This window comes from Hibiscus syriacus, unplaced genomic scaffold (assembly GCF_006381635.1).
Source record: "Hibiscus syriacus cultivar Baekdansim isolate YM2019G1 unplaced genomic scaffold, ASM638163v2 tig00116951_pilon, whole genome shotgun sequence".
Taxonomy (NCBI): domain Eukaryota; kingdom Viridiplantae; phylum Streptophyta; class Magnoliopsida; order Malvales; family Malvaceae; genus Hibiscus; species Hibiscus syriacus.
In genome coordinates this window covers 6,087,785-6,215,474 of record NW_024063482.1, presented here as the reverse complement: position 1 = coordinate 6,215,474, position 127,690 = coordinate 6,087,785, and the positions used below count along the sequence as shown (strand labels likewise).

Here is a 127,690-nt window from a genome sequence, read left to right as displayed (position 1 = left end):
CCAATGTTCATGTATCTAACCACGGAACTTCCATTGTATATCTGTATTTTCTGGAAGAAGATGGTAATACACTTCAGGTAAGCTGAGCATGCTCTTAGCTTCTATGTGCATACGCATTATAAAGACACGGTGTTCGAGATTTACAGATTTTTCTTGCATTCTACTGCAGAATCCGGATCAAGTCAAGGGGTTGGTTCCTTATCTTCAAGAACAAGGTAGCTTCTCCTCACCTTCCTTGACCATTCATAAGATTCAAACTCTTTTCATCGAAACTCGGGTTGTTTCGATGATTTTTGCAGGGCAGTGGCTAAATACTGAGAAGCCATCCCCTGTTACTCCAATCTCAGAAGATGCTCACTTTAATCTTAGTTTAAACAAGATCCTAAAGGAAAGACAAGGAGATATGTGCTCGGATGTTCTTCGAGACCTTGGTAAGTTTCGAATGTACACTTCGGCTTCGGTGTATTGAACAATGATTCTAACATTGTTGGTGTATCGAATAATTATCATTTTTTAACATGGTTGGTGTTATGAGCAAGTGCAGGTATTGAAGAGTATGGAATGGTGGATGCCAACAAAAAGAAGCTTATGGTGATATTATTCTCAAGTTGTTGGGGGAGTAAGGTTAGATCAGTTGATTTTTGGTCTATTTAAATTTGATCTAAGTATTATATTTTACACATGTCATCTAACTCGATTCGGGTTTAAGGAGATTTTATCCACTTGAAATTTGAACAGATTTTTGAGATAAAAATTCGTACTTGACTTGACACACGTGTATTATGTAAAAATAACTTTGAAAAAAAATATAGAAATCTCGGTTTTAGTATTGTAATTGTCCTAAATATTTAAGGAGGATTATATTGTTATCTTGGGTTAAATATTTTTCACTTTAAATCCATTTGATTGTATTCTTTAAAAAAAATCAATCCAATTTTGATTTTTTTAAATATCCTTTAAAATCGAGTTGAGTTGAAATCTATCAGTTTTAAATCAATTCTTAATCGACAGTATATTGTCTAAATCTTTTATAAAAAAATTATGATCCATGCACTTGATAATAATACATTTATTATTAAATAATAAAATCAATTGTGAATAAAATATACATAAATATATTTCTTAAAAACATAAATTGCACGACAACTAGTGTTGGTATAAGTGGTAGGGATTTAGAAATTTTAGCTTGTAAATTCAAGTTTGAATCTTATCACCGTATTTTTAGTGAATAATCTGTAAATTCTATGTAAATCTCAATTAAATCTTAGATATGTTCTCCCTAAACTAGAAAAGCCACCCCTTTAATTTCACCCAAAAAAAACATAAATTGCACGCTTCAGTTTAATAATGGATACAATGAGATAAACATGGTAAGAGATCAATACGATTAATTCAATTAATTAAGTAATCAATGTGTTTCCTTCAATAATTTTATGTAATTATTTTTATTTACGATATTAATGCAATTGATTAGTTAGTTTCCTTTGTTACTCTATAAAATTGGTTTTGATCATTTCTTTTTAATACATAATTTTCACAGTTAATGATATAATAAATGATAAATATGAGATGAGACAGTCAGATTTATAATTATTCATTTTTATTTAATTTTAACTCGACTCAAATATTTGTAGGATTTCATTCAGGGATGATTATGGATTAAGACCATCAGATTAGATCGAGCTTTTGATCAATCTGATCCAACTCGAGAAGCACGCTTCTCCACTTGAAACCTAACTCGACCTTTGTTTAAAGAGATTTCTTTCCACCAGGATTTTAGAATAAAAATATGCATTTAATCTAACATGATACAAATATAAAAATATTTTATTCAATAAAATAAGAATTTAATTTTAATAAAATAAAAAAATATAATAATGATCCTTAAATATATAGAAAAAAGTTATATACTATTTAAATTAAATTAAATTTAAATTAATTTAAATTAATAATTCTATAAATTAAATCAAAATTGATCGACTTTGGATAAGATCATCATAGTTCCATCCGTACGAAAGATTTAATTTATAGAAGCAAACGTTTTCTTCCAGCTCCAGCCTTCTATCCCAGCGGTTAGTCGATTACAAGAATTTCTTCAAGGCACACGTTCACATTTCATTGGAGTAGCGTAGCTTGCTCTCCTACGACCCGCCGCACTTTATAAAACCCTCTCCCGCCAACACACAAATCAAGCCCACAGTTATACTTTCCTTCCACCCCACTCCATAATAAAACAATATAAGGAAAGGAGGAGGAGGAGAAGAAGACTAAAATCCTGAGCTCAAATTCACAGATTTAATTATAGAAGGGAAAGCAATATTCGAGAGATGGAGTTACCGGTGATAGATCTAGCGCCTTATTTGGAGATTGCTGCTGAAGGCGATTTGCCGAACCCAGCGAGTGGACTCCCCGAGTTGTGCCGCGAGGTGAGTCGAATCCTTAAGGAAACCGGGGCTTTGCTTGTTAAAGATCCGCGGTGTACTGCTGATAACGATAGGTTCATTGATATGATGGAGAAGTACTTCGAGAAGCCGGCTGATTCAAGCGCTTGCAGAACGTCCCTTTTACATTATCAGGTCCGCTTTTTTCCTATTTCCCACGAATCAACATTGTTGTATGCTTCGTGTTAAGATTTTTGAATGCATTTGCCTCCCAAGAACTGCGATTTGGATGCTTGCTAGAATTTGATTTGCCGCTTAGATTTTTGTATAGAAGTAAGTTATGATAGGAAAGCAAATCAAATTCGATTGACACGTCTGATGTGTGGTGTGTATTTGATTTCTTAGAAGTATAAGATAGGAAAGCAAGAAAAATCCGATTGATATGTGAAACAGAGATGAAGTTTTTGAAAAAGTACAAAATGTTTATTGCATAGGCCAGATGAAGTTCAAGCAGAAAAATCAGGTTATGTTAGAACTTGGATTTTAAAAATGGTACAAATGTGATGAAATACATGTAAATTTAGTTTTAACACATTGGATTTGTTGTAGCGTATATGTTTGAATAACTTGAAATAGCTACAAGTTGTGAATTTGAAATTCATATAATCATTGAATCTTGACTAATTTGTGCATTTCCTCTCACAATTCATATGGCAATTGAAATACAAATCTCCAATTTTCGGACTCAAGTTGCAAGCATGGTATGAAGAAATTTATAAATTTTAAAACTTCTTTCTCACGCCTTACTGGGTGCTTTCATATGACATAGCTAAATTATACAAATTGTCCTAATTAGGTTCTCTTGCTTTTTTCAAAAGAAAGAAAAGGTGCTAAAATATCCATAATATTAAAGGGTTCAATAAAGTTAAATCTTCTTAGTTTTGCTCTGAATGTTTGTTTATATTGTAGTTAACAACTTAACAACTAGTCTAATTTTTAATGAAAATGGAGATTACAGGTAGGAGTAACACCTGAGGGGTGGAGGTGCCAAGCTTGGTTGATGAAGACATGCAAGAGAAGCTGAGGGCAATGCCCAAAGAAAACCAACCATTAACCCCCAAGGGCCCTGATCCCAAATGGCGATACATGTGGAGAGTGGGTCCTCGCCCTTTAAAGACCCGCTTTCAGGTTTTTATTTGTCTGCTCTTCTCCCACAAAAATGTTCAAATATAAATATCAACTATTTCAGTATCTTATTCGTTCCTCCCTTCCAGGAACTTAATTCTGAACCTGTTATACCTGAAGGTTTCCCTGAATGGAAAGAGACCATGGACTCATGGGGTTACAAAATGATATCGGCAATTGAGCTAGTTGATTATTGATTTTTCTTTCTTTATATGATCCATCCTATCTAAAGACTAAAGTTGGTTTTTGATGTCTCTATTCTTGCTTAGGCTGTTGCTGAGATGGCAGGAATTGGATTTGGATTGCCAACAGATGCATTTACTTCCCTTATGAAGCAGGTTTGTAATTCTAATCAGTTTTCCGGTTCAATCCTTTTTGTACTACATTGATGTTTGCCTTCAACTACTGTGGTTCATTCTTGTTATCTTTGTTTCTGAATCATGGCATGCCGTGCTTTATACTCTTTGTTCACAATAGAATCATGGTACAGTTAGTATTGTTTTTCATTTTCCATTTTGAAGTATATCATTTATCTATCCTTGCACGTGACAATAAATCCTTTATCCTTCCAAATCCAGGGGTCGCATCTTCTAGCTCCAACAGGAAGTGACCTCAGACGTAATGGGCAAGAGGGCACTGTTTTTGCAGGCTACCACTATGACCTTAACTTTCTAACTATTCATGGAAGAAGCAGATTCCCTGGTCTAAATATCTGGTTAAGGAATGGGCAAAAGATTGCGGTGAAGGTTCCGATTGGATGTCTTCTAATTCAAACTGGGAAGCAGGTTAGAACATGAGCACTAATTTGTATTGCTTAATGATGATGGTATTGTTAAGTTTCTGAACTTTCTCGGTTGTTCTTTTCGTTTCCTTTTCCGTCTGCAACTTTAAAAATCCGTTGATAATGATCTGGCTAACTTCTTTGGTTTATTAAGCACGATGCATAACGTGTATATATATATATATATATTCATCACCGTTCTGTCATGTACAGATAGAATGGTTGACTGCTGGTGAGGCACTGCCGGCATGCATGAAGTTGTTGTCACGAAGTTGACTATTGATGCTATAAACGTGGCATCGGAGCAAAATCGTAGCCTATGGAGAGTATCATCAACGGTAAGTGAACTGAACCATAGCATACCTTATGAAGCCAGCATTTCAAAATTCAACAGTTAAGATTCATATTTTTTCGGTATTTCCGTGCAGTTGTTTGCACACATAGCTTCAGATGCCGTGCTAAAGCCGCTCGGACACTTTGCGGAATCACCCCTCAGCATATCCACCTGTGTGCAGGTGAGTTTGTCGAACAAGAGCTTGCAGTAATTAATCTGAAAGGAAACCAAGGGGAATCATGAAAAACTGATTCCTGTTTCGTAAAAAAACATAGATGATCCTTATGCAAGGGTTTAAATATTATTTGCGAGAAATATATGATACTATGGCATATCAAATGTCAATGGTATAATATTATTACATTAAACGATCATCCAGATTCTAAATTGTTCTGCCGATTGAGTTATCATACCATCAGCATTGCATAATAGGATTCTTCTGCGGAGCATATAGCATATTTAAAACAAAAATAAAATTTTGAACACTTGTAATTATTTCAAAGATAATTTATTGAATGGATGATGTGGTATTAAGATCGAATATCGAGAAGGGTCAAATTATCTATCTTCAAAATGTTAAAGATATCCTATGATGCGTGCAGATATGTCTGATATATGACAATATTTAAATATAATTTATGAAAATGTTCGACTTATGTATTAAATACCAATTCTTATATTGGTAATTAAATTGAGAAATCAATTTAAATATGAATGATGGTTTGTGGGCGTAAAATTGACCTTTTTTAAATTTCGTACTTGCACACACAATTACAACTCGCTTAATATTCCCATTCTTGCTCCATTCTATTCCAATCTAGAAATCTGCTATTCCTCTCATACATGCATTCCAATTACTATCTGTATTCTGTGATTTTGCTTCCTCTGCATTGCTATCTGTATTATGGGGTTTTGCTTCAATAGCAGCACTTGCTTTGGTATCCCTCAATGTCTGCAATAATAAAACAAAACATCATGACAAGAACTGTACCTTCAACTTTCATTACAACAGGTACACACCTTGACCTGCCTCTGAAGATCTTTAATGTACTCCACTGCCATATCTAACATATCCGCCGTGTTTGTTTGCTGCCGAACACGATACACAAAAGTGGAGAAACTTTAGTCAATTAGAGAGAGAGAGTTGGATACACTACCCTGTCGATGTTGGGGAATAGGCCTTGCAGTTTCCTCATTCTTTCGCTGATCCCGTTCTTCTCACCTATAGATTTGCAATATAAACACAATTAAAGACCCAATCCGGAACACCATGGAAGATAAATAAAAGGTTTAATGTGTTTCAATTGTACTTATTGTTTATTTTTTAAAGTACGTGTTTCTTGACTCTTATTTAAGGTATTTAAAGCTTATTATGTTATCATTTAAAGACAACTCAGTCATTAAAAAAAAACTGTCAACTAAGGATTATTTGACACGCGACATTAATTTTTGATTAATATTAATTTTTAAAAATATATTTTAATATTAAATTTAAAAAAAATCTTAATTTTCTAATTTCTCGAGTCCAAAATCCCTAATCTCCAAATCCCTTGAAGATTGGAGATAAGGAGAGAGAGCACATTAGAAGTTCGGGCAGCTAAATCTTGATTTGAGTGACGGTGTAGCCTCATCGACGATAAACATTCAATGACTGAGTTAAAAAATAATTTTGTGTGACGGGGTTTGGTGAAAATGTGCAACGGCGTGCAATTTCAAACGACAACAAGGAACGAAGTAGAAGTCCAACGAACAAAAAAGGTGAGCAGTTTGGTTGATTCGAAGACAACATATGAGATTTAGAGATTTGATGTTAAAAAATTAGGGATTTTAGGAGTTTAAAAAATAATGATTTTAGTTTTTTTAGTTAAATCAAAAGAAATTCTAAAATATCTCAAACATTAATTGGATAACAATTTTTTACGACCAGTCACTTTAAACGGTAATTTTGGAATGTTAAACACATACTCTGATAAAAAACTTTATATGCTAAAATAAACAAAAGATATAATTTGAACATTTACTTTTCAATGAAGTCTGAATAAAACAATGATATCGAAATATATATATCTCCTCTCGGCAATGCTGCGCGGGTGAGTAGCGCAGCCTCTTTTGGCTCGAATCTTACAAGGGACCGATCCTTGAAACTGCCAAACTTCTCTACGACACCCATCTCATCGCACCTCTTAGCCAAACTCAAATGGTGTGTTAAGCCGGTAAAATCGTCTCCGCAATCCCGATTCTAGTTTTAAATCCACACATGAGTACATTCATCGATAGAAACAATGAAAAACTGAACGGCTAATCGAAAAACAACTAATGTTAGCCATGTACCTTAGTTTGTAATTCGCTTAAACCACCGAACAAGTCACCACCACCACTTTCTCTGGCCCTCTTCAAGCCACTGAGTGAAGCATTGTTCCTTGAATCAGTCGTCAAGTTGGGACAAAGTGGCCATTGCTACCATTTCTATTGCCCAAGCTTTGGTTCTCAACTTGAGCTGTTTGAGGCATTGGCTTTGAGTATGAAGAGGAGAAGCTTATATTTGTTGTATAATCTAATAGTGGATGCAGGCTCACCGTTGATACCATTGCAAGCCGTCTTAGTACTCTTGGTTCCATCAAACCCTGTCAGCATTAAGAAGTGCATAGCTTAGTTTAATTATAATACATGAAATTTGTATCTATGAGCTGAATTAGGATTACATAACGAGAGATAATTTATTTAATTTTAAAAGAATTTACTAAAAAATTAAATAAAAAATTAGAGGTGACAAGTAGGATGGATATGAGTAGAGTCGGGTCAAATTTTTTATCTACACGAATATTATTCTCAGTATCTATCACTCGACCTGATATGTGTTTAGGAAAGATTAAATAGAGACTCAATTAAAAAAATAGATCGAGTCGAAATTTTTTTACTCTAAGTTCAAATCTAATATGATTTTCCAAAACTCCACTCAACTTAACCCTAAGAGAGTTTACTAAGAGCAAGAGAAAGAAAGGGGGAAAGTACCATTACTCTTGCCTTGGTTGGAGAAAACCTAGCCGGCGAGCTACTTTGCCGAACAAGATTCGAGCCATTTCCATTGCTCATTTCGGGTGCTCCCATTGAATTCTCGAATCCCACAATCGCCACCAACACCAATTGAACCCTCAACGACACTAACATTACCAACACCCGCATTGGCAAACTTTTAACATCATATTCTTGCTTCACAGATGACCATTATTACCGGACAACATGAACAACGCTTCCATTCATGACTCGAAGAAGATTGAAATCCTCGTATTCATCGAAACTGATATCTCTCCCGATAACACCAGTAGTACCACCATTGACATGGTTCTGGAGCAATGAGGTCGGCGCTGACGGGTACCGCATCAGGCCGCAACCCGGCTGTTGCTGCTGGTTTTTTCGAAGATAGTTGTAATTAGCAGTCTCCATTAGCTTCTTCCTCAATTCTTCTGGAAACTTGAAATTATACCTGAAACCATACATCAATCATAATTCAATTATAACCCCATTTTTTCTATTATATAGCAGGATGGATCGAAGGGCAGATGAGGACGGTCGCTTAAAATTTTCAAATTATCGTATAATTACATCCCGAGAGACCATTGAAAAACTCTTCATTTTCCTTGAACAACTCGAACATCCAAAGATATTCAAAAACACATGAATGTTTATTCATATGAAAATAAACCCAAAAGAGCAAAGATATATTGCATACATGTGTGTGTATGTTGCAGAGAAGGAATTAAGGGAAAACCGTGGAACCTTTGCTCAGTTGCTGTGTCTCTCTTTGAGGTGACTTCAAAAGAAAAGTGAGTTGTTGGGGGCAAACACCAATGATAAGATATGAGATTTTATAGAAGCAGACAGTGGCAACGATGATGTAATAATAAACTGTTTGGCGTTGGAATTTCACAGTTTGTTGAAGCAGCAATGATAAGAGACAGATATGTATGTATTTTTTAATAATATGAAATCATCATAAAATATTTATTCATAATTTTTTATTATTGACAACGCATGTACAGACACAGTTGTTCGAATATATATTATTTTATTTTATTAATATGAGGGGAAAAGAGAAAGTATGAAAACAACCTTATATAGACTGAAACGCATACGATGTTTTTTGCATTGGCAAATAGTAAAAGTACTCAATGTTGATATTTTCTCAATCGAGCCCTTATTTATTTCTGGATAAACTACACCCATTATCACTTAAATATGAAGGGATTTAATATAATAATCAATCTTTCGATTTTATCAATTGGACAACTTAATTATTAAATGATACTAATCAAACTATTGGTCATTAACGTTTAACGGATAATTTTATGTAAGATGACTATTTGATGTCATGTATGCTAATGAATAAATTAGTGTAAATCATTACACAACTAAAGAATTTTTATGAAAGATTTATTTGAGTTAGGTAAATGAAAAAAAAAAATTCACAAATACCGGTAAAATGATGATAAATATTCTTTATTTAGTTTGAAATTGTTAAACAAGATTTAAAAACACTTATCATCGTGTTAGTTATCACGATATAAATAAAATAATAATATTAAAATTTGTGAAACTCTGTTTTATTGGTCAATAAACATTTATTTTAATGAAGACATTAATCGCTTTAGCTGTGATTCGATTTATTCAAAATCTACCTTAAATATCTAATTATTTTTTAGGTCACGACCCGAGTAATATTAACCCTACATTAATCATATCATATCATTGTAGCTTAGGTTTAGTTTAAGCTGAATTCAACTATTACTTTGTTCCATGCCTCCTACACCAAGAGTTGATTTTGGTACAATTGTCAACCCTTCTTGATATTTAAAGAAAGTCAACCTTGTGCTACCCATTCAACTATGTACGTATGTATGTGTACTTACACATGTGAATATGATCCATTCAAAAGTATGAGTCCACATTGATATGATCCATTGACCGTTTCCAAACATCAAAGTTCAAAACCATAGGAGTTCCCCTTTTTCATCAAGCGGTATTATATATATAAAGGTATGATCCAATTACATCTATTGGGAAATAAAAGTTTTATTTTTTTAAGACCGTTAGATAAGAAAAATGAAAGATTGATGATAACAGTAGGAAATGAGAAGATATCACTGAAAAAATAAAAAATTAATATCAGCCTTTGATTTTCTCATTCAACGGTCCTAACCATATATATATATATCTATATATATATATATATATAATCAATTTTTGTCACATATCCCTATACTATACGTAATTTGTAAATCGTCTATGTATTATACTTGAATTTGATCAATTTTAATTTTTATAATTTCAATTTTAGAATTTTAGTCCCAACTCAAATTTTATAGGGATAAGTAGGATGGAGTGGGTCGGGATTTCAATTAACTTGAATTTGGCCTGAGCATTATCCTTTCACTTGTTACCCGACCTAGGTTTGGGAAAACTTCGTCTAATCTAAAACTCGACTCAATTTTGAAGTAAAAATCTGCATCTGACTCAACAAAATATAAAAAAAATCTCATGTTTAATAGCTAAAATAGAGACCTAATTGAAAAATATATAAAGAGGAGTATTATTGTAATTATTTATAAATATTAGGCAATAACTATATTATTATTTAGGGTCTCGTAAGATATTTTTTTACCCTAAACTTGAACTCCACTCAACCTTATCCTTTAAAAAATTGACCTAACTTTAATTTGAATTAAAAAAAAACTTGACCTTATAGGATTCAAATAGAAATTCGTCAAGTTTAGGTCTCGTGCACATCTCTAGAGACAAACGACTTAATCGCATGAAATTAAAATGATCGAATTAGAGAACGGTAACTTAATCTACAACTTATACATAGTACATAGACTAATAGCATAATTAATTTAACATATTTAAAGAGTTTCATGATCAAATTTCAAATTTCGTAAAGTACAGCAACTAAAAGACTAAATTAGAATGCATGTCTGGATCCACATTTACAACTTCCGCATAATGCATGTATTAAAAATGTTAAATCAAATCGCATAGACTAGATCCACAACTTACACCTCGTATAATGGCTAAAATACCAAATTAAAGTATATGAATTTGACTGTAATACATGGACTAAAAATATAAAAACAGATTACAAGGATTAAATTCACAATTTACGGACACTATAAGGGACTAATTGAACAATTTGACAAAATATATTTAGAGATATTTAAAAAATAAAAGTAGTTATGACAGTCCATTTATTCAACAAATACCCAACAGGCAATTAAACACAAAGAGCGAATGAATGAGTTGTCTCATAAATGAATTACGTCAGGCTGCCTAATTCATATACATACAAACTAAATTCAACCCTACAAATGGGTGAAGCGAACAATATCTTTTGGGACCCATTCTTTACAATTTATTTAATAATAATACTTATTAAAACATAATTACTAAAATTAGTTTTGTGATAATTTCTAAGATTAGAACTGAGATTAAATGTCTAGAGATATCAAATTATCTAATTTTACATAAGTATTATTAAGAACTTAAATTAAAATGTGAAGAGTCAGCTTTAATTTTAAGGGTATCTATTTCATTTGTTTTATTTGAAAATAAGTACCTAAATATATTATATTTTTCATATAGGTGCCTAAATATATTTCGTTGTCTGCAATGTGTTTGAGTGTATATTGTCAAATGGTTGACAGTATTTGAACATATTACTTTGTAATCATCTCATACTAAAAAATATATATAACTTTTCTATGTAGAGTATAAATATTTTTTTATCATCGTAGGTACTTTCAAGTATATTGCATTTTTCATCTAAGTACCTAATAAATTATTAATCAATATCATGTGTATGGGTGGGTATTTGACCTTAATCCGACATATTTTGACTCAACCTGATGGGTCAGTTTCTAAAGGAAAAAATCAATTTGGGTCGGGCTTTTTGAAGGGATGAAATCGGGTCGGATTTAAGTTTAAGGTAAAAAATCTGATTTGATCTGATATGAGATAATATTATAATTAACTCTTATATATTTAGTGATAATTGTAATAATACATCTCTTTATATTATTTTTTAATTATATCTTTATTACCTAATAAAATAAAATTATATATATTGAGATGGATTGAGTTGAGTACGAGTTTTATCTCAAAAATCGAGTCAGGTTTTGGGTAGGATGGACACTCATAAATCTGATCAAACCAAATGCAGGTGAAGAGTTTAATTTTTGGGTTGGGTTCAAATAGTCCAAAAACTCGACTGAGTCAACGATCATCCTGAATCTTGTATCAACTTTAAGTATATAAAAAAATATACATAAATTTAAAATATAATATACTTTAAATACATGTTTTGAAATAAGCATTTTTCTTCGATGGCTATTAAATAAAAGAATCAAACAAAAGCATACTTTTGTTTTGTTTTTTGGTCCCTCAAATCATATGCGATGCCAATGCCTATCCGAATGTGCCTTTTTGTTGCAAGCAAAGAACATTTTACACATAAAAGTTTTATATTCTAATCCATATTCCAAAGTGTGATTATAATAACAAATGAAAATGGTCAATTTAAGCTTTTGTTTATTATTAAGCTTAATTAATTAACGTTTTACCCATCAATATGAACCCAAAGCACGATGCCTTGAATCCATTTTCGATGACTCCTTGACTCTTGAATCCATCAATATGAACCCAAAGTGCACAACTTTATAATTAATTTATATTATAGCAATACATATTGGACCTAACGTTAAACTTAATCAAAATTCTGTGATTATCGGACATCACTGATAGAAACAGCTGAAGGTTTTAAGTATCAGTTGACACCTTTTTTTTCTCTTAATAATCTTTATAAATTTATAGAATATCTCTTTATATATATTTTTTAAACTATAATATCATAATTTCAATTTTCTGACACAAAAATAAATTATATTAAACTATCTCTATGGTCATACTTGAATGATCTGATTTAATATTAATCTAAACATAGAGTAGAACGTTAATTCATCTATTGGCTAGCGGGCGTTTAATTTGACTGCCGGGCTGGTCCCCAGCATAGTAGGATTATTAAGTTAAGGGTAAAGTACACTAGAGGTTACTGAATTATGTAAAAATGATTTCCTGGTCACGACCTTTCAAATATTACAGAATGGTCATTAAACTTTTCAAAAGTTAATAAAATGATTATTAAAATTTATTGAACTGTTATAAAATAGGTCTTTAAACTCATCGAATTATTAAAAGTATCCCTTAAAATGATCAAAATTTATTGCTAATTTAACGTTACAAGGGATCAGTTTGTAATCGCTTAAGAAGTTTAATGATCATTTTATAATATTTGAAAGATCTCCTATGAGAAAGGTAAATTTGTATACAATTCAGTGGTGTATAGTGTATGTTACCCTTAGTTTAATTACACGAATGGTGAAGACGTGGTTTTGTTAATATTTGATTAATTAAATGATTTAAAATAGATTATCTGAAATTCAAGTGGCCGCCATAGATGAGTCAAGATATGGAGATGAATGAATGACATTCTTTCCGGTCAGCATCATTCTTCAAAACCAAAACCAGAAACAACAACAAAATGGTTAATTATGCCCCGGTCCTTTTATTATTTGAACTTGAAAATTTCCTCCTCTACTTTTAGTTCTAGGAATTTAATCCCTTCATTTGTCTTAGTTTAAAAATTAAAGTTTTATTCGTAACATCAAGGAGACATCAGCTAAATAACAAAGTTGGGGTTTTGGGAATCTTGGAGTCCCAATTCGAGCATCCCACCTAGTGATGGGCATGGGACATGTCGCTCTTTTAGTCGTCAAATCTATATACTATGATATTTGGTGATGTTTTATCTGTCCTAAATCAATAAAAAGTTTGACATAAAAATTCATTTGATTATTCGATCTAAAATAAATAATTTTTTATTTAAAAATAAATAATTAAAAAAATAAAGATATTATTTTAATTATCTCTAAATATATAAATAGATATTATTATAATTATCATGAGTTAGATCATATTTGAGATTTTTTTACTTTAAACTGAATTTTATCTCAATCTCGATTTTCTAATTTTAAAATCGATTTGACATGTTTTAGATCTGATTTTTTTATAAAAAAAAACTAAAGATATAGAATTAGGTCAGATAGGTTAATCATCTCTAATCTCACCTTACGTAAACTGTGTAATTAGATATAAATTTATTTTGATTTAAATCTTATGTAATTTTAGTTAACTTATTCAAATTTAACCGAATATCGTCAACATGTTATCAATTGGATTCCAATTTTAAGACAAGAGATTAAATTAGTGGAAAAATAACAGAGAGACAAAAATTTGAAAGTTGGAAAGGTACAAGGAGTGGGAGGAGAATTGGATCCATGTCAACGCCATGAATAGACCCAACACCGAGGCTCAGGAAACGGATTTATCCTTCCTTGCATTGCCTTTGCCTTTAGGGATGAGTTGTGAATTTGGGTTTATGTATTGCGATACCCGACGCATCTTTATAATTATGCCATCCGGATCTGATCTCATATAGATAGAATGAATATGGAACCAAAGCATCTTCGAATGATCGATTATACAGGAACCAAAGCATTTTCGAAATTGTACCAAAGCATCTTCAAATTGTCAATATGAGACGAACGATCCAGAACGAAAGCACCTTCATATTGTCGATGTCAGTCGATCCAAGAGCCAAAGCATCTTCGAATTGTCGATATGAATCGATCAAGTTTAGTTGAGATTTTATTAGTGAACAGTAAGAATGAAAAAAAAATACCCGGGCCTAACTATGTTATTATTCTGAGCATGTGTACAATTACAGGAGATGTTTAGTACTGATTCTCATAGTTCTGTTCGGGGGACAATAGGTTAAATTCCTGTTGATGTCTACAGTGATAAATTCAGAAACAAGCCACTAATTGAAGGAAATCCGGATTTTTAACTTAGGAGAGCATCTGCCATCGGATGTCTATTTCACTGGCTGTCCCCCTATACCTGAGACAATAATAGACCCTACAACAAAACTTCGTAAGAAGATATCTTGCAAATTTTAACATCTATAAAGATCGAATTAGATCTCAACAAGGGGATCAGTGTTTTACTACCAGTTACAAGTTTTATCTTGGGAACAAAATTCTAATCAAGAATAATCTTATCATAGATTCCTCCATAGATTCCTCCTACAAGGATCATCCTAATAATTGATCTTTGTATCATCCGATCAAATTAATAGACTAATGGATTAGATACCTGAATTAAAAGGATCACACCCATAATGAACTTTTGTATTTACTCAATCCAGACTAGTTGACCTATAAACCAATAGTTATATAAAAAGCTGCAACTGAAAATATGCAACTAAATGGCCAAAACCTGCTATCCAAGTTTATTGATACAGAATTAGTGTACATCATAGATAGCACAGCTTCCTCATATATTGATTCAAATCATTGGCTTGGGGTTCTTTTTCTTCCCAAAAACCGAAAATCTTGTCATTGAACACTGAATAAACGAAATGAAGTTGATCTAGTCCCACAGAAAAGAAACTCGGTCACAAAAGAAACAAATATCTACATGAACATATATATATATATAATATATATGTGTGTGTGTGTGTTACACATAGGATAATTCAATAACCACGTTTAAGTTCTCTTACTTATTCCTCCAACCCAAGCCAGCGTACACAAGTTGGTATCTTTTCCACAACTGTGTCCTTAATAGTATGCTTTTCGAGGATTGTTCTGCAAGAAAATAGACCGTCATGTTTAGATCAATTCGAGGCCAAAATATTATCTACTTAAGAGTTGCACCATTGCTCGTAAAGGAACACATTAAATACCAGGGGATTTGGCCTGTATCGATAGCCAAGCATCATTCGCTTCTTGTATTGCTCATATATTCATCCTCTGGGGCCACTTCTCCAGGATTATGAGCACCGACCCCCAAATTGTTCATCTTTACATCACCAGCTATGATTGGATCTGAAATACCATTCCTGGAACTCCCTAAACCATCACCTGCAAACCATGAAGTCAAGGTATTATACTTCTTTTAGAGAGAAAAAAATGGATGAACTGCATACTAGTGATGCTCCAAGGATTCATCAAATCATTCCAGAAACACAATCAGAATGGCATATGAGCACATGATATATAAAAGAAATCAAGCATGCTTCAGTGAACTGTGGAAAAATATCGTCACATCTACTAAGCTCGCAGCATGTATAAAAGCAATCTAAAAAAACTGGTCAGGTTCACAAACCATTTTAAATTTGATGCAATACTAATAGTTCAATAATACTCCAGGGAAAAAAATGTCAGCATTTCCATCATCACTTGATTGCAAGATACAGAAAAGAATAATTGCAACGAGCATTTAAACCCTTCTTCTAGATGATTTATCTAATCTGTCGGCTCTCATGATTCCTTTTGACCAGGATTTAATATTGAGCTTCAAACACTCGGTTAACACGGTCAGGTCAGATATGTGCAAGCAAACAAAATTAAAACAGAGAAGATAAAACACCTTCTTTCCAACCCATTTTTGACAAGAGTTTATGCCCAACATTATCAGACTGGATCTTTGCTTTCTGTGCAGTCTCCTTTGCAGCTTTTTGTGCAGCAGCATCATTGCAGGCAGCCAAGAACTTTTCAAGTTCTTCCTGTGGGATATAATCACCCATATGATGACCTTTCTTTGCAGGAGCAGCTAAGCAAACAGAAAGAAGGAAATGTGTTTTAGCAGTAAGGAAAAGAAAACAGTATGTCAATGCGAACGCACAAACACACATTTCAGTCGGGACAAAGATTCACCTTGAAGGGAAGGAGGTGGCGGCATCTCATCTTTGGATTGCTTAGGCATTCTCCTCTTCTCTTCTTGAGCAGCCTTCTTCATGTAAAACTCCATCATTGCAATAGGATCGGAACCTGGTGGTGCACTGGATGAGCCTGCACCTTAGAAAAGCATGCATATAACATCAGGCAAACAAAATTGACCATTGGTAATGTCTGTTGATATCAATATACAATTAAAAGTTGATAATAATTTATGGTTGATCATATCAAATTACACTCTAGAAGGATGATTTAACAGAAAAGAAAAATGATGTATACCGTTGATAAACAGTTGTAAGTGTAGATTGGCCAAAAAGTAAAAGAACAGTTGATATTGAAACCCAATAGCTTGACAATAACACATTCAGATTATTTTAGTAAAAAATTATCAACCACTTTAAGATGGACACATTTGAAGAATTTGCAAAAAGAATGAAAAAAATTTCATTCAAAGAACTTGATAACTCTAGTCATAGAAAGCCAAGGAAAGCCAGGCTCATATTCATCCAATAAAGCAACTAACAGCAAAAATCTCATGAGTCATCACCTGCTCTTCCCACCGAATTCACTGAAGATCTAGGCTCTTCATTGTCATACAAAGCAGAAGCAGGTGTTTGATAACTTGATTGCTGTGGAATTGCCCTGATAGAGCTGTTTGCGGACTTAGAAGCTGAAATACATGTACCGCAAAGATAAAGCATAAAGCATGTCATTACACAAGGGCAATACTTTTTAAACCATATAAAACTGCCAAAAAAACTGAGTTAGAGCATACTAATCCAAGGAGTTCCTATCTAACATAATGGTAAAGGGGGAAAGTTGCTAACCACTTTGAGGAGTTTGTGGTTCCTTGTTCTCTGAAAGAGCTTTTTCCTCTTCAGCAAGCCGATATGCATAGTATTTGTAATCGGAGCAACTCTCATCAAAAAGGAATCTGAACAAATTAAAATATCAAATATGCAAAAAATGGAAGGCCAAAAGGAAAATAAACACACTCGCACAGCATATTTAACAGAAAAATATTGATGCAAAATGAACATACTTGAAAGGTGTGTCTCCAGGGTTTTTTTGACGAGTAATATGTTCAAACTGCCTTCCATTTTTGGCAACAAAACTAGCTAGTTTGTCAGCAACTTTCTTCACAGTAAGATCGCTTGGGGAAGGTGCAGCTGCATATCACTTATAAAACTGATTAATACCAAGAGCATGAAGAAGAGAATGCAAATAATTCTTGTAGCAGGCGTGACACATATTCCAAATCTTTCATTGAACATCTCTTTCCACCAATGTTGATTGCTAATTAAGATATAAGCTGCATTCAAGAGACGAGAAAAATTCAAGAATGTTTTGCCTCTCATCTACCACTTTAAGATCAGAAAAATTGGCCAGATGACTTCATAATCACAGCAGCTTATGAAGGGGACTATTTAACCTAGACATCCATTAATTGTTTCTTTATGAGAAGATAAAAGTAAGAATTTTTATCTAGACCTCTATTAAAGTCAGTAAGAATATAAACACGAGCAAAATTAACTAGTAATTCAAACATTGAAATGCCCAATCTAGTTGGAGATGTATCTGACATGCGACCTAAGCATGTAAAATCCTTGAGTACCAACTACCATCCGTCACTAACAGCAACACAATATTAAAAGAGGGGTAATTACCAACATCCACTTGTTTTGAAGCGTGTTCAGAGGCATCTGATCGATCCAATTTTAGCTTTTTAATTGGTTTGTCATCTACCAACCTTCCTGCATCCTGGTCCTCTTCATCCTCATCTGCATCCAACTTAACAGGAGGACCCACAAGCTTCGATTTCTGTTTCAGGCTGAAGGCAAGTTTGCCTCCTGCAGGACTTTGGGCAGTCTTGCGTTCTGTGGCTACTTTATTAAAGGCAATCAAAGGCTTGGGAGCTGAAGACCCTTTTACAACTTTGGGTGGTTTAGATTCCTCTAAAACTGCAGCCTTGTCTTTTTCATCCTTCTGTTGCTGAAGCTGTTTAAACCTCTCCATGAAGGAACCATCATTAACAAAAAGGCTAGATGGCACTCCTTTCTCCATTGACAAAGAGAAGCCAAACAACACATAAAACGCTATTGACAGGAAGAAGTCACTGCTCAACAAGGAAAGCTTCCAAGATATTTAGATGTTGCAGTGGTTCTTAAGGTATGTTCATTATAACAACACATAGTTCTACTATATCACATACAAGAAAGAAAACACCAAAATAAGCTCAGCAGTTAAGGAAAACGATAATAAAATTCACATAACCCACACAAAATAAATATGACATCAAAACAGGACCGATAACAGCCATCAGCTGATCAATCGGATTCTCCTAACATATAATTTAGGTTATTTTTCAAAAATATAAAACACAGCCCTAAATTGATAAAATCAACCAAAATAGATAACAAGCAAGAGCACGATAGAATCAGATCTATGAAGGACAGGCAGCGTCAGATTCGACCGGAACGAAAACCGGACGGCTGCCTTATTCGGAATAACAGAAACTTAAAAACAGGAAAAAGGTAAAAGAGAGGGGACAATACCGGCGGAGGAACGGCCGTGAGAAAATAAGAAAAATCCCAGAAGAGCTGGATGACAGACCTGAAGAGTATTATATTGTGGTTTCGAGTTCCAATCTGAGCCTTCAAATCGAAAAAATAATAGAAAATTTAACTTTTGCCGGGTAGATTTGGAGAAAAAATATTTATTGTATTTAGTATTTATATATATAAATATATATTCAGCAATACATTACATCACCACAAAAATTAATATACAAATATTTTTATTAACGTTGTTATATATGAATTTGAGTTTATTTAAATTAATGAAAATATAAAATTAAGATAAAATAAAATAAAAAAATTTCAGTTTGCTTTAATGTAAGTTTTAGGGGTACGTTTGGTTCACGGAATGTAAAATTATCAAGAGAATAAAAGATTATCAGGGAATAAGATTATTGTGAATGTTGTATTTTGTGTTTGGTTAGTTTAACAGGAATGTAAGATTACCGTGTTTGGTTAAAGGAATAAAAGATTATTTGAATGTATATTTGACCAAATTGTTCTTATTATATATTTGTTTTTTTAACAAGTTGAAAAATATTTATATATTTTTTAAAAAAAATTAAATTTATATAATTTATATAATTTTTTTTACAAAATAGAAAATATAAAAAGGTTTAATGTTTAATCATTGAACTTTATATAAAATTTTAATTATAGATTTTTTTTGTAAATCTAAAATAGTTTAAGGATAAATTTACATTCGCAGATTTTTTATTATTTAATTACATAATAATGACATTTTTAAAAAGAAAAAAAATTAAGGGTATTTTAGTCCAAAATGTCGGTAATCCAACAATACCTAAGGAAATGAAGGTATTGACATTCCCGGTAATATACCCCAAAATATTCACTATTGATAATGTAAGATTACCGGGAATGACATTCCCGGCCAACCAAACGGGAGAATGTGGATTTCATTCCCATAGGAATCTCACATTTCTCCAACCAAACACACGCTAGAAGTAATAAAATTGATTTAAACAAATTTGTATAAGTTGAGGTGTTAAGTATCTTTTAATTTTTTTTAGATTTTTATATCAGTGAAAAATAGTATATGAATAATATTATTAAGTAAAATGATTTTTTTTTGATAAAATTATACCACGCTAGAAATTTGTGTACTCATTGAGTGCTTGAATATATGATTTATATATGTGTTTTGTCGTTTTCTTTCAAACTATTTGTGCTCATGTAAATACGTGTATTAAACACATAATGCATGTATTGTTTTAAAAAAAATGAGATATATATTTTTAAATTTTGACTTATTATTTTTATTTCTTTCGTTTTCGTCCAAAAGTATGCAAGTTATGGAAAAGTTTGTCCAAAAAATCATACCACAGAGATAAAACTATGCCCTATAAATATAAAATTTAATTATTAGTTGTGTATAATCATAGGTTGTGATTTTTATACTTTATAAGTTAGTGTTAGTTGTATTTTTTTTATGTTTAAGGATAAAGTATATAAATAGTCACCGAACTTTTAGGACGCTTGCATTTTGGTCATCAAACTTTTAAAAATTGCAATATAGTCATTAAACTTTTAGTTCGTTTTCAGTAAGGTCCCTGACGTTACCTCCGTTAGTTTTATGTGACGTGGCACGTTAACCCGTCAACCCACGTCAACTCTGTCAAACCCCCTTCTTCTTCTTATTTACAATTTACACTGCAAAAAACTGCAAGACATAAAAAATAACATGGTAATAGACAAGACACTGCAAGGCAGACATTTTCAGACATTAAAGAACCAAAGCTAATATACAAGGCAATTACAAACTTCCACCATCATCCAACAAAAAAGATGCATACAAATTACAAATGATATAAAAATTTGGAAGTGATTGGTAAACTAAGTGATCACCACTCACCAGTGAAACAAAACATACGTCCACATGGGAGTAGGAAATCAACATTTCCACTTTGCATAAGCAGCAACATTCACGATTGCAAAATGCAACAAAAACATAATACAATCCAACACACGACCAAACAGAAAATGAAAACGATGAATCAGTGCAGGGTCAGTGAAGATGGAAAACTTTAAAATTCCTTACGACCTTGCCCTGTGAGGAATAAGAACTATTGTTGCAGATGTATTATTCACTGGAAAAGCTAGTAGTTATGAATTGAAAAATTCATCAATTCTCTTCTAGATAAAGAAGTGGTTTCCACTGACACAAGGCAATACTAATGCCCACTCCGTCTTTGTACCACTTCCACTGACATAAGGCAATATTGATAGAAGAAGAAGAAGGAGGGTTGACAGGATTAACGTGTCACGTTAGATAAAGCTAACTGAGATAACGTCAGAGACCTTACTGAAAACGAACTAAAAGTTCAATGATTGTATTGCAAGTTTTGAAAGTTGGGTGACCAAAATGCAAACGCTCTAAAAGTTTAGGGACTATTTATATATTTTATCCTATTTTTAATGAACAATGTTAGTTGTATTAACTAAATAAATTGTTTTTTTAAATTAATTACTGATATTTAATCTATTGATTGGCTAGTCAAATCGAGTTTTGCAAAGACTCGTTATCAGAGTGATTCTCCCAACTCAATTTACTTAATTCGTAATCGTCATAATTTGAATATGTGACATTGCTTATAGAATTTAGTGTCTTGCCTATTAGCCAACCGGTTATTAATAATAAATCACTTTTAGTTAAGCTTGAATCATAAATCTTTATTTTTATTTATACCTTAATAATACATCGCTTTAAATTTAAATTTATTTATTTACAAATCATTTATAAGTACATATAAAATACAAATTTAAAAGAATAGCACTATTGATTTTTTTTATAAAAAGAATTTAATGTTTTTACAAGGTTTTAGAAAATAATTCAATACTTGAATTATACTCAATTAAATTTTAATCTAACAAGTTAATAATAATAATAATAATTAACAGTCTGTTACGTGTCTGTCTGATTTATATTATAATGATATTAGATGTCAGATTGAACGAAGTTTCGTTAAGAATATTTAGTTTTATTTTAGCCCCATATCTTATTGTGTGTACAAAATTTAAAATTATTTTCCTCTCATCACTTATAAAATTAAAATTATTTTCATCCAACCACTAAAATGGGTCTTGAGACCCATCTAATTCCCATTATATTTCGTTATGTGATTAACTTCATATAATATATTTTTAAGTGCCTTAAATATAACGTATTTTATGAAAAGATTTGAAATATGTTTTTCTGAACTCTTATTGTATATGTAACATTATTAAAATAATCATCAATTTTTCTTTAAACAGAATATTAAATCGTCATATAATTAATTTATAAATTAAAATACAACATCAACACAAGTTTAATAAATCATAATATTAAATTTTTACGTAATATATAAATATAGACAAGACACCAATGAGGATAGATGAGTACAAGATTGAACATATCCCACTCGATGGGTTTAATTTTTGTTCACATCCTTGTTCTATTCCGCGAAATATATATCCATCATTGTTTAATTAAATGCATAATAAGATTAGGGATAACTATAAGTCAAGTTTGCAGCCAGCCCGATACGATTCGATAAAAATATCCTTTCATAAAAAAATTCATTTGATCTGAATTTAAGGTGATTTCATATGACTTAAAACTTAATTTGTCTTTTGAAAAAAAAATCGCACTGACCCGATCTAATGTATATGCATACAATTCTTAATTTTATCAATAAAAATAAGGATCAAATTGAAAAATATATATAAAGATGATTATTAAACGATTATTTCTAAATATATAAAATATAATTACATTATTTTTTTGAAAAATAAAATTAGATATTTTTCACAATAAATATAAATTTGATACGACTCAAATTTATTCTCTAAAAAATTGATTTGAATTTATTTTTTTCTAAAAAAGCTCAACGTGAGAAAAATTCGAATAAAAATCTATCGGATTTAAATCTCTAAAAAACCCGCTCCATTTATAGTCCTATATCGCATGTTACTTTGTTATTATTAGTTGTCATTATTAATTTTGGTAATATATAAATAGATCAACAAAAAGTTTAGTTATTAAAGTGAAGGGACAAAAACGAATCTAGTTGGGATGTTAAATTAGGTATATTATTTTTTTTTTTTCAAAATAAAGGACAGATCTTTGCCCAGTTGATCCGTACCCTTCACGGCCCAATACCAATCAGGTTTCGCTGTCCTTTCTTCGGCGCCAATTCGAATCTGTTAATTCATTGCGCGTTGAATTTTTGTTTGAATCGATCTGCAAAAGGTTTCGCGGGCAATTGAATTAACAATCGGAGAAACGAAGATTTCAAGTAAGTGTTTCTTGAATATACTTCTAAAAGATAAATTTTTTTGTTTATCGTTTATTGCTTAATGTTGGATTTTGGTTTCCTTCTCTCAATCATTTTTCTATATTTTTTCCCTAATTCACTGTTAAAGTTGATGGTATCCGTTGAATCTTTCGATGCGGACGATCTAGAGTTTAAGAATCTATTAAATAAAATGAAAGGATCCAATAATGATTTTTGAGGAAGGTTTAAAAATCAGAATATAACTCTTTTAGCCTATGGCTTTTGGAAGCAAATATTTTTATCATGGAAATACTCTGCCGAAAGCTTGATTAATAATGGTTAGACTGCTCTTCAGCAATACAATTTGTTTCCCTTCATTTCCATATTATTCATATTTGTGTTTCTTTTTAGAAGATAACTTGTTATTTTCCTGCTGAAAGATTAAAAAATGGTGAAGGGCACCGTTGGTGGTGGTAAGTATTTCAGCCTTCAAAGGCGGAGGTTATTTTATTTGAAGATGCTTTATTCGAATCTGTATGTTGTGTAGGTTTCAAGATTTCACTGAGTTTTGAGAGGTTCTTTAATTAAGATGTTTAGCTCTTTGCTTTGCTTTTTCTTCAAATACCAGTGTCTATTTGTATATGAGTATGGGGATATAACCCAATGAAGGCCCTTCAAATTCATGGAAGAACTTAGAAAATTTTAACATATTTGTGTTGGACAAAGCTGTATCTGACACTCACATCAAAGTCTGAGTAACATAAGTTCCATTTATAAATTGAAGTTGGAACTGATACTTCAAATTTAGCTTTACATAAGCTTTACCTTCTGCCTTTATATTGATATAAGTTTTTGTTTTCGATAACATTTATTTTCATAACTTGGAATTATGGCTCTCTCGCGCGCTCTCTGCGCTTGATAAAATTGTTGTCATAGTTCTTTGGTTAATTTTATTAAGACTGCATATACCCTTTATCGTAAACTTCAAGTAACATCATCCCTGCTGCCAGGCACAAAATGATGATCACGGATTTAACGGGCTTATTCCTCAGTTATTTACCTCACTACCAGCTCTAAATGAAACTGTTTCTTGTCTTGCACAAACAACTAATTACGATACTGGTCTTTTTTCTGATATTGTCTGTAAGTTGTCTCTCTTCATCTTGTATTTCTTCTCTCCCTTCTCCGTCTTCAATATTTATGTTGTACACAAGTCTCACTTTTTGTTCTTTTTTCCCTTTTTCTTTTCTGAGATTTAATCATTTGTCTTTGATATTTTCATGTGGAACTTGCTGATAAATCAAACTAATGGTTTTCTTCATTTCTTTTTGGCTTTTATTTCTTCTTCTCATTGATTTTACCCTTTAACTACAGATGTTTTCGTTGAAACCCTTTTGGAAATGTTGCAGTGGCTTCTTCTGCTAGAGATTCAAGTGATTCAGTTGCACATGCACAAGAATTAGAAACATTTTCTTCTGTACAGAGGATGGTTCTGTGATTAGTAATTATCCAATTTCAAGTGAGAGCAGCACTGCCTCTGCGGGAGATCCATCTGAAATAACTAGCTCAATTGTACAATCAAGTCAGAATGGGCAAAATGGGATTTCCATTTTTCAAGGGTATGGATTCGTGTATGCTTAATTTTGAACGTCTTCTATGGGGAAATTTGTGAAAATGGATGAGATTTGAAAATGCCTTCCCATTATATTATTAAATAGTTGTAGTTACACACGATGCTAACAGGTCAAAGCATTCGCAGTTTTTAAGTTCCACATATGCTCTCAATGGAGCTACTTTTCAATTAAAATCATAGAGTTTTTTGGTTAATAATCTTCCCTTTTTCTTTTTATCTCTATTTCTAGCGCTTCTTAGTGAAGAAACAATTTTAGTTATGGGTATCATATGGGGTAATGAAATATTCCAATCTTTCAAAAACCAAAAAAAAACTCAGGCTTATTGAAAGAGCGCAGAGGACTGTTCGTGGATCTGCAGATGATATAGGATGGTTGAAGCGTGATCCTGAGATGCCTCCAGTGAAGATGGAACTGAGCAGTTTACATAAATTTTAGACAAATATTAGGTAAACCGGGCTTTTGCATTTTTGTGTCTATTATTAGTAGGCATGTTTGTACACTTCTTGATTAGTTATCTCATTTTGTCAGGCACGGTCTGCACAAACTGCCAAACTCAATGGTTTATTTATTGGTTCCAGGTATGTTTAGCAAATTTTCCACCTGAAAGCAACAATATTTAGGAGGAAAGGAGGGAAAGAAATTTTATGCTGTTTCTTAACAGCACTGTTTTTAGGAAATTACTTTCTTTTACTAAAAAAATTACTGTAGACAGGTTAAAGCATCAAAGATTTTTCCTGAAAAGAAATTCAGGAGGAAAAAATCATTTCTGAAAACAGCAATTTCCTAACCAACCCTTAATTGAGTTTGACTACCTCACTAAGTATACGAGCACATGCTGAATAATCTATTTTGTATCAGCAGACACATATTGTATACCTTTTGCAACTGTTATCAAGACCGTAAGTTCATGAATTGCCTTTGTATATATAGTGATTAAGATTCTACATGGGATTTAAACCGACTAAAATTAGTTATGGAGATTCTACAAGGGATTTCAACCGACTAAAATCAGTTATATGGAAACTTAAATCTAAGAATATGGCAAAATGAACCAAGGCTGAAATTGACTTGAATTCAAATTCAAAATCTAACCCTAGCTTGAGTTCAAATTTGATGCTATTGGTTTACATGACAGAAAAAGTAGATGCAGCGAGGGATCTTTGAATATATTGTGATAATTTCCCTCTTTTGTAACTTTACATGCAATATTTCTATATCAGTTCATTTTCGTTTCTGGCAGGTCTTTTCAGCAGCAACCACGGCCCCCTATATTTTGTCAGTACAAAAACAAGTTTTTCAAAGATGGGTCTAACTTGTCATATTGCCAAAATTCATAGTGAGGTATATTTAATTAGTCTTCAATTGCACAGCTCTGTACATTTTAGTCTATACTGAACGTTGACTATTACTAATCAGGCTTCAGTTGAGAAAAATGCCAAAGAAATAAAAAATTGAATTGAGGAAATTTATTGGGGTTTTAACAAACGTGTTTTGCTTCTTGGGCATAGCAAATGTGGAGTAGATGCAGCAGCTGCTTTATCTATCTATTGGTCTGACCTGAAGGATAAGGTTGCTGGGTTGGCAATAGCACAGAGTCCATATGGTGGAAGCCCTGTAGCTTCGGATATCTTGAGAAAAGGACAACTCGGTGATTATGTGAATGTACGGAAACTTATGGATATTCTGATTTGCAAAGTGACTAAGGTATGAAGTGATCTTTTATAGTTTTCTTTCCTCTCAAGCGTCCACAAATAATTGGCTGTATGATAATATGCAGTTATTTAGCTGTAACTTCTGAGTTTCCATGGGAGAAACTTGACACTTTGCATTATAGATGAGCCCACTTTGTGCAGTTATCTTTTTTTGTAATTGCTATTGTTTTTCGATGCATCATTTTTCTTGAATTACTCATGACCGACGGTCATACTTAAGGGTATGAGAATATGATCCTCCACTTATATGGAAAAACCTAGAAAAAAACCAACATGCCTGTGTCGGAACTCATATCCCATGTTGAAACCCTTTTTCGAGTAACATATATAATTTGTTTCTCTTCACATTTTATTTTTCTAACAATCTGAACATGGTTAACTCTGACTGTAAAGGGGGACATGCAAGCTTTGGAAGACTTGACTTACACGAAGAGGAAGGAATTTTTGAAGAAACACCGTTTGCCTAAGGAGCTTCCTGTTGTTTCTTTCCATACCGAAGCCGGCATCACTCCTAACGTTCTGGCTACATTATCTCATATTGCTCATGCGGAACTGCCATTGATGGCTACCCTCTCTGATGGCCAGCCAGCAAGGTTGCCCGTGGTCATGCCCCTTGGTGCTGTGATGGCCGCATGCGCCCAGTTGCTGCAGGTCAGATATGATGAAAAGAGTGATGGGGTTGTGGCACGCTGTGATGCAGAAGCCCCGGGATCCATTGCGGTCAGGCCAAAACATAAACTAGATCATGCCTGGATGGTTTATTCATCAATGAATGACGACCCTTCCGAACCAGATGCAGCGCAAGTGTGCGAAGCTCTTTTAACGCTGCTCGTAGAAGTTGGACAATAAAAATGACACGAACTATCGATGAAAGATGAATGAGGTAAAGGCGGCTCGTGTCATCGTCACACTTGGTTGTAATGAATGTTAACCGAGTAGCTGAGGTTCTTCTAATTTCTATTTGGCCAACAGGGCATCAGTATCTCCATTGAAGCCTGATAATTCTGATTTGTATATATCTGAATTGTTGGGATTAATCAGTCTGCCCAATTTGCAAAAATAGAAAAGGTGTTACAATGATCAAAGTGTATACGCCATTGTTGTGCATAGTTGACCTCTTAAGTTATCTCGAAGCAGATTTGAGTGTCGGGTACGGGCATATATCGGACACGTGTCAGATACCGGTATACGACGGACACCGAGTATTTCCCATATTTTTTAAAATGATCTTATGTATATTTGACTATTCATATTTTGTTTCATGTTTGAATATACGGTAGACGTGTGTTAAGATACATATAATTATAGGTAAAATTCTTGTGCAGGTCCTTGTATTATAGCACTGATATCATTTTGATCCCTGTTCTTTAGAAATACAAGCAAAATGATTATTTAAACTATGGTGTGACATGTTAACTCGATTTATTGTTAGAAAGCACAAAACATTTGCATTTAACAAACGGATGATGTATGGAATTAACAAGTAGATAACATATGGAATTACGTCGGGTTTAATGCAATTATTTGAGGTTTTTCTAAGATACTATTTAAAAAATATAATGTCATATTCTAAATCAATATCACACTATTTAATTTAATTTTAAAAGATGGAGTGTTTTTAGTTTAATTGGTATCATTGTCGATGTAATATACAAGACAGTATGAGATTGAACATATTTAAGAGTTCAATATCCTCCTTTTTATGGGTTGAGAGGGATTTGGGTAATCTAACATAAAATATACAAATGACCACTAATCATGTTAAAATGATTTTTTAACGACCATTGTGTAATAGTTTAATAAATCCATTGAACATTTATAATAATTTGACAAAATTTAATAATCATTTTATAACTATCCGAGAAATTTAATAATTTTTAAAATTTAACTGACAAAAAAATCACTCCAATATAATTAATGACCATTTGTATATTTCACCGAAAATTGAATCATAGATACTACTTGAACCGATAATTTATAAAATCAATGAACAAAAAGGATTCCATTTTTTCGATACTACCCTTCTAACATTAACGTAATTTCAGACTTGTTTATTGAATACCCCTCCAGCCTCTCTCAGTTTTCTTGCTGTGTTTTGAGAGGGAGAAAAGTAAGGGGAGAAAGAAAGGAAGTGCAACGACAACTCTTGTTATTATTATTATTTTATTCAGAAACAAAGTAATCTCGTTGTTTCCGATTACAGTTTATATAAAACTAATTGGTTTTAGATCTTTCAAATTGAGGAATTAGGGTTTTCGAACGGATTTGATTGGTATAGGGTTTTGTTAAAAGGCCATTTATTCTCTCTTTTTTATCAGGTGCCGATTATGATCGTTGGGGTGGGTGTTTTTGCTTGGATTTTGATGTGAAGAAATGTTGGATTGGGTGGGTTTGTAGGGTTTGTGAGTTTTGAGGGTTCGTTCAATGGGGAGTACTGGTGAAGCTGACCGAAAACGGCGTGACTTTAGCTCCAAATCACCCACTGCTGTTGCCTCAAAGAAGCAACCATTATCGCCAATTTCTGAGGAGAAGAAGGTAAGGTCTTCGTTGCTCCTTTTTTTTTTGGGTTTCCGATTTTAAGTATTTGGTGGAATATTTATACTTGTGCTGTTGCTTGTTATTTCTTAAATTTCAAATTGAAAAAATTAAATAAAAATCACTTAATTCCTGACTTTGGTCTCTCTTATGTATCAAAATTGGAATTGCCATTTTTATTATATTTTTTCTACTTGCATATTCTTTTATGGAATCAAATTGATGTATGTTGGTATAAGGGTTGGAGCTTAATGATTGGTTTGATTCTTAGGTTTTTTTTATTATTTAATTTGATTATGGATTTTGCAGGTTTGTTGTTTGCTGCTATTGCTACATACCCCCTCCCCCCTCTTCCCGTCGATCTCTTTTACCTCACTTTAGTTGTATGCTTTACCTTTTTCGAAGTCCTTTGATATACCCGGACTTGAATGTGGAAGATATTATGTTTTCTGGAAGAAGATTTTGATTGGGTATGGGTAAATTGTTTTTTCTGTTGAAACATTGAAGTTAGACCGTATATATATATGTATGTATGTATGTATAATATATTTTTATGTTGATGAAATAACTTCCTCTAGGACGTTAGCATTGTTAGTTATGGGGCACATTATTGTTTGCCGGAAATAGTCATATTATATAAGTTTTTTTTTACTTGTGCCCGTGTATATTTGTGCTTTTGAATAGTGATGTCATTTTGCATTTTATACTTATATTCTGGGATGTTGAATGCTGTATTACGATTTTTTTGGGGAAAATAATTCATCTGTTTATGAGTTGGTTGCCAAACGAAATTCTTTCTTTTTTATAGTTCTGTTTTTTGAACGTTCTCCTAATGCTTCCATCCATTTTGTTTTTTGGGGGTATGATGCAGCTTGATACTGCAGTTTTACAATTTCAGAATCAAAAGCTTGTACAAAAGCTAGAGGCTCAGAAGGTCGAGTATTCTACTCTTGAGAACAAGTTCATTCAGCTGAAAGAGAAACAAAATCCATACGATTCTATATTGAAAGTGGTGAATAAATCTTGGAATGCAGTAAGTCCCTGTTGAATTGTTAGACAATTTTATGCATTTTCTGCTGATTAAGGAAAGATTAGAATCATATTTTATACCTTCTAGGTTTTGTTTTGTTTAAACTGCTTGATGGGAAATTGACATTATTTCTTTTCCAATAGCTGATTACTGACTTGGAATCAAGTTCCACCCACACAAGAAAGTCTAGTGGGCAGGATGTTGGAAGTACACAAGTTGCAAAAGGTGAGAACCGTTTGTCATGCTTTGGTATTTATTTGTTTATTTATCTATTATTGTTGTGGCCTCTTTTAATGAACTGTTACCATAATTCCAAGGTCAATACTTTCTGTCTTGTTATAACTTCTAAGGTTGAGCTAAATTTGGGAGTTTTGATCTCTAGTAGTTTTATATGGTTCTTCCATTGACTGTCTTTGGCTTCTAATTATTTTTCAAGTTTGCTTGCTAAGAAGAGGCTTTTTCATTTCTATGTAGACGTGCCTCCATGTTTGACTGAGGATGCTTTTCTTAGCCGACTTATGGAGACGGGTGCAACTGAAAGCTCCTCTTCTAATAATTGCCCCGAGCAAATTAAAGAAGATGGAGAACATACTGCTTCTGAAAAGACTAGGAACATTTTACACAATATATTAGTTTCCATTGATGACTTATGGTGCCTAAAGGATGGGTTATATGCTGCAGCTCGGAAAGAGCTTCAGAATGATGGTATGTACAACATAAACTCCCCCCCCTTTCTTTTACTTTTTACGGTAGTTATTGCTCAGTTAACTGTATGCATGTCTATTTATGCTAGGCTCATGCAGGCAGATGGAAGAGCTGGAATCAGAAGTTAAAAATTTGAGAACTGCAATTTCTGATATTCATTTGAAACACAAATCATTGTCGAGACAACTGCAGAGCCATAGAGATGCCGATGCAAAAAATAAAGCTGTGCTTAAACGGCTGAAAGGTAATTTGTATATGTGATCAGACAAGTTGTTTTGCCCTGATGATGAAGTGGTTACTACATTATCAGTTGCCTAGATGTCACATTTATAAGTTACCACCTAAGCAGTTTTCGCATTCATATATGTTTTTAATTCCTCTATGATACCATAATCTTGCACGCATGTGGTAGCAAACTAAAATCAGTACTTATGCATGCAAATTCATGTAATCCACACAATTCTTTCACCTTAGAGAAACTGCTATCTCCCTCCAATACTGTGGATAGGCTAATCAATGGGTGCTAACCCTTTCGCTGTGGTTCAATTCAAATGCCAGTTAATTAACAAGCTAGGAAATGTCATTAAGGTATCTGCAAGTTTGACCGGCTCTGTTTGCTACTTTTTCCTTTTTTGAAGGTGAATTGGAGGGTGCAGTTGCAGAATTGCAGGAAAGTAACTGCAAATTGTCAGCTCTTAAAGCAGAAAGAGATGCAACAAATGGGGCATTTTTTCCTGTCTTAAAACTAGGCAGTAAGCACGTTTGTGGTGATAAAGTCAAAGATAAGCATAGAGATCTGCATGAGATGGAATCTGCCCTTAAAGAACTGTCGGTAAATCTTTTTTTCCCTTCGAGTTATCTTGTGAAATTTCTAAATCTGAAAGTTGATGCAATGATCTATTTGAGATGCACAGGAACAAGCATCTTCTCGACTGACAGAGCTAAAAAGTCTTCATGAAGAAAGAATAAAAATATTGCTGCAGTTATCGAATTTGCAGGTCTGCTTTTTTAAGTCATTATTTTATTTTTCATTTTCCAACTTGCCATTCTACTTAAGTCGTATTTTTTGAATGGGGGTTCTGATTGACAGAACACGTTGAAGAGTGTAAAGTGTATTTCTTCTTCCCCAGCATTCCTTTTGGTGAAAGATCAACTAGAAAAGTCAAAGTCAGAAGTCTCCCATTATCAAGGTTTATTTGAGAAACTTCAGGTTGTTACTGGTCGGTAGTTTCATTTATGCCTTTTTCTGTAATTTTGTGGAGGACTTCAAATTCCAATGCTAACTTTAACTTCCCTCTTAAAACTTTTAGGTTGAGAAAGATAACCTGGCTTGGAGAGAAAAGGAGTTGAATATAAAGAATGATATAGCTGATGTTCTTCAGAGATCTTTGGCAGTTTCTAATTCTCGAGCTTCTTATCTTGGGGCAGAGATAGAGAGGCAAATTGATGAAAGAAAGAGGATAGAAGCTAAGTTGGAAGAGGCATCTAGAGAACCAGGTATGTTTAGGAACATAAATGTTGTTTTCATCTTATCACTGTTCATTTGCTGAAAATCAGTTTAAAATACATTCAAATTTCAGGAAGGAAGGAAATAATTGCAGACTTTCAAAGCTTGCTTTCTTCATTTCCCGAGGCAATGAGTTCAATGCAGAGCCAATTAGGCAAGTACAAAGAGGCTGCTGCGGATATTCATTCTCTCCGGGCTGATGTTCAATCTCTTTCCAACATTCTTGATAGGAAGGTTTGTACTTCTGCAAGTTGTCTGGTTATTCCCACTATTGCTTAAAGGCCTTAAAGATACTTTTTTCATTTTGCTAGAATGATTTGTTAAGAATTCTTAAATAATTATTTATGAACAGGCTAAAGAATGTGAGAATTTATCTGTCAGATCTGCTGAACAAGTTGCTGATATTCGTAAGTTGCAAGCCATGGTATGATTGGTTAATTCACCCCTTTCAGTCTCCAAGATTTTCCCCCTCTGTGAGAAGGAAAATCAATTGATTAGATATTGTTTTTGTTTTCATTTATTACAGGTCCAGGATTTGAAGGACAGTGATGTGGAGATGAAATTGATATTGGAGATGTATAGACGTGAGTTTACTGATTCAAGGTCAGATAATCTAATACAAGGTGCATTCTTTTGTAACTTCTGCTATCTTTGAGAAACCTATCACAGAATTCCTCTCTTCAGTGCTGCTTGGAGCTGGACTAGGCTTTGTTTCTTTAATGTAATTTTGTTCTTAACTGGAAATTTTTAGCAGCAAAGGGACAGGAGAATGTCAGCATATCTTATGTTATTATTGGTTATGATGTGCTACCTCTGGTTATATTGTGCTATAATTGAAGTTCTGATCTTGCTACCCTTGATATTGTTCTTCTTGATGCTTAGCTCCAGATTCTAACTTCTCTTTTCCGTCATTGCAGAGATATTTTGGAAGAGAGAGATTCAGAATACAAGGCACGGGCTCATGTTCAAAGTTTGAAATCTTGCCTCGATGAGCATAATTTGGAATTGCGTGTTAAGACAGCTAATGAAGCCGAAGCAATGTCCCAGCAAAGGTTGGCCACTGCAGAAGCTGAAATTGCTGAATTGCGACACAAACTGGAGGCTTCTAAGAGGTTAAAGTTTACCCCGTTTTTCTTTTTATTTATATTATACTATCAGACCCTATTAATGCCACTATTTGATGTCACCAATTCAAATTTCTTTTTTTAACATTACCTTTTCTTTTGGAGGCAGATGTAATCTAAAATCTTTCCTGCAAATCAGCGAATGTTATATCTGGCATTAGGCAAATGTTTTTTTTTTGTGTCTAGACAATTCCACATAAAGTGTTCTGTTGAAATTCTCCTTAACCAGAATGTATGTTTACTGGGAGTCGGACACTTGGTGCTTGTGACACTTGGTGCTTGTGTTGTTGCTACCTTCATTATCAAACAATGTGTTTATGAGAGAAGCTAGTGAAAAGTTCTAATGATATTGTTATTTCAGGGCAAAAGCTAGGCTTTCTGATGCCTTAAAATTAAAAAATGAAGAAAATGAGGCTTACTTATCTGAAATAGAGGTTAGTTTTTTTGTCATTTAATCTTGTTTCTGCCTTCGGTACTATCTTGATTTTTTTCATAAGGCTGTTAGTTTGGTTTTCCCTCAGTCAATTGGACAGGCATATGATGACATGCAAACACAAAACCAGCAGCTATTGCAGCAAATTACAGAACGAGATGACTATAACATCAAGGTAATTAATTATTTGGTATATTATATTTGGAGATCCCGTTAGAAGTTTAATCGATTTTATGTCTCTTGATAATTTATTTGTCTAGTTATAATTGATTTTAATGCCTTTTCAAATATTAAGTTCATACTCTAAAAATTCAAAGATGAGAGAGAGTGTCAGAGAGAAAACTGGAGAGAGAGAGAGTATCTTAGGTTTTCAGTCCTCCGGCGAGGATTGGACGATGTTTGTGGATAATCTGAGCAAAAGAGTCTCTTGGAAAACAGTGAAGGAAATTTTTCAACAACAGGGTCGTGTACTGCGAGTTTTCATCTCAAGTAGTTCTAGCAAACCGAACTATAGTAATCATACGTTTGCTTTCGTTCAGTTTGCAAAGGAGGAAGGATTGAAGAAGGCGGTGGAAAATGTCAATGGTATTTGGATTGATGGAAAGAAAATATATGTTGGGGTAGCTAAGTATAAGAAGCAGAGACCTCGCCAAGTGGACAGCAGAAATTTCATAAGGGAAGAAGATACGTTGTATAAGGGAGGATATTGGAGAAGAAAAGTTGATCATGAGTCCTTTAATCGATTGAGAGATGAAAGATCATATAAGGATGCATTAGTCTCCAATGCTGGGTTGAGGGAAGATTAGGTGAGCAAAGAAAATAGGATGGGGATTCTTAGGAAGAAATCGGGGCTGAGGAACTTGTGGGAGATGCACATTCCCTCGGATGAATCGGATTGGGTGAAAAGATCATTGACAGGGATCATTAAAACACACTTTGATTTGGAGCTAGTGATGAAGGGTCTGGCGAGTGATGGGATCAAAGTCAAGTTAGCCAAATGGGGTTACGCAAGAAACACTTGCATTTTAACCTTTGCTTCAGTGGAGGAATTAAAGGAGGCGTGGTCGAGATTGGAGATATTATCATTTTGGTTTGAATGGCTTGATATGCTTCTGAATGAGGAAGGCTTACCGATGTCATTTTGCTCGGTTGAATTAGTTGGAGTTCCGTTATTATGTTGGAATGTCCTGTTTCTGGAAAAACTTGTTTCAAGGTGGGGGAAGCTGATTTGCATTCAAGATTCGACGGCTAGAAGAGAGGATATGGCGGTTGCAAGGGCATTGTTGAGAGTGGCCAGTCCTTTTGATATACCGGAAACAATTACACTTGGATCGTATGGGAGATCTTATTTGGTTAAAATTAATGTGGGCTCGGTTTATTTGAAACATAATGGTTTTTCAGCAGTGAATTCAGCGGTGGACGGCGGTGGAGCGTACAGTGAATTTGTAGCATCAGAGGAGGGAGATGATCGGTACTCAGGAGGGGTTGGTAGGTCAGACATATTAGCTGAGGATACTAGAGGTAGAGTCGACACGTGGTTGGAAGGGGATGTATGTAATGTTGCGGCTGGTGGTTGTGAGGATCAACATTTAATGGGGAAGGTAGATGAAGGTCAACCCAGTGGAGAAAGGGTGTTAGAACTACCAGAGGAAAATTTGAATTTAAGAGGGGAATATCTGGGCCTCGGGTTGAGGAATAATATATGTTATAGTAGTGAAAAAGCATAGTCAGACGACTTTAGTGAGCCCACCCCAATTAATACAAGACTCTCTCCAACTGGGCCAGCTGTTAACTTAATAGAATTGGGCTATGGTAAACAGATAGATCCTCGGGTGGACATTCCAAGTGATCTTCAGCAAACTGATTTGGAGAAATCAAACTTGCAGATTTTGGTTCTTGCTAAGCTTGACTCTATTTTAAAAAGGAATACTGGAGAATCAAATGTCAGAATTCAGTCACATTGTAGAGGGCTTTCTAAAAATAATAATTCTGAAGGGATAGAGGAAGAAGTTGAACTGGACAAAGAAGTTAGAAGTATAGAGGAAACAGAGGTGGAAAGGGAACTCGTACCAGTTCAAAAGGTTGGAATTCAGGTGTTGGGAGCCAATCAGGAGTCTGTCACAAATGGTTTAAGGAGTTGGAGTCCTCTGGACCTCTTGTCTGGAAGTTTGTGTGGTAGGAACGTCCCAGTAGGAAGGTGGAAAAGAGGATTTGTATCTAGAGTATATAGAAGATCTAGGGTAAGAAAGGTGTGGCATAATCCGAGCAGAAAAGATGAGGGACTTAAAATAAGGGAGTTGATTGTTCAAAATAGGAATATTCTAATCCCTAGTTTGAGCAGACAATCATATCTAAATTCCTTAGTGGAAGGGGCCAATTCCATTAATGAGGAATTTGGTGTTCCTCAGATTTCAGAAGTGGGTATTGCTCAACATTCAGGGAATGTAGAAGAGTTCTCCACTGGATATATACCTGGTTCTATGCCAGGGAGAGTGAGTAGAAGTAGGAGAAGGCTTTTGATCAGAGAAGCTTTGGATGTGGTTAGTTTCCCTACTGTTTATTTTTCAACATTCTCGTTGTTTTTGGAGGAGGCTTTGGCTACATGGGAAGTCAGCAAAATACTGGGGATATCTTTTAAAGAGGGGAAGAAGGCTTTTCTAGACAAAATTATAAATTTTGAGGAGGGATTGGCCAAAAGTATGGAACGGGGGAATTCAGGGGATTAGTGTTCTTTTGTTGACTAGCTTAAAGGTTTTGGTGTTGAATTTCTCGTTATGATAAATGTCAACATAATTTCATGGAATGTAAGGGGTTTTGGAAAAAAGAAAAAATCAAGAGCTGTAGCTAATTTGGTGAAGAGGAATAAGCCGGACTTTCTTCTAATTCAAGAAACAAAACTAGAAAGTGTTTCTTTGGCTTTAAGAAGAATGATAGGGGGGAGTTTTCTTAAAGGAGGTATTGTTGTTCCAACAGTGGGATCTGCAGGTGGATTAATGATTATGTGGAATGAAAATGATTTTGTAGTCTCAAACAACCTCTTAAATGGCAGATTCATAGCAGTCTTTGGGAAGTTCAGAAATTCAAGTGAAGAGTGTGTGATTATAAATGTTTATGGTCCATCAATTGAAGCAGAAAATGAAGATTTTTTCAGGGAACTGTTGGAGTTTGTCTGCCCAAAATTTGTTAGTGTGTATCGGGGGAGATTTTAACGTGTATCTCAATCCGGATGAGAAGTTGGGCAAGTCCCAAAACTGGCATTCTATTGATTTATTTGGAAACTTCTTACAGCAATCAAACTTAATCGATTTTTGGTTTAGAAAGGTATATTAATGAACTGGATTGTAAAGCTCAAGGTGGAATTCTCTCGAAGCAGGAGTGGGATCAGTTAAGGCAGTGTAGAACTAATCTCTGGAGGCTGTATAGAATCGAAGAAAGCATTTGGTTTCAGAAGTCAAGGACTAGATGGATTAAAGACGGGGATAGAAACACAAGGTTTTTTCCATCTGTCTGCACTAAACAGAAGCTAAAGAAATGAAATTTTAAGCTTGAAGATAAATGGGAATGTGGTTTCAGATCCTCAACAGTTAAAGTTACATATTTTTGAATTTTTTAAGGCAGTCTACAACTCCAATTCAACAATGGAAGTGGAGGACTTACTTCTGGAATTTGCTAAGCTGTCAGGGGAACAGTCTAACAAACTTGAAGAGCAATTCTTAGAACAGGAAATTTGGCAGGCTATAGCTTCATCAGACAGCTCTAAAGCTCCAGGACCCGGATGGTTTCACAATGGGTTTCTTTAAAAAATGCTGGCCAAGTTTAAAGGAACACGTGTTGAAATTTTTTGAAGATTTCTATTTTGGAAGGAAATGGGAGCATGGTGTAAATCATGCTTTTATCACACTTATTCCGAAGAAGCTAAATCCGGACAGTGTAGAGGAGTTTAGACCAATCAGCCTTGTAGGCAGTTTATACAAAATCATCTCTAAAGTTTTATCGAAGAGACTGAGTTGTTGTGTTGGTGATATTATTAGTCAATCTCAGTTTGCTTTTATACCGGGGAGACAGCTGTTAGATTGTGTTTTTATAGCAAATGAAGGGATTGATTACTGGAGAAAACAAGGGTTACAAGGGGTTGTCTTCAAAGTAGATTTTCGTAGAGCTTATGATTCTGTGAAATGGCCAATTTTAATCAGAGTAATGTCAGAGATGGGTTTTGGCAAGAGATGGTTGTCGTGGATATCTCAGTGTATATCAACAGCTTCAATCTCGGTTCTTGTAAATGGGTCTCCCTCGGAAGAGTTTCCTATGGCCAAAGGACTTAGGCAAGGGTGCAGTTTATCTCCGTTACTGTTTAACATTGTAGGTGAGCTGCTTCATTTGATGATAACTAAAGCAGTAGACAGGGGTCTGTTTCAAGGCTTTGTTATTGGGAAATCTGAAAACTCTGTTCGGTTGTCACATCTCCAATTTGTTGATTACTTGTTCATTTTCTGTCAAGCTTCTCTCTCCCAGATTAAAAATGTCAAGAGAGTGTTGAGGATTTTTAGTATTATGACAGGGTTGCATCTAAATCTAGCTAAGAGCAAGCTGTTTGGTATTAATGTGGAAGAGGAAGTTTTAACAGAGTGGGCATTAGCAGTGGCCTGTTCAGTGGGTTCCTTTCCAACAGATTACTTGGGACTTCCTCTCGGTGCTAAGAAAAACTCAGAAGCTCTATGGGATCCAGTTTTCAAGAATTTTAGCTCCAAACTTGCCGGCTAGAAAGCTTCTTGTCTCTCTTTGGCTGGCAGGACAGTTTTATTAAAGTCGGTGCTAACTTCCTTACCAATATTCTTCTTATCACTTTTTAGAATGCCTTGCATTATTGGTAAGAAGCTCAATTCATTAATGGCCAGATTTTTATGGGGGGTAATGAGGAAAAAAAGAGGATACACTGGGTTAATTGGAAATCAGTTTGCAAGCCTCTGAATTCTGGTGGTCTCGGTGTTCTTGATGTGAATCATTCTAATCGGGCTCTTTTGGGAAAATGGGTGTGAAAGTTTGCTAATGAAAAGAATACTTTGTGGAAAAGTGTGTTATGTTGCAGACACAAGGTTAGTTGTAATTCCATGTCTATTAGCAAGGTGTTTACGCCCAAATCTTCTTGGATTTTGAGAGGTATTGCTAACAATTTCTTGAAGAACGACTCTGAGGGTGAATGTATCAGATCACACTCTAAGTTGAAAGTGGGGAATGGAAAGTCTATTTCATTTTGGACAGATACATGGGCTGACGAGTTTCCTTTAAAAAATATTTTCCCTAGAATGTATGTGCTGTCTACAAACAGATGGGGTAAGGTTGCTGAGTTTGGCTGTTTTGATTCGAATGATTGGGTGTGGAACGTCGAAACCAGAAGGAATTTGTGTGACTGGGAATTGGAGCAGTGGCTGGAATTGATGACAAAAATGAATGACTTTAAACTGACAGAATCAGTAGAAGACTTTCTTTCTTGGTCTGCAAGTGGGGATGGAATGTTTTCAGTAAAATCTTGTAGAAATGCACTCGGGAAGGTTTCGGGGGGTTCTGATATGTGGTTAAAAGGGGTGTGGCAGGGATTATCTCCTCGTGTTGAAGCTTTCCTGTGGCAGCTAGCTCATCAGAAAGTGACAGTGAGAGAAGAATTGGTGAAAAGAGGAATGCAGCCAGGGGATGAAATTCTTTGTCCGTTTTGTAAGGAACAAGTGGAATTAGTGCAACATTTATTTATTTCATGTGTTGTAGTTTGGGAACTATGGAATAAGTTGGAAAGCTAGGAATGCAATGGTGGCCGAAGGTGCTCCCCTTGATAGGATGTCTCTGTTTTTTATTGCTAGATTCAGGTTATCTAAATGGTTTCTAGCCAAGTACCCTATGTTTCCTATTCAGGAGGATGTGCTGATTGGTGATCCATCTCTTGCAGACGGTATTCAGGCTCTTAATCCTAAGAATGTTCAGGTGATTCGCTGGTTCCCACCCCCTGTTGATTTTTTGAAGATGAATGTTGATGGAGTTGTTAGACTTGATGGCACAAATGGAGGTATAAGAGGTATTTTGAGAGACTGGAACAACAACTCTCTTTTGACTTTTTCAGAAAATATAGGTCAAAGTCCCCCTCCGGTTGTTGAGTTAAAGGCTATTAAGAGAGGAATTGAAATCTATATGTCTTCTTGTTGGGTTACTGTTGGAAGGTTGATTGTGGAAAGTGACTGTAAGTCGGCTGTGGAATGGATATTGACCCCAACTTTGGCCCCTGTTTTTATCTTACCTTTAGTTAAGGAGATTTCATCACTCATCTCGGATAGGGTGCACTCAGTTAGATGGATTCCAAGGGCGTGTAATGGGGAGGCTGATAGTTTAGCAAAGATGGGAATTGGTTGATTGTTAAGCATTATCAGTGGGTTTTATTGTTTGAGTTTTTATGTTTTTGGTTGTTACTTGAGTGGTTAAGTTTGTTGTGTTTTTCAGTTTGGAGTTTTTGTTTAACATTATGTAAGTTCGTATGAGTAATAAAATTTTTAAGGCACTCTTCCTCCCTCTGCAGATTAAGGAGCTGATTCTCAGGCTCCGTTAATCAAGGAGGTGGTTTTTAATGAGGCCTGTTATTCCTATCAAAAAAAAAAAGTTCATACTCTGAAGTGAACAGTTCTGCATATGATCACGGATGCTTACATAACAAATCAAATGATGTTTGATCATGGAATAGAAATTTTCACTTGCAAATCGACACAGAAAACTGACAATTAGAAGAAGCATCATTTCCCTTAAGCATATAAGGAGATAGAACTGGGAAGTTTTGTTTGGTGCTTGGTCTTTCATTTGTCTGTTTGTTGTTGATATGAAGATTCATAGACATTTCCTTGGCCAGTAATCTGCTCATGCATTTATGTAGAATTCTATTGAGATTTTTTAATAGCCTAACCCTCCAAATATAACAGGGCCAAGGATGTTATCAGTCTAATACTGAAATTTGCTAGAAGGGTGATATTAAAACTTGACATTTAATTTAAAGATCAATGAATTTTCTCATCATGAAACTGGGAGAGGTTAATATCTGTGGTTTTGTTAACCTATTCTTGTGAAGGACTTTGGGATCTATGTTCTTTATTCTATTTCTTGACATTTAACTTGTACTTGAAGAGCATCCATGGTCGTCTGTATAGATTTATACACTTGCTCCCCTAGAACTTAATTTTGTTTTAGTGTTCTTTTACAGCTTTTTTTGGAAGGTTTGAGGGCAAAACAGCTTCAAGACACACTACTATTGGAGAAACATGCCATGGAGAAGGAGATTCAGCAAGCCAGTGCATCCCTTGATTTTTATAATATGAAAGCTGCAAGAATTGAGGATCAGGTATGATTATGAATGAGTTATGTTGTATGAAATAAACTTCTAAAGGCATTCAAGCCCTGAGCAATTCCTCTTGCAGCTGAGGTTCTGCTCAGACCAGGTTCAGAAACTTGGAGAAGAAAGGTTTCAGAAGTCAGTGTTGTTGGAAAATACACAAAAGCAATTGTCAGATGTTAGAAGATCATCTCATCAAGCAAGGGATTCACTGGAGGACTCACAATTGAAGATTGAGAAAAGTAGAGCGGCGTTAGTGGAATTGCAGATTGAAATAGAGGGAGAAAGGTAATAGAATATTTTAGTCTTTTATGTTTCCATTTTGTTTTAATGCATAGGGTGAGTTCATGTCTGTTTTTTTACTTCTCATTTGTGTAATAGGTTTAACAAGAAAAGAATTGAGGAAGAATTGGAAGTGGCAAGAAGAAAGTTAGTACATCTTCGAGCAAAGACAGAAGGAAACTCAATGATCGAAAGGCTTCAACAAGAACATAGAGAGTATAGAGAAATACTGAAGTGCAGTATCTGTTTGGACAGACCGAAAGAGGTAAACCGTAAATGTGTGATTCTTTCTTTGCTGACAATTGTATAGGATGCTTCTGTGTCATTTAACTACATTTGACTCTTCATTAAGTACCCTTTCTGACACATCCAGGCATGGATGTGGGGTATGATTCTCCATGTTTGGCACCTAGCTCGAGTTTTAACATAGCTTATAGCTTGTTCATTTCCATTCCAAATTTCCTATCTATTTCCAAATATGCTTATAGATTTTGTGTCCATGCTCCAGGTTGTTATTACAAAATGCTACCACCTCTTCTGCAACCCTTGTGTACAGAAAATCACCGGAAGGCGTCACCGCAAGTGTCCGGTGTGTGCTGCAAGCTTCGGTGCCAATGATGTTAAATCTGTTTATATATGATATTGAAGCTCTCATCAAGACTGCTCGTCCATGGGATTCGGCCTGCATCTTCACATGCATGCACCATCACCAGACATATGAACACCAAGTCACAGGCTCCATGTATTGTTATATTAGAGAGTTGTTAGAAAAGAATCTAGACAGGAACTAGAGGTTCCCTATCCCTATCCCTATCCATTTAGTCGGGTGCAAATCCCCGCAACATTTGCTTGTTTGGTTCCAAGTTGATTGGACTTGATTCTAGAGTATTTTATGATGTTTGCAACTGATTGAATTCCACTGGAATCTTTCAAGTTACTTTTTTCATATTATTCATTTTTTTTATCAAATTATGTATTCTGCTGAAATCTTTTCGGAGCATGGCTCGAGTTTTTGGTCTGCAATAGAGCATGTTGTTAGTATTATTTGTTTTTTTAATGATAGGTTAAGTCAGTGACATGTTGAAGGAAAGTAACTAACCTTTTTATACTTTTATTTATAGGGACTAATGAAACTGATCCTAATTATGTGACTTGATGTAGACCTAACCATTCGTTTTTCTGTATATCGATTGTGCCATAGTTTTTAAGATATTTATATTTATATAAGTTTCAATATGTTAATGATTGATGTTATATTAGACATCAATATTCGAGATATTTATCTATTCGTCGTCGTGTATCTGTATGTGTATTAGACATCAATAAGTTTCGATAATTGTGTATGTTTGTCGTTGTGTATTTGTATTCTTGCTATGGTGGCAGGGACTGCACCATATATGGCATAGACATCACCATTTACAAAGGCTAGTTTATCAAGTGATGCTGTTTCTGCATGCATTGCACTGGAAACATAACAAGTAGCAGCTTCAGCATGTTATAGATTCGTTCGAATTAGTAAAAGTATTAATCTTATTCAAGACCCGATTTGTATTGGCCAGACTGTGCTATATTAGACTGTTTATGATATAATTGGATCAAAACTTTAAAGTATTTATTATATAGAATTGGATCAAACCTGCATACAATGATAATTGGTGGGCTTGGAGGTTGTAGCTTCTGTACAATGTTGCTGTCTTCAAAGAACTGATTCTAGTATCTTCTTTTTAGAGTTTCAATACTATGATACTTGTTACAGGTTTCTTTTTATGGCTTATTCTTGATCCAGTGTCAATCTTAATGGCAATTTAATATCTTCTCCCTATGTTTCATCCGCCCTGATTCAAACACAGTGGCTTTAGCACAAATCAAGTGATCTCGATGATAAAAGAATTGTTATTTCTTGAGGTCTTAGGTTTGAACACTATAGATGTCAGGGGTATGAGTATTAAATGCCGAATGGTTGAGAGTTATCTTTGAATTTTTTTGAAGTTCGAAGTATGATTATGACTATAACTGTTAAAAATACATATTTGAATAACCATCACGGTATCAACATAATTAATCATTACAAAGCATAATTTTTTAATGGACGGCGTGATTACGAGATAATATTTGTTCAGAATTTTTCTTAATAATTGATAATGTATACTCACTTTACAGATGTAGCTGTTTAAACTTAAGACTTTTAGATAAAATAACATTTTTCTTAACCACTGAAATCTCTTGATGAGTTATATTATAAAGCATTAATTAAATTGATAACTGAAATATATCCATATCTAGACCATAATAAATTAGAACAAACCCACATAAGATAACAGTTAAACAAGAATAACGTATGACGAGAACTAACATATAGATTACAAACGGTGGGACTCGAATCAAATAATTCAATGTTCCGGAGTCTCAACCTAGGATTATAAAGTTATTATGAAGAACAAATAACAATAAGCAATGTCATCAATCTAGAAAAATGTTGAGTATATTCATCTCATTCATGCATTCATAATCGACATTTACTTCCAAATTCAACTAATATCATTCATATTTCTAACATACCGGCCAGAGGTATGTTTCTTTTCTAAAAGGATATTCCGAATGTTACCAGAGACTTGCGGACAAACATAGGATTTAATATTAGAATATAAAAATTTAGGAATTTATATTAGAAATTTAGAGTGTGTGGAATTATAAATTTTCAGGGATTGTAATATTAAATAATTAATAAAAATTCAAAGAAAATATCTAGATTATATAAGAATTTGGAAGTTTCGAAAGTATGATCCCACTCCAGCACCCCTCCGTCCATCCTGTTTTAGACAGTTTAACAGGGGGCCAAATTGCATTATTACATATGATTCCCAAGCAACCTGTTAGGGTTATAATTGCAATTCTAAGTTCAGCTTGGATTACATTTGTCTCTTAACAATTTGCTTATCGAGAATGAACAACAGAGACCGATACTGTAAAGTTACTTGTTTGATTATTATTATTTATGATAAACATTGAGAGTTTAAACTGGTAAGGAAAAAAATTGTAATCTAGGTAAATTCAAGGCACTAAATGAAAAGAAAAGTGAAACTCAGAGAGCTCTTCATGAAGGAATGGCAAACAAGGACTTACTTATCCCCAGCCCTCGGACGAATTCCAAGTCCACTTCTGATACTCGCACCCAAATCCATCAGATCTTCGACCTGTTCAAAAAATGAAATCGCAAAACGCAAACGAAAATTGAAGTACAATAATGAAGGTTGAGAGTGAAAATTTGAGGACAGTGGACATCGCATAGATTATTACTTTGTGAATGCCGGAGGCTTTGAGGAAAGCGATGGATGCAGTGGCGGAGGCGCCGAGGAACAGAGAAGCGACGCCGAAGGCTTTGACGGGCATCAAGCGGTGGTCGCCGGAATAACCTTTTCGATACGAAGATACTGCAAATCCGAACTGGGTTACGCTTGCTATGGCCCAATACCAGTGGGTGGCAATGCGGGTTTTATCAATCTCGCCGCCGTTCTCGTCCGCCTTCATTAGTTGTCTCTTTTCCTCCTCTAGACCCGCTTTTGAGCTGCTCCAACTGCTTGCTTGACTGGAGATTATGAATAAGAGATTTAAGTAAAATAAAACAGAGTTTATAAAAAAAAATGCCTTAGATTTCTCGTTAGAATTAGGGTAAAGTATATAAATAGTCCACAAATTTTTAGGACGCTTGCATTTTGGTCACTTAATATTTGAAACTTACAATACAATCATCAAACTTTTAGTTCGTTTTTAGTAAGGTCCATGACGTTACATTCTGTTAATTTTTGCTAACGTGGAACCTAATCCCCGTCAACCCCCTATTAACCCATTTCTTCTTCTTCTCTCACACCTCTGGTTACCCCACCTCCGGTCAGTTGTGGCTCACACCGCCATAATCATCATCACCGACGTCGCCTCTCGGCCACACCCCAATCCTTGATTCATACTCATCGTCCATCGTTCATCCCAAATTACGAGAAGGCCGTTCAAACACCAATCCTTGATCTCCGTCGTCCATCGTCGGTGATCATTAACACTAGCACTTGTAGGAGAACCATCACATTCCGACCAAAACCCCGCTAGCCATTCATCGAGACTCACCTCCGTTCATCGTGGTGAGGGCCCCAAATCTCATCGGAAAATCTTAACGCCCGAGTCCTCATAACATTCCGATCAAAATTCAATCGTTCGTGCCTCCTCACCGTCGTCCCTCATTTGTCCACCGTTGATTAAGAAGAAGAAGGAGAATAATGAGAATAAGAGGAAAAAGAAGAGGGTTAAAGGAGGTGACGAGGTTAGGTGCCACTGTAACATCCCAACAATCGGGTCAATGACTAAAATATAAATTTTGGAAACTTGGTGCTCAATTTCGAAACAGGTAAAAAGTTCAGGGATTTAATTGTAATTTTTGAGCAGGATTGAATTGCAAGGAAGGAGAAATAGAGGGATAAGATGGTCATTTGTAAGAAAATAATTAAATTATGTTATGGTTATATATTAACCCACGTGGAAAGGTGGGAAGCAAATTTAAGCTTCCAGAGTTCTCTTCTCCTCCTTTTTTATTCATACGTGAATGTCTAAGGCAAATGTGAGATTTCTTATTAGTTGATTATTAGTTGAAATTTAAGTTGGGTTTTGTTCTTTAGATTATACTTAAGCTTAAGGAAAGCTTAAATTACCTTAAAATTCAAGGATAAGAGAGTTAGATGGAATTAAAGAAAAGAAGGGAATAAGTTAAATTTTGATAAAAAGATATTAATTAGATTTCAAGACCAAATTTGACTTGTCATTAGTGGAATTAAGAAGTATAAGGTGTTAGAATTGGAATTAGAACATGTTGGAATTTGAGTGTGATTCTTGAATGCCATATAAAGTATAGGATGTTGAGTTTAAAGAAGTGATTATTGAGTAGAAATGAGTTTAAGTGTGTGTATGAAAGTTAGGATTATTAAAGGGGGTGAAAGATGAAGAGTTGAGATGAAAAGAGAGTTAATTTCATGCTTAAAATGGAATTTTTGGGTTGTGTGCATCGATGCATCTTCAATGTGTATCGATGCACTCTCAAATAAATAAACATCGAATGCAATTAGTGCATCGATGCATAAGGAGTGCATCGATGCACCCCCTTAAGATTAAAACATCGAAGGTGATTTTGTGTATCGATGCATGGGTAGTGCATCGATGCACATGTTAAGGGATACATCGATACACTATAGAATGTACCGATACACTTCAATGGGAAATGGAATAAATATTTCTTTCAGTCTAAGAAGTGATATATTATAGTATATCAATTGGATACTGATAGTATAAATACATGATCGTGTAGACATCGATCGAAAGCAAAGTTCGGATAGGTCGTCAGAGTAAGATTCGCAAGAAAAAACAAGAACTTGATAGTGTTCATTGTGACCAGGTGAGTACATGCTATTAAGTGTATGTTATGTTAAGGAATTAAGACTTGCGATGAGTATAATTCCGATATTATGTGATATGAGTACTAAAGCATAAACATGTAGTGATATGGTGCTAGATGTATTGTGTATGAGTAAATGCATATGTCTAATTGTTGAATGCATCTTTATACGTGAACTATGTAAATGCATGTATTTATGATAATAGGTCATATGATCATAAGATATAGGATAAAATATATGTGAAAGTAATATGACTTATATGTGTTTCTATTAGAATGCCATATGATATGTTATGTATGTGATAATTGAATGAAGGGATTGTATGAAAACATGTTGTTGAAAACATTTTTGTGTTTCGATGTAACAAATTATGTTTAAATGAATTTTAAGATTTTACAAATGATTTTCTAAGTATATTCGATTTAATTAATCGAATATCAAAATATTACTCCAAGTCTTTCAAGATCAATTTCAAACCTTACTAAATGTGTAAAATTGTGTTTTATACTTAATATATTTTTGAAACATTTTTCACAGTATTTTGAACCAAAATCAAGCCTAAAAGTCAAATTTTCAAAGTGATGCATCGATGCACCAATCCACGCACCGATGCACCAATCGATGCACTCTGGCTATTTTGAAACATCGAATGCACTTGATGCATCAATGCACTCTTAGTGCACCGATGCACTAAGGGTCCAACGGTCAAAATATTTGAATTTTACACTGATGCACCATGGGTATGCATCGATGCACTGACGCTCTCAATTGCTTTAATTAATTATTTTCACACTTAAACGGCTCTATTGACTCCACTAAGCATCCCCAACATTCAGAATCATTTAAAGGTGTATTTAAACAAGCTTAGAAGCCATTGATCAATAACAATAAACAACAATCAACTAGAATCAAGATATAATCAAAGAGAAAGCATTAAACCTCAAGTTTGAGCATTTTCAAGCCTATTTCATTCAATATTCATTTTTTCTTTCAAGAACACTTATTGTGCTCAATTGTATTATTCTTGAGTGTTCTTTCTTTGTTATAGAATTGTGCAAACATCTTGCCTTGTGAGGATTTTCTTGTAAGTTTGCAAAATTTGTATTATTCTCTTTGGGAGAGAGTGTTCTCAAGAATTTGGGGTATAATTATTGAGGGATTTGTAAGGTTACTCTTTGTCCTCAAAAGAAAGACAAAATAGTGAATTTGTGGAAAATCCTTAGTGTGGATAGCTAAGGTAGTGGACGTAGACTTTGGTTGAGAAAGTCGAACCACTCTAAATCGCTGTGCAAATCTTTTCAATTTTCTACAAAGCTTCCACCGAAATTTTTATTTGCCAATTCACCCCCCTCTTGGCCAACTCCATCGATCGATTAACTCAACACATGTGTTATGAGATAAGAATCAGGACTATGAGCTATGTGAAAAGGCATATAAGTAAAAGTGAAAAACTATGTGATAAGTGAATGTGAATTACATGGAAATATGCTATGTGAAAGTGAACTATGTGCCTATGTGAATATGTGAAAAGATATAAAAGGTAATGCCCATGTCATGTGTTATGAGAGCTATAGGTATAGTTGGCATGCCAAGAGTCGAGGGTCTACGCGGTCCTTCGGGGCATAATGGTCCTCGGGACACAGTGGTCCTTCGGGACATAGTGGTCCTACGGGATAAATTCTACGCGTCCCTAGTGAGATTTATACGAGCTGTGGTGACAACATTGTGCACAACCTCTATGTACTCACATACCTTAAGTTCTCAATAGTGTGCATGGGCTTTGAAAAGAAAACATAATTTGATATAATGATACGTGTATTTCTCGTGAAATGGTATATGTGATATGTGATATGTATAAGTGATAAGTTAGGATCATATGATAATAATGGTAACAAGTGCATATGTGTAATGGTGAGATGAGATGTTATATGGTTATGTATGATATGATCATAGTAATTATTCATGTATTGTTGTGTTTTGAAATTATATTATACGTTCATGTTCAATATATGCTCATATGATGGAATTGAATTAATGACAAGGAAATAAGTAAGAATAAACATGTTAGTGATGAGTTCAATATATATATAAGTATAATGTGTATTACATAAGATGTTCATGCATTTGTTAGTTTACTTTATGTATTTACATGTCTCACTAAGTCTATGACTTAACGTGTAAGTGTCTTACACATAGGCGTGGATAAGTCAGAAGATCAAGCTTCGGATCCGTAAAGCAGCATATCTCTGCGCAAAGTTCATATCATAAATATTTTTAAAGTATGTCTTGTCATATAATTTAGTATGTTGGCATGTAACTAAGTCATTAAATATGTACGCTCTGATGGAGTCTGTTAAGGTTTAACATGTTATGTAAAAGAATTTCTTTATAGAATAAAGTTTTAAATTTGCTATGGTTTATTTTATAAAAGTATGTGTTTTGACTAGTTATTGTGGCACTTCGGATTCGTATCCGGTTCGGATACGGGTTGAGGTGTTACAGCCACGTTAGCAAAAAAATAATGAGAGTAAACGACAGAGACCTTACTGAAAACAAACTAAAATTCTAATGTTTTTATTGTAAGTTTTAAAAGTTGGGTGAACAAAATACAAGCGTCATATCCTCATAATTATTTCTTTTCCTTTGATAGATTTTTTAAATTGTTATTATTTTAAATATAGAAAAGAGTAAACTACGCTAGTTATCCCTTCTATTTCCGATTTATTTTATTTTAATAATTAATTTTAAAATATTATTATAATTACTTATATTATCAATTTTTACATTTTTTTCTTTGTACATAGAAAGTTTAGGTCCTAGTCACTCTAAATTTACTGACGTGACATTTACTAATGTAACACGTTAATAAAAATATTTAAATTTTTATTTCATTATTTAAAAATGTTCGCTACAAAAATGTTCACTGAATTTACTTTGCTGTTATGCTTAAAATAATGTCAAAAGCAATAATATCATATATTTTTATCATACACGTATTTTCAAACGAGGATAACATACCTATATATCCAAATTCTAAAATCTAAATTCCGAATTAAGATTCGATAGCAATATAAAATTACTAATTTGTCCCTGCATGCACTATAAGAAAAACCCCAATATCTACTTTCTTTCAAAGAAACCTGTGAACATATAATTCTTGTAAGAAAAACCCGAGTCAAATTGATCCAGAAACTCAACCATGTCGAGATACATAGTAATTCCTCGAAGAGCTCAACCATAAATATAACAGCCTTGCTATGTTACACAGACTCGAGTCTGAACATGAGACGGATATCGATCAAAAAATGAAGAGTCGAAACAATGTAGCTATATACCATCTTAATAGTTGCAAGATGCTAACTGAGAAGAAAGACATCTATCTCACTTGAAGAATGGATGTCAGTCCAAAAATCATATTTGAGAAAACCAAATCTAAGCAACTTTACTGGTCTTAGCTACTATCACCAGGTTCCTGGTAGGAGAAACTCTCTAACCAGTATTTTGGAGCATCGGGATGAATACGAGAAAGACGAGCAACAAAACTCTTTTCACCAGTCGCAACTATGCTTGCAATGGAGTAGTTTCGAGTGCACAAACCATTATCCATAAGCCACTTGTGGCATCTGTACCTAGGCTTAATCCGCTTCTCTAAGTGGAAACATAGAAATGCTGGGAATGTATCAAGGTAGTCCAAAGAACACCCATTTCATAGAGAAGGAAATTCACCTTCCGCTCTATAGTTTCGGGACTCTGGTTTAGAACTTTCGGTGTCATTTGTACCATCTTACAAAGTTTCGAGAATGTAATCCCCAAGCCGATAAGACTGTCAAATCTTTCTTGCAACTCGTGCTAGTGCCATGAACATGAACTAAAACCTTCATGTCAAAGAATTTTCTCCAAACCCAATCCTATGCAAGAAAACCAACTTCTCCATTGTATGGATAGGGGTTCTTGAAAACTGGATTCTCTCGAAACGATCTTCGAAATCCTTATCAAAGTCTTCGTCAAGATCACCGAGGGTGCAATCAGCAAGCAACCGTGATTTCCGTCCTTAATCCTATCAAAAAACCACTCATGTAGATTCAAAGCTCTCATCACATTAGGTAAATTTGCCATTTTATTCCTCCCCAATACATAAGGGTATTCTTTAGCAATGGTATCCCTTTTCTCAGCACTCAATCCAAAATGTTTCATATTCCCATAACCGAAATCACTGGGGTTTCCAAATCGAAATCCAAAATCTGGGGGCTTTGAAGAATCAACAAACCGACATCTTCCTTCCTAACCGAAAACCGACAAAATACTCTATTTTCCGAAACAGAACATCTTCCGGATGCCGAAGAAAAAGGCTCTTATTTCTACCCATCAGGTTCCCTAGTTTCCCTTTCTCACAACCCAGATCATAAAACAACCTCATTTTCTTACAAATTTCATACCAAGAATCTGCATTTACTTCAACATGGCTCTCCAAATCAAAATCTACAAAACCCTTTTCAAATCATTCAACAAAGCAGCAATTTCATCACCCAATTCACCAACCTCACGCAACACATAAGGAAAGCTAAGCAAATACCAATCACTGAAAAATTACTAAACCCACATTCCTTAATCCTACAAAGCCTAGCTTTCAAGTCCTTAGAACTCACCCTAAAATCAAAGCTTCCTCTTTATAAATCTTACCCAGTTTGTTCCAAGGAAACCCAAATCCAGAAAGCGCACAGGCAGCATCGAGAACCGTTTCATCTTCAGAGAAAAAGAATTTTTTCGAAGGCAAAAACCCACTAACTTCAATCAATGCCTATGCTTCAAAGAAAAACTCGTACTCATTAATGGGATGGAACTGAGGAATCTGAGGACGTTTTTGTTGAAAATTGAGGGGAGAAATCAATGTCTGAGATGAGAGAAGAGAGGGAACAGAGAGTTTTTGGCAATGTGCTCGGCGTAGACGAAAGGTAGCGGGTGTAGTGGAGGTAATCAGTGAGAGCTTGTTGGGCATCTTTAATGGCTTGGGGTCGATACTTTGAAGGGATTTTGGTGAAGTTTGGGAGTTTGGGTAGTGATGAAAACTGGCGAAAATATGCCAGTGGAAATTTGGGGAAATTATACATCTGAGGCCAGAAATGGGTTTAGTTAGGGTTCTGTGAGATTCACTTGTTTCTTCATACATCGCACTCCCACTCGGCCTCGCGGTGTTTTTGCGGATATGCCCAAAATTCACATTTCCTATTTATTATACGACGTGGGTTACAACTCAACCTAGACTTGTCCTACTACTTCAGTTTTGGATCGGATTAATTTAATTAGTTCAAATATATTTGATATTCAAATTAGATATATATTATTTTGTATAATTATCGGTATTTGATTTATTAATTAATTAATTTAGATCGAGTATTATAAATACTAGGACGACTCTTCCAACATATTCTTTTAAATTTATCCCATTTAGATCAGTCTTATTTCTTAATAGCTCACTAAATTTAATAGTTCGTCAAAATCACAAATTTAAACTTAAACTCTTAATATCTTTAACCATTCGAATTTAACTATTCGAATTTAACTATCTCAAAAATTTTCCATCATTGAAAGTTACCAAAACTTCATCATGATCACCCACCATATTTCCCAAATTAATCTTCTCGACGTAAAAATATGTTTGACATCTTGAAAGTTTCAAATTTATAAAAGAATTATAGGGGGGGGGGAATTAAAATCTACAAAACAAAGAAATCATAAAATGAAAAGGGACAATGGATATAATTGTTAGGTTTGGTTAAAGCGTAAATAAAATATACTACGTATAAAATTAGATTCAAATCGAGCAAAAATAAAATTTCGTCAAAAATAAACTTGAAAGTATGTGTTTACTATATGTATATTTTTTAACCCTAAACCATATCTTATGCTGTATACTCTTAAAGTCAACTTTTATCATAACATTCGAGTTGAAAAGTCAGTCTTCAATGGATTTTAATTACATAATCGTTAACTCTTGTTATATTGATAAAAGGAGTTAATATTTATTTGATTCGTAAACTTTATACAAAATATCATTTTATTTATGAACTCTATCAACCTCTATTTTGACCTCTTATTTATTTCACTACTGAAAATATTTGAGAGAGACGAGATAGTTAACTCGTATGAATCATCACGTGTGATAATTTATACAAAAATTACATAAAAAGGAGAATAAAAGTAAGGGATAAGAAAATAGGTAGTTAAAAAAATATTTGAAGAAAAATAAAATTAGAGGAGATATATTTGTTCATTTTATTTTTCTTTTAGTAGTAGTTTAAACTCGTATGAATCATCGTGTAATAAATTTATTGACATTAACAAACATTATCGAATAAGCTCGTTTAAGCATTCTACGAGCGTCATAACTCACAAGAAAACAAGATTTAATTGTGTTTTCGATATATATAACCTTAATAGACCTAAACTTACACTTATCAACTAAAATACGGATAATAATTAAAATTATCGATATCGACCATTTCGAACATACTCTCCTTGTCCATGATGTTGAAACGAAACTGTCATTTGGAATATATATACATAAGTTCAAATAGAAGTTGTGATAGAGGTGATGTATGTGGTACTCTAGAGATGTTGTTATAGACGAGTCTTTTATGAATTGGACTTAAAAAGATTTTCGTTAATGTCTTTCGTGCCATCACTAATATTTTTACCATCTATTACTTCGTCTATTCGTATATGCATTTTTTAAACTCTTTGACTTAGTTAACTACTTGTAATAATTATTCTCGTCTCGTCAAAATCTATTTTCTTTGGATCATTGTCAGTATCTTTCTCTCACAATATGTTTTATCAAAGCGAAATGTATTGAATAATAATTATAGGGACGAGGGTGCTCTGATCTATTGAATAAGGTCTTAAAATGATTTTTCTTTTTAAGAAAAACTATGATTAACTATATAGTAATAAAAGAGGGAGAGAGACACGATCGGAGGAGGAGGAGGAAGAGCATGAGATAATGAAGGTCAAAGTTATCATCTGACAAGAAAATAGTCGAAGTAGCGCTAACAATAAAAGTATTTTTTTGCATTAACATGTTTTATCGTCTAATTAATGATTCAATAATCAAATTATATAGACTAATAACGTAAATGATACTTTTTAAATTTACAATCAAATATAACAACATCAATAATTTAATAAACAACATCAATAATTTAAATATGTACTTTTATGTTAAATGAAAAAAAAACCTTCATATGATACAATATCACATAAAATGTAATCGGTTTTAACCACAAATATGAAAATTTTATCATATAAGTAATATCCATAATTTTTGAAGCAGCAATTTACGATGATTCCTTCCACAATGCTGTAAAAAATTTCTTACAAAATTCCCATTTCCTGTATCTCTTTTCCTGTGTGTACAATAAAGATGCAGATTTAGCCAAAGAGAGTTTTAGACGCCTTTGAGCTTCAGGGTTTGGTTTCTCTTTCTCTCTCTCGTGTGTGCTTGCTTTGAATTGTCTCCAACGTTAATTTCACTCTCTTTCCCCTTTTTATTTCCTTCCATTGAAGCTTCTCCAATGCAATCAGATAAAAACAAATAAAGAAGAAGAAGAAGAAAGTGTCAATTGATTTAATCTCGAAAGGTACGAGATTTAAGGGTTTACCCATCATACCCAGAAAGACTGAACTCTCTCGGGTTTGAGAATTCGATTGTTGCATTTATCATTCTGGATTTCATTGGGTTGTATGAATTCGGTCAATTAGATTGTTGTAAATATCAAATTTAAGATATACATACAATTCCATTGCTGGTTTGAATTAAGGGTTTTGAGGCCTGAGGCCATTGCCATTTTTTCTCTCTTTATACTTGTTAAGTTGTTCTATGAATTGGGTATTTGAGTTTGAAGGGCGTATGTACTTTAGTTCCACGTGCACTTACCGGTTATAAGGTTTTGTTGCTTCCAGGTTTGGAGGATTTCGGTATTTGGAGTCTTTTTTAGATTGATCAAGACATGACTCGTCGGCTACGTCGCAAGGTGGCGAAGAAAGGGAAGGATGACGCTGTCTCGCTGAGTTATCTAGAAATTGAAGTTGAGGATTTAGGCCTTGACAGAAATGGAGTTGTTGATTGGACAAACTTGCCTGATGATACAGTGATTCAATTGTTTTCTTGTCTGAATTATCGTGATAGGGCAAGCTTATCATCAACCTGTAAGACATGGAGGGTTTTAGGTGGTTCTCAATGTTTATGGAGTTCAATGGATCTTCGTGCTCATAAATTTGATGCTGCAACGGCTACCTTACTTGCTTCTAGGTGTGTCAATCTTCAAAAGCTTAGGTTTCGTGGGGCAGAGTCTGCTGATGCAATAATTAATCTTCAAGCTAAGAGTTTGCGTGAAATAAGTGGTGATTACTGCAGGAAATAACCGATGCTACCTTATCTGTGATTGTTGCTCGGCATGAGGCTTTGGAAAGTCTTCAGCTTGGGCCAGACTTCTGTGAAAGGATCACTGGTGATGCTATAAAAGCAACAGCCCTTTGTTGTCCCAAATTGAAGAAACTCCGGCTGTCTGGAATAAAGGATGTTTATGCTGATGCGATCAATGCTTTGGCTAAGCATTGTCCAAATCTAGTTGATATTGGGTTCCTTGATTGTCTAAACGTTGATGAGGCAGCATTGGGAAATATTTTATCGTTCGTTTTCTCACTGTTGCAGGGACTACAATATGAAATGGATTTGGTTTCGCTTCTGTGGCACAAGCTACCTAAATTGATTGGGTTGGATGTTTCTAGAACTGACATCGGTTTAGATGCTGTTTCTAGACTGTTATCCTCATCCCAGAGCTTGAAGATTTTGTGTACTTTAAATTGTACGGTTCTTGAACAGGACCCCAGCATTAGCAGCACCAAAACCAACGGCAAAGTGTTGCTTGCCCTTTTTTCAGATATTTTCAGGGAACTATCTTCTTTATTTGCCGAAACTTCAAATAAAGTGAATAATGTGTTTTTGGATTGGAGGTGCTCAAAGAATAGAGATAAAAACTTGAATGAGATCATGACTTGGCTTGAGTGGATCTTATCTCACACTTTTGCGTATTGCTGAGAGCAACCCACAAGGTCTCGATGAATTCTGGCTTAAGCATGGGGCAGCATTGTTGCTCAGCTTAGTGCAGGGCTCACAAGAGGATGTTCAAGAAAGGGCAGCTACTGGACTGGCACTTTTGTTGTTATTGATGATGAAAATGCAAGTATAGACCGTGGAAGGGCTGAAGCAGTTATGCGAGACGGTGGCATCCGACTTCTTCTGAACCTAGCCAAATCTTGGCGTGAAGGACTTCAATCGGAGGCTGCAAAGGTTATTATCCTATTTTAAAAAAAATATTGTTTTCTCATCCCACTGTAACTATCATCATATTCATTTATTTTACCTTAGTTTATTCTAGTTACCATAGGATGGTTTGATGCTTTCTATTTAGGTGAAGAATTTGCTATTCACAACACTTTGATGTGTGTTTTCCATGTATTACCTTAAATATCAATGTTACTAATGCATTATATGAGACTTGAGTTGATTTGTACTTTTTAATGGCATAGGCTCTAGCAAACTTGTCTGTCAATGCCAATGTTGCTAAAGCTGTTGCTGAAGAAGGAGGAATTAATATCCTCGCTGGATTGGCTAGGTCCATGAACAAGCTGGTTGCTGAGGAGGCAGCTGGAGGGCTATGGAACCTTTCTGTAGGGGAAGAGCACAAGGTTTTCTACTATTCTGTGTTTTTTCTCACGCCTGAGATCATAAGCTTTCTTTTTGTAGTCCTAATTGCATTTTCTTCTTAAACATATTAGGCTGCAATTGCTGAGGCTGGTGGTGTCAAGCTTTGGTTGACCTTATATTCAAATGGTCCTCAGGCAGTGATGGAGTTCTTGTATGCTTCTCTTTATGAGATGTATTTTGTTTACTATCTTAAATATTGTGTGGCATCTAGCTCTCTCATGATTGAAGTTTCTGTCAGGCTAGAGTTTGCTGGTTGGATCATGAGTTCCTTTGTGCATTTTCAGGAACGCGCTGCTGGCGCCTTGGCAAATTTGGCAGCTGATGATAAATGTAGTATAGAAGTCGCCAGTGCAGGTGGCGTGCATGCACTAGTGATGCTTGCCCGTAATTGCAAGTTTGAAGGAGTGCAAGAACAGGTTCCATTACTTTCACAATTAAGTGTAAACCTCCGAATGTGCATGATATAATCACTACAGTTCCTTTGAATTATTAACTTGAAATGATTAGCCAGCTTTTTCAATTATCTAATTGTGGCTATGTTATTATACCCAGTCACAACAACAAACTCATAATGCAGTCTACGATATTTTGTCACATTGTTCTAGTTCTTTTACATTTTCTAAGTACCCTTATCGTCATCTTGCATTCTTCTGATTCCAAGTGTGCAGTCATGTGCAAATGCTTAAATATGCTGAAGTGTGCAGTCATGTGCAAATACAATATTGATGGCTTCAACTGTCAACTTGTTTGTCTTTAGATTTGTGTTGGAATCCAGTTCCTTACCCCTAAATGGTTACTCATGTCACTGTATACAACTTGTTTGTTTCGAGTTTTAATGACTTGTGCAAATATGATAGGCTGCTCGTGCCTTGGCAAATTTGGCTTCTCATGGTGATAGCAACAGCAACAATGCTGCTGTAGGACAAGAGGCTGGTGCTCTTGAAGCACTAGTTCAACTTACACGTTCTCCTCATGAAGGTGTCAGGTAAATACAATCATGTGTTTAAGCTGTCTCTTGGTAACACCTATTATATACTTTTTCGTGCAAATAGGTTCATTGTTCATCTGCCAATCCCACAAGACTTGTTTTAGCTCACTTGTTTTTCCTGTTGGTCCCAAATAATAAATCCAGTCCATAACTCGTAGACTATAACATTTTTTTTCTCTATGAACAAAATTATGTTGGGTTTGTTCTAACGTTTATGATGATTTCTACTGATTGAAACAGGCAAGAAGCTGCTGGTGCATTGTGGAATTTGTCATTTGATGACAGAAATCGAGAAGCAATTGCTGCTGCTGGTGGTGTTGAGGCATTGGTACTACATTTATCTTTTTCAGCCTCTATTGTTTTCTCTGTCTAAGCAGCGGTACCCTTGGTTACCCTTACATGTAGCAACAAGTGGATAACTGTATGTCTACTAAAAGACCTCCCAAATATCCATAACTTTAAGTGGACATGTTATATAATTTTTGCTTGGACATATTGATTTCCGCAGACTTTTAAATCATTTAGTTTGTTTCCAGAATTAAATGCAGATCTACCATAATATTATATGTAGAGAGGATGTATCTCAGTCATCTGAGGCTTCCTTGTATCCCACGGTTCCTACAGATACCTTCGGTGTTTCATTTGCCTTTTACTCTCCCCTGTGTGGTGTTATGATGAAAAATTCTCAATCCTGAAATATTAACCACTACAGTGAAGTGCTTCAGAAATTGAGTAATGTTTAAGATTAGTTGAATTGTGCTCTTGGCTTCACAATCATTCTTTGGAAGAGCTCATGTGAAGAGAACTTCTGTTGGTAAAGAGTTCACAACATCACAAAAGTTATTTATTTAATTTTTCTTTGTAGGTTACTCTTGCCCAATCTTGTTCAAATGCTTCCCCAGGTCTTCAAGAGAGGCAGCTGGTGCTCTTTGGGGATTGTCAGTGTCAGAAGCCAATAGGTAATACAACCTAATCAGCATTATCCTGGATAAAATAATTTCTCCGTGTTAATGGCCAACCGGATTTTCTTCTTGTTCATGATTTTTCCTCGAAAAATATTCTCAATTGACCATTCCATGCAACTCTAGTAAGTAGAATATTCATGCTATTTATCTTTGGTCTTTGTTAGCATTGCTATTGGACGAGAAGGAGGTGTTGCCCCCTTGATTGCACTTGCACGCTCTGATGCTGAAGTAAGCATTTCATGAGCCCAATCCTTGCAGTTAGTGTATGATCTAACTTTTCATCAGGCGGCATCTCAGTTGGATTTAACTTGTGCTTTTTCTTTCAGGATGTTCATGAAACTGCCGCTGGGGCTCTTTGGAACCTTGCTTTTAACCATAGTAATGCTCTGCGGATAGTGGAAGAAGGTGGAGTTCCTGCACTTGTTCATCTTTGTTCTTCATCATTATCCAAGATGGCACGCTTCATGGCTGCATTGGCACTGGCATACATGTTTGATGGAGGTATATATTCTAGCCTCAACGTGCCTTCATCTATTTTAATATCTACTTCTTTTCGCAGGACCTTGTTGTATTAAGTTTACTGTATGCTTATTTTATATATTTAGTTGGTTTTAACATTTTTTTGTGCCTTATCATGGTGAGATCTCTGATTAGAGACAATATTTACCCACGACTGAAAAGTGAACCATATTATCATCTCTATCCTTAATAAAAGCAGCCTCTAAATTGACCAAATTTGTAAAACTATTAGTGGAAATTTATATAGTTTCTACTCTGAAATTTTCATGTTCAAACATATAAAATTCTTTTTTACTTGGCAATAACTTCATTATAGATTTTGTTAGAATCTCAGCTAGCTCTGGATTCAAGTGGCATTTCACCTCTAACCACAGCTCATCCGTGAGATAAATTGAGTTGAGGCCAGTTTAGAACTATTCCAGATCTCATAGAGAGGAGCATTTTGGTACTAATTTGCTTCATATGTTGTTTTTAGCAGAATTGATGAGTTTGCACCAATGAGTTTATCATCAGAAAGCACTTCAAAGAGTGTGAGTTTGGATGGGGCCCGAAGAATGGCTTTGAATCATATTGAAGCTTTCATTCGTACGTTCTCCAATCCGCAAGCATTTGCTGCAGCTGCTGCTTCTTCAGCTCAAGCGGCCTTGGCACAAGTAACCGAAAAGGCTCGTATTCAGGAAGCAGGGCATCTGAGATGCAGGTTTCCTTCCCTCGTCCTTTTCCCTCCTGGTTGTATTCCGGATTCATTCGCGGTTTTCAGATAATTATTGTCTCAACTTCAATATTAAGTCGCACAAGGAAAATGGCATGCTGTTAATGAAGAAAACGGACGCTATAGATGTCAATGAAGAAATGCAATTGTAAATTACTAGAAGGATATACTTTTATGGTTTTAGTAACGCTATTCAAAGATAGTCTCCGATATGGTATATGATATGTCTTCTTTGTTCTACATGTTAGTCTCCGATATGGTATATGATATGTCTTCTTTTGTTCTACATGTTATTAAAAACCTCGTTTAGCTATCTCGCAATGCTTGTGATTGATTAATCATGTCGGCTAGTGTTTTATCATCTTTTGAAGCTTGCCGTCCCTCTTTCCTATCATGCCATTGCATGCATTTGCACTCATGTGTGTTGTTGATCTCTCGGAATTAACGCAACTTTTCTATTCCTTAGTGGGGCTGAAATAGGAAGATTCATCTCGATGCTCCGAAACTCTTCTCCAATACTCAAGGCATGCGCAGCATTTGCTCTACTCCAGTAAATATATGGCTACCGATTTCTTCTGGGTTCCAACAAAAAACCTGTTCGGATAATTTCATTCTGAATTACGATACGTATTGCTAAGGGATATTCACATGTTCCATTTTATAACTCATTGAAATATTTTCAGTTCACCATTCCCGGTGGTCGACATGCCGTGCACCATGCTAGCCTTATGCAGGGTGTTGGAGCAGCAAGGGTTCTGCGTGCAGCGGCGGCTTCAGCAACGTCATCTATCGAGGCTAAAATCTTTGCGAGAATTGTACTTAGGAACTTGGAGCATCACCAAGTAGAAACATCCATCTAAATTCAGGAAACAACGTAATTTATTAGTCATATGCCTTTAGTTACATTTCTAATCTCTCTCTCTCTCTCTCTCTGTGCATGTAAACCTTTAGACATAAGAACTATCAGAACAAAGTTCTTGTTTTTTTTTTTTGTAGTTCATCATTTTGTGTGTCTGTATCCAGTGCTACTTTATCTTCTTTATATATATACATTTGAACATATATGTCTTTTGAGGACTTAAAACTGTGTAAACTCCATGCTGTGTCTGTATGGTGAGTTAATCACAACTTTTTATCTTTTGCAATGGAAAATTCTTGTATTCTATTATCTTTTATGAATTATATTTGCTGGATCATCGGGAACTTCTATTGAGAATGTGAGAATAATTATCGGTACATTATATAAGAGGACGTGAGGTTGAATACAAAAGCTTGAGATTATGTCTTTGTACATGAAATTAAGTATGTTTAAGTGCTCAATACTTTGGGTGGAGATGAAAAAGAATGAAAATTATTTTTCAAGTCACAAAGGTTTTATTCTTTTGAGTTTTGCTTGGATTCTAAAACCAGATTAATGATTTTTGGTACAATAATAAATTTGGTAATTAATGTCTTACTTTTTTTTTTTGTAAAAAATCTGTCCTGTTTTTTGAAATTAAATTTAACCATCCATTTTTTAAACAAATTTGACTATCAATCCTAGAGTTAAATTATTATTATTTTTTACGGGTTGCTGATTAAAGTGTTATTTTTGGATAAATTATATTTAGTCATCCAAATGTCACTTTGGTTCCAATTTGGTCACTCAACTTTTTTTAAATCATACTTAACATTACGTTATGGTCACTCGTTGTTAAAAAATTATCAATGATGCTAACGTGCCACCATAAGGTAATATCATGTCATCATTTAAAAACAATAAAAAAAGTTTTATCACGTCAATATCTTTTTAACTGCATGATGACTAAAACAGAATTAAAACGTAATGCTACGCATTATTTCGGAGAAAACAAATTGAGTGACCAAAACAAAATCAATGTAATAATTAGGTGACTAAATATGTCGTTTACCGTAAATATTTAATAATGTTTGCATAAGAACTTACATAGCAATCTACGAATACTACTTCACGCTAGTTTATTTTAAATTTTCCTAATATTTTTATAATTTTTAAATTATTTATTGACATGGTATATAAGATAAATAATATCGTGTTACAATAAAGTTATATATGATCTAACCATATGACTATTATACCAACATCATTACAAATAAAAATATTTTAATCGATAATGATTTGATTTTTAAAAAAAGTTGATAGATAAATTTAATTAAAAGAACTAAATAAAAACAAAAAATATATAGATATGGAAGATTAATTATATTTTTATTCCATTTTTCTAAAAATTGTAATTTTTGTTTGTTTAACAAGAAAGTGTACCATGGCAACCACATAGAGTTATTACACGTTTTGAGAATTCTATTTGAAAACAAAGACACCACACGAAGCCAAGCCAGAGATGGATCCACGAACCCATAAAGGTCTTCTTTTTTCTCAATGATGTTCTCAGCCACCGTTGAATCAGCAAAGCACATAAGAACGACCAAGAACTATAAGAACAAAATGAACGAAAGATAAAAACGAGAAACGCCACAAATCCCGCGTGTTACGAAAGCGAAGTGGCTGCAAGAGAATGAGCGAAAATCCACTATCATAAGATGTCTGTTCAAAGCAGCTTCTGCTCGGGTCTCCCCCTCCGGGTGGTTCAGTTCCTCATTGGACCCTAGAATGGCCGACTTATACTGCACTGTTGCACATTCAAAGTTCAGATCAGTCTGCCCGATAAACAGCGTACAGGAAACAAGCTTTTCCAACATAATGGAACCATAAGCTACACAAAGCAATAAGCAAGATATGATCTTCGTGATGCAGCATGGAGTTCAGTATCAAGAAGTGCAATAACTTGAATTTGTAAATCTTGGATATCTAAGTAATTTAAATTTTCTAGTCCATATCTTGTCCTAGTCTTCCCGAATCAATACGAATATCAATGGGTTTAAGATATGCTAATGATTCTCGGATTCTAACGCCATAATGACAAATTCACTACCAAAGCAGCAGTATCACTGTCTGAAAAGCAGAATCATTGGTTGCCGGGAATGTAATGAACAAAAAATCCGGCTGGTCCTCTAAAGGCCAAACACCCATCCAATAAGTTGCATGTTCTGGACATCAGATGCCTTCTCCTGCATTTTTTCCACACCATCAGTCGTCAATAATGCAGTAAGTTCAAATGATAAACTAGAATCAGATGTTTCTTGTATTCAATAAATAAATATAACTCCACAACTCGTAATAACCAATTTTCCACAGCATAAAAAACGTATAAAGTAGTGACCAAATTCATTCTGTGGATGACCTAAAGAAGTGGAAAACCAAAAGAGAAACCATAACACCTCTTCAATAAAAATAATATTTAAGGACTAGAACGAGAGTGAATTAAGTAGAAAAAGAATTAACCTCTTGGTCGGCTTTGGCCTTCCTCGCAGTCCATCAGTCCACCAGGTTCAGAGCAGATTTCATCAGGCTAATTGCAGTGTTACTTCTGTGACAATGTAAGGAAGCCACATCTACCAACATACCTCAATATTGAACGAGTCAAGTCATGGCATGCTAATCCTAGATCCTTAAACTCAGTATTTTGCATCTTAACAAGCAAGTTGCAGCTTTAAGCTCCAAACTTTTGGGTATAATCATTTTTGGAAAAATAAAGGACTCTCTTTCCATCATCGCCCCTCCTACCAAAACAATTTCAATATTTACAGAGGTGCATTGTGAAAATCAAACTACTTTTTCTATCTTCAATACTATATAGAATTAGTTTAAAAACTAAAAACACAACAACAAAACAAATGAAAACACTTTCACCAGCATTTTGCTTCTCATGCTTTTCTAATGGTCCAATCAATCAAATTTTAAAGGGAAACCTGGATTCAACTGACCTTTATGGCAACGGATTTCTTTACTTCCATCACCCTATCTTCAAGCTCCTTTCGATGTTTCTTGTCCAACTCACTCATAGTATCAGCCCATTTTATCTTGTCTTGAATTGTGATAAGTAAGTTGTCCGATGTAGCCAACCTAGATATATAAGCCGATATTGAGCAAATTTAAATTTGCATTTCTGTCAAACCTACTTGAACTAGCTAGCTCTAATGAACCAAGCCAAAAGCTAGTAAGGCATCAGACAGTAGCAACATTGACCGAGAACTTAATCACATACTTCTTTACAACAAGGATGTTACCAGTTTGATAGTGTTTGTATCATACTTCCAAGTTGTCCTGGCCTCAAATCCCTCCCAGCAGCGAATTGAACCTTCCATAAAAAATACGAGAAATTTAATAAACTGAGAAAAGAAATGAAAATGAAAAAGGAAAGGTACAAAAAGCTTGAACATACAGACCAGAAACCGGTACCTCAAAGTATCTTCGCAGCTGATCCAGCTTTCCTCTAACTAGACCCTGACAAAAATGGTTGCGAAAGAATGAATAATCAGCAAACTTTCAGTTCAACTGTGCCACAACTTGCATCCCTTAAAAGTGTAACAACCCCTCCCTCTTGGGAAGAAAACACCCCATGGGTAGTCAGGTGCTTAGGACACACAAATAGATTAAAAAGAGAAGGGAGGAAAAACTAGAAGGCACAATAAGCACTTATCACACACTTAAGCAATTTCTTTTTGATTGTTGTGTGTGTGGGGGTTTTTTTTTTGGGGGGGGGACGCTCTCCTCTAGTGTAGGTATAGTCACCAAGAACACACACCAACTCAGTAAAAGTAAAGTTTGAACTCAGGTTTCAGGTGCAGCCAAAGGACTTCAGATGGTTATAAGTACATGATTGAAAAAGTAAAACATATGAACTGTGATACGATATCAAAGATACCTGTTCAGCATGCTATGTGTTTGATGCATTACCACCTTAAAATTTAACCCTCAAGAAAAATAGGTGTGATGCGCAAATAGGATGAGTCATAATTATTTTTTTTAAACTTAATTGTTTTTTTAAAAAAATGGCGTTATGACTGGATGATTCTTTCATAGTCCATGTGCTGAACTTGAACAAAAATCATCCTTTAAAGAAAAAGAAAACAAAATATTACATCCTATGGTCTTATAAGGCTGTTGCAGTAGCTAAAGCATGATGGACGGAAATTCAAACAAAGGGGCCAATTTGCTCATTACAAAGTGTAGAGATTAATTTGCACATTTTTTTCAGTAGAGGGACCAAAATGCAATCCACCAACTAGTACAGGGACTGGTGCGACTGAGAATCACACTAGGAAGCTACTTACCGCATACATGCAGTTGTTGATCAGAAAATCTTCAAGTTGCCGAATATTTGTGACGTCTAATTCCAGCATTAGCTTACCATATGATAGTACCTAGAGAAGATATTTAAAAACTTATTTAATAAAGAAAAATGAAAAACCTATGTAATAATCAGCATACAAAGATTCCCCACAAATATTACATTGATCCCTCTACATTACAAAGAGGAATAAAGGAATTCTGAAAAAAGTTTAAATATTTTCAAGAGATTCTAAGCAATTCATTCAATCTTATCATGAAGTCAGTTATCTAGAAAACAGAGAACTAAAAGTGGCATGCTTGTTGAATATAAAAAATGCGCTGTAACCACAACAGAAGAACTGGACCAACAAATGACATATTTAGATGTTCAAATGCCTCATAACTCAAAGAGAATACCTTGTTTGTCTCCGCAACTGTAAGGACAGTAAGTTGCTTTAACTTGAGGACTTGATCGGGGACCAGTTTAGGAAGCCTACCACTATTCCCTAATTAAATAGTTGCAAAGTTGATCGGATTACGATATGCAGAAGGGATTAAGAGAAACACAAATGATTGAGAAATATTTAATTAGGTAAAGCTGAAAGGGCATTCTGCTGCGTCTTGTGCCTGGAAGAATATACAGTACCGACAGACACTACTGAGATGAAGAAAATAGAAGCAAAGAAAAGTACGACTTTGGTGGAAAAGCCAAATCATTAAGCTGGAAAATTAATATTCAAATTTGATGCCTTTTCAATCACTAGATCTCGAAATTTTCCATTTAGATAATTAACTCAGTGCTATATTTTATTTCAGAAGGTTTAGTGGAATTAGTTTACAACTTTACATGTACGGTTCATTTCCATTTTCCTAATCTCTATGTTATCATATATTTCAATAGAAAGCTAGAACATACTTAACATTTACAAAAGGCAAAACTGATGTCTCCTAATGATCAGTTTTCAGGATTGAAGTCTAACTTGGGCAGTAGCAACACATATTTACCACTAAAAATGTTAAATGAGGGAAGGAAACAAGTGCATCGAAGGCATTACAAACTTCGAACAAACTTGTATCAAACAACAAAACACAGGTTTGCCAGCTTACTCTTGTAATCACTCCACGTGCCATGAGCAAACAATCGAAGCACCTAAAGGTGCACTGAGTTGTCAGTTCCTTCAAGCTGAAAATACATTGCTTTCACGTAAATTACATGTAAACTCATGCCTCTAAACAATAGCTTAACAAAGACAACCACCTAATAACGCAGTAACCATTGAATAGATCGGAAAAAGTATGATCAAACCAAAAATCCTAAATGAAATGCATAAGAAATTAATGAAAAAGCCACGAAATTTTCAATTAGAAAAACAAAAATCCTACAATATTCAAATCTAATTTCATTGATGACAATCCCAATTCCCATGCGAGGTAACATCAAGAATAAGCAACTTAGTTCACGTACAAATATATCAATTTAAATCCAAACACGATAACTAAATTTTATTTGTCCTTAATTTACAGCTCATTTCCTCACTAACCAAACAGTGTGATGCACTGATGCTCCTCCAGAATCTTGTGACAAATTATGTACCCAAAAAAATGTAAAGTAATCAATAATGAAACAGTTTGTAACCTCAGTGACAGTGGGCACATCAAGAATCTCAGAGAAGGCGAAAAGTGAAGGATGCGATGTCGCTTCAACGATTACAGGGCCAAGAGCTGAACCCTTCTGAGCTGACGCTTGCTTCACGAACTGATCAATTAACTCTGCTTGCTTTTCCTCGATTTCCATCTTAAAAAAAAGATTCACAAATCACAACCAGAAAAAAAATTTGAAGAATAATGTTGGAAACTAGTGTTTGGATTTGGCGCCGAAGACGGTGGATCAATCGAAGGCAAAATTCGGATATTAAATAAATAAACAAAATGCTGGAATTTTGCAGGATTGTGGGATTTGAGAGTTCCCGTGAGAACTGGTAAAAATGGCCCCGCCGCACTTGAGATTGTCTCAGGAAAGACGGGTTAATATAAGGTTAATATACGGTAGTATTAAATATATTAAAATGTATTTAATAAATTTGGTTTAGCGGTATCTATTATGTTGACAACTAATAATGTTTTAGGTAGAAAATATGAAAAACTATTAAAAAATTTGATAACCGGTAAACTTTGGTTATCGGTAAGTATCTATCCTTTTTATAAAAATGTTCATACTTTTAACATATCAAGTAAATTTGACCGGTTTTGTCATAATGAATCTGGTTTTGTCATATTTTTACATGTTATATTGTAAAGTATCTATCCTTTTTATAAAAGTGTCCATACTTATTTCACTGTGAAAATATATTTATTATTATCTTTGGTTAATATTGTTAAATTTAAATTCTAAATAATATTTTATAAAATATCAAATAATCAAATAATTTTGTGTGTAAATGAAATTATTAAATTAATATTGTAGGTGGAAAACATGAAACACTATTAAAAAAAATTGAAACATAAATTACATAACTTTAAAAAAAATATATATCATTTTTATAAAAGTGTCCATACTTATTCACTGTGGAAAACATATTTATTATTATCTTGATTAATATTGTTAAATTTAAATTCTAAATAATATTTTATAAAATATCAAATAATCAAATAATTTTTTGTGTAAATGAAATTATTAAATTAATATTGTAGGTGGAAAACATGAAACACTATTAAAAAAATTGAAACATAAATTACATAACTTTAAAAAAAGTATATATCATTTTTATAAAAGTGTCCATACGAATAAAAGTAGGTCTAAGTCATGAAGAAATATTAAAATGATATACCAGGTAAAAATATGATAAAACCGGTAACAAAATGATAAAACCGGTAAAACGTTACCGGATATATTGAAAGTGTCGATACTTTATATAAGGATCGACACTTTGTGAATTTAAAAGAGAAGCAGTTTTAGCGCTTATAATGTGTCGATACTTTAAAAAAAATATCGATCCACAACGATATAACAGGTAAAAATATGATAAAACCGGTATCAAAATGATAAAACCGGTAAAATGATACCGGATATATTGAAAGTGTCGATACTTTCGTAAGTACGTGTAATAAATTATCGACACTTTCAAAGAAATAGGTAATTATCCTTTCGAAAGTATCGACACCTGACATAAAAGTATTGACACTTTTGTATTGTATCGATTAAATATAAATAACATATCCGATCAAAATATAAGCTAAATCTCCTCTGAAAATAGATAGAACGGACGAGTTTTTGAAAGCGAAGCGTAATTGTTGCTGCATTTCAGAAGGCGTTTCTAAAGCGAAGTTTGTTTGTTTGTTGCTGCAGTCTAATCGAAAAGTATGTTGTCGAAACCCTAATTTTTTATTATTACAGTAATCGCGATAGGATTTTTATGTGTTGTTTGGGGTTTTGGAGTAAAGAAGCATTTGGAAACAATTGCAGGTAGAAAGTGATATTCAAGGAAAAATATAAATGTCGATACTTTTATTAAATATTATAGGTAGAAAATGATATTATATGTTGTATAAATGTGCCGACACATTTTGGTGTGGCCATTCAAATTCTTTGAAGAAAACCGTTTTACTACAAGAGTAGTTATCTATATTGTATATTGAATAAAGTGTATGTAACAAAATAATTTGATTTGCGTAAACTGATATATGAAGGAAAAATGGAGTCAATGGGTTGGAAAATTGTTGGTGGAGCAGATGACTTTGAAATTGAGGCCGAGACTCGAAAGCAACCCAAGGGTGGATATATGTACTTCTAGTAAGTATTGATGTCTTTTTGTTATTATTGTTGAAATGGTAATTAGATTAAAGTATCGATAAACTTTAAATTGATTACAAATTTTAAATGTTGACAGTATGGCCGAATGCAAAAGGATGAAGGAAGATGGCACACAGAGCGGTTCGGTATGTAAAATGAAATTGACATTGAGTAGTATTTAGTGTTAATGTATTGATTAAGAAACGTTTATGTTTTATATTAGGTGACAAAAGATGTGGGGTCCAAATGGAATTCAATGAGTGATGCTGAAAAGGAACCTTACATCACACAGTCAAGGAATGATAGTAAAGAATACAAAGAACGGAGGAAAGCACATGAAAATAAAGTATTCATTAAACTTGTAAATACGTTGATACAAAATATATAAGAACTATAACATTATATATTGTTAAAAAATGTAGGAAGTGTCGACAAGATGCAGCATTAAAAGGGTGAATTTATTAATTAAACACCTTAAGGAGAAGGGTCAGTTGAATGTGCTGGGAGAAATAGGTTTTGGATCGTTGGTAGGAGTAAGGGATTGACCTATTCGGAGGGAATTGTGTCGATCCTTGATGGCGCAATTTGATGTCAGGCAATGTGTTGCTAAATATGGTGATTTTTCATTTCCTCTCGGGATCCCATGTGCTGCAGCCGTATTGGGGGTAGAAAATGAAGGCAAAAGTGTTGTAGAAGTCTGTCAGAGTAAGGACTGGAAAGCACTTGCCTCCAAATATGGTTTGAAGCATAAGGTGACATATGCTGAAATTGAAGAGGAAATAAAAAGTGGATCTTACGTTGGGGATGAGCTGAAGGCCAGAGTTCTATTATACCTTGTCGGTATTTTTCTTTGTCCAACGGGTAATACGTCAACGAACAAAGAACATATGAAGCTCATTTGTGATGAAGGCTTGAAGGGTGAATTCAACTGGGCTGAATATATCCATTCGAGATTGATTGAATCAATAATCAACTTTAAAAAGGGCAGCCAGAGATACCTCAAAGGGTGCATAGCAATCTTAGAGGTAAATGAGTTGAAGAACTTTTTTGTGTTTTTATATAAAAATATAAATTTTATTATAAATGCAGGTTGCACTGTTCGATTTTTGGTCGGGCTGTGAGGCAGTGCCGGCTTATGAAAGAACCGGAGTGGCACGCATCCGTGCATGGGGGAAGGAAGAGGTGGTTAGAGTGATGGTGAAGTTGAAGTTGAAGTTGGATAGAGCGAAGAAGCAAGAAAGGGTAATAAATGTAATTAAATAATATTAAGAATATAATCAATGTCTTAATATTGTAATTTAATTTTGAAGGTTATTGGCAAGGATGTAGAGGAGGCAGTGAAGGCAGAGGAGAAGAAAGGAGGGATGGTTGTATTGGGGGATGACGGTGAGGGAAAACGTAGTAACTTCGACATTTTGATGTCTGAATTGGCTGATATCAAAAAAATCCAATTTGAAATCATGCAAAGACAATCAAGAGTCGAAGAGAAACTTGAGAGAGTCGAAGATACACTTGAGAGGCATAAGGGGGTAGTGAAAGGAAAAATAGATGGAGTGGTGAAAGAAGTAGAGGTGTTGAGGGGTGAAGTGGTGAAAGAAGTTGGGGTGTTAAGGGGTGATATTAAGATGGTGACGGGTGAAAAATTTGAGGGAGTGGTTAAGGAGGTTGTGGAATTGAGGAGTGAACTTACGGGGTGGGGGGTGGTTGATAAATACTTGGATGAAGGAGATCAATTGAAGGGTGAAATAAACGAGATGAAGAGCTATGTAGAAAAAAAATACGATGAACTGAAAAATAGAAGAAGAAAAGAGGGATGAGGAAGAAGAAGAGATGAAAGAAGTGAGGAGGAAGGAAGTCAATGTTATTTATACACCGGAGAGTGTTATAGCAGCAGATTTGGATTCGAAATGTCCTGCACCCCAGAAGAAGAAGCAGAAGATAAGTTGAATAAAAGAAAACTTAATTTGATTTTTATTATGTTGTTGTGACAAAAATTTGTATGCAAAATTGTAGGTTGAAAAAGCGGATATTCCAAGCGGAATTGATGACATCGAATCTGCAATTTGTGATTATTTATGGAATAGCGAGTTAGAATCGGAGTAAGTGAAATATATTGTTTTGTGAGTGATTTTAAATATTTCATGACAACATATTAATCCTAATGATTCATACAGATATTCTGTAATCTCAATGGGAAATCAATTCGCTACTGTATACGACGTTGCAACGTTGAAGCCTACGGAATGGGTAGGCGGTGTGGTAAGTAGAAAGTAGAAAATGTTAAAACTTATTGAATATGTTCTGATTGTGTAATTAATTTTGTTAGGTTATCGATTTGCTCGCCTGGACCATATGCTATGATTCTCAAAAGTCACTCCGGAGGATTGGCTACCTTCCATACCTCTTAGCGGTGAGTTAAATTAATAAATATTGAAAAGTAATGTTATAGACGGTAAATTAATAATGTTTGTTGCGTAATTACAGCAACAGGCGTTGGATGTCAACAACAAAGAAAGTGTTGAGAGTATTTCTACCTTCTGGGGTGTCATATTGGATAACTATGTGAAATTCACCGACTGTGAGAAGGTAAGACACCATACCAATTGCAAATGATGTTTTCGGATATAGAATGTTGAATTTTGTCAAATTGGGTGTGAAATTTGTTGCAGATCATGATTACAATAAACTACCATAATTCACATTGGTATCTGTTGGTGTTGGATATGGTAGATCGTGTTATAACAATTTATGATAGTATGTTTACAACTGAAGCAACTAAACAGAGAGTGAAGGATGCTAAGAGATTGGTATGTATGTATGTATGAAAGGACATTATGTAAATTATAATGCATAATTTTTTTGGTGCATAACTTCTTCTATTTTAATGCAGATTAAACTATTAGATTCTTATAATAAGAAACGCATTTGAGTTGAATCCTGTGGATCTCTAGGAAAGTATCCCTTGAAAAATTTCAAATTTGTGGAGCATAAGAAGAATAAGCAATTGAATGGGTATGAGATGTTATCACAAATAGAAAGCTTAATTTATGCAGTATTCATCATAATTGACATGTGTGGTTTTCAAATTTTGTAACAGACATGATTGCGGCATGTATGTGATGATGTGGATGGAATTGATCGGTTCTACAGGGGCAACTAGTGATTTTGTAAGTGGATAGAAAAATTCGTTTGTGGTAAAATTGTTAAAAGTCGTAGATTGAATGCTGTAGTTGACAATACTTAACGTTCTGACAATTTGAATATAGGTTGTTGGAGACTGGGATCGATCGCGAATATTAAACGATCTCGTAAGCCACAATCAAAATGAACGAAGACAGGAGATAACAAAAGCTGCAATATTACATAAAAATAACAAAAGGATGCAATGATGTAAATGTAGGGTTAATTTTGTATAAGATTTATAATTTTGTATACGATTTATATTTTTGTATGTGAATATAATTATGAATGAGATGAGAAAAGTTAGCAGTATGTTGTTGTACATGTTTCTTATACACATTAAGGGTCATGTTGATACTTTGAAGTAAAAGGCAAATTTACAATATGGCCAACAGGGTGCAACCATAAAGTGTCGATCCATATATAAAAAGTGTCAATCCCAAAAACATCGAAAACCAAAAGTATAATGTAATATGTAATTTTTCAATCTAACCGGTACAAGTTTACCGGTTTTATGAGAGAATATGTCTAAATAATGTGTCGACACTAATTTAGTTTGTGTCGATATTTTTGTTCCAGAATGAATGGAAAACAGGGTGCAACCATAAAGTGTCGATCCATATATAAAAAGTATCGATCCCAAATCATCGAATCCAAAAGTATAATGTAATATGTAATTTTTCAATCTAACCAGTACAAGTTTACCGGTTTTATGAGAGAATATGTCTAAATAATGTGTCGACACTAATTTAGTTTGTGTCGATATTTTAGTTTCAGAATGAATGGAAAACAGGGTGCAACCATAAAGTGTCGATCCATATATAAAAAGTGTCGATCCCAAAATCATCGAACCCAAAAGTATAATGTAATATGTAATTTTTCAATCTAACCGGTACAAGTTTACCGGTTTTATGAGAGAATATGTCTAAATAATGTGTCGACACTAATTTAGTTTGTGTCGATATTTTTGTTCCAGAATGAATGGAAAACAGGGTGCAACCATAAAGTGTCGATCCATATATAAAAAGTATCGATCCCAAAATCATCGAATCCAAAAGTATAATGTAATATGTAATTTTTCAATCTAACCAGTACAAGTTTACCGGTTTTATGAGAGAATATGTCTAAATAATGTGTCGACACTAATTTAGTTTGTGTCGATATTTTTGTTCCAGAATGAATGGAAAACAGGGTGCAACCATAAAGTGTCGATCCATATATAAAAAGTGTCGATCCCAAAATCATCGAACCCAAAAGTATAATGTAATATGTAATTTTTCAATCTAACCGGTACAAGTTTACCTGTTTTATGAGAGAATATGTCTAAATAATGTGTCGACACTAATTTAGTTTGTGTCGATTATTTTGTTCCAGAATGAATGGAAAACAGGGTGCACCCATAAAGTGACGATCCATATATAAAAAGTGTCGATCCCAAAATCATCGAACCCAAAAGTATAATGTAATATGTAATTTTTCAATCTAACCGGTACAAGTATACCGGTTTTATGAGAGAATATGTCTAAATAATGTGTCGACACGTTTTAGTTTGTGTCGATACTAATTTAAATATCAAGTGTTTTTCCACCGTTTACTATATATAGTACTCTTAATCGAGAAACCCTAAACATAAAGGCAAGCAGGCAGAAGATAACTCTTCCTTTTTCTTCTACCGTTATCATAAGTGACGATCATATATTCAGGTAAATTTATCGATATTTTATGGGTTTGATTGATTTCTATATTGGAGTTTTTTTCCTGAATGTGTTTGTGTTCCATTGTAATAGCATCCAACCAAAATGGCTCCAAAACGTCAGCGTCTAATGATTTATTTTTTATGTTACGGTATATATTATTATTAAATTAAAAACAATAAACATATATATTACATATTTATTATTATCTTTGGTTAATGTTGTTAAATTTAAATTATAAATATTATTTTATAAAATATCAAAACAATCAAATAATTTTTTGTGTAAATGAAATTATTAAATTAATATTGTATGTGGAAAACATAAAACACTATTAAAAAAATTGAAACATAAATTACATAACTTTTAAAAAAAGTATCGATCCTTTTTATAAAAAGTATGGACACTTTCAATATAATAGGTAAACATATGATGTAATAGGTAGCGCTTATATAATGTAATAGGTATCGTTTATATAATGTAATAGGTAGTGGTTATATTGTAAAGTATCTATCCTTTTTATAAAAGTGTCCATACTTTTTTCACTGTGGAAAACATTAATTTAAGGTTATCTTTTGAGTAAGTTTTAAGATATTAATTTAGTAATTATAGGCGTCTAATGATTTATTTTTTACGTTACGATATATTATTATTAAATTAAAAATTCTAAATAATATTTTATAAAATATCAAAAATCAAATAATTTTTGTGCAAATGAAATTATTAAATTAATATTGTAGGTGGAAAACATGAAACACTATTAAAAAAAATTGAAACATAAATTACATAACTTTAAAAGAAGTATCGATCCTTTTTATAAAAAGTATGGACACTTTCAATATAATAGGTAAAAATATGATGTAATAGGTAGCGCTTATATAATGTAATAGGTATCGTTTATATAATGTAATAGGTAGTGGTTATATTGTAAAGTGTCTATCCTTTTTATAAAAATGTTCATACTTTTTTCACTGTGGAAAACATTAATTTAAGGTTATCTTTTGAGTGAATTTTAAGATATTAATTTAGTAATTATAGGCGTCTAATGATTTATTTTTTACGTTACGATATATATTATTATTAAATTAAAAATTCTAAATAATATTTTATAAAATATCAAAAAATTAAATATTTTTTTGTGCAAATGAAATTATTAAATTAATATTGTAGGTGGAAAACATGAAACACTATTAAAAAAAATTGAAACATAAATTACATAACTTTAAAAGAAGTATCGATCCTTTTTATAAAAAGTATGGATATTTTCAATATAATATAATGTAATAGGTAAATTTGCAATACTATGGATATAAATATACCGGTTTACTTATAAAATAGGTAAATATAAGCGCTACTTATTACATTATATAAGCGCTACCTAGTATGTTATTGTACTTTATAATATTTCCGGTTAAATAATATAACATAACCGGTATAAATTTTAACCGGTCAATTATTTAACCGGTCACGCCATATATTAGCCGTTTTTTAGGCGCCGCACCGCAGAACTACCCCGCACTTGGAGACCGGCATAAATCACCATTAAAAAAAATAAATTTTTAATTTAATACTCATTCTCTGTTAATTTCAAGATGACACGTTTTATCATCATGTTTACGCATCATTTTTCAAATTTTAAAAAAATTGTCGATATTGAATAAATATCTTTCATCTCTGGAAAATATAACATATGATAATATATATATATATATATATATATATATTATTTTTAATCAATCGATAAATATATAAATTAATTTATGAATTTCTCTTAACTCATATAACATTGAATATTAGATAGATAGATATAATACTTCGATCAAATTCAAATTACAGACGCACATATGAATACAACATATGAAAATTGTTCAACTATTTCAACTATGTATTTATTGACTTATTTATCTATGTATTATATTTTATCTTTATTTTTAATTTTCTTACTGCCGGAGGTCTTCCACGGAAGCTGCTCTCAACCTGGCGTTGGGGGCATCCTACCACCCCACCTCCCCTTATCCCATTGCATATGGGAATAGGGTTTTGTTGTTGTTGTTGATCAAATTCAAATTAACAAAAATTTCAAGTCAATCTAACCCATTAACATCCCTAATTAAAACCTATATTATTATTCCTGCTAGTTAAAGATTTAATACAATTTATTGAGTTAAATCGTGTTATTAGTTATTGTATTATACTTAAGTTAAAAAGTTATTTTATATTATTCAATTTGATTTTTTTAAATCTCTATAATTTGATGGCTTAATATAAGAATAAGTGCTTAAATTATATATTTTTTCTCATTTAGGTGTTTAAACTAATTTTTTGGTTAATCCAGATGTTTAACATTACAAATATTATCATTTTAAGTATCCCAACTATAACATCCGTTAGGAAATTTTGTTAAGTGACATGTGTCACATTTCAATAATTTAAAATTTTTATTTAAAAAAATATAAATTTTATTTTAAAAACATTTAAAAGAAAAATAAAAATTTCAACCGCATATCCCTCTCAAACCCCCACACATGTGCTGCTTGCAATCCTCCCACCACCAATCGAAGAATGATCAAATGGCCAACTGCCACGGTCAGTCAAAAGACTAAACAACCAAATGGTAGGCTGTCACGGTCGTCCATAGGGATTTAGGAATTATTTAGGGATTTGAATGTTTAGGATTTTAAAGATTTAGGGATTTAAGGGAGTGGGCGACGACTGGTCATTGAATGACCGACGATGACTGGGATGACAATTAGTTGATGACTGACGGGGATCAAGACATCAACGATGATTTTTGGATTTTGAAATTAAGGTTTTTAATGTTTTGAGGGTTTTTTTTAGATTTAAGAAAACTTGTGGTATTTTTTAAAATTATTTAACTTTCGAATTACTCTTAATCTAATCCCTCTAACTTTCAAATTTATTTTTTTATTTTAATTATGTATTAATAAAATAATAAAAAAATCAATGTCACACAAATTATTAATAAAATAAATTAGAGTGATTAGAACATAAAATTATTAATAAAATAAATTAGAGTGATTAAAACATGAGTAATTTGAAAAGTTAAGTAGTTAAATTGAATTTTTTTTAACTTTAGTGACTAAACATAGGAGTGAGAAGATAGTTAAGTGATGAATGATATAATTATCCATAAAAAGGTATGTTAACTTTGCAACGACGGTTACTAAAATGATATTGAAGAGAATGCTTTCTTGTATTTTATTCATCAACACTATGGGTATATATACAAGTATAAAGGTCCTATAATATGTAAAGTAATGTCCTACATCAAATACAATATATATATCAACCCTAATATTTAGCCTATAAATATGTAAAACAAGGGAGGTTGTCTGTAATCCTGTTAAAGCTTTTCAAGATCTGAAGAAGCTAAAACAAATTAATGGAAGTGTAGCGTTTGACCTTAGTAAAATATACAAGTTCCTCAATTTTTAAATTTTCTCTTTCTAAATTTTATGGAAATGAAAAGAGCTTAAAATCACTGCATCTTACCCTACTGCCTAGAACGCCAATATATTTTTAACACATTAAACACTCTAGATAGCATAGTGACAAAATGACTAAATGCAATATGCCTGAATCTTACCCCCAAAAAAAAAAAAAAAGGTGCCGTTGATGTTCAAGGCCAATAGCACCCCTCATCCCTTTCCAAAATTCCCTTGTCTCCCTCATCTTCCATTGATACTGGTGACAGTCCAATTTTTTTTTTTAATCTTATACATGGTTTCTTATCAAACTATTGCTGCTCTTTCTACTTACTCGTTTATTTTGAGTAGAATTCTGCTTCTTAGTTGAACAGATTTTTTTGGTTTTTCCAGATTAGATAGCCTTGTTGGCCTATTTGCTGCTGGCTGTCAACCTAGTTCTACTAGTGATCCATTTGGCATAAGAAGAATCTCTTATGGCCTAGTTAGTATATGATTGGGTTACTCTTTTAAGGAATAATACACTTGATTATTACAATGTTAAATTTGTTAACTGCAGGTCCAGATATCGGTGGAAAAGGATAAAAATATTGATTTAAAACATGCTTTGGAACTTGCAGCTGATGTTCATACCATTAAAGTGGATGCAACCACAATAGAGGATGTAAGAAGCAAGCTCTTTTTGTGTCATACAATGTCATGTTTACTTCCTCTGTAGTGATGCCAATTCCATTGATGTGATTCTACATGACTCTAAATATACCGTGTGATGTTAGTTATAAACAATAGTTAATGATGTGGAATTTAATCCTTTTTCATTTCCTGTTTCAGGCATATCAATTTGTTACTCGAAGATTAGAGCAATATCTGGTATGCATAATCCTTTTGCATTAAAGATTTCTTCATTTTTTAAAGTGCTTTTAACAATGTAGTGAATGGAAATGTAGTGATGATGTTTAATTAGCCAATTTATCTCATCATTGGATTGTGTTGTATTCCGTGCTTAAATATACTTTCGAATTATTAGTTTTTAATCTTAAAATGATTTCTTGATTTATTACTTCCAATCAAATAAATGTGAATGTTAATTACAACCGAATTGGAAAACCTCCAATCTAAGAATGGAACAAAATAATAATGCTGGTGGACGTTATGCCAACTATTAATGCCATTGGAGAATTTATGCAGATAAGCTGTATTTTTTGCTACAGGTTGATAAGGGAATAAGTCCAGAAGTGGTTCGTTCCGCCCTTGCAGAGTGTGCAAACTTGCCTTGTCTAGCTGCTAAAACAGCATATAAAGTAAGTGAACCTGGTTTATAATTTTGTCTGACATGATGTTAGTCAATTCATATCTGATACTAACACTGGGTGTAATAGAAACTATATCCGAGTGTATTAACTGAATGAAGTGCACCCAAGAAATGTATAATTTAATACTAAAATGGATTTCCTCAGTTATGAATATGTTTTAATGGGAAGAAAAGGCCTCTGTTTTTTTAGGGGATAATATTATTGATATCCTTGCTGCAGGCTATTCCATTTCATATCGATGTGTATGATTTGAATTTACATTGCTAAATGACCCCCAAAAAAAATGTGTTCTGTACATAAAATAGATTACTGTATTCCTGCATTTAAAGCTTGTCCGCAGTGACTGATTTGTGTAATCGGAATGCAATATGCTGGAGTCTTAGGTACTGGGCTTCTGTTCCTCTCTGTGTTTTTATATTTTTTTCCCTTTTTCTTAACTACTGAACGTTCTGTTTTGAGGATGTTTTACGTGTCATGTTAGATAAAAGATAAAACAACCATTGTTCTTTTTTTTCACTTTCAATTTTCATCCATTTTCAGTATCCTCAAATATTTTATGATAGCATATAAAATAACTGGCTGCAGTTGGAAGCCTTGTCGAAAGGAAATCTTTTCACTAAGGTCGTAGAAGCATATTCTCGTCCAACTAGAATCGTCCGTGGAAAGGACGTGGACGCTGTTGTTGAGGTACTAATACTCCCTTGAATAGTAACAGAATACCCAATAAGCTTACATTTGAGCTTTTGATCAAATCGATTGGAGATTAGTTCGTCCTTCTATTTGATAGTGAACTCTAGTAAATCTTGAATGCTGTTAAGATACATCAGTTGCAAATTCTGTAATCTGACGCCATTCATCTTTATTAGGTGGATGATGGTGTATTTGAAACAAATGAAGAGAGAGATTTATGGGACGCCTTCTTGTCTGTTAAGAACAAAATTCACCCCGGTATGTTCTCAGTTTATTACCAGCCTGCAAATGCTGTTGAGTTATCGTCTTTTATAGCAAAAAATGTTGCTCTCATTTAATTTGATTGAATAACATTTTCCCCTACTAATCCGGTTATCTTACTTTTCTGTGTAAATGCTCAGGTGTTGAGGTTGATGATTTCATCGAAATATCTTCAGAGCTAGTTCAACCTTTAGAAGATTTTTTTAATGGAGTATGTGTGATGGTGGTACGTTTGTCTTTACATCTTACTCGTTCCGTTTATAATTATGTCTTGCTAATTAATTTATTTATCTGCTCGTTCATAATACTGTTCCAAAAAAGAAAGAGTGAAGAGTTGGAACAACATAGCTTTTTAGCTCAAGTTAAGTCGGTCGATACGAGCTTCCAAAATAAACAGTCGTATGAGCCTGTGATCTCTCGATCAATGATAGGATCATTTGCGGTCGTAAACGCAAACAAACCTGAGAGCAGAGCTTGTTTCAGTAGGGTCTCCCCCCATAGACGTTCATGTAGAATCCCATCTGAGCTTTCACGTGCAGGAGGACGAAAGAATTAGAAACAACAGGCTGTGTTTGGTCAAGAAAATTGCAGACCTTCCGAAAGGTGTGGCAGATCTCTCGGTTTTACCCGGATTTTGATCCAGACAATACATGCATATACTTCTACATTCTTTGATCAGAGTAAACACCAGTCGGTACCGAAAGATCATACGGCTGTCGGCGGGTTTACTGTTTTGGGTTGTGCATTGTTGGTTAGAAAAATAGTTTTTGACATCACAGAACTGGTAAAATTTCGTTGCAACATACAATAGTTTTCCATCCATTTGTTCATCTTGAACTTTTTTGCTCTGCAGCTGCAATTGTCTTGTTACATTCGAGGCTTCACATATGCCTTATTAACTTCGAGTTGAACTTGATTTTTGTACTTTACTATTTTAATGATAAATTAGAAAGATAATAACAAATAAATAAGATTGTAAATATAAAGAGGATTTTATTAATTACATTGTAATTTTAATACATATATCGTGTAAATTTTAATTTATATAAATATATTTATTTGAATGATAAATGTCTTTTTTAACGTTTAAAGTTTTAATAAATAAGGAATTTAGTATTATAAAAAATTATTATATAAGAAATTTGTCTGTTGGTTTATTGAATAATAAAGGTATAATTTAATTATTTTAAAAATTGTATCATAAATTAGTACGGTAACAAAAATACACTTCCCCTTCCATAATAATGTATGGTTAGATTTCAGGGTAAAGTACACATATAGTTCCTTTATTATAAGGTGATATTTTATTGAGTATTCTGATTATTAAATATTATAAAATAGTCCTTTGACTATAGGACGTTATTTTGTTGGGCCTTTCAACTATTAAAAGTTATAAAATGGTCGTCTGACTATCATATGTTTCAAACTTGTCTTTTTCTGTTAAAATATTAACGAAAATATGATTAGAATGTTAACTTTTTGACTGAGATATGATAAAATCTGATATCAGAATTTCAAACAACTATTATATATTAGTCAACATGTTAATGTCTAACTTAGTCGACCACCAATTTTTTAACGAAAAATGATAAGTTTGGAACATATGAATAGTTATGTGACTATTTTAAAACTGTTAATAGTTGAAGGATTTAATAAAATATCATCTTATAATCAAAAGATCATTTTATAACTTTTAATAGTCGAATGACTTAATAAAACAATACCTTATAATTCGGGACCCTTTGTATACTTTATTCTAGATTTTAATCTTAAAAAAAAATCTCTTCTAAATAATGACACCCGAGTCGTTGAGAATACAATGTACCTTGTGACCTATAATTTTAAGTTAACTCATTTTTTGTTTCTAATGATGACAAGGGAAAAAACCATGAACTTTTTTAAGAATCATACCCACTCAATCGACATTACAATATAGATACAGTTAAAATTTCTCTCTTCTCTCGCGGCTAAGATACATTGTTCCTTCCACGCTTTCTTACAGAACTGTTCATTCAATCCAACATTCATTTGATTGCATGCTGATGAAATACCGAATCTCCATGGAAATCCTAAATCTCTAGCAAAAGTGCTCGGAGTCGGACGGGTGTATAATTAGTTTGGGTATAGTCTGAATTCGAAGACAATGGCGAGCTCGAACCCTTTTGATTTGTTGGGAGATGATGACACTGGGGAGCTCTCATTGCTGATCGCTGCTCAAAAAAAGGCCGCCGCTCCCGCCCCCTCCGCCGTTCCTAAAAAGGGGCCGGCTCAGTCTCAGACGAAGCCGCAGCCGCAGCCTAAGCTTCCCTCCAAGCCTCTTCCTCCTGCTCAAGCCGGTAAGCTTTTCCTATAGAAGCCTTCATTTTGAGCCTTTGTTGTTTAGTGCTTCATTGTTGTTTGCTATAGCTGTAGTCTCTTCATTTCATATACGAAAATGTTTTCTTGTGTGTTGAGTCTTGAATTTAATTGGTCGTGTTATGTTGAAGTTGCCCATTCTTTTAATGGTCGAATTGTGGAGTTTGAATGGGTTTATGTTATTATGTTGGGTTTCATTTCTAGTGAAGAGAATGGAGCTTGATTGTTTATTCACCTATAGCTATCGTGCTCATGTGTTTTGCCTTGTCATTGTAATGTTTAAATGGTTTCATATTTTTATAATTTCCGATACATTAATAATTCGTATTATATAGATTTTGAGACATCCATATCTTTGTATGGTGTTCTTGTAACTGTTCTCTGATTCTTCTTCTTCTTTTTTTTTTTTTGTGTGTGTGTGTATCGTGTCAAATATTGCCAGGTCCAAGGGCAGACAGTCATGCGGGGGCGTAGGTAAAAAAATTAAATTATAGTGTCAGAATTTAGAAATTTTTTAAAGATTTTTTTTAAGTGAGTGAGGACAAACAGTGAATGTCAATTTCCTCCGAAGGATATTAATTTTCTTTTGAATTAATCACTTGTATCTGATCTATTGATTTACTAATTCATATCGAGTTTTGTAGAGTCCCATTATGGGAACGACCGTCCCAACCCAATTTGCTCGATTCGCAAACGTTAGGGTAAACCCCTAACCTTGTTTAAGGAATCTAGTACCTCATCCCACTAGACCAACTGATTGTTGGTTCTAAAAGATATTAATTATTTACAAAGTTGTGTCAGTATTCTTGTAGAGTGATATTCATGCATGCACATTTGAGCACAACCCAGTTTTTTGTTTTTCAGTTGTTTATTTGATATATATCAATTGAGTGTGTCATATATTTATTCAATTTGTTTTCCAGAGTGAAGAGAGCTATAGATACCGAAAAAAATTGAGTCGCTTCGCTCCTATTTTTTCTTTTCTTGAATGAAATGAGAATGCAATAATGGACTAGACTAGCATAGATAAAACTGTCTATTATTTTGTTTCTCTGAGTGTCTTTCGGTGTTCCATCAATAAAATTGTAGTTTTCGATTCGAAAGCTTTATCGGATTGATAATTGCATTCCAATTATACAAACTAGGTATCGGTGCTAGTTGGTTTTTTTTATACTGCTAGTTGTCTCATTTGTTCAACATGCTTTTATATTTAATAGTCGGTTATAGTTTCATACTTCCAAGTATGAATCATGTTTAGTCGAAAAGTTCTGATTTTCTGGATCTTATGTGTTATGTTTCTTGAGCTGTGCTCAAATTGATACTTTTAGCTTATGTTTGTGCATTCGTTTTTTCTTTCAAGTGAGGGAGTCAAGGACTGGAGGTGTTCGTGGCAGAGGCCGTGGTGGGCGTGGATATGGACAGGTACGTGGTGTTAGTGGCGGATACAGACGTGATTTTGGCAATGATGAGAACTCATTCAGCAGCAGTGGTGGCTATGGTGGTCCTCGACCTTATCGTGGTGGTTAATGGTGGTTCTAGTGAAGGGGAAGTTGGAGATGGAGAGCGACCTCGCAGGTTGTATGAATGTCGTAGTGGGACTGGAATCGGGTAGAACTTAAAAGAAGTTTTGTTTGACTTTAGTTTGATATTATCATTTCATTATTCTATCCAAATCTCGGAACTGATGCTTTTTTGTTTGCGGTTCCCGTCTGTAGAAATGAACTCAAACGTGAAGGCTTTGGTCGTGGGAATTGGGGAACTCAGACTGACGAACTTGCTGAGTGAGCTATCTTTAGTGTTTAAGTGTCAACAATTCCAACCTTCAATTGTATTGTAAAACTAAATGAAATCATCACTTAGTTTTGTTATTCTTTCCTCATTATGTGCCTCATAGGGTGATTGAAGTTGTCAATGAAGGTAAGAGGAATTTAGCTTATGACAAGCCAGCAAGAGATGAGGATGCAGGAGATGCTAACAAGGAGAGCTCTACAAATGAACTTGAAGAAAAAGAACCCGAGGATAAGGTAGCTTCACCTGATAATATATCGTTTTAGATTGTCATTGATGTCTACTTGTATTGCTCAAACTTGGGGACGAGTGCCAGATACAAATATGTCTCCGACATGATTATGCTTGATTTTTCCAAGCTTTTCCATATATTTGGAGGATCATACCCCTAAATCTATGTCTGCATATATCTCATGTGCGTGTACTTGCTGAAAGTGATGAGTTGGAGTAACATGAATATCTGCAATTTTTTCTAATTTTAAATGTAATATGCTAACTACTGCTATTTCTGCGTGCATCCTTTGATATTGAAATATTAACAGGAGATGACTCTCGAGGAATACGAGAAGCTGTTGGAAGAGAAGGCAAAGGTTCTTCAAGCACAGAAACCCGAGGGAAGAAAAGTGGATGTCAAGGAGTTTGAGTCTATGCAACAACTTTCAAACAAGAAGAGTAGTGATGAAATCTTAATCAAATTGGTGAGCCTCAATGATTCCTTTTAGAATTCTATCATTGATGACTTAGGTTATTTGATGGCAAATATGTGTTTATCATATGTATCTTTAATTGTTGGCAGGGCTCTGATAAAGATAAGAGAAAAGAGGCTTACGAGAAGGAAGAGAGAGCAAAAAAGGTATCGTATCTCCTTTGATACATCCCGAGTTTTAATTTTCCTACTTTTCGAGTTTATTATGGGCCTCTTATTTAAGTTCATTGAACTGCAACACATTTTGAACATTTGTCTTTATTTTGGTATTTAAGTTTTAATTTATTGGACAGTTGGCAATATTAGACAAACACAGTATGCATTGTTAACACATTAAAATTTATGCAAAATACTTTGAACACAGTTATCATGTGTAAAATACACGAACATGATATGGATAATACGAATTGGCAGTTCTAGTAATTTATATTCCGTTAATTTTAGTGTTATAAAAAACTTTGATGCTTATTTTGTGATTTTATCCATAAATTATTTAATTTGTTTGTTACAAAGCTTGCGTGCTACTTTCTCATCTTAGTGATTTTGCAATTTTATTCGTAAAATCATCTTTATGGTATGCACTGATCCTTATTCTCTACTCGGTGGTGGTTATAGTCTTTGAGTATTAATGAATTTCTGAAGCCTACTGAAGGGAAGAGGTACTACAACCCAAGCGGGCGAGGTCGGGGTAGGGGTCGGAGTCAGGATCAGGGTCAGGGTCAAGGTCAAGGTTGCGAGCGTGGCTTGGGAGGGTTTGGTGAAGGCAATGCTGCAAGTAATATGGCTGTACCATCCATTGAAGACCGTGGTCAGTTCCCTACTTTAGGGCGCAAGTGAGATTTCTCTGTAATCCCGCTTATATTTTCCATGCCTTTTCTTTTCTTTTTTTGTTATATCTTTTTTCAACTTCGGATTACCGGGTTCTTTAGATTTTGGCCAGGAAATGAACTCGAATAATATGGTTTCCTGTTGCCAATGGATCTCTGAATTTTATGTTTTGAAATGTATATGTTCAGTTTTCTTGTAGAGGGGCTATTCTGCTGTGATCTTTAAGCATTCTTGGCTTTCTTAACATGCCAAGTATTCTTTACTTGATGTTCCTATGATTTCGTATGGCTTTGATTTTGATAGCATAACCAGTAACTTACAATCGTACTCTTTCTGAATTTAATTCATTTTCTGTTGAATTCATTTTTGAGTTCTGTACGGATACATTATCGTCCTTCCAGCTAAGCATTCCAAATGACTTGCTCAACCTATCATCACCTTTACAATGCTTGTCCTCCCTGTATTTGTTTATGCAACTTATTAGTATTGGAAAAGGTGTATTACTAGTAATGCAAAGGCCAAAACCGCTTGTATGGACGAGGGAAACAGAACCCAATGTTCTTGGTTTCGGATTTGAATCTTGTGGATGAAAGAATAATGTGGAGAAAGCTATTTTTCGTATCTAACTGACTTTGAATGTGGTAATAGCCTACGCTACTGCACAAACCAAGAATCTCGGACCAAAAAAGTACCCAAAACCACATTGATTAAGCTGTTTATTAGTCACGTAATTGGAATGCTCGTGTAATGGGTACCAAACCATTATCCTTTTCAATTATTTTGAAACGTTCTGCTTACTCATTCTTGTGCTTCATTTGACATTATTGCATCCAATTTCAAGATGTCCGAGCTTACCTTGTCTACTCTTTCTTAAGATGCTAGAGTAAACCAACATACCGGTGTAACTGTGTCATTTTCTTCTCTCCAAAACTAATTTGTGCTTTTCTCTTGAGAGAATGTTTGCTTGGTTTTATGCTGGGTCATTTTATGTTTGATTCAATTTCGGTTCAATTTTATGTCCGATTTTTAGTTCACAAAGTTAAAAAATCGCAATGATCCAAAAAAAATATCTATATTTAATTTATAATTATTTTTAAATTTTCTTGTAATACGAAAATAATTATTTTATACTCAAATTCGATAATAATTTGTAAAGCAACATAAAAATCAGTTTTATAAAATTGATAAACCGAATTGATTTCACGGTCAAACGCCCCAATGCGTGACGTAGATAAAATGGACCAACTGTGAGTTTGGGCCCGTGATAAAGACATCACGAGATTGAACAACAGAGAATCAATCAAAACCTGATTTTCTTTTGAAATGACAATCACTCTCAAGGATTTGGATGTGCTTGGCGCAGCCTAATTTGGAGTTTCCGCGAGGCTAAAACAAGGAATAAGCAATAGGGGAAACCAATTCCAGTTGTTTGACACAAGGAAAGGACGAGGAACATCATTTATAGCATGCATCCTTTCTCGCACCATTCATAAAAGCAGCATTGTAACTATAGTTAAGAATGTACCTTTCAACTATCGTGTAAGAAGACTGTACGAGGGCAGATCCTCGAGCCGTGTTATATCTTCGAGTAGGAGCTCCTTTTCCAGTTGACGTCGTGTGGCTTTCATCACGGTCTGTAACACCAAATACCAGAGGAAGAATGATTCAATTATAGGAGCGTGATCTGATTTTTGATTGGCTTGGATCTATGGCACTATGATGCCCGAACCAAAAAAGTCATATATGGGTGGGCGGAATATTTGAGCGCCACCATCGTTTTTATATCGTCCTATGTCCGAAAGGAATTTGCTGGTTCGAGAAAACTTACATTGAAGTCCATGTAGGATGCGCGCATAACAAGCCATTGCTGGTCCATTAGCTTGAATGCGATGCAATAGAGAAGGTCGAAGGCAGATTTATCTTCTATTCAAGGCAGAAAACCAGAGCTAGTTTACTTTCAAGCATACAATTAGATTGAAGACTAAATGACAAAGGAAAGAAACACCAGCATCGGTGAATAAATGTCTACGAAAACATTATAAAAAACGACACTGCAAAAACTTGGAATAAACTAGCAGTACCCGACAGGAACTCTAAGAAAATTGCTCCAACCATCGTTCTCGGTTTTACTGTAGAATCGAAGCACACAGTGTGAACCGACTAAAAAAAACTAAGAAATAGCAATCTTAATGAGGATACATAGAACATAAAATGAGAATGGCCTATATTGATGCACATTCACATTATGACCAGGTATCAGATTCACAGCTTCACATGAAAACATGTGCCGATTTAAAAAAGTTATAGAGATCGAGCATACATTACCTGCTTCGAGATCAAGCATCTGAATTAGCATGAATGTAATGTTCACACCAGCAACGGCAAAGGGATATCCCCACGCTGACCGATTACCTTCCTGCTTCCAAAGAAGATCCATGAAGGATTTCTGCATTGAGATGTTCAGAAACAACTTAGCATTGGATGAACAGATACAGACTGAAAGATAAAGTAAAACTATTGATGTAGCAAAACTAGATTTTAGTTAAAGAAAATGTATATGAAATGCTTTCCTGAAATCATTATTTGGTGATTGTTATGGATGCTTTTGTCAGCCAAACCTATGTTAGGAAAGACCATTAATTTTGATTACTTAATTAGGACTTAAATGACGATAACTTATTTCTTAAGTTTCTTGATTTTATTTCAGTTGATTTATTTTCTTACTAGAATAAATATCTTATTTATGTGATAAGATTGATTGGGGACGAATGGAATAATAAACCTAAGCATATTTTTTTTCGTCGATCACCCATGACATGATCCCACACTCACAGTGATAACAATTTGAAATCAAAGCCAATGATTCTCAACAATGGTTTAACAGTGGTAAACAGAAATACGCAAAAAGTCGAGTATATGCGAACAAAGATTGAACGAGGTTAGCTCATACGTTGCTGCATATTGATGAAATTATTGAGGAGAATAAATCCCAAGTGCTTGATAAATTGCTTGAGGGAATGGATAAACAGGGTTCCTGATAAATAGGTTAGTAGCTCTATGGTTATGCAGGTAGAATCTCAACCTGAACAAAACCAAACCATGGCAAACTCTAGCAACCTCTCTTATTTATCTAATGCATCAAACTCTACTAACCCATTACGACAAAACAATTTTAGTCACAAGCAGTTACACTCACCTTATTCATTAACCCCGTCTAAACTCCAATCCGACAACCTTTCTTTTTTACCTAGTGAAACGGATATTAGAGATGATAGAGACTCACTTGTTAGTTCTTTTATTGTTAAAAGTGTGCAATTTTTTATTATTAAAGACATATTTGGGTTCGTAACTAGGCTATTTTTTAAAAAAAATTTGTGAATTCTAGTTATAAGTTTGAAAAGATTGATTCAATAGTGTTGATAAAATGAGAACAAGTAATTGTGGTTTCACGACCCGTATTGGTTTTGACTGTTAGTAACTGGAAGGAATAATGGTGAGGTAATGGTCGGTTTATCTAATAAAATTATCTAATACTGAAGAGAACAACGGAAAAAAAAAAAGACATTGTGGGTTAAGCAACAAGTAAAAGCACATACCGGAAATTCCCTAGCAAAGAATAACAGGTTCTCCAATGATATAAAACCACCACCCCTGCAAGATAAATCCAAAAAATAAAAAGTAATTACCAATTAGATTGTCATTCATAAAGAGAAATGGTAAATAAAAAGGAACTACGCTACCTAAAATCTGTAGATGGATCTTCCCCTTGCCACCCCATTTCCTTCCACTGTTCAGATATTAAACCACGTAGTTCTTCTTCCGGAAAAGCAGCATTCCATAAGGCCCTTAAAGCTTCCTGTGGAGAAGCAGCAATAATGAATTAGAGTATAACTCTCATAAATCAGATTGATGATTATAGATTTAGAATTGCACCGTAAGTTAAAATAGCAACATTACAAACTGATACCTGATGCTCAAGGATTGAACTATCATAGGCAATATCAATACGTTTCTGCAGCCTTTGCAAGCATTCCTCCTGGCAGCATAGTTGTCAGGAATAAATGTTTCTGGTGAATGGAAGTAAATTTTTTCAATTTTTCAAGTAAAAAAACAACACAAAGCTTGAAAGGCATGCTAGCTTACCAGAAATGGGGAAAATGAAAGGGTAATGAATCTAATGATGCCAAAAAAAAAACCCTAACCAAATCTACTCATGCAGCTAAAAATAGGAGCATGCCATTTTTTCAAATACTTTAATAATGTTGCCAAAAAAACAATAGTCAAGTAATTGGAGTTCCATTTTAGTAAATAAAAAGTTTAAACACAATTTGGGTTCAGATGATAGCAATAAAAGAAAACAATTGCATACTTGCCAGGAAGGTAAACAAGAGATCCTATCACCAGATTCCTATTTCTTCGAGACAGGGCCATAAATTACACATGAAATGGGAAATAAAAATCATAGTTAACAGGGGCAGAGATCGATAAATTGATCGGATCATAAATATTACCTCAGAAGGGGTTAAATCAACTGATGGACGAGCATCACCCTCTCTCCTCTGTGCACAGACACAAGAAAGACCTCTACCCAACCATGCCGCTGATCCTGCCACAACCTCAGCTGTAAGAAAAGAAATCTCCACTAATGAAAATGCAGTTACTAAATCATCACTGCACTTCTTTAACAATATCAAAATTACTAGTGCCAAGGACAACCTTTGATTCAAAAAGACGGTTCACTTTAGCAGCTAATAGAAGCAAAAACAAGATAAAAGAAAAAGGAAAATAGGAGAAAAAAACCAGCCAACTATATATAACCAACTGAACCAGGATTAGAACAGAAAACGATAGCTACACCCCACCTAAAAACTGATATGCTAAACAACCTTTGAACTATGAACAAAATTAGCATTCAGTATGACCTAAATGGAAAGATATAAGAGATGATTTAAGAAAACTTCATCAAGCAAGAATTTTGCAACCTGGAAATGTACTAATAAGTGACTTCTATAAGAGAGGCAGAATCTAGTTCCTCAAAATTTTGATTTTAGATTTCAATTCCTATATGAACTGTGAGAATGGAACGGATAAGTTATGCATAAATTAATTACAGTTCAATATGAGTATCTACTTTAAAAGTAGATAAAATATGAATTTCAAGTGCACAAATATCTATAGTTATTTCAAATTCACCATTAGATAAAGGTCAAACAGATCCATGAATTTAAAAGGTAACCCTGAATATTGCATTTGCATGTGATTTATCACATGATTTACACTTTTTTGAAATCCAAATCCTGAAAGCCAACTTAAGATAAATGGAAATGGAAAAGCAAACCTAATTGGCTTTGAACTTTGTAGATCACTTTCTCAACATTAATTATCAATTTTCTATTTCACACAAAAATGTTAGAAACAAAAGAGTAACAATAAGCGAAGCAATTAATCCCCTTAAAATTTAAATCCAGACTTGCTTGAAACCATTCCAAAAAACGGATAAAATGCCAGAATAGATATAGCTTAAATTTTCAGAGTATGAAGTAATTAATAAAGATAAACATGAAAAACCATACAGAAAAAGACATTCATCGATTCAATTAAATTTTTCAAAAGAGCAAAGAAGAGAAAAGCTCGCCAAATGTTAACCACCAAACAGAATATCAGAATGAAAAAAAAAACTCACCAAAACAAATTTGAGCATCATCACACATTAAGTCAGGGATCGTTTTTGGTAACACGCAAAGCTTACTCTACCTCGCAGTTTAAATTGCAGATTGAATTTACTCACCGGAAAAGAAAGTGTAAAATAAAAGACGTTTTCTGGAAGGGGGGGGGGGGAGAGAGAGAGAGAGAGAGAGTCTTTAAAATAATATTTATTTTAGATTTTTGTCGTTAAAAGAAAAAAAGTGAAACACGTAAAATAAATTCCAAAATCGGATTTAAACTAGAATTTGAGTTCCATTACCAGAATTTGAATGGCATGTATTGCCTTGCTCGAGACCATGAGAAATCCTCCTAACGGCTACAGAGGAACCTCCTCTATTGTCCATCGCCACCTCTCTCTTCTCTCCTTTCACATTAAGTTCATCAGTTCCAGTCTCTCTCTACATATATATTTTTTTTTATCGAGAACCCGTATCAAACAGATTCTCCAACAATTAACGACTGTATCAATGACATAAAGAGAAAGAAACCCAATCAAACTCTAATTATCCAAAAAAAAATGAAAGAGAAAGCGAGAGAATCAAAGCGAAGCAGTACCGAAACAAAAGAGCAAAGCCTCAGGATGAACTGGAAAGCCAAAGGCAAGCAAAATCAGAATGGAAACATGCCACAATGGAATAAAAAAGGACCGAAATGTTGATTCCGTCGTCGGAAATAAATCAAAATTTAAGCCACACAAAAAAATACGCCGATGAAGATAAGTAAAGTGGAGCTTCTTCGACCAGTAGCTGACTAGATTCTTGGAAAAAGCATACGTAAAGAATCCATTCCAAGACAAGGTGTTCTCTCTCTCCCTCGTTTTTCTCTCTCTGTTAGCTTCGCTGTGTGTTCTCGAATTTTTTTGAGAAAAGACAGCGGAGATTACGAAAAAGTATGGAGAGGTTAATTACCTAATGTGTCCCTCTAAAATGTTTAATTATTGATATTAATTTCTTTCCCGTTTTCTAAGGAGAAAATTGTAATTGTATCTAACCGGGAGAAATGTTTGTAGCGGGAAATGCAACGGTGTGGGTGGTTCTTGGATTAATCATGGTTTATGAATTATTGATCAGACTAATTTAAATAGATAATTACAAAATTCTATTTTAAAATAGTTTTTCCAACTTAATTTACTTTCTTTATAATAATAAAATTTGAACTTTAATTTTAGTTAAAAGTAAATCATCAGAGGTGTGGGTAATTTTAAAAATACAAACGAATTACGTTAGTTTAGTTTTAAAACATATGAAGTAGAATGTAATTAATTATTTATATTTTCTATATAAATAAATAAAATTTTAAATAGTTAGAGGATAGAGATATTAGAAAAATATTCAAAAAAAATAAGTCAATATATAACGAAATAATATATCATCCTCATCTAGTATTAATTATATTTAAAGTCGTTGAAAAAAAGTGAGAGTTATATTTCGTAAATAAAGAGTCTCTGACAGCCAATAATGTTATGGAAGATGTGTACAATTATCGATATCTTTGTATCATGACAAAAAATTAAAATATGTTTAGTAAAGTTGTATTAACTTTATCTAAAAATAAATACATGTTTTACATGTTTAAGACATATATTAACACAAACATAAACACGCATGAATTTCGATTACGAAATATAATTCTTTAACTTTCCATCACACGTCTACTTTAGACAAAGTTGATATTAGATGAAAATGAGTTTATTTTCATTATGATTTTTAGTCTACTTTTCTAAGTAAATTTAACACCTATATTTTCCTCTTAGTTTTTGGGGTTTCCACATTATTCACCTAAACAATACGTGTTTTCTTCTCTTTGTTTTAAGATCGATTTGATATTTACCTCTGCACAGAGGTTTATTAGGTTATTTATTAGGTTATGTTGTTAGTATATCTTATTTTAGACTTTTTAGGTAGACTATTAAAGATAAATCAGTTGTAGATGTATAATAAGATCAACTTTTTTTTGTTGATAATTTATACAATATAACTATTTAAATCTAAATCTTTTAAAAAGCAACATTCTCTCTCACGCTAAGATCTCTTAATGAATTCAAAATTAAAAGCCTTTTAATTATTGAACCCTACATTTATCCTTATGTATACTGTATTATATTATAATAAACTAAATTGAACCAATTTTATTATTTTATTTCGAGTTAAATAAAATTTTAATGATTTTAAATAAATTTTAAATTTTCGATTGTTTCCGTAGCCACCTCATTCCATGTCTTGATAGAAAAACAAAGGCTCTCAAACTTGCATGTAAATATCTTTTGGCTATCCGTAATCAATATATATATCCAAATAAAATGAAAGTAAAATTACATTTTCAGAACAATACAGAAATAAAATTATAAATATAATCAATATATTTGTATAACTTTGAGTAGAGCACATACATAATAATTGTGTATGATACGATTCAAATACGATACCGTTTAATCTAATTGTGTACGGTCACATTCTTTTTTTATAAAAAAAAGGTATTATATTGCCTTGGCCGTAAATGGCATCATCAAGAACAATGGAGAGTTTTGCAAACTGCCCAACACGGAAAAACTAAGAAAACAGAACATATCCATGTTTAACAAGTACCTGTATCCGATGCTCGTATTCCCTCGAACACGAGTGACATAACTTTTACCTGTGTACCTGTATCATATTGTGTAAATTTAACATGCCTGAAGTTTCCATGCCTGGATAAAGGGTATAAGAACATGTGTACATAAATACATGATGCTAATGGCGGCACCATTTTCCCCAATTAGACTACCCTTCCGATGTTAAGTGCAGTTTTGTAAAGATAGCTAGATCATGTAAAATAAGTGCTGGTGAGCAGGTGATGAAACCTAGGGAGGACCAAAATACCTGAATTCGACGTTTTCAACTGATCCTATAAGATCGGTTTTTAAAAGAAAAATTGGGTTCGAAATGGGTTTTGTTAAAGAGAGGATCGGGGTCGGGATGGAAGTGAGTTTAAGATAAAAATTCCCCAACCCAGATAATTATTATAATGTTCTTCTCTATATATTTAGAGATAAATACTATAATGTTCCTCTCTAAATATTTAGAGATAAATACTATAATGCCCTATATCATCCCTAGAAGAAACCGTAATATGTCAATGTTGGATGGGAACTAAATTGGTTTTTCAATGAAGAGAATCATGCATGTCTCAAGTAACTTTTTGGTAATAGTTAGAGTAGGGTAGATGTTAAGTTAATTTGCAGCTTCAGTTGCAGATAACTGTAATATGCTACAGATGCTTACCCTGTACAATCATATAGTTCTTGCTATTAAAAGAAATCAAGTTCCAGCGATCAAATAACAATCTGAATCTAAATATGAAGTTCCAATGGTTAGAGATCAAACCTGGTAACCTGAATGCTAAATTCTGTACCCGATTGTTTTAAGAATATTGAACTCTTATTTCTCATAATCAAGAACAAGTTCCTGTGAAAAGATCAAAACTGATGACCTCAAATATCAAAAAAAGTATGTTGCCACAGAGAAAGATACTAGCAACTCTGGATGCTAAATTCTGATCTTGCGTAATTACAATATCTCCCAGAAACATAATTAATGTCAAAACATGGAGGAGAAGAAACCCATATTTATAAACCCACCTGCCTAAAAAGAGTTTTAGCGACTAGACTAGAGCGTTATACATGAATTTCTTTCTATTAACAAAATATAGAGGAGCATCGGTCACTAATCTATGCTAATAAACGAACTTCTCTAAAATTCTTGATTTGTTAGGATGTCGAGGTCGAAAGTCCTCCAATCGCAAACTCGAACTTGCTAGAATTCCATTTAAGAAAGTTTCTCCTTTATCAATGTTAATTGCCTCCAAGGTGCTTCCAAGAGCATCAGCAGCAAGCCCTGTTTCTAGTAGACAACCTGGCTCCTCTCCGCCATCAAGTATTAAACGCCCAATCTCACTCAGGGAAATTACATTTTCTACTATGATTTTGGCAAAGATACGACCAAGATATTCTGCAGCTTTTGGAGCATCATTTACTGCATCCTCCAATGTGCTAATAACAGACTCAAACCTAAAAGAACAAAGAGAACTCGTGAAATAATGACTACAGAAGGTTGCAATAAATTGATAAATATGCAAGTTAAATGCACCCATGTCTGACATATATTTGGATACTCCGAAGTCCCGGAAAACACAGGAAGATTTTGTTAAATGATTCTCATACCCTTTAACAAGTTGAACATGACTCAACACACCATCATGGGACCTTGCTAGATTGACAAGTAGCTTTGCCAAAAGATCTCGTTCCATGTCTTTTCTCTCAAAAGAGTCATTTACCCAAAGGGCAATCATTGTTGGATGGAAGCTTTGAGAGTGCAAATCTTTGATGCATAAAGCAAATTCTTTCTCATCTCTAGCACTGAAAGAATTAAAAGCAAAAAATGCTCAGTATTTGATAAAAGCAACCATATATTATCATCAAAGGTTGTATATAAAATAAGGACAACAGTATAAATATGTACTAGAATTCTTAAGTTTATCGTCAACTACTGCACTACTTACCTTAAATCAAGCCATTAGTATCAATATCAAAATTATATAATATATATGTGCTTAAACAATATACATCGATAATAAAAAAAACTTAAAATATCAATATCCTATTATCAGAAATTTAAAAACTTGCTATAATCAGCAGCAGCACTATTCAATTTGAATCAAGACAACAGTATTACTATCAAAATCATGTAAGATACATTTTAACCACATACTGAGTAAAGCATACAAATCTCAATATCCTTTCAAGTTTTAGAAATAACCAACTCTCAAAAAAAATCTTCTAAATCTTATCAAGTGACAAGACATCATTTGAGCAATTTAATTGTAGTCAATATTATTCGACCATCTAACTGTAAATTTGATATTGAGATACTAAAGAGAGAGTGAGAGACATGTTTCAGGAGCAGTGTTACATTTTAACTTTTTACCAATGACTAAGAGGTACAGTGCATATGTACAGATGAATGCGTTTGCATTTATATATAATGTTAAAAGGAAACAGAAAGACTAGTATAGGGACATCAAAATCGGAGTAGAGCAAAAGGATACCTGTAAAATTCTTTAATAGCAGCCATAGACATTTCCATCAAGCGTTCCTCGGGCAAGCCCTTTTTTGGAGGAATATTTTGAGTGAGACCTGATGGTTGGCCTTGTGCAGGAGAAGCAGCAGGAGAACTAAAACCATTCAAACCAGCAGCCGTTTTTCTTACATCTCCTGAAATTGGAGAAACATCAGTCAAGGGAGTACTTGACATTGCTGGAGGTCCTCTAAAAGCCATCCCTCTAGCTAGACCACCTTGGGGGACAAAGGTAATAGAATCATCACCGACTGTTCTTTGAGGCAAGGGAATTGACAAATTCCTGGCCTCAAAAAACCGTCTGTTATCCATGCGAACATCCTGAGCCACAAGACCACGGTGCTGGATGGGAGACCCACGAGAACTACCCACCTGAGCCCCAGGAGAAGATAACATAGATGCTCGTGGACCAAACTCCATGGATGCTCTTCTTGCACCAGGATTGATGCCAGGACCACGAGCAAGCCTACTGGTTTGTGCTTGTCGCTCTTGAGCAGCATCTTTGTGCACTTCCTCAATCTTTTTAGGCCCGTCAACTTTCCTCCTCTGCTGCCACTTATTCTTTCTCAGATCAATAGCATCTTTCAACATGAACCTAACCCTAGAAGATAATTTCATATTGTTTGACAACTTAGTCATCCACCCAAAATAAGCATCCATATACACCTTTGCTCTGGGATGATCAATCATTTCTCCAATCGTACTCATTAATTTGCATAAAGCCTCAACATCTTCCTCATCGGGATTCTCATACTCACCGAGTAATTCCTTGATGCATTCATGCATAATTCTCTCAGTTAACATTTTCTTCTTGTACAACTCCCCAATAAGTCTAATGTTACCCAACATTCGTCTCCTAGCCTTGATTCTCTTCTCCTCTCTTCCCTCCTCGGACTGTTTAGCCTCACCCTCTTCCTCAACTTTATTTGCTTCTTCTTGTTCTCTCTCCCCTCTTTCAAATTCCTCCTGGCACTTGTTCAGCAGTAATCTCTTGAAAGTTATCTTTTCATTGTTTTCACTAAAATCAGGCAACTCTCCTGCTAGACAATAACAGAAGTTTGCATACATTTCGCAGAATGTTGGTTCCATCAAAGCTTTGTCAAAGATTTGTGAGATGACACCAGTGAGTGTAACCGCATTGTCAATGTTCACCGCTTTAACTTGCTCAAAGAGTTTCTCGAAGTTTTGGGGAGTTAGTTTGTTCAAAATGGCCTTCAGTTGCCTTTGCTTTAAGGCTTCCTCGTCAGTTACTTTACCCACTTCATACTTCCTTTCAGCTCTATGCATCATTTGTAATGGTGTTTGCGGCGAAGAAATCAATCCCTTTTGCTGATAATTAGGAACACGTTGCCACCTGTTAGTAACAGGACTACGTGGCACCCATCCTTGCAGACCCATAGGGTGCATTTGTCCAGGAAAGATCCCTGCAACAAAAGGCAGAGATGTTGGAACTCGCGGGTGCCTTAGAACACCATTGTTACCTCCCTGGACAGGCTGAAAATCGGCAGCAGCTGCACCATAAGCAAGATCAATACACACATCCCTTCCAGGCACAAATGAACCATGAAGTCTCATCCATCTGTCATCATCAACCATTCCACTAGCTCGGCGATCTAATCGAGATCCACTAGATTGCCGATCTGTTCTCCTTCCAGGACTAGGATATGAATCATGATCAACAAGGTGAGAGGAATTGACATTAGCAACCATCAAGACCTCGGCAATATCGGAAGCAATCTCAAAACCTTGTGGAAGATCAGTACACTGCTCGGCAAACTTAAGAAGAAAATCTCTGGAATATTTCTTTGATATATTCCCACTTCCATCCTCCTTTAACCCTTCATGATCCTTTTTGAAATTGTCTGAAGGGTCTAATTTTGGTTCATCAGCAGCATCTTCCCAATCATCCAATTCAGCTTTATCTTTTGCAATTTTCTCACTTTTTGTGGAACACACCTGAGGGGACTCATGAGATACCAGATTCAAATTAACACCATTGCAATTGCTGTCTGCACTAGCTGAAGGTATGATTGTCTCTTTCTTTTCTTCAGGACCTTTAAATGCCATATAGAGATCAGAAGTTGTCCCAGAAGCATCTGCCCTCTGAAGAATTTCTTTTCTTTTTTTCCTTCCTCTAGTTGATGTACTCTTTGTCCTATTGAATTCTGGTGCAGATATTTCCTTTGTACCGAGTACAGGAACACCTTCTCCTTCGAATGTTGATATTGAGTCAGAGAGATCAGAAGTTGTGACCGGAGCAGAATGCTGGTCAGATGCACCAGAATTTGTAACAGTGATTTCATTGCTATAAATGGCACTTGAAGGTGCATTGGAACCAAAGGTGATATCAACATGTGAACTTTCATGAAATGTCGAATCAGATATTTTAGAGGCAAAGACATCCGTATCAGTGACTCTCTCATTTTCAATGCTAACCCGCACATCTTCATCAAGAACCGAACATGCAGTTACCGAGGTTGGAACAACATTGCTTATAGTAGTTGCCTTCAAAGCAGATTCCTGATCAGATATAAGCTCCACAGATTTCAGGGGATCTTTGATTCCATTAATTTCAGGTTTCAGTTGCTCATCCAGATTTGAAGAACAATGCATCTTAGCATGCTGAACCATGTCCAAGTATTCAACATTAATGCCAGTACCAGAAACTTCAGATGAATCAGAAGTTAAGCCTTCCTTCTTGCTGCCTGTCCTCTGTTCTATAGGAGAAGTTGGAGCATCATTTATTGATGATAACTCCTGGGCAGGATGTGAAAATTCATCAGCAGATGATGATGCTAAAGCTGTTCTGGTCCTGTCTGAAGAAATACCATGTTCTGCAGTCTGGGAAGCAAAGTTGGATGTTGACATAAAATGTCCAACAATGTGTGGAAAAACTACAAATGCAACAAAAACAAAAAAAAGGAAAATACCTGATTTGGTGGCTGAATATGTCCTTTTTTGGCTGGTTTCTTCTGATTATCTTTCATAGAGTTAGAGTAGGCCAAACTGTCTCCCCTGCCTTCAGTACTGGCAACAGTCCGAACAGACTCCTCAGATGTAGCAGCAGGAGCAGATGATACTGATTCATCCAAGTTAGCTGCTCCAACTCCTGCAGCATCTGGTAATGCCTTGTATGCTAATGATTCCCTTTCAGGTTTTGGCAGCTGTATAGAGATCTCTTGACAAGTTTCCAAGTCTTTTTGAGGCTTAGACGAGATACCCTCGCTAGATGTCACCAAAGGTTTTAGTGATCCAACCTTTTGAACAGGAGGCAAGCTAAGTGATAAAGATGAATCAGCCAACTTTTCTCCAACAGAAACAGCTACTGGCTTGACTGTAGCTTGTGTTACGCCTGAGGAAGCAGGAGATGCTACATTTGGACTATCACGTGTAGTCAATTCCACACTTGGAGGTTCTAAAGTACAAAGTCTAAGATTTACAGATTTATTAACTGGAAGTGAACCATGGGCCGCGGCTGAGTTCACATAAGAAATGTTTTGATGACTCTGGCCAACAGGAAAATTAAATCTCGGCCTTTGGACATTGGTTGCTACTGCTATCTGGCTACTAGAAAGTGTCAGAGAACTTGGTGGCGGATAAAACATGGAATTGGTATTGTAAGAATTAGAATAATAGTTGACTGAATGAGGTGTAAATGATGGAACTGGCTGGGATTGAGGAGGCACATTAGGATGAGACCTTGGACCTGATGACCCACCATCTAAAAATGTATCAGTTCGTTTATTCAGCCTTAATTCTTCGTGAGTCTCAGGGTGTGTAATCTTGACAGGAGTAGTTTTACGAGGAACACCAAACTTCCCTCCTTGCTGTTGAGAATACTGAGGAGCAATACTCATTCCCAAGTTGCCCAACTGGGTTGCAACCTGGCCACCCAAAGGTTGTGTGAAACTCAAGCCCTGACCCTGATGCATCATTCCCTGAGGTGACAATGGATGAGGCTGAAGATCTGGAACAAAAACTGGCTGCTGTACCACCCGAGGGCCATTTCCCATAGGTAATGGCATATGCATGGGCATCTGCACTGAAGCAGCATTTACACTCTGAGACCAAATATGTGGATTAGACCCACCAAATTGCATGGAAACCTGGGGCTGGTGATGAAATGGCATTTGCATTGAAGCCATGGGCATATTAAGAAGTGCGGGCTTCTGTGTCTGTTTCACAGGGGGTCCAGAAGAAGCTTGTACATCTTTTTTACCTTGGGCACTGCTGGGTGAGCCTCCCCAGAATTAGATTGGTCAATTGCAACTGAATCCTTTCTTGGTATCTTCTGCTTAGGAACAGGAGCGGGTAAATTTGACACAGGTTTGAAAGAAGAATCATGGCCTGCCTGCTGGTAAAAAAATGTTAATTTAAATATATAATTGAACTCATAAGACACCAAAACAAGCAGTTAAAAAGCATCGAGATTATGGACATGAAAGACCAACAATTATGATGGGCCCAAACAACTTGTATTCATGTTATACTTAAGTTTCTACAGCGTATTCTATCCAATAGTATTAGAAAAAGTAACCCGTGTGAGTGACAATGCATTTTTTTAGTATTTTGCAGTGTAACATTTCATCATTCTTTAAGACTAAACTGCATCTTTTATGTAAAGAGACAAACCTGATCCCGTTTCTGCTCATCCAAATTTGGGGGTGCTGAGCTAGTTCGAGCTGGAACCTGATACAAATTAGAAATAATTACAAACAAGGTTTCGAATTTCCTGAAGGATGGACCACCAACATGAACAGTAAGCTACCTGCATTCCATTCATGAAACCAGGAGTTATGGACCCAAACTGTAAAGAGAATGCTTGGGATGCATCTCCTGGAATTAATCCATAAAAACAGTTAAAAGCATTTAATTAGTAACATCAGCTTAAAGCTAGAAATGCTATCATGATATTGGAACTTGATCCTATATGCTTAGAACACCAAGCACAATAGGAGCATACCCTTTGTGGGAGTTACAGGAATACTATTTTCAGAACTCAATATAGCAGATTGAGAAGTAGGAGCCTTTGGAACAGCTTGGGTGCTTCTCTGATTAGCAGGTGATTCAATGGGCTTGGCAGAACTGCCTGTAACCAGTGTATCAGATTCCCTTATCAGCAAAAATAAACATGAATGTGAATAACATCAACATAATCCTATTTATTCGGTTACAAATCTAAAAAGGGAAACGAACATAAGAATTTTGAATAATACCTTGCAACTGGGGCTGTACATGTGCACCATTTTGTATGTGACAAGTGGCAGAAGCATTACTAGACTCGGTAGGATTTACAGCCGGAGAATCCACCCTAGATTGCCCTCCTTGGGCATTGTTAGACTTCTTAAAACTATCATATCAGGATCAACCAACAGAAAGTGAATCATTAATCCACGAAATCACACAGCCCTAAACTGACCAGCGAAAAATAAAAAACAATAAACCAAACCCTGAAGCCTAAAACATGATGAGTTCTCGTTACCTCCGACTGGAAGCGGAAGACGAAGAAATAGACGGTGAAGGGGCGGGCCCACCGCCGGCGCCCTTACCGTAACCGCCTGAGGAGTTCCCCCGCTGATTAGAGCTCGAGGATCGTCCAGATTTTCGGTATTGCTGCTCACTTTTATCCGATCTTGATTGATTGAAGGACATATATCCCACTCTTGATTCCTCCTATTTCCCTCTGTTCTTTTCTTTTTTGAAATCTCTGCATCCAGACAACAAATTCAATGAAATTCAAAAAAAAAAATCGAACGAAAAAACAATCATACAATCATGACATTACAGCAAGATGAAGATGAAAATTGAAGAACTAGGGTTCGATCAGCAGACGAGTGTGTGCACCTGTGAATTCAAATGAATGTGCAGAGAAAGTGAGAACAAAGCTTAGGCTTTCTTGTTTTTTTTTTTGGGGGTAGAGAAAGTGAGGATACACTTAAATATTAATTAATTCTTTTTTCTATATTGAAATTGTATTTATTTATTAAAAGGAGAATATAGAATTGGTAACAAACTGTCGCAGAGCAAGGTGATCAAAGGCCGGTTTTTTAGGAGACAAAACCATCCGACGACTCGTTTATTATATGAGTAGGATACACTTAAATCCCATAAAAATAGGTATCGGTTCAATCATCGTTTTGAAATTAGATAAATTAATTTTTATTGATTTTAAAAACAAGTAAATCAAAATAATTAATTATAAAATTAATGTTTTATTTTTTGAATTTTTAAAATCAATAATATATAGATCGAATATTAAAATATTATGAGTTAATTTTATTTTTTTATAATCATTGCCAAATTTACATGATAAGTTATTCAGAGATAAAATTATTATTAATTCAATCAAAATTATGTCACATCAAAGGAAAACATTGATGTTGTGAGTAATTGTCCTTGATTGTTGATTGTGTAAATTGATAGGATTAAATTGTTTTCTTTTTAAAATGATCAATTTAGTCAAATTAAAAATTGGAAGAATCTAAAGGTCTTTTTACCAATCAAAGTTATGTAACACTGAAGAAAACATGTACATTATGATAAGTTGTCCTTAGTTGATGATTTTCAAAATTGATAGGACTAAGGTGGCATTTGGTTCGCTGGAATGTTTTTGAGGGAATTGGAATCTGTGAAGGAATTGAAATCTGTCAGTAAATCAAATTCTATATTCTGTTTGGTTGGCAGGAAATAGAATTGGAATCCAATTCCATATTCTGTTTGGTTTGCATACATGTTAGATGAATTTGATTTCAGTAATGTAAAATAACAGAATTGTTCTTCTTGTTTTTTTGTTTTATTTTAGTTTGTTTACAACTTACATGTAGTAATATATTATAAAAAATTAAAAAATATTAAAATTTCATTTTATTGATTGATTATTTATTTCAATAAATTATAAAAATTATGTTAATAAATATCATAAGTTAAAATCATCGCAATCAAAATATGTTAATAAGTTACCAAAAGATAGAGCAATATTTCGATACATTCCAATCCGAGTATGTTAATTAGTTAAAAAAAATATACCAAAAAATATTTTTATTCAATATATGAATTAGAAACCCGACACGACACAAAATAATAAAAACATTATTTTTATTTAATAAAAACATTGACTTAATTGAAAAAAATATTTATATAGGGATATTATTGTAATTATTCCTAAATATATAAGGTAAAATTATATATTTTTTTGGGTCGGTCCGGTTTTTTTCACCCTAAACCCGAACCCGACCCGAATATCACACTTAAAAAACCCGATCGAACAAAATAAAGTTTCACCCGACCCGAATAAATGAATTAGAAATCCGACCCGACCCGACCCGAAATAATAAAAAAAATTATTCAATAAAAACATTGACTTAATTGAAAAATATATATATAGAAAGGTGTATTATTGTAATTATTCTTAAATATATAAGGTAAAATTATATATATTTTCGGGTCGGGTATTTTTCACCCTAAACCCGAACTCGACCCGACCCGAATATCACACTTAAAAAAACCGACTCGACTCGACCAAAATAAAGTTTCACCCGACCCAAATATATAAATTAGAAACCGACTCGAAATAATAAAAAAATATTTTTATTCAATATATGAATAAGTTACAAAAAGATTGATGAGGGTAGTATGGTCAAATTTCAATTCCCTCCAACAAGATAATTGAATTTCATCCATTATTGGATGGAATTCACTTTCCCTCATTTGATGGAAAGTTGAAGCCATGAAGAATTCCAATTCCCTTTGAAAACTTGAACCAAACATGGGAAAGTGGTGGAATTGGATTACAATTCCCTCAAATTCCAAGGGATTCCATCCAACCAAATGTCACCTAAGTTGTTTTATTTTTAAAAGGATCAGTTTAGCCAAATTCAAAATTGGAAGGATCTAAAAGGTCCTTTTACCAATCAAAGTTATGTAACATTGAAGAAAACATTTACATTCTGATCGATTGTCTTTAGTTGATGATTTTCAAATTTGATAGGAGTAAATTGTTCACTTTCTAAAGGGACCGGTTAATAAAATCCAAAATTGAGAGGCATCGAGAGATTCTTTTACCGGTTGAATATATATATATATATACATTTGATGTAAATACAATACGATATTTGTTCAATAACTCTCAATTAATTGAGAATGAACGTTCATTCATATACTGTGTTTGAAAATATAATCTCTAGAGAGAATAATAAATTTTTCAACCACGAAGTGAGTTACTTCATGCTGATTAAAAATATATAACATTGAAGGAAAACAATAATGATGTGATCAATTGTCCTCAGTTATTGATTTTCAAATTTCTTATAATTAAATTACTCTTTTTAAAAGGGACTTTTACTAAAATTTAAATTCAAGAGAGACCTAAAATACTTTTGATAAAATACTTTTGATCAATTATAGGTCAATTTATCAAAAAACATTTGTATGATCTTGTTATTAAATAATAATAAAAAGTAAGTAAAAGAACAATATAATAAGAAATAATTATGTATTTTTTTAATTAAATATTTTTAGCAAAGTTTTTATTTTTTTATATTTATAATCATACGGAGTGAATATAATACTAAACTTTAGTTTTAATAAACATAAAAATTATAATAATAAAACTTATCTAAATATTATTTAATACATATGATTATAATCCTAATAAATATCAACATATATTAATTATTTATAAAATTTGTCTTATCTAATTACATAAATTCTAATCATAATAGATATCAATAAATAATAATTATTCATAATATTATGTATTGGATGCTCATTGCAAAAATATGTGTTTCCTTAAAATATGTTACTAAAATAATATATTACATCGTTATAAATCTTACCAATAAAATTCAATTGGATTAATAATATTAAAAAATATATACGAATTTTATCTAAAAGAATAAACTAGCACGAAAATTTTATGATCAAATATATTAATTTCAATTTTGTCAGAGTCATGTCTTAAATTTGACTAGACTTAGGTTTTAAATTCAATTCGTCACTAACTTTTAAAATAATTGAAATCTTAATATATAAAATTATCTTTGACTGTCATACTGACATAAATTTTCATATCTCATATTAATTAGATATAAAATCTTTTGAATACTTAGATATAACATTTTAGACATACATTCGTTAAATGAACGAATATAATATATATACATATATATTATTGGTATCATTTAATTCATACTTATACAAATATATATCATTAATATATATGACACATGTTTTTAGATAAAATACATACATGTTTATATTCTTATCTTATTTTAAATTATTTTCTTTTAATTCAAATTTTAAAGATTTTTAAAAAATTTCCAGCACAAATAAAATCGTTTTTCCAAAAAAAAACACACAATCTATATTCGTATCACACCTCTATCAAAATAATATTATTTTAATTATTAATAATATACACACATTTTACATACATAATTACTCGAACTTAAAATTTTTAAAAATAATAATATTTTATTTAATCATTAAAGTTATATGATAATTTCATAATACTATAATTATTATAAATGAGTTCAATTCAATAAATAATTATAGTATTTCATTTTTTAAAAAAACGTGTAAATTGCAACCTCTTTGAACAAAATATATGGTCAGGCAAAACTAAAGTGGGCCCCAATCGAAATCACTCGCGTCAACTTCTTGTATATGTTGTTAACAAGTGTCACCTTAATTTAAAAATAATTAAAATGAAAAATAAAAAAACTTAAAATAAAAAATTTAAATCCAGTTGAACAATCATTTTTCTATTTTATGGCTCGTGAACCCTGAAGATTCACGTAATTAAAATTTGAACTAAAACGAAGGGAACATAATACAATATGAACTAAAACAACTCTATATAAGATCAACTTTTAATTTATAAAAATAATATTAGAATTTGTACAAAAATAAATAAAATTTTATTATTTTCATAAGACATTGAAAATTTTATTTAAAGAAAACAAAATTATAAATATAAAAAACAAATATCATCAGCAATTGAATTATTTGTCAACGATAATCGTATAGACTATAAGTGACGAAAAAGTGTGAAAATAAGAATGAAGTTGGGAGTCAAACATAAATTCATTAATTGATTGAGTGATTAATGATATTTATGTTATCCTATTTTGTATAAATTCAAATCTTATTATTTTAATTGAAAATATAATATCTCCACCTAATTAAAAAATTGTGAGTCAAATAAAGGAAATTGAAAAAAATAAGAAATACTTGAATTAGGTACATTTTCGTAAGTCATGCACAAATTTTAATTCCACTAAATGTTTAGTAATTTATGTTATTTTTATAATGTGATAATATAATATTATATCACATGCCAATTATGATGTATATAAAATAATAATTGTATTTGTGTATTTAATATTAACAAAATTATTGAGCTCATCGAGTGACCTTAGTGGTTAAAGTAAGTGTTATTTTCTATAAAGATTGTAGGTTCAAACAGTTGCATCTACGGGTATATGTTTATGGTCAATGACTATAAATAAATATTACCTTATAATCAGTGTATATTATTCAAAAAAGATTAGACAATTTTTTTTCTTTCTTTTCAAAGGCTTAAATATGCATTTGATACTTGAACTAGATACATTTATCTTAAGTTAATATCTAAAGAATTTTATATTTTCAAATTGATACTCAAACACATAAAATTGTTATATAACGAAAAATATATTAAAGGTTCAAATAAAAATAAATAAATGGGTAAATTTAGAATAGTAAATTAGAGAGAAATTGTAGATATATTTTAATTTTAAATATATTTATTATTTTTATAATTTAAAAAGTAAATGATGATATTATCATTGATAGAAGTTGCATCTTATATTATTATCACATCATCAAAATTTAAAATTATTAATAAAAACATAAATAAAAATAATGAAATCAAAATTCGAGTATCGATTCAAAACTAGGTATTTTTAGATACGTCTTATCCCAGGTCTAAAGGAGACGAGGGTCAAATTCGGAGGCTCATCCGTTTTTAGCTAATTTTGCGGTTATCGCGCAAATAAAATTGAAAATACATATGGATTTAATCCAATAATTGTCATAATCATTAAAATAAATTTTTTTCTGGTTTTAAAGATTATATAATTCCAAATAATCGGCAGGTTTACCTACTTTTTGTTGTTTTTAATTAAGGTACTCATAAATGATTAAATATATTAAATTATGTTGAGTTTAATTAATTTTAATCTAATTTTGTAAAATTTAATTTGGATAATATTTTTTTATAGATAAAATTGGATTCTAATTTAAGGTGAAAATAATTAATACGAGATTATACCATAATTTATTTATATATATATTTAGATATAATTACTATAATTGACTTCTATATATTTAGATATAATTACTATAATTTATCTCTATATATTTTTTAATTATATCCTTATTTTATCGAATAAAAAGGTTTATTTATGTTGGGTTAGATTAAAGATAGATTTTTATCTAAAAAATTATATCAAGTTCGGGGTAGGTAGAATTTTTCTAAATCTAAATTGGATCAATGCCAAATAAAGAAATATAATAATCAAACTAAAATCGAATTAACTAAAAAGTTGAACCATGATTATCTCTACAAATGATTAGTTACAAATATTTATATATGAATTTTAATTTAGTGTGTAAAATGATTTGTTAATTTGAAATTTGAAAAGATCAAGATTAAATTTACATTTTTTGAATACCTTAGGGACTAGAAAGAGAATTTGACAAATATGTTATATGATGTTGGAGAAAGAGCGTTGAGTGAAGGAAAGTTTGGTGGAAATGGTAGAAAAGATGGGGTCCCTACTTTTTGTTTTGTAGTTTTCAGACAAAAGTCAACTCTAGAGACTCTATATGTAGACCTAAGTTACAGTTGGCAAGTGCAATTCAATTCATTGATATTTATCATATACATATATATATATATAATTAATATTTGATTTACTAATTATTTAATGGGTAAAATTTACAAATAGTCCCCTGACTATAGAAAATTATTTTTTTGAGTTTCCGACTATTAAAATTATGAAATAGTCATTTGACTATAGAGTGTTGCTTTGTTGAGTCCATTGACTATTAGAAGTTACAAAATGGTCACCCGATTATTCACATGTTTCAAACTCATAATTTTTCGTTAAAAAATTGATGACAGATTGAACTAGACATTAACGTGTTGATTTATATATGATAGTCGTTTAATATTTCATGATTATATTTTACCATATCATAGTTATAAGGTTAATGTCCAGCTCAAGCTCTCGTCAAATTTTAACGAAAAAATACGAGTTTGTAACATAAGAATAGTAAAGTGATCATTTTGTAACTTTTACCAGTCAATGGAATAAACAAAACAATGTCCTATAATCAAGGGACCATTTCATAACTTTTAATAGTATTTGACTCAACAAAACAACATCATATAATCGATTGATAATTTGTATACTTTACCCTTAATTAACTTAGATCAAATATTGTAAATATCTATAATAAAAGTGTACCTTCTAATCCAATTTATTTTATTTATAATATCAGAATTTAAATATTTAACTTTTTTCTAGAAACACTAATACCTTATCTCTATTGTATATCTTTATACATATACCATTAAAGAGTTATGCTTAATTTTTCATTAACATGTTATTATTTTTAGCAGTATTTATGTTCATTTTGAGGTTTCTTTATCTCAATAATTTCCTTTTCAAAATTATATTTAGTTTTTAGCACCTTTAATGATTAATTACTAATTTTGAGGGACTAAACGCTCTTTGAGTACTAGTTTTCTAAATAAATTCGAGAATAGTGTCATCCCAACAAAAGTTTTATTTTTCACAGTCCAAATTATTTTTTTCTTTAAAAAATTATCTGTAATAATAATATTACCTCTAAAATTAAAATATAAATTATTTAATTTAAAAACATTATTTTCATTGACGAAACTGACAGATACATTCAAATGTTGAATAATTTTAATTTAATTTAATTTTTTATAAGAAAAGCGCGTGACTTTCTTCTGAGTTCAGAAAATTGACTCATCTGAATTTCAAATCTTTGATTTCTTCTCTCGGAGTAAAACAATATTGAATTAATATATATATTTTCTATTTGTTAAAAGAAAATCCATTAAGATCAGTAAAAATCAATATTTATATAATTATTTTTCGGCTTAGTGTATGAATAATTGTCCAAATTATAATCAAAGTTAACTTTTGGTGGTTATAGAATTTTTTTTATTAAAAATAGATTTTTAACGTTTTTTCTGTTACACTTTTAAATGCACACTATTAAAAAAAATCAATTAAGTGACACATGTCACATTTATATTTTTTTTTATTTTTTAAAAATAAAAATATTATTTTAAAAAAGGAAAGAAAAAAAATCCCCCTCCCCCCCCCCACGTAGTCCCCTCCTACTCCCCCAACTCTGACAACGAAGGGTTACTATCGATTGAGTTTTATTCGGAGCAGGGTGAAAAAGTCAATGATGGCGGCCTTGTAATGCATAGACAACACGAGTCATCGGAATGGCTGAAAAACAACAAAGGAAAATATTGAATTCCGACAACCCTTCGTGACGTTTTACACGACAACCAGCTCAATTTCACAGTGGGTGGAGATTGAAGTTTGTTTGCGGCAACGAGACAATTTTAATGACTTCAACGATAACGATCACAGACTGACAGTAGATGATCGACGATGGAGTGAATAAATAACATTTTTTTTTATGATTTCAAAATATTTTAGGTTTTTTTAATTATAATATTAAGTTTTCTTTAGTAAAAATTTGAAATTTTATATATGTGACACGTGTTAGATAACGGCTAAATTTAATTATGATTATAGTTTAGACACCTAAAAGTGTAACGTTAGAAACATTAAGCACCTATTTATAACAAAACATTCTTTAAGTACCTAAAATTAACTTTGGATGTAATTTAGACATTTATTTTTACATTAACCCTTATTTTCCATATTTTCAAAGGACCAATAGAAAGAAAAAACAATCTGAATATTTTCAATTTCATGGATGCTTCCCAAACCAAATCATCAGTCAAACTATCAAAACAGCTTAATATTCAACTTAGTCTCTAAATGATACATACCTTTTTCAATTTAGTATTTAAATTATCATTTTATTTTAATTTATCCAAAATGTTAACAAAGAAAATGATAATTTAAGTATCCAAATAAACATAAAAAACACAAGTACCAAAGTGAAATGCAAATATAATTCAAGAATTAAATCGAACATTAAGCCCAATCGAAAACAATATAATTCACAATCTGATTTTTTAAATTATGCTTGTTTTTCTACTTTAATACCTAAATATTTTTTTAATCTCACTTTAGTACATAAACTATTATTTCCATCCAAGTTTACCTATCATAAAACAACCAATAAGAACATGGGACGTGGCATATTTTTATCGGGCATCGATAACTTTTTGGGTAAAACAGGATGAAAACGATAATCTAGATACTTAACAAGGGTCAAATGGTGAATAAACTCATCACTTAGCAAGATTGAAGGAATAACCGAGTACCCAATTAGGTAATAAAACCATTGTTACCTTTTATACTTCGTCTCTGCCTCTCCAACTTCCATTACTATATTAACTTTGATTTCTATACACAATTCAATTTTTCCTTTCGGTTTTAACAACTGGGAACTCGTTTCCCCAACTGGGTTTTTGCTTAATTTCCTTGATCATTTTCTATCTTCCTGGTGGGATTCAGCCCCAAGAATTCACGTTTTTTGCTTATGAAATTCCATGCAATGAAGTGTTTTTACTACTTCAAGGACAAGTTAAGGAGCAAGGGACGACAAAGATCAGCCCCCGAGTTGAAAGGACACTCCGGTGCTGATCCGATGATCACAAAGTCTTCTTGCTCGGCGGCTTCTCCGCGCAGCTTACCGGAGTTGTACGAAGAGAAAGCTCATAATCTGAGGGTCTTTTCTTTCTCGGAGCTTAGACAAGCAACTCATGATTTCAATTTGTTGCTTAAAATCGGTGAAGGCGGGTTTGGGAGTGTTTATAAAGGTTCAATCAAGCCTGTTGGTGGAAAAGGTGAGCCTACCGTGGTTGCTATTAAAAAGCTTAACGAAAATGGCTTGCAGGTAGTATTTTTCTCTTTTCTTTTTCCTTTCTCTGTTTGGAAGGCTAGAAAATTTGATTTTAGTTTCCTTCTTTTTTTGCTTAACAAGTCGTTGCGTATGTATTCTTTATAAATTTGGATACGAGATGTGTTAGATGTGTTGGATTTTAAGTTAGAAGCAATTTTTCAAGCTTCTGAGATGTCAAGCATTTTGATCCCTTAAGGTCCTGTTGGTTAAGAGGGAAAAAGGAGAGAAATTGTTTTCCTTCAAACTTTATTGTGTTTTGTATTTGATCACCAAGGGACTAATTTACCTTCCTGCAACCATGAATGCATAAAGCTTCCATTCAAATCAGATGGCTCAATTTCATGACTGTTGATTTCTTTCTCTTTTACTTGCTCTTCCATCTTTCATAATTCCAACTCCGATTTCAGTATTCAATGGATTGAATTGATTGTTATTGGAAGTCGATTATGGCGTGAGATGTCGAAAAGATAAAAAAGAAACAAATTGTTCCTTGCAAGACTACTTGATGTCAGCCTTCTTATTTGGTAAGTGAAAGAATCATTTGCTGTGACTGATGTTTCATGGTGCTGTTAATCCTTATAGGGACATAAACAATGGGTGACGGAAGTTCAATTTCTCGGAATCGTCGAGCACCCGAATCTCGTCAAACTCTTAGGATACTGTGCTGTCAATGGAGAAAGAGAGATTCAGCGTCTTCTGGTTTACGAGTTTATGCAAAACAAGAGCTTAGAAGATCATCTTTTCGGTCGGGCATTCCCGCCTCTTTCTTGGAAAAGAAGATTGCATATAATACTTGGAGCAGCCGAAGGATTAGCTTATCTGCATGAGGGATTAGAAGTTCAGGTTCCTATCTAAAACACTAGCCATGCATTTCTTCTCCCTACATATACTAAATCCGCAATGCTTCGGACATAGATAAAACATGCTCTTTGTTTTTCTGGTCATCGGTCTCTGATTGTTGTTCTCGATCTTTTGTTTAACGACGATGCTAGGTGATATATAGAGATTTCAAAGCCTCCAATGTGTTACTGGATGAGAAGCTTAATGCGAAGCTTTCGGATTTCGGGCTTGCAAGGGAGGGGCCAATGGCTGGGCATACGCATGTTTCGACGGCGGTTAGTATTCTATGTTCATTCCCTGTTGGGGCTATAATTCAGTAACATGATGAATCCTATTGCAGTACCCATGATGGTAACAAGCTGTACTTGTTTCTATTTCTTGTCAGGCTGTCGGGACTTTTGGCTATGCTGCTCCTGATTACATCGAGACCGGACACCTTACAGATAAGAGCGATGTATGGAGCTTTGGCGTGGTACTATACGAGATTCTTACAGGCAGGCGGTCATTGGAAAGAGGCCGTGCAAAACCAGAGCAGATACTCTTGGATTGGGTGAAACTCTTCCCTGTAGATGGTAAGAAGTTCAGGTCAATAATGGATCCACGACTCGAAAACCAGTTTTCAATTGGTGCCGCTAGAGACATTGCCAAGTTAGCAGACTATTGTTTATCGAAAAGTCCCAAGGACCGGCCGAAGATGATCCAGGTGGTGGAGAGATTGAAGCAGATAACCCGGGTTTCAAATGAAGCCAACGACGAGGAGATTGAGAGCCCTGAGGTATCTGAAACTGAATCGGAACAAAATTCGTATCAATCGGGTGTTTCCGAATCATGGAAAAGGCGAATGGCGCACCTTGCGAAGCTCAGTGAACATGGAGAAGGTGCAAGTAGAAGGAGACTGATGATGTTGCAGAAGGCCAAAGTGCCTTAACTTCTCTCAGTTTTCTGATGGCAGATTAGTCTGATGTTAACTATAGCTGTTAATCTACATGAAGAACAAATAAATAGGGAGTAAAATCAAATTTTATTACATCCGCGACGTAGATGTAATAAATATTGTATATAAACATTTTTTGAGTTAATTACGCAAGAGATCCCTAAATGATGATTGTTATTTAAAATTATTCTTTAAACTTTAAAACATTCTATCAATCTCCAAACTTTGCTCTCATTCTAAATTGGCCCTTAAACTTTAAAACATTCTATATCACTCCTCAAAATAAAATATCATTTTATTTTAGTCATTTTGTTAACATGTCGTTCGTCCTATCGATTTTTCTTAAGATATTATAAATTGAACTTATGTCCTTAAAAAATATCAATATATTTTTTTAGTCCTGAAAGGTCATGAGTTCAAAACTTATGACCTTTAAACACATGTTAATTTTTAACTAGAAGAGTTAACAATATATTAAAAGAATGATAAAAAAAATGATATTAATAATTTAATGATTGATATAAAATATTTTAAAATTTAAGGATTAATTTAAAATAAAAAATTTAAGAAAGAACATAATTTAAAGATATTGTGTGCAATTCTCTTAAATTTATTTAACGAATAATTATAAGTGGGTAATATAAAATTTATATATAAATTTATCAACTCCTGTTAAACTCTAATTTTTAACTCTAAATCATAAAATTATAAATTCTAATTAGAAAAAAAGACATAAAAATGAATAACTATGTAACTTTTTTTGGTTGCCTTATAAATGTTTTCGTGCTTTGTCTTACCTAATCTAACCAATTCGTGTAATATATTTAATTTTGATAGATAAATCTTTCAATAAATATTTTTTGTATACACAAAGACTCAAATTCGAGACTTGCTTAAAAGATATCAAGCTGCTTACCACTTGACCCAACCTCCACTAATAATAACAATGTAGATTTTAATTTATATATTAGATGATTTTTCGTCTATCATTATATATAACTCAAAATAATTTTAATTTATTAATAATTGATTAGTTTATTAGAAAGAAATACTAAATCTCTTAATAAAATCAAAATTTTAAATCTTAATATTATAAATAAAATAAATTGAATTAAATTCAAATAGATCGATTAATAAATCTAACATGATTAAAAAAATTAACTCAAAAAATGTAAATTTTAAAAAGAGAGTATAAACTTGTTGAGAAAAAGTCCAATTCATTCAGCCCGATAATTCTGTTATTTTACATTAATGAAATTAAATTCATCTGACATGTATGCGAACCAAATAAAATATGGAATTAGATTCTAATTCAATTTTCTTACAACCAAATAGGTTTCAGATTCATATTCTAATTCTAATTCCTACATATTTCAATTCTTTCACAAATTCCAATTCTCTCCTAAACATTTAAACAAACCAAACGTTACCGTAACGTTTTTTAAATGAAATCTATTCAACATAATTTTCGCCCCTCCACTCTCCGAATAGAAATACCGACTGTGAACAATAAAAAAACCACCAAAAATATTATAAAATAATAATAATAAAAAAAAAGACGATAGAGATATCAATCACCGATCTCGTTCTCTCCGGCGATACCTTTGTAATTGTTTCCGGAGAGATCTCGAGTTTGGATCCCTTCTCAACCCGATCCATAGTGTCTGTTTAACCTAGATCCGAATTACCATGGCTCCAGTTTCGGCTCTGGCCAAATACAAGCTTGTTTTCTTGGGGGATCAGTCTGTCGGCAAGACCAGTATCATCACTCGCTTCATGTACGATAAATTCGACAACACTTACCAGGTATTTCTCTCAATTTTTAAGACCCTCTCTGTTTTTCTATGGATTTTGATTGCGAGCTTTCTTATCAACTTGGATCTGATTGTTCCTTTGATTTTTTTGGTATTGATTAGGTTCAGATTTCTTATAGTTTTGCCTGATTTCCTTTGTTCTTTTAGATCCTAAGGTTATCTGTGTCTCGAATTTGTTAACCAGGCTACCATTGGTATCGACTTCCTGTCAAAAACAATGTACCTCGAAGATCGGACAGTTCGACTGCAGCTCTGGTAAGACATCGATTTTTTACTATTTGTTTTTAAATTTATCTAATGTATTATGGATTTTTACGGGCTTATATCTAAACTTGGGCTTAGTGTGTTACACACAATCTAGATTCTTCTTGCTCCCGTTAATATGTATATATATAGTTGGTGAGACGCCTTACTAGAGAATGCGTTTTGATGTATGCCCGTATCATATTCGGTATGGAACTATATTCTGTATTCCTGAATTTTTGTTTCCCTGGTGGTTGAATGGAAGTGTGGACCCAGGTGGACAAAGAAAATAAATTGAGTATGCATAGTAAGAAGGAAATGTAAGAGGAAAGAAAATAGCAAAGATGGTTGTTTTCCATACTAATGCATGAAAACAAAGAGAAAATGAGAAGGGAGTTATGAATGTATTTTACAAGATTATGCGTTTTTAAAAAAAAAAATCTTTTCCTTTCCTCTTTTTTCAAGTCTACCAAGCATAAAACATAAGGGAATTTTATTTCCATTTGTTCTATTTTCCTACCAAGCACACTAATGGCAATACAAAATATTTATTTATTTTTTATCACTCTATATTTCACCGCCTTCAATTTTTTTTCTTTTAATTTTCTTTCCACCTTACCAGGCAAAGCCAAAGGGTGCATTCGTATTTAGATGCTGTTTTTTCGTTTTGGCTTCATTATTAGTTGGATTGCTTGCTGCTGGGTTTTATAGATGTCGATGTCTTAATATGAAGTATTTAGTAACATTGTTACCAAGGATTGAATACAGGGTACTTGCTCTCGGGTGTTTGTTAAGATTGATATCTTTAATCTGTATCTACTTAAATCTTTATTACAGGGATACTGCAGGGCAGGAAAGATTCAGGAGTCTTATTCCAAGTTACATTAGGGATTCCTCCGTGGCAGTTATTGTCTATGATGTTGCAAGTATGTTGTCATTTCACTTTGTCGTCCTCATTTGGAGTCTTCCTGTACCATATATTTGCTTCTCCAGTTATGTTTATGCATTTTTGCCCATTTGTGGGATACACTCTCACAGATTGTTCATGTGCTCAATTAAATGCTTGAAGTTGCTAACTTTAATTTTGATGGTGTAGGTAGGCAATCCTTCCAAAATACTTCAAAGTGGATTGAAGAGGTGAGGACTGAACGCGGTAGTGATGTTATAATTGTGCTTGTTGGGAACAAAACCGATCTTGTGGACAAAAGGTAATATTAATTTGTTATTATGGTTGTACTTTCTTGTGAAAATAAGTAGACCATTAATTTTCATTATTTCAATTTTATGCACACAAAAATTCCCTAGATCTTGGATGTAACTGCTTGATTTGTGTTTGATCATTGTACATTTTGTGGTTGATTTGGTAGGCAAGTCTCAGTTGAGGAAGCTGAAGTCAAGGCTCGTGAACTCAATGTTATGTTCATCGAAACTAGTGCCAAAGCTGGCTTCAATATCAAGGTACACAATTTTTAACCTATTATTTGGTTATTCCTATAATTTGACTGTATTCTCGATGCTGACGGAAATTATTGATCAATGTCAATTGGCGTTGGCTGCCTTTTCATTTTGCCATGATATTATGATGTGAGACCAATCTTCTATTCACTGAAAGTTTGCTCAGTCTTTTTGTTTTTCACTTCTGCATCAACTTCGTTATATTTAATGGTAGCAACATTCATTCTTCAATTGCATGACAATTATTGCAAGCATTGCTCAAGTTACTTGGGATTGGGTGTGAAAGTTGGGCAATTTTCAAAGTTTGCCCGTATATTTGGAGGGTCATATCTCCATACCCGTTTCTATGTATTTCTCTAACATGGGTGTCAAATACGAGTAGTTGAAGAAAAATAGAGTTAAAAGCAATATAGTTACTAGCAAGTCCTCCCCCTCCCCCAGCATTATGGACCATGTCTTCTCACACTCTGTTCGACCTCTTGACAGGCTCTATTTAGGAAGATTGCGGCTGCTTTACCGGGAATGGAAACACTTTCTTCAACAAAACAAGAAGACATGGTCGACGTCAATCTTAAGTCTTCAAACCCAAATTCATCTCAGTCGCAGCAACAGGCTGGAGGATGTGCTTGCTGATGATACATACATACCATACACACAAAACACACATCATTGATTTGAGGTATGTATGCTTTTCGACATTTATTTCGTGCTTCCAATATCCATTTACAAAAGTGTTTCTGTAAAAATGGAAGAAAAAGTTCTTCCTTCCCCTCTTTTTTTGTAGCATTGAGCATTTGAGTTTGATGGAATGTTATTGAGAGGAGATTTTCAATTTTATCATCAATTTTATCATGGTAGTTGGGGCTTGTCCTAACATGTTCTATATGTATACGGTTCTTGTTATCTCATTCAATTATGCCAACTTGTCTGTTTACTCATATATCAAGTTTTGTGGGTTTCTGCTTGTGGGTTATTATTCGATATACCGTCAGTGGAAAAAATAATTTCAGTAGTAGCGTTCAAATGATGTCAAGTATCATTTTAAGTAGAGATACTTTGCTTTATCTGAATATTATTTGCGAATTTTTTATTCGATACATGCTTAATAACTTGAACAAAGGTTTTTAAACTAATTTATGCCAAAGGACTGAAATTGTTTGTGTGGTGTACTCATTACCTTGCTTTCGTTCTTTCACCTTCGAATCATCTTTCATGCTCGACAAGCCGATACGTAGGCTTGCTTAATGCAAACGAAAATGGGTACTCAAGCAGTCATATGCATGGATGAATCGAAGGTGTATTTCGGTGTGCGATCGCTAATTAAGTTCACATTTTTAACATAAAATCGGTATTTCCGTTCTTACATGTTCGATATTGTGAAAGATTTGGAGTTTGGTGATATTAATAATATCGGTGTTGGTATTAACCTCAATAGCATGAAAACATTCGCTTCAGCTTTTGCTGCATATTTTCTTGAAAACGAAACAAGAGTTGATCCTCGAGGGTCCGATAGAAAATAGATTGGATTGATTATGATTCAGCACAAATCAATTAGTTGTGAAGCTTGCACTTTTGTCCCAAGAGGGTCGTACATGAATCAGTTAATTTATAATATGTCACTTTTTTAAATATTTTTATAATTATAAATTTTAAAGTTTTTTGGTTTAGGATAAAATTGACAGATTTTGTAATACAAATAGTTAAATATTTTAATAACTAAATGTATTATTATACTAATTAAATAGGGGTTATGTCACCTATCCTGCTAAAATGTATTATTTAAAAAATGAACTTATAGTTATATAGATAAGCAAGATGAAATAGATTAAGGTAGTTATATATTTTCAAAATAAAATTATGTGATATTAGATATTTAATAAATTTTCTAAAATAATTTCATGAATATCAGAAATAAAAAAATACATGTGAAGAATAAACTTTGGTAGAGAAAGAATTAGATATTAAAAAAATAAAAAAATAGACATGTGATATTAGATATTTAGTAGAATTTTCTTAATTTTTTTCATGAATATCAGAAATTAAAAAATGAAAAATAGATTCTACAGGAAATAAAATGAATTTTAGTAGAGAAAGAATAACAAAATATTATCTACAAACAAAATCGCTAAACATGTGACGAATAAATTAAGTTGTAGATATTGCACACAAATTTTAGAAAACGAATGGGAATTTGAATATATATAAACATGTTCAAATAGAAAGACTAAAAAGAAAAATTAAAAAATATATAAGTTAGTTAGATGGAGACCTTGGACTAACATGAGAAGGAAACTTGTTAGGAGCTTTTTTTTTAAAAAAAAAATTAAATTGTAAATGTTTTATCTATGACGAGGAAGGTTATATAGCAACAACTTATCCCGACAAAGACAAGAATACTAAAAAGATGATTAAAACACTTGAAGAACAAGAATTAAACATATGTTCAGAAGAATGAAATATTATACGAATTATTATCAGAAACTAATTTAAATAGTGATAATGATGAGTTCTTATTTATATTAGTTAGTAGTTCTAATAATCAATTAGAAGAATTACATGATAATAAACAACAAGCAATAAAATTAGGAAGTATCTTTAGAGAAGAAAAAGATCTATATGATGAAATGATAGAAAAAATTAATAAAAATCATATTTCTAAAGAATAAATATATAAAATATCTAAATTTAAATATGGAATCAAAATCACGTTGAAAAAAATTAGGGGAAACATAATAGCCAATGCCACTAAAGATGGATTATTGAAATCTCATTTTTTTCACAAAAGAAAAAACTAAAAGAATTAGGAAGAAATACCCCAGCCCCAGGTTTGGTATATTCATTTAGAAATAATTATGATAACCATTAGAGTATTATTTAGAAGAGGACATGATGTACCTTTTTTGAAAACACTTTTAGATGATTTGAAAATACAATAATAATATTATTGAACTAATTTGAAAACTGCCCTCATATTTAAATATCAAATTATTCCAATAAAAACTTGAGTATATAGTTTAAAAATGATTAAATTTAGGGATCAATTTGTAATATCAAGCCAAGTGTATATATCATTCCAATAAATACTTGAGTATCTAATTTAAAATCTTTAAAATTTAGGGATCAATTTGTAATACCAAGCCTAGTGTATATATCATTCGCCATGTGCATGTCTTTGTGAGTGTGTCAAAAACACGAGCCTTAATTTGTTGATGAGAGCCTAGCCTAGTCTTTTGTCTTGGATACCATTGGATTAATGTTGTCCTGCATCACTCAAATGTCTGAATTTAATCAATTTACTCCTGTACCAAAAAATCCTCGATAGTTAATTTCTAGTTAACTATCCATTTAGATTTAAAATCATAAAAAGGAAAAAAAAAAAAAAGAGAAAAAACATATTATATTACAAAGCAAAAACACAGACAGACAAACAAACAAGATACGAATATACAATGTCGTCGAAATCTCGGTCGATATCAGCGCCACCGCCACCAACAAACAGCACCGGGCAAAGGCAATGGTTAAAATATGTAGCCACCAGTATGATGAGCGGATCGTGGAAGTTAATAGCTATTGTTGCCACTTTTATTATGAACAGGATTCTTCACCAACTCTTAAAGCCTTTATCTCAACCTCAAATCATTTCTGATATTCTTGTATGTCTCTCATTTTGCTCTATCGTTGTTCTTTTTCACACTTTGTATGCATTTAATCTTCATATACATGCAGGTAGGGATATTTCTTGCTTCAATACAAGCCATACGTGATTCATTTGGGGACCAATCTGCTCTAAACATGGACAACATTGTTGATTTTGGGATGATTCTATACACCTTCGTTCTAGCTAGGTTTAGAAATGGACCCTTCGTCATCTTCAAGTCACCGGCACGCCATACAGTAGTCGCTTACGCTAGCTTGTTATCCACTTTTATATTAACCTGCGTTCTGACCCCATGGTGACATTATGGTACCAAGGAAACCACATGATCGTCATAACCATCACCCTTTCCGTCACTCTCGCCGGCACCGGCTCTCACATATTGACCCGACTCATAACGAATCTCAATATCGGCAAATCCGATATCGGTAAGCTCGCCATCGTCGCGGGCATTCACTCCGACATGATAGCCATGGTTTTCCTTTGCGTCAGCTTCTAAATTTTCCCCTTGATGAGGATTTCGAACGCCATGGAAATGGTCAGGTAGTCAAGATGGTGTCGGCGCTCGTGATACAGACGTCGGTGGAGGCGAAGATCTCGCCGTTCTTCTTGGACTGGGTTAACAACGAGAACCCCGAAGGGAAGGCGCTCAAAGGGCCGCACCTGGTGCTCTCCATGGCTTTCATGGCGGTCATATGCAGCTGCGCCGTTTGGTTCGGCTACAACACTTATCTCAGCTCCTTCATGGCGGGGTTTTCTTGCCAACGGAGGGGCGGATATCGAAATGGGCGATCAGAAAGCTCAACTACTTGTTGAGCTTGCTTTTTACCGGCTTATATTCTTCTGGGTGGGGCTTAAGATTGATTTCACGGAGTTTGAAGGAGGCCAGCCGGCGACATGGGAAAGGTTTTTTGCACTTTTAATCATACTATCGGTCGGGAAAATAATCGGAATTGTCATCGGCGGGATCATGGTGGGTTTCCGGTGGCCGGAATTGGCAGCCATTGGATTGCTTTTGATGGTTAAGGGTCATTTTAACGTATACTTCGCAGTTCATGCTCTCAGGGTTAGTTGCATTGCTTCTTATTAATCCCTTCGGCTTATATACCAATACATAAATATACAATATGGGTTAATTCCACTATGCTCCTCAAACTATGATCTAAATTTTAAATTGATCTTAAACTTTTATACATATAAATTCAGACCTTAAGATATCAATATCACATCAATCAAATCCTCCCGTCAACCCATAAATCAACTTGGACATTAAATGCTAGTTCAAATATAATGTAGAATATATCTACAACATGTATTTTAGTATATGATTAACGTATTTAAATATATTTCATATAATATATAAACTAACATTTAACTCATGAATTAATGGCTAGCCTAAGGGGAGGAGTTGGTTAATATAATTATGATATTTAAAAGAATCAATTGTAAAATTTAAAATTTAGGAATTAAATTAAAATCTAAAATTTAATTCAGGGACTAATGGTGAATTAACTCTATTAACAGGATTTGCATTTAAAACAAGTGACATTATATATAATTCACACATGCAAAAATTTGTAGCATAATAACATTTCATTAAAAGTCTTTCACACATCATTAAATATATATATATATTTGATGTTTGGGTATAAATTCTACACACTATTATTGTATCAAATTTTTACTAATGATTCATAGAATAATACAACTTCGGTATATTAAATATAAACTCTTGTCTAGTATTATTGTGCGGTTAATTGTTTAGTGTATAAATTATGTCAAAATAATCGTTTTAGTTAATAAATTTTAAATGTTACAAAATAATCTTTAAACTTATCAAATTATAACAAATTGCTCCTTAAACTTATCAAAATTTATCATTATTTATAATGTTATATTAGTTTGATAAATTTAATAACTATTTTATAACATTTGAAAATTCAATGATAAAAAGATCATTTTATCGGTTAAATATTTCTTTTTCCAATATAAACTTTTTAATCTTATATATATATATATAGGCAAAACTTTCGAGATAATGTTCTGGAAAAAATTAATTCACGAGCTAATGCACTCCCAAGATTAATTGCTCAAATAGGGTGAAATCCACAGTGTTGGTCGTAGGTCGCCATGCACTCCGGGCGACCTACCCTTGCTCAAACAGAGAGAATGAACGTGTTGCATGGCACACATGCTCGTCCCAACACATAGGTCGCCATGCCCTCCGGGCGACCTTGTAGGTCGCCATGCCGGAGGGCATCCTTGTAGGTCGCCATGCACTCCGGGCGACCTACCCTCGCTCGGCTTCTCTCGGATTCCCTCGCATAGCTCGCTCGGTTGCCCTCGGATAGCTCGCTCGGTTGCCCTCGGATGCCCTCGCATAGCTCGTTCGGATGGCCTCGGTCGGATGGCATCGGATGCTCTCGGATGGCCTCGGATGCTCTCGGATGGCCTCGGTCGGATGGCCTCGGATGCCCAGCGTGTTGGGACGTGCATGGCACATGCAATCTCTTGTAGCTCGCCGGGAAGATATGGCGACCTAGTAGGTCGCCCGGAAGGCATGACGACCTACGGCCAACTGTGGATTTCACCTTATTTGAGCAATTAATCTTGGGAGTGCTTTATCTCGTGAATTAATTTTTTCCAGAACATTATCTCGAAAGTTTTGCCTAGAATTAATTTTTTCCAGAACATTATCTCGAAAGTTTTGCCTATATATATATATATATATATATATATATTTGCAGCATAGTGATATCGAGATGACAACTTGCATTTCAATGGTGATTATGAGCTTCCTATCCATGTGCATACACCCCGTTTTGTGAATCACATAATTGAACGTGCAAGGCAGCTTGTCCCGGTTCAAAGGATGACTCTTCAATGTCTCGACCGACGAGCGAACTCAGAATCTTGCTTTGCGTCCATGGACCTCACAATCTGCCTTCCTCCATGAAACCTAATGGACATCGCCAGGGGCAAACCTAGCCCCGGGCTTCACGTTTACGTCACCGACATGGTCGAGCTCACCGAGAAACTGCTGGCGACACTAAAGCAAGGGGAAGGGACCGACAACATGGTCGTGACTGACGAGTCAGTGATCGGTATGAGGGAGCAGATCACTCGAGCTTTTCAATCATACGTCGACGAAAACCACACCGGAATCACACGCCGGTCGCATGTACTTTCAACGTTCAACAGCGTGGTGAAGGATCTCACTGCTTTGGCAGATGACTTGATGGTTTCCTCATTTTGTTGCCGTTTCATAAGAGATTGAGTGTGATGGTCCCATGATTCAGGCAGTCCTGGTTTTAGATATGTTAATCTTAAGGTAACTAATTTAACACCTTCATTTCCTAACTTTATCATGTCTGTGTCGGACATATTCGAGTATAGTTTTAGTATAGTCGAGTTGAGTTTATTTGAGGTTTACATTTTCTAATCATTCTAGGTTTAAATCGTTTTGAACTCAGCGTAATGGTTTTAGATATGTTATCTTAAGGTAACTAATTTAACACCTTCATTTCCTAACTTTATCATGTCTGTGCGGACATATATCGAGTATAGTTTTAGTATAGTCGAGTTGAGTTTTATTTGAGGTTTACATTTTCTAATCATTCTAGGTTTAAATCGTTTTGAACTCAGCGTAATTTAAAGTACAAGTTAGTTTAAGATTCATGTCATTTTGAGTTTAGATTATCCTGAGCAGGAATATTCAAAGTTGCCAACAAGTTTTCCGTACTTGATCATTTCAAAAAAAATTATTTGAGTTTGATGATCGAGTTCGAATCATTTCAAGTTCTTATCGTTTTCAGTTTGGACACAAAGACAAAACACTAAAAAGAACATGAAACTTGAACATACAGCTGTATGAATATATCCAACATAGCAATTCAATTATCTATTGGTTCTTGATTTTTTTTATAGTTGCTTAGACGTGCTCCATGTTCTATTGGGATTTTTGTGGAAAAAGGATCCGGATTTGCAGAAAAAGTCCCAAAATCATCCGAATGTAAGGTGGCAATCATTTTCATCGGAGGCAAAGACGATCGAGAAGCACTATCGTTCGCGGGCCGAGTCGTATGGCATCCGAGAGTAGAGCTCGCAGTCATACGGTTCCTCCTCGACACAAACTCAGAAAACATGCCGAGGAGATAGATCGATCTTACAGACATAGCAGAGGAAGAAGCGGAGATGAAACTTGACGACGAGAGCTTCACGGAGTTCTATGAGAAATATGTAGCGGGTGGGAAAGTGGCTTACACGGAGAAACATCTAGCGAATTCTTCCGAAACATACACAACCCTTAGGTCGTTGAAAGGGCAGTACACACTCATCATCGTGGGACAAGGTGGACGAGTGAATTCAATATTAACACTCGGGCATAACGATTGGCAGGAATGTCCGGAATTAGGTTCGATCGGGGATGTACTTCCAGGGTAGGGTTTCGAGTGTGAGTCGTCAGTCTTGATCATCCAACAACATAGATTGAAAGGGCAACTAGATGGCTTAAACGATGACTTCTCCATTATGTAAAATGACCTAAAATCCATAGGTTTAAACTTTAGGATGATGAAAAACAAGGCAGATTTCTTGTAAAAAAATGTAGTCGATTGATTTGTAGGTTATTCCATATCATGTACGTTAGTTTTAACAATGCCATTATAAAAACTTTGTTCTAAAATTATATTAAAAAACGCAACTCAGTTTTAGCTTGATTGATATCTTTCGAAGGACGTGAATTTGAACGAGTTTAAAGTAATTACCTTTGATCCAAGGGTTTAGGTTTAAAACTAATTTAGTATCAACATCTTCCCTTAATTACGTATAGAATGACATTGAAACTAGAATTTGTAACGAGACATGTCGAGATAAATTTTCAATCAACTCAAACATGATCCGACACTGTAACAATAAAATTTGATTACAATTCGATTCATTTTAATCGAATCAGATTAAAATTGATCATGCGTATATTTTTTTTGACATCCATATTCCCAATAGAAGAGGCTAGGGAGAAAAGGGCAAAAATGTGTGACCCTCACCCACCACCAAGAAAATAATTCATGGAAATGACATTGAAATGCATGTAGGTGTGATCTTTTTTTTATAGCAAAAAGCAAAGGTTTTCACTATGGATTGGGGACCAAACCCCACACCCCTTTTGATTTTCGTTTGTTGATCTTCAGCACTTACTATACAAGTCCAAGGTTGTTGAAATGCACTTACCAAAACTATACATTCTTGGGTCGGTCCATCCGTTTAATCCGCTACAATTTAATAAATTTGAATGATTATTAATATATTTGACACCATAATTTGATTCTATGAAAATGTAATTACCATTCTGATCATTATTTTTATATATAGTTACAAAGAATTCTAATTTATTGGATATGTCTGATTTAAAGTAAAACTCATTGTAATTGTATATGTCATGTTTGGTAATATAAACTCTAATTACACAATTATATAAGTCTATAAAACTATTTTAATTATAAAATTAAAAAATGTTACTACTCTTCTAATTATGCAAATTATCATCCATCTCATCCATAAATTATGATGGCGACATAATTGTGTAATTACTCTCGTATTTAATTTCAAGACGGCTTTTTAAACGCGTCCTTAAATTTGATTCTTAAATATTTAGGGATGAGTAGAACTCAATTTAACTCGAAGAATCATTTTCTAATTGAGTTATTCAAGTTGACTTGAATTTTTAGTTCAAATTTTGAAAGATAAAAAATTGAAAATTAAGACGACTTCATTTTGACCTTTAGCTAAGTAATTTGATTGTTTTGCGATTTGGTCCCTGATTTTCTTATTTCTCCATTCCTCATTTTTTTTTCAAGTCAATTCTAATTAAATTTGAAGCACATGTTTCCCAAACACTTAGGGTGCGTTTGGTTCACGGAATGTAAGATTACCAGTAGGAATAAAAGATTATCAGGGAATAGGATTACTGGGAATGTTGTATTTTGTGTTTGGTTGGTTTAGCATGAATGTAAGATTACCGTGTTTGGTTAAAGGAATAAAAGATTATTGGAATGTATATTTGACCAAATTGTCCTTATTATATATTTGTATAATATTACAAATTGTAAAATATTTATATATTTTCTTTAAAAAATTAAATTCATAATATTTATATAATTTTTTTTACAAAATTAAAAATATAAAAAATGTTTAATGAAAGGGTACAATTTTTTTAACCCCTGAACTCTATATAAAATTTTAATTATAGACTTTTTTTTTGTAAATCTAAAATAATTTAAGGATAATTTTGTAATTTAACCTTCGTAGAATTTTTATTATTCAATGACAGAAGATTAATATTTTTGAAATAAAAATAAAAATTTAAGGGCATTTTAGTCCAAAACGTCGGTAATGTTACAATACCTAAGGGAAAGGGAGGTAATGATATTCCCGGTAATATACCCCAAAAAATCTACTATTGGTAATAAAACATTATCGGAATGAGATTCCCGGCCAACCAAATATAGGAATGTGGGATTCCCATCCCATGGGAATGAAATCCACATTCTCCCGTTTGGTTAGCCTGGGAATCTCATTCCCGGTAATGTAAGATTATCAATAGTGAATTTTTGGGGTATATTACCGGGAATGTCATTACCTCCCTTTCTACAGGTATTGTTGGATTACAGGTGTTTTGGACTAAAATGCCCTTAAATTTTTATTTTTTTTCAAAAATATTCTTATTCTGTAATTGAATAATAAAAATTCTACGAAGGTTAAATTATAAATTTATCTTAAATTATTTTAGATTTACAAAAAAAAAGTTTATAATTAAAATTTTATATAAACTTCAGGGGCTAAAATAAAATTTTATCATTTCATTAAAACCTTTTTTATATTTTTAATTTTGTTAAAAAAATATACAAATATTATGAATTTAAATTTTTAAAGAAAAAATATAAATATTTTCCAACTTGTAATATTATACAAATATATAATAAGGACAATTTGATCAAATATACATTCTAATAATCTTTTATTCCTTTAACCAAACACGGTAATCTTACATTCCTGCTAAGCCAACCAAACACAAAATACAACATTCCCAGTAATCCTATTCCCTGGTAATCTTACATTTCCACTAGTAATTTTACATTCCGTGAACCAAACGCACCCTTAAAATACTTATGTAACTTTAATTCTTCATTTTTATAGTAATTTTCCCCTTTTTTTTAATTCAGACCATTATTTTGTATAATTTTTATGTTTCTTTAATTTCTCTTTTGTATTAAATCCATTTGTTTTTATTTTTTCAATAATTTTTTGTTTCTTCAATTTTTCCCTTTTCAATTCAGACCATTATTTTGTAAATTAATTATGCAACTTCAATTTCATTTTTTGACAACATTTTTCTCTTTTTGTGATTTAGTTCCTTAAGTTTATATTTTATTCAATTTAATCATTTGATTGTAATTCTTTTTACAAA

General features: G+C 33.5%; 6 protein-coding genes and 10 pseudogenes across 9 annotated transcripts; 9 read left to right on the top strand and 7 right to left on the bottom strand.

Moving 5' to 3' along the window:
* Nucleotides 1-3,405: 3,405 nt before the first annotated feature.
* On the top strand, nt 3,406-4,941 carry LOC120188722 (annotated as a pseudogene).
* Nucleotides 4,942-5,429: 488 nt separating this feature from the next.
* On the bottom strand, nt 5,430-7,709 carry LOC120188551 (annotated as a pseudogene).
* Nucleotides 7,710-15,146: 7,437 nt separating this feature from the next.
* Nucleotides 15,147-19,079, bottom strand: LOC120188721 (annotated as a pseudogene).
* A 5,741-nt stretch (nt 19,080-24,820) lies between these two features.
* LOC120188723 lies at nt 24,821-27,893 on the top strand (annotated as a pseudogene).
* A 952-nt stretch (nt 27,894-28,845) lies between these two features.
* LOC120189100 (E3 ubiquitin-protein ligase BRE1-like 1) lies at nt 28,846-42,357 on the top strand. Its single transcript, XM_039192437.1, has 19 exons — nt 28,846-29,264; nt 30,136-30,297; nt 30,438-30,519; nt 30,769-30,999; nt 31,088-31,243; nt 31,638-31,831; nt 31,914-31,997; nt 32,090-32,209; nt 32,310-32,496; nt 32,580-32,740; nt 32,859-32,930; nt 33,033-33,109; nt 33,424-33,618; nt 33,992-34,064; nt 34,152-34,238; nt 41,295-41,432; nt 41,509-41,711; nt 41,805-41,970; nt 42,214-42,357. The coding sequence occupies exons 1-19, from the start codon at nt 29,154-29,156 to the stop codon at nt 42,343-42,345; spliced, it is 2,631 nt and encodes an 876-aa protein (XP_039048368.1). The 5' UTR covers nt 28,846-29,153; the 3' UTR covers nt 42,346-42,357.
* A 2,307-nt stretch (nt 42,358-44,664) lies between these two features.
* LOC120188650 lies at nt 44,665-45,271 on the bottom strand. Its single transcript, XM_039192061.1, has 2 exons — nt 45,003-45,271; nt 44,665-44,899 (listed from the first exon to the last, which is right to left on the bottom strand). The coding sequence occupies exons 1-2, from the start codon at nt 45,231-45,233 to the stop codon at nt 44,825-44,827; spliced, it is 306 nt and encodes a 101-aa protein (XP_039047992.1). The 5' UTR covers nt 45,234-45,271; the 3' UTR covers nt 44,665-44,824.
* Nucleotides 45,272-50,390: 5,119 nt separating this feature from the next.
* On the bottom strand, nt 50,391-52,298 carry LOC120188616 (annotated as a pseudogene).
* A 2,207-nt stretch (nt 52,299-54,505) lies between these two features.
* Nucleotides 54,506-61,103, top strand: LOC120188935 (annotated as a pseudogene).
* Nucleotides 61,104-62,357: 1,254 nt separating this feature from the next.
* On the bottom strand, nt 62,358-67,281 carry LOC120188934 (annotated as a pseudogene).
* A 9,420-nt stretch (nt 67,282-76,701) lies between these two features.
* LOC120188550 (glycine--tRNA ligase, chloroplastic/mitochondrial 2-like) lies at nt 76,702-80,353 on the top strand. Its single transcript, XM_039191942.1, has 9 exons — nt 76,702-76,754; nt 77,785-77,875; nt 77,951-78,055; nt 78,223-78,261; nt 78,603-78,692; nt 79,290-79,391; nt 79,571-79,652; nt 79,796-79,881; nt 80,195-80,353. Exons 1-9 carry the CDS (start codon nt 76,702-76,704, stop codon nt 80,291-80,293), a joined length of 747 nt encoding a protein of 248 aa, XP_039047873.1. The 3' UTR covers nt 80,294-80,353.
* Nucleotides 80,354-81,683: 1,330 nt separating this feature from the next.
* LOC120189068 lies at nt 81,684-85,408 on the top strand (annotated as a pseudogene).
* A 1,341-nt stretch (nt 85,409-86,749) lies between these two features.
* On the bottom strand, nt 86,750-91,458 carry LOC120189069 (ELMO domain-containing protein B-like). 3 transcript variants are annotated; one of them, XM_039192403.1, is made up of 9 exons: nt 91,298-91,453; nt 89,844-89,953; nt 89,300-89,368; nt 89,073-89,188; nt 88,929-88,983; nt 87,658-87,778; nt 87,414-87,461; nt 87,161-87,255; nt 86,751-86,966 (listed from the first exon to the last, which is right to left on the bottom strand). In XM_039192403.1, exons 1-9 carry the CDS (start codon nt 91,380-91,382, stop codon nt 86,865-86,867), a joined length of 801 nt encoding a protein of 266 aa, XP_039048334.1. In that variant the 5' UTR covers nt 91,383-91,453; the 3' UTR covers nt 86,751-86,864. The 3 variants fall into 3 exon arrangements, with proteins under 3 accessions (XP_039048335.1, XP_039048334.1, XP_039048336.1); XM_039192405.1 differs by lacking the exon at nt 91,298-91,453 and adding an exon at nt 91,016-91,158; XM_039192404.1 differs by lacking the exon at nt 87,161-87,255 and having other exon boundaries at nt 86,750-86,966; nt 91,298-91,458.
* Nucleotides 91,459-94,545: 3,087 nt separating this feature from the next.
* Nucleotides 94,546-102,069, bottom strand: LOC120188750 (annotated as a pseudogene).
* An 8,708-nt stretch (nt 102,070-110,777) lies between these two features.
* LOC120188636 (probable serine/threonine-protein kinase PBL19) lies at nt 110,778-113,148 on the top strand. 2 transcript variants are annotated; one of them, XM_039192044.1, is made up of 4 exons: nt 110,778-111,228; nt 111,867-112,127; nt 112,277-112,399; nt 112,510-113,148. In XM_039192044.1, the coding sequence occupies exons 1-4, from the start codon at nt 111,145-111,147 to the stop codon at nt 113,050-113,052; spliced, it is 1,011 nt and encodes a 336-aa protein (XP_039047975.1). In that variant the 5' UTR covers nt 110,778-111,144; the 3' UTR covers nt 113,053-113,148. The 2 variants fall into 2 exon arrangements, with proteins under 2 accessions (XP_039047975.1, XP_039047974.1); XM_039192043.1 differs by having other exon boundaries at nt 110,778-111,278.
* Nucleotides 113,149-114,593: 1,445 nt separating this feature from the next.
* Nucleotides 114,594-117,316, top strand: LOC120189130 (ras-related protein RABH1b-like). Its single transcript, XM_039192464.1, has 6 exons — nt 114,594-114,864; nt 115,057-115,127; nt 115,953-116,041; nt 116,212-116,323; nt 116,483-116,573; nt 117,057-117,316. The coding sequence occupies exons 1-6, from the start codon at nt 114,748-114,750 to the stop codon at nt 117,201-117,203; spliced, it is 627 nt and encodes a 208-aa protein (XP_039048395.1). The 5' UTR covers nt 114,594-114,747; the 3' UTR covers nt 117,204-117,316.
* Nucleotides 117,317-120,019: 2,703 nt separating this feature from the next.
* On the top strand, nt 120,020-124,761 carry LOC120188549 (annotated as a pseudogene).
* The last annotated feature ends 2,929 nt before the right edge of the window (nt 124,762-127,690 follow it).

Coding starts and splice junctions, on each gene's coding strand:
- LOC120189100 (XM_039192437.1), top strand. CDS start 29,154: ATGGGGAGTACTGGTGAAGCTGACCGAAAACGGCGTGACTTTAGCTCC. Junction 32,497..32,579: donor AGAGGCATCTAGAGAACCAG/GTATGTTTAGGA, acceptor TTCAAATTTCAG/GAAGGAAGGAAATAATTGCA. Junction 32,931..33,032: donor TTCGTAAGTTGCAAGCCATG/GTATGATTGGTT, acceptor CATTTATTACAG/GTCCAGGATTTGAAGGACAG.
- LOC120188650 (XM_039192061.1), bottom strand. CDS start 45,233: ATGAAGGCGGACGAGAACGGCGGCGAGATTGATAAAACCCGCATTGCC. Junction 44,900..45,002: donor AAGCCTCCGGCATTCACAAA/GTAATAATCTAT, acceptor TTTTTTGAACAG/GTCGAAGATCTGATGGATTT.
- LOC120188550 (XM_039191942.1), top strand. CDS start 76,702: ATGACTGACGGGGATCAAGACATCAACGATGATTTTTGGATTTTGAAA. Junction 78,056..78,222: donor ATGCAACCACAATAGAGGAT/GTAAGAAGCAAG, acceptor TTCCTGTTTCAG/GCATATCAATTTGTTACTCG. Junction 78,262..78,602: donor GAAGATTAGAGCAATATCTG/GTATGCATAATC, acceptor TTTTTGCTACAG/GTTGATAAGGGAATAAGTCC.
- LOC120189069 (XM_039192403.1), bottom strand. CDS start 91,382: ATGGACAATAGAGGAGGTTCCTCTGTAGCCGTTAGGAGGATTTCTCAT. Junction 89,189..89,299: donor GTTCAATCCTTGAGCATCAG/GTATCAGTTTGT, acceptor GCTTCTCCACAG/GAAGCTTTAAGGGCCTTATG. Junction 88,984..89,072: donor GATCCATCTACAGATTTTAG/GTAGCGTAGTTC, acceptor TTTATCTTGCAG/GGGTGGTGGTTTTATATCAT.
- LOC120188636 (XM_039192043.1), top strand. CDS start 110,922: ATGAAATTCCATGCAATGAAGTGTTTTTACTACTTCAAGGACAAGTTA. Junction 111,279..111,866: donor TTAACGAAAATGGCTTGCAG/GTAGTATTTTTC, acceptor TAATCCTTATAG/GGACATAAACAATGGGTGAC. Junction 112,128..112,276: donor ATGAGGGATTAGAAGTTCAG/GTTCCTATCTAA, acceptor CGACGATGCTAG/GTGATATATAGAGATTTCAA.
- LOC120189130 (XM_039192464.1), top strand. CDS start 114,748: ATGGCTCCAGTTTCGGCTCTGGCCAAATACAAGCTTGTTTTCTTGGGG. Junction 116,042..116,211: donor TATTGTCTATGATGTTGCAA/GTATGTTGTCAT, acceptor TTGATGGTGTAG/GTAGGCAATCCTTCCAAAAT. Junction 116,324..116,482: donor ACCGATCTTGTGGACAAAAG/GTAATATTAATT, acceptor TTGATTTGGTAG/GCAAGTCTCAGTTGAGGAAG.